At 38.3% G+C, this 144,179-nt stretch overlaps 3 protein-coding genes across 4 annotated transcripts in view; 2 read left to right on the plus strand and 1 right to left on the minus strand.

The window, feature by feature from the left end:
- Positions 1-1,422: 1,422 nt before the first annotated feature.
- LOC114657535 (ras-related protein Rab-19) lies at positions 1,423-38,626 on the minus strand. 2 transcript variants are annotated; one of them, XM_028809422.2, is made up of 5 exons: positions 38,539-38,626; positions 36,631-36,726; positions 35,702-35,890; positions 8,175-8,358; positions 1,423-2,355 (listed from the first exon to the last, which is right to left on the minus strand). In XM_028809422.2, the coding sequence occupies exons 2-5, from the start codon at positions 36,685-36,687 to the stop codon at positions 2,093-2,095; spliced, it is 693 nt and encodes a 230-aa protein (XP_028665255.1). In that variant the 5' UTR covers positions 36,688-36,726; positions 38,539-38,626; the 3' UTR covers positions 1,423-2,092. The 2 variants fall into 2 exon arrangements, with proteins under 2 accessions (XP_028665255.1, XP_028665262.1); XM_028809429.2 differs by lacking the exons at positions 36,631-36,726; positions 38,539-38,626 and adding an exon at positions 36,555-36,616.
- Positions 38,627-44,607: 5,981 nt separating this feature from the next.
- Positions 44,608-98,847, plus strand: slc37a3 (solute carrier family 37 member 3). Its single transcript, XM_028809401.2, has 15 exons — positions 44,608-44,653; positions 57,526-57,658; positions 60,981-61,095; positions 62,402-62,494; positions 62,852-62,935; positions 65,338-65,483; positions 65,689-65,785; positions 70,074-70,158; positions 74,862-75,046; positions 76,619-76,760; positions 78,539-78,640; positions 80,371-80,418; positions 92,148-92,299; positions 96,993-97,058; positions 97,340-98,847. Exons 2-15 carry the CDS (start codon positions 57,582-57,584, stop codon positions 97,427-97,429), a joined length of 1,482 nt encoding a protein of 493 aa, XP_028665234.1. The 5' UTR covers positions 44,608-44,653; positions 57,526-57,581; the 3' UTR covers positions 97,430-98,847.
- Positions 98,848-137,514: 38,667 nt separating this feature from the next.
- LOC114657548 (lysine-specific demethylase 7B-like) overlaps positions 137,515-144,179 on the plus strand; it is a 117,552-nt gene continuing 110,887 nt past the window's right edge. Inside the window, 1 exon segment of the mRNA XM_028809456.2 lies at positions 137,515-137,672. Within this exon segment, the coding sequence (XP_028665289.2) occupies positions 137,575-137,672 (98 nt within the window). The 5' untranslated portion in view covers positions 137,515-137,574.

A 144,179-nucleotide genomic window follows, 5' to 3' on the forward strand; every position in this document is an offset into this window, starting at 1 on the left:
AATTGCTCCATTTTTAGTGTTTTTAACTATGTATGTGAATGATGCATGGTTCAGTTATTTCTATGTTTGTGTTATATATCTGGAAAGTTGTGAAAGCACTGCACAAATGTAAATTTGAATGTTTTAAAATTTCAGCTTGCTCTGTTTTGAGGTGTGTTTAACATAATTTATGTGTTTATATAAGTAAATGTTTTATGGTTTAGCAATTTGCTGTTAAAATATTGTAATTGTGAATTTGTGAGTGAATTCTGAGCCTGTACTCATTGAATAGCAGTTGTGACACTAGAGGTTGCTGTTGCTCCTCAAACCCACCAGACAAACATCCAAGACACCAAGTAAAAGCACAATAAATATTTTAATTTCTTCTTTCTTTGATATTGTGCCACAGTGCACCACAATCACCCCAATGAATAATAAATCAATAATCACAACACTCCAATTCTCCTCCCAGCAGCTCCGTCATACTCCCTCCCAACTCCAGCTTGCTTGCTGGGTCTCCCATAATCCTTTATATAGTCCTTGACCTGGAAGTGCTTCTCCTCTTCTGTTCACGTGACTTGTCAGCACTTCCAGGTCAGATGGAGAATTACATTTTTCTTCATCCCAGAAGCACTTCTGTTCTTCCGTCCCCGTAACTTGGGAGTACTTAAGGGCTATAGGGAAAATAAAAATCCCCGCGTCTCCCTGCGTTGTCATACGATGGCACCCACAGCACCCAGCAGGGCTATGAAGCCGAACTCCATCTCCCATGGTGCCCTGCAGGAATCCAGGGCACCTCCATGCTGCAGGGAAGATGCCATCTAGCGTCCTGGATGTGTTGGCTGGCCGTCCATCACACAGTATACAAACGTAAACTGAAAATTGAAGGAATTAAATATAATCTCATGAAGGCTTGGTCTGTTCCTTACACCGAATGCTGCCAAATAAGCTTCTGTGTCTTTGACTCTGGATTACAATATGTTGATTCACAAAGTGACACAAATGCAGTAGGAATGGAAAATTTGAAAGTAAGTTTAATTGTCACTTTGCAACTTGGCACAGCAAGACATTGTGGTAGCCTATAAATAATGTATCCTTCCCATCACTCAACTTAAGCAGAAGTATTCTCAAATAAAAATGCTACTCACTCTCTCCCATGCTTTTTAGTATAGAAACAGAATTCTCTCAGTTGGTTTTGTGAATATTAAATAATTGAGGCATGTTTGAATCTGTCATTAAATATTGCTTACCAATAGCTTATTAATTTCATTGCAGAATAAGTACTTTGCTTGAATTCATCTGTATGGCAATTTATGCAATGGCTTCCACTAATGGACAATATAGACTCTGAAACTGCCTATGGTGAGATAACATGAAACCTCCAAACATAAATTATAGGTGAACACTGTAAAATATATTTTTAAAAATTACAGACACAATAGATAGCCTGATGTGTTTTATTTTTCTGCTAAAATCCACACTTTGGTGTTTTTATATCATTGTGAAGGTATGGTTTAGAGACAGTCAAAGAATAAAAATAAAATCAGAAAAAAGGAAAACTACTACAGTAACAAAAGGGGCAACGCATTGCCACCTAAAAATGCACTTGAACAATACTTTTAGAAATTGATGTTCTTATTATCCTGATCAGTACAGTAATGACCCCATTTGTTATGGACAGTGCAACAGTTGTTAAAGAAAGTTTTCCACAGAACAAGAAGAATGATAATTACTGTATGTATAACAAAGATGAGGCACAGTACTTTGCAAATGTTGTTGACCTGTCTTGTTAAACCAAATCCCAGTGAACTATTTGTTCAGATTCTATACATTTGTCTAACGTTCCATGCTTTGTGTCCAAGTAGACACCCAGTCTGTCTTTTTAGTCAGTTCTTTATGGCGCTGAATAAACTCTGTATTCTTAGGTCAAACATGGGAATGTTTCCACAACCAGCTGTTCTAATGACAAACACACTCCTTGGTGCTCTTTACAAGTTTCAAATCAAACCAGTAGACCAAGTAATAACTGTCTTTATTCTCCATTAGTTGTGAAACAATCTTCTTGCGTTTTACCCCCATCCCCTTTATCATTTGGAATAGGGAAAGGTGCCAGTCAGCAATCACAGCTTCTCTTCTCATTGGTAGGAGCATTGATGGGTCTGGAGTCCAAGCGCAAGCTGACATTTGGATCCTCATCATGAAAGTGTAATCCATTTCTAACCATCAGCTCCCGTGCCATGAGCAGGAAGGCTTCTTCTATGTTTTGTGCTTCTTTGGCAGACGTCTCCATAGTAGCGAGAAGTCCCTTCTGCTCAGCCAATGTGCAAGCATCCTCAAACAATACAGCTCTCTGTGTTGCCAGATCTGACTTATTCCCTGCACAAAAAGCAGATGACAGTTTAGTAAAGCTACTTCAGTATTGCTTGTGATTTCCATCATGGAAGATGAAACAAGTAACATTTTCAAAAAAGGTGGAATGTATTCAGACAGCAGTTTGATTTAAGATGAAGGAAATCTGAACAGTCAATTACTGACACCTGCAATTTAAGTTGACCTCTACACGAGTAATGTCTTAAGCTATATTTTTATATAGACACCATTCTTCTTTCTTTTTCTTACCTTTGTTGGTCATTGTATTCCTTGTTGATGCGCTGTTAGAAAGCAGAATACTTTGGGATGTTTATTCAGTCATGATGCTCTTTCATATACTCTTCTGTTTCCCAAGCACTTTAATTACAAAGGAAGGAGTCTCTTGTGTTTTACTCCTAACCTAGATCTTCACTATGATTTTGCTTTTGTCACCACCAGTTCTTAACCACAACTCTAACTTCCATTGTCAGTCAGTCATTTTCTAACCTGCTTAGTCCAGAATAGTGTCGTGGGGTTCTTCTGGAGCGTATCCCAGCTAGCATGGGGCACAAGGCAGGAACAAACCCTGGACAGTGGTGTAGCAGTGGTGTGCTCTGCTCTTCGAAAGTGAGCTTGAAACCAAACTGTCCAGATACTATAATCCATTCATTACAGTTTGCAGCCCGCTGTTTCAGCAAGGTCAGTGGTGTATTTTATTAATGCATGACTTTGTTTTACTATATTGTTCATTTTTATTTTTTATTGGTTTGATTTTTAATTGCCCTCTGTATTTTTCTATAGGGACTACATGTGGTACCCACAGGATGTAGCAGTTTGTCAGATAGGTGGCATGTAGCTTGTGATATCCGCACAACTGCACTTTAAAAAGAAGGAGGCATACCCAGCAAATCATGCAAACTTTGACTAAAACAAAGGAAACACCTTACTGATGGACTTGGCACTGTAACAACATATAATAGCAAAATCAGTAAGGCAAAAGAATTACTGGCTTGCCTTGTGTTTCCTTTTCTGATTTTAATTTAGTTTTATTGCTCGTAACATGATGAAAAAAATAATAATGAATATTGTGTACAGACTCTGTTTAAAGTCTCCACTTATGCTCTTGCTGTCTCCAAAAAGAAAAGCTGTCAAAATTCTCATCTCCTTTCTAAAACATTTGTTCCTCCTGTTTTTATTACAGAGCATGTTAGACTGCCAGATGATTCATGTGTCAAAGAGAATTTGGAAGTGTGTGTTTTACGATTACTAACCTCTGGTGTACAGATTTTCAACTTGTAGCTACCTAATGTAGAACATCTCATGATTAAATATCAAAACCTCTACCTGCTGTATCATATTATGATGAATGTGATCCAGTATCTCTACTTTTACTCAACTATGGCTGTTGGGTACATCAGACAACACTTCTGTGAACAATCATCAATAAGATAGCACCAGACAAGTTGGAATGATCTTTACAGCATCACTTGTTAGCCCTGAAACAACCATTCCACTATAGTTGTTTGGATTCTGTCTTTGTAATGCTTTTCATTTTTTGTAAAGTTTGAAATTTTCCCACCATTCTTAGTTGGTTTTCTGTTTACGTTAATTATAGTGTAGGTAATTTGTCCTTGGTTGCTCTTCCTATTAGCCTTCAGTTAGGGCCTTCAGTTTATGAGGAACATGATAAAAAAAGTTAGCATTGTCACAATATTATGGAATAAAAAGGGCTATGTAAACTCAACTCCAGGAACAGGCAAGGATTAGAACCAGGACAGATGATCTCAGCAAGCAACCAAAATGTTAAATGGCAATAATGAATTGCAATCTTATGGAGTGAGGGAAAATTTTGGAAACAAGACTAAGCAAGAAAAGCTTCTTAACCAAAATAAAGATGAGCACGCACAAAGAAAGGTTTGTGAAATGAATCCCATAGCTGGAGTAGTTTGAAAGCCAGATGATAGACGTAAATGGTAGCCAGATGACAACATCACACATTGACATCTATCACATAAAGGAAATTAGCATAACAACAGGTAAACAAAAGGTCCACGAGCATCTGGAAAACCCACAAAATATGTGTGTGAATGTTAAACGAAGCTTACAAAATAACAGCAAATTGACATGTGGTGTGACCACCAGGTGGCACTCCAGAGCCCCAAACACCAGACACAACTCAACCTAATACAATTTCAGGTAAAATAGGTAGTTTATTATACAATAATTTCTTATCAAGATTCAACCAGTCCAGCACAATAAATTTGTCTCCTTCCACCACTCCTCCATGAGTGTCATCCACTGCCTTCCAACTCCCAGGTGCAGATGAGGTGCTGTTTTTTATTCTGGACCTGGGAATACTTCCAGGTTCAAAACATTGCACACTGGAAGTACATCTGGGCCAGGCGGAAGTTCCCCAAAGTAGGGAAAGCATTCCCCTGCAGCCCCCCTGGCAGTACCCAAGTATCCCAACAGGGCTGCCTCTCAGGAATACAGCTGCCAATATACCATGCAGTGTTACAAACTGAAGTTCCACAAGAGGATTGCTGCCCCAGGAAGCAGCCTCCCTCTGCCCTTCCATTATAGCCCCACAATCAGGAAAGGTACCAGCAACCAACATGGCAGTGATGCCTGTCCAACCACTTCAACCCGTTGTGGGGAACAGCCCGGACACAGACAGGTAGACATGTTGATTTCACCCAACACACGTTTATTATACATAATTATTTACAACGGTGAGCACAAACCCAGTACCACAGCACCAATCACCCCTCAAGTCCTTGGCCACAACACAATGCCTTTTCACAGTCTCTGGTCCGCCTTCACTCCTCTCCACCAAGCTTCATCCACTTCCACCAGACTCTTGCCCATGACTGGAGGGAGGCGGCCCCTTTTATACACCCCGAATGGACTCCAGGTGCATCCTGAGGAGCTTCTGTAGCCACACCCCTGTGTGACGGAAGCTCTGGCAGTGTATCCAGAAGTCCTCTTCCCCCCAGCACCTCCGGGTGTAGCGGAAGTGCTGAGGTCCAGGGCTCCCAAGGCATTGGGGTGCCCCCTGACGGTGACCACGGGCCCCTACAGGATTGAGCTTCCATGCTCTGTACCCGTGGCCCCCAAAGCAACCAGGGTGGGCGCCCCCTCGTGTTCTGGAGGAGGCCCAAGCCCTCCTCCTGGGCATCCCGGCCGGGCATGAACCCCAGCCGGGTACCACACCGTGTAGTAAGTGAATAATACAAAAATGAATTAATAACACAAATGATATGTGAAACTTGCACATTCCTGGTCTTTCAAGCTTGCTCTCATTTGACATCTTATGCCATGACACACACAATGCAACCCATGATTGGGATTTCTGGCTCACAGCAGCCCTGAAATTTGACAGATTGCAGGGATACTGCTCAGCTAAATAACCAGCTGCCAGTGTGGCAGGTTACCTGTGATGGGGCTAATTGAAGTGATAGTGAAGCATTAGGCAGATGTATTGCTGTTGGTATAAAGGAGCCCTATTAGTAGAGTTTATTGACACACTTGTGCTGAATAATTTGTTGGCTCAAAGTCCTCAGTTTTAGTGTGTCAGAGAGGGGATGTTCAGCATTGTTCATAATGGTACTCAGTTTTGTTTTAATTCTCTCCTTTACTATGACCTCCAGGGGGTCCAGATTGCATCCCATAAATGAGGCTACCCTTTTAGTTAGCTTGTTGATTTGGTTTGCTAACTTACATACAGTACTGTACTATGTTTCTGTGTTAGTGACGGCTCTTATGTATTCATCTGCATCAAAACTAGTTTGCTGTGTATTGAAGTTAAAAGCAGAAATTGCTGGATGGAAATTAACTAAGATTCATCTGAAAAGAAAAAAATGTTTTTATGTGCTTGTTTATATTTGTAGAATTACTGTAAGTCAAGAATGATATAACCCAAGTCCCATCCATATTTTGTAACTGCACAAACACCTGGTTCTATCCAAAAACCTTTGAGTAATAATAATATTCACGTTAAACTTAAGAACTGGACTGTCATGTTTCATTTTAGTGATAGTGAATTATCAAGAACATTTAGGAATGACCTTAGGATAACTATTAAATATACAAAATTGGGGAATCTAAATGGAAATCGGTATTAATTGACAATGTGCAGGGTAAAAGGGGTAACGTTGAAATCACCACCTTAGACAGCTCTGAAATGTATGCCTAGTTTGAAAGTCAAAATAAGAAAGTGTTCTTTAAAAATCCCCAGTAAATTAGAACTGTTAATTTTACAACTCCATGAATATGATTTCCATACGTGTAGACATAAACCTGAAAATTCCCTAGCACACATGGCGTTTCATTCAGTATTCTCAAAGTGTATGCAGATCACAGCCATTGCTACATTCACATGGTACTTTTCTTTAATATCTGGGCACTTTAAAAAAGCACATAGTGTCATTGTTCCAAAAGGCCAAAGAAATGTGACTAACTGACTACCGCCTGGTAACACATACAGTACTCCTGCAACAATCGTTTGCTGAGAAGGAGTAGTAATGCTTCAAGACCTGTGCTAATGTCAGTGATTAATGCTATCTCTTTAGTTCTACGCTTTAAAACACACAGACACCTCTGTGACAGTACTGTTCATTTTGTGATGGATGGCCAGCTAAATATTCTGGCCCACCCCTCCAGGCCGCCAGGTGGAGCTCACCCAACAGCATGGAGGTTCCCCGAATTCCAGCAGGGCCTCATGGACCTTGTAGTTTGTATGCGCAGCCCTGCAGGATACCATGGGGGCCACCGGGAGTCGCTGTAAGGGGGCTGCCAGACTGTTATGTGCCCTATAACCTGGAAGTACCTCCTGGTCACATGAACAGGAGAAATGACGTACTTCCAGGTTGAAGAAAAGGCCTTTTACCCTGTCCCGGAAGTAATAAGGACTTGTGGACTGTTGGACAGGAACACCTCCGGGTCAGGGGGTATAAAAGGACTCTGGGTAAGCCCAGACACTGAGCTGTGCTGGGAGGAAGGGTGGCGAAGTGTCTGGGAGAGGAGGATTGGTATTTGTAGAGTATTTATTGATTATATGAGTAGTGTGGAGTGGAGGGTGCTTTGTGCACTGTATTATTATAAAAATAAAGAGTCTTGGACTTTTACCTGGTGTTTGGCGTGGTACCTGAGGGTTCAAGAGGTCGATAAAAGCCTCTACTGCCACAATTTATTAGAACTCAACATCTAACATGATTTTTGTGTGACATTTGGTCTGAAGCCAGTATAATTTCAGTTGCAAATAGATGCTACATTTCCTAGCAGGCAGACCACAATTTATAAAGACAAACAATTAACCTCCTCAGCATTACATTTTTTCTCAAAAAAACATGTAAAAAGCTTTGCATTTTTTTTTTTTAGAAAAACTACATTTTTATTAAATCTCACCTTTCTACTGTGAAATGTGCAAAATGCTAAAAGTCAGAAGTGTAGACATTATAATGATGATACAAACAATAATAATAATAGTGTATAATATTAATATGAACAGCACACTGCACATGTGCAAGTCACTCCAAGTGTTATTTTCAGTTTCACTGTCAGTTTCAGAAGTAAACGGCTGATGGGAGCCAGTCCTTACGAAACGCTATTATGAGGCTAGGAGAAGACACATCTATACTGTTCCCCAAGTAGCACTCTGGACTAACGTTTTTAGCACTGCTTTAACAGCCCGAGTGATGCTCAGGTGTAACACTATTTTTTTTTCTTAATAACAGCATTTATTAACATCAAATTAATTAAAAACCCAGAAGGCACTGTGATTGTAGAGAAACTGTATTTGAGACTCCTTCTTAAGTCTGACCTTTGTCTTGACCTCTCTCTCTTACCAATAAGAATGAGGACCACATTAGCAGCTCCATACTTCTCAACTTCATGGATCCAATGAGGCACCGAGTCAAATGTGGCACGCTGAGTGATATCATAGGCAATGATGGCTCCATGGGCACTTCGATAATAGCTTTGGGTAATGGTACGAAAGCGCTCTTGACCCGCTGTGTCCCACACTTGCATCTAAAGAGAACACAACAAGATTAATTCACTTGAGAGAAATTAGGTCTGTGTTTTGCAACAATGCTGCTTAAAAGTCAACTTTCTACTTTAATACCATGTTGGAGATACACGTGCATGTGCTCTTTGGAGGAGATCAATAAGTCTGTAAAGTCACCAGATATTAAACAGATGCAACTAAAATTTTTCTGATTTTTGTAGTGAAGATGTTCAAATATGTATAGAAGTGAGTGAGAAAGAGATCATCATCAGAAGTGCTTCTCATCACTCACAGCCATTGGGGTGCAGTGCATGCTGTAGCCAAGGTCAGGACAAGATACAGTAACATAATAAACTAAATAGAAGCATCCTAAAAATGAAAATAGTTTCTGCTAAATGTTCTTGTAATCTCTGTCTAATGCCCTCCACTGAGTAGCTGTTGATCTGCAATTCTAGTTATTTTATAGAATATTGCCCTGGGAGATACTCAAAGTAGCATATTGTGACTTGTCTGGTGTGATATTTTTTTAGTGCCACTCGGTTTTTCAAATTTGGCAACACAACTGTTGAGTTTCAATACAGGATGATGGAGGAGAGAATGACTACACATAGGTTGTTGGGTACAATGTCAATGTGCCCAAGATAGCTCCACATACTGTTTTTCACATAAATAATTATGAATGACATTCTATGAGAACTGTGAGCAACCTAAACACTAAGGATCTTCTACTTGTACCACTCATATAATTTCTTAGATATATACTGTAGTTAGCGGCTGCTCTTACTTTTGTTTTTACTGCAGCTTGTTACATAAGTGAGAAGGCCCTCTGTGAACAGTTTATAATACATATCTGCAAAGACCTTTCAGATCACTGGGAAAGTTTTCATAGGTACCTGCAAATGTAGCTTTTTTCCAGTGTTGTTTTACAGAATCAGCACGCTATCTAGGTGTTACATTTTGACAGTAGCATGTTATTTAAAGCACATGTTACAAAACTATCCAAGACATGTTTTTTCCATCTTAAAAATGTTGGAAAAATTAAGGTTTTTTTTTCAATATGTAGGATAGTGCAAAATTAATTCATGCATTTATTTTTAGCAGGATTGACTGATACAATGCGATTTTTAAAATTGTTCTTTATACAGCTTTCAGTTAATTCAAAACGCTGCTGCAAGAATTATTGCAAGAACCAGAAAGTACCAACACATAACATTTCTGTGTAAATACAATGGTGATTGGCACATTAGTTATCATCAGTGGATGAAACTCTGTGATAAGGAATACTTAGCAGTAGTCAGCATTGCTGAAATTTGGATTTGACCTTACTTACATTCAAGACTTTCCACCTTTTCTTTTGCCATCATAATCTTAAAACGTTTCAGTGATATTGATCTTCGTGATTTTGAATTTCTCATTCCTCTAACTGTTCTCTTGCTTCACTCCTTGGCTATATCTCCTGCCTAATTTCAACAGGTTCAACTCCCTCTGCTGAAAGAAATCTCACTACCACAGATTGTTCAACAATGGCGCAGTCCTGCAGCAGAAAGTCCATGTTCATTTGACTCTGGTTTCACCTAGATTAACAGCAGACTGCTGCGCTGTGCATGTTCAAACTACCCCTAAGATGTCACAAATGTGTTCTATGGTGTCAACTTCTATCCTTTGCTTTTACTGTGTAATTTTCAAATTGCCTTTACTTTTGTATTTACCCTCATACTTTCTTTTCTAATTTATTAAGTTGTATCTGCATTTGTCTGTAACATATTGTCTAATAATGAGATCAACTAGATCAGTTATATGCTCAAGAGTGTATAATTGATTCAGTAGAAAGGAACCTATGAAGTTTGAGCTGACCAGTGATGCATATTCCAATACAATAATAAAACTTAAAAACAAGTCCAAAATTCAAAAAAAAAAAAAGAAAGAAAACAAAGGACTACAAAAAAGCACAAAGCGGAATTACAATCTAGAGGTAAAAGACAAAAAGGTGAAATTCCAAAACAGACAAAAAATTCTTAAGAAATACAAAATTTCAAAATACAGTAATCCCTCCTCCATCGCGGGGGTTGCGTTCCAGAGCCACCCGCGAAATAAGAAAATCCGCGAAGTAGAAACCATATGTTTATATGGTTATTTTTATATTGTCATGCTTGGGTCACAGATTTGCGCAGAAACACAGGAGGTTGTAGAGAGACAGGAACGTTATTCAAACACTGCAAACAAACATTTGTCTCTTTTTCAAAAGTTTAAACTGTGCTCCATGACAAGACAGAGATGACAGTTCTGTCTCACAATTAAAAGAATGCAAACATATCTCCCTCTTCAAAGGAGTGCGCCAGGAGCAGATAATGTCAGAGAGATAGAGAAAAGCAAACAAATCAATAGGGCTGTTTGGCTTTTAAGTATGCGAAGCACCACGGCACAAAGCTGTTGAAGGCGGCAGCTCACACCCCCCTCCGTCAGGAGCAGAGAAAGAGAGAGAGAGAGAAAAACAAACAAGCAAAAATCAATACGTGCCCTTCGAGCTTTTAAGTATGCGAAGCACCGTGCAGCATGTCGCTTCACGAAGCAGCTGCACAGAAGGTAGCAACGTGAAGATAATCTTTCAGCATTTTTAGACAAGCGTCCGTATCGTCTAGGTGTGCGAACAGCCCCGCTGCTCAATCCCCCTACATCAGGATCAGAGAAAGTCAGCGCAAGAGAGAGAGAGAGAAAAGTAAGTTGGGTAGCTTCTCAGCCATCTGCCAATAGCGTCCCTTGTATGAAATCAACTGGGCAAACCAACTGAGGAAGAATGTACCAGAAATTAAAAGACCCATTGTGCGCAGAAATCCGCGAACCAGCAAAAAATCCGCGATATATATTTAAATATGCTTACATATAAAATCCGCGATAGAGTGAAGCCGGGAAAGGCGAAGCGCGATACAGCTAGGGATTACTGTACCAAAAAGAAAGATAAGACTAGTAATACTAATCGATGAAACAAAGCCAAAATTTTTAATTACCTGAAACATTAAACTGAAATGGTCTCACATCACAAAACTAAATGAAAAATAAACAACAAAAGGGAGAAAAAGAACATAATATAAAATTAATGCCACTGCACTGAGGCAGTGACTGTCAGAATTTTATATGCTCCCCAGGTGCCGAAATGAGTGTTGTTTGTACATCTGGGGCCTGTAGTCTAATTGACTTATGTTTATCTTCCATTTTTATTGTAAATAAAATCTTATTGATCCACGTTCAGCGTACATATTTCACAGTGGGGAGTAGGTCCTTTGATTGGTTCATTGATTGTCATGAAGTGTGTTTCTTGTGAGTATTGTTCTTTGGGATTTTCTAGGATTTTCATTACTTTTGCTTTGTCTTTGGATTTACATCTAAGTATTCGATAATTGTTAGCTTTGGATTGCCTTTTCAGGCAAACCTTTTTTGTCTTTTTACCTGTTTGCCTAATTTCCATGCTTCTTTTCTGCTTATATAAATAAATTGTTAATTTAGAAAGCTTCGCACATTGGTCCTGTGTCCCAAAACAAGGGTTTGTTGGTTTTCCTCTCTCTCCCTTAAGGGGCATTTAGTAAATTTTGTATATCTGGGACATTTAAAGAAAAAATGTAACTGCTTAAAGCCAGTGCCTGTTTTTCAGTCTGTGCAGACTCAAAGCCTGTCTGTTGAGTTTGAAGTCAAGCTGCCTAGGGCGAGGCCTATCTCTAGCAAGAACAGTGAATGTCCAGGCCTAATTTATGGGTGTTTTTGGAGGGTTTCCAACGTTTTGCCTTGTTTGTTGCCCCACCTTCAACAAACACAAACAAACATATAATTTAAAAAGACAGGTGGATATAATTAAATTAACATTAGAAACCATGAGAACATGGTTAACAATAATTAAACATTAATAGAAATGAAATTAAAACAGAACATCTTGAGAAAAAGAGAAAAGTAAACAAACAATCAATATAAAAAAGGTAGCAACAAACAAAGCCCCATGGTGAGATCCACAGACAATACCAACATCAAGTTTTTAGCCATTTCTCCACCATGTTCCCTGCTAAATTAATGTTCACTTAGATATTTTAAGTTTTCAGCAATGAAAAACCACTAATCACAAAAGTGAAGTTCAACACTTGCCCAGTAAAACATTTAACAAATATGCATATATTAAAAATATTTATATATTACTACTATGAAATCATATTAAGTTGGATTTTGGGGAATGGGGCTTATAGGCCTTATGGCAAAGAGTGCTACTCCTCTGACCCAATCTCAGACAAGTGGTGGTAAAAAAGGCAAAATGAGTGAACTTTTCTATAAATAATAATTTGTAAAATGTTTCACACTTACATAGGGCCATTTTAGGATTCCCATTTAAATTACCTGGAATATCTTTGGGATGTTGGATGAAATCCAAAGTATCCAGACAAAGCCTACAGAGACACAGGGAGAATCTACAAGCTCCCACCAGACAGTTTTTCTGGAGTTGTGAAGAAGAACCATTAGAATTGTCTGGCAATATTTTTTATATGTTATTACCACAAGAAAATCTTTAGGCTAGCAATTTTTAATGTAAATATATACAGAATAGTTTATCTAGAGTGTTGTAGGTGAAAAATATTAATTTCATTTGTGTGACAAGAAACTATGGCAGATTGTTTTAAGGCAGATGAGTCAAGAGTTCCAATAGACGTTAGGTTGTTGCTTGCACTCTCTATAAATTTGCTGTAGATGAGCTAAAATAATTGTAAAACAATATTTACCTTCTATTGAGTGGCCAAGAAATATCTGCCAATGTGAAAAGCAAACTGAAATGTATTAGTCTAAATTGTTTGTATAACAAAGACAGTTTGTGACACTAAATTAAAAACAATTATTTTCCATTTTATTCTGAAAAGTCCCAACCAAGATGGTCTTTGATTTTTACATTTATAGTACTCAAATAAAAAAAAAACTGTATGTGCATATGTAAGAGATGACAATAACATAGAAAAGATGTAAAGCATAATTATATTTTACCTTAAGTACACTGAGGGTGTGTAGCAACTAAAGAGAAATATACTGTACATCTGAGCTCATTTGTAAAGTGACTGAAGCAATGATCAGAACAATGCTTACTCTCATTGTCAACACCTTGATGTCTGAGATAAACTGCAGAGAAGCCTGCAATTAAGAAAATACAAATGCTGCAAGGTTTGCTAAACAGGCTTTAGTCTCTCCAAGTGGCCTGACTGCTTGGCTGCTTTAGGTGACAATATTAGCACTGATCAGTGTTAACACAATTAAAATTCCATTTAGGGGGGCATGGTGGCACAGTGGTAGTGCTGCTGCCTCGCAGTTAGGAGACCCGGGTTCGCTTCCCGGGTCCTCCCTGCGTGAAGTTTGCATGTTCTCCCCGTGTCTGCGTGGGTTTCCTCCTGGTACTCCGGTTTCCTCCCACAGTCCAAAGACATGCAGGTTAGGTGGATTGGCGATTCTAAATTGTCCTTGGTGTGTGGGTGTGTTTGTGTGTGTCCTGCGGTGGGTTGGTGCCCTGCCTGGGATTGGTTCCTGCCTTGTGCCCTGTGTTGGCTAGGATTGGCTCCAGCAGAACCCCATGACCCTGTGTTTGGATTCAGCGGGTTGGAAAATGGATGGATGGAAAATTCCACTTTACTGTACATCCATAAATTGGGGACGTGCAGCTTGCTAGTGTCATGTGGTGCTTGGAGAAAATTTTACTTTGAGGAATCCCACCCAGTTCTGGCATCTATAGGACAAAATGAATAGTGGGAGGAGATCACAAGATTCTTTGTTGTAGTGTAGGTGCCGACACTGAGAAATATCCTCCCATCCATTTTCTAACCTGTTTATCCAGTTTGGGGTTGTGGAAAGCAGGTGCCAATTCTTGCAGCACTGGGTGCATGGTGGGAATCAACCTTGGGCTAGCAGTCCATTACAGGTTACACTACACTCATATGATGCCTTTGTAATATCTTGAATGAACCTTACATGAGCATGTTTGCGATATGAAAGAACACTGGAGTACCCAGTAAAATACCTGTACAAACACAGGGAGGGCATGCAAAACCATTAAGTCAGGGACTTGCTGAAATTTGAACCCAGAACTTTGACCACAGAACTGCTTTGACAGTTCACTATAAAAGAGTCAATTAAAAAAATTACAGAGACATTCATGACTACACAGTGAGGTGCACTGGTTAAGGCGTTGGACCTCAAAGCCAAAGGTTGTGGGTTCAAATCCTGCTGTGTGACCCTGAGCAAGTCACTTGACCTGCCTGTGGTCCGATTAGAAAAAAACAAAAGAAATATAAGCCAATTGAATCATAAATGTTGTAAGTTGCTTTGAATCAACATGTTAGCCAAATAAGTAAAGGTACTTGAAATAAAAGCTGCATTTACATCGTGGAGTATATCGTGATCAGACTTTTTTTTTTAATTATCCTTGATCTTTAAAACTGATTTAGTCATTGTTTTAGGGGTGTTAGGTTAAAGAATCTTGTCATCACATCAGTTTGGGTATTTGATTTGTTTTTAATGATGTTGAAAATAAATAGTGCCCTCCATTTGCCATTTTGATTTCTTGTATTCTGTTTCACGTGTTGTATTTACCCCATTTTTTGACATCCATTGCATGCACACCCAACCTACCTGGAAGGGGGTCTTTATCTGAATTGTGTTTCCCAAACTTTCTTCCAATTTTTTCCCTACAAGTTTTTTTTGGGGAGTTTTTTCTTGTTTTCTTATAGAGTCAAGGCTTCCAACAAAACACAGGGCCTGGTAAATGCCCATTGATGCATTTCTTGTGTGATTTTGGGCTATAAACGAAATAAATCGTTATTGTTGTTGTTATGGTTACTGCCATTTTGAGGAGTATTTGCCATGTTTGCTATGCCATTGCTAGGCAGGGTCATCTGGAAGTGTGTTTTCGTAACATATCTGGGTCAAGAGCATTCTTATGGATACTGTCTTTATTTCATTTTTTTGTGTGTTTCTCTTTGTCTTTTTGCAAGCTCCAGAGCTCCTAACTCTGAATCTGATACCAGTTTTGTGATCAGGGTCTTATTTTTGGTGTTCTTAATTTATCTGAGCCGTTTTTGTCGCAGCAAGTTTTGCTATTCCATCATTAGGGCAGTTCCGTGCCATCAGAGTCTTGTCCTCAGTGCTTTTGATCCACAAGTAACAATGCAACAAGTTATAAGGCTGCCTCCTCACCTCAGTTTATGATTTCAGAACACACTTTTATTAATCATTTCTGTGCTTCTAAAACCTATTTTCAAACAGCTTTTTATTGGTTTTGACTAGTTCTTGACAATTTGACTTTTGACTTGCCCTTGGAAACAGTGTGTAGATCTCCTGGTTTTTCACTCTTTCTTCATTTCAGACTATTACTTGATTTCCAGTTACTTTTAAAAGTATTATATCGAGGGTAAAATAAGTACAAAGATCATGTCTTGTACTTCCTGGTTGTCCTTGACTGAATTTAACCCATACATTTAAACTTTAATTCCTTTGTTATTTTAAAATATTTCTAGTCAACGAATTACAGCTCTTCTTTTTAACTATAATTTAAGATTTACATTTTGGCTTTGGTTAGGTGTGTGTCTATTGGTTTTTGAATTATTGCCCTCTTTATTTGACTGTGGTTTTTATCACACTGTCATGCACGTGCACATGGGAAATAGCTTAAGGGCTCTGGTGATAGCAGTTACCCGCCAAACCAGGGGTTAGCTCTGTGTTCTAATACTTTCTCTCCTTCTCTCTTCCTCCTTTTGCAGAATGGAAAATTTATGGCCATTCTGCCACTGACATTACTTCCGTTATCTGCAGTCTTGGATTCACCCCTTCCTGTCTGGAACCCATATGACCGGAAGTTCATCCATCTTGAAGCAGTTCAATTCTGAGGTCTTGTCTGAAAAGATATTATCCATAACTTGTTGCTTGTTCTTCAATACAATTTCCTTTCAAGTATACAGGGTCACCAAGGTGGTGCCCCATCCCTTTGACATTGTTTTCTCTATTTTTTGAAACACATATTGAGCCTTGGTTATTTGTTTTTAGACTTTCTGGTTTCAACTGATCGCTTGTTGGTTTGGTAATGTTTCATCTCCTGATTCTTTTCTAATTAAATTCTGAAGTTGTCTTACGCAGTCAGCACACACTACCATTCCGATTTATTCATGTATCTGACGCAGATCAGATTTTGTGTGAACACCCAAAACCCACATGACATCCAATCAGATACCTTAAGATTGCATACAGGCTGCTATGTGTACTGAATTATATTTCAATTCCGATATCCAATCTATGTGAATTTCCCATTGGGATTAATAAAGTATCTATCTATCTATCTATCTATCTATCTATCTATCTATCTATCTATCTATCTATCTATCTATCTATCTATCTATCTATCTATCTATCTATCTATTTACTTTAATCTGAGATCAGATTTTCTCTCAAGGATGTGGCTTGATGACAAACGTTTTGTGCAAGATATAGGGAAAGACAATTAGATAGATATTAGAATGGTATTTATCTTATTCAAAAGTTCTTTAGCCATTGGTATTCATCAAAGAAGTTAACAATACAGCTCCTTTTGTGTATCCATATTCTTCTTTGAATGGAGGCAGATGAAATCACAACAGAAAACATTGAGGGATATAAAGATAAAGCACTTCTGTGCTGATTCAGCATATTTATCTGCTTATAAAATGTAGTAAATTGAAGAACAGAAATTGAATTGCATTGCAGAAAACAACAGGCTGAGATCTGTGTTTGCACCTTACCTGCGTTGGTACATTACAGTGAAATGCATACCTTTCACATAAGCCAAATGGATATGTAAAGGCTCAGGCCACATTTAAACTGTTTGGTGTAAAGTACCACAGACATCAGATTAAATATTTTCACCATTTCCAATTTGAGCATCAAGACCAGGCAGTGTAAACGCAGTAAAAGCATCAATAAATTATAACAGAATATCTCAGGTTAGACAGAGTAGTGGTTCTTGAATTCAGTTCTGAGACCTTCTGTGGCTGCAGGGATTTGCTTCAGCCAACTTCTATTTTTAATTGGACTCTTAGCCTAATGAAGAAAGGTGTTATTTCCCAATTCCTATGTCTCTAAGAAATTAAAAACATTTATTAATTCTTCCCAAAGAGTGTGGCTAAAGACCTTTTACAGCAGACCCCTTTAAACCTCCTTAACATGAATCACACCATGTGTGCGTTTAACCAGCCAGCTTGTAAAAGTACTTTCAGGTTAAGTATTCTGCAAATTTTTTGTGAGATGACTTCACAGTTTCATACCTAAAAATACTCTTTTGTTCTGTGATTATTTCCATGACGCAATGCCAGAATTTAACACGTCTGTCCATCCATCAATTTTTTTTAACCCACTTATCCAGAGCAGGACCACGGTGAAGGTGATGTGTATTTCAGTAAGCTTCATGGGCATTGCCATCCTGTGACAGCACATACACACATGTGCACACACTCACACCACAGCCAATTTAGCATCACCAATCCACCTAAGCTGTATATCTTTGGAGTGTGGAAGGAAATCAGAGCACCCAGAGGAAATCCAGGCACACATGGAGAAAGCATGCAAACTCCACATAGGGTGAAACTGGGACTTAAACTCAAATCCCATTGTTATGAGGCAACGTGCCACTGTGCTTCCCTAATTTAACACATATACTGTAATATTTCCAATAGACGATGCTATACTTTGAAACTTAGCTTGTTAAGTTTGGCGACTTGGGCTAATAATAAAAAATTTTGGCGTACACATGCTTTATAAAATATTAGGCGAAGAAACCTAATAAAAAAGCAAAGGGCATTCAAGAGTACTCAACATCAACATCACTTCCATTTCTAACAGAACGCGGACCTTCCAAACCTATATCACTTTCAACTTTAGCCACAGGCCCAGAATGGCATCACAGGGTGCTATAGCTAAAGGAGCCACAGAGGGACCCAGCTCTTAAGGTCTGCAGCGAAACCCTACTCAATTTTTTATTACAATGTACCGAGCAGTTATATGTGTTCAATGGAGATAACTTAGTTGTTTTTTATTTAACTTGGATTTTCATCACCATCCTGATTTTCATTCAGCTTTTCCTGGTGTTCGGGTTATGTAATCATCCATTATTTACTAACAAGCCCATTAATTGGTCTGACACTGAAGCAATGGCAGCCTTTCAGTGTTTAGTCTTGTTTGCTGAGGTGTCTTCTCTATTAGTTGTTAATTGTCATTATTAGAAAACAATTAAAGAAGAAAACTACATAGAAAAAGGAAAATAACAGGAAAATAACAAAACACAGTTAAGCATTTAATGCAAAAATACAAATTTGTATAAGAAAGATGAGCTAATTAAATGGGATCAGTTAGCAAGTAAAATAATAGTTATTGTGAAACTGGTTGGAACAAAAACCTGCAGGGGGTCTCCAGGAATGAGTTTGAGAACCACTGAAATATGCATACTGTATGCATTAAATGTATTAAATCCATTCATCTATTTTTAATGCAGTTTATCCTCTTTTGTGAATTCCAGCAGCAACTAAGCAGTAGCTCAAGAAAGGGCACACACACATACTTTAACCTGACCCAATAAAAACACGTCAGTTGTATTTTTGAACTGGGGAAGGAGACCCACAAAAGAGCATACATTCTCCACAAAGTGGTTTTTATAACCAGGAATTACAAATGGTTTAAATTATTATTTTGCCTGATGGCAACAGATGGAACATGTCACAAGCAGGGTGTGAGGAATCTTTTAAGATGTTTTCTGATTTCCTGAGGCAGCGAGAGCTTTGCAGTTCATCCAGAGAGGTTAAAGAGCAGCCGATGATCTGCTGGGCAGTCTTTACGATCCACTGAAGTGTTTTCCTCTGCGCTGTTGTGCAACTGGAAAACCACACGCAGAGGCAGTAGCACAGGATACTCTCAATAGAGCAGCGATAGAAGGACACCAGCAGTTTTTGGGGGATGTTATTTTTCCTGAGGACTCTCAGGAAATAAAGTCTGCTGAACCTTCTTCGCCAGGTCTGCTGTGTTCACACCAAAGGACAAGTCTTCCATGATGTGGGCTCCCAGGGAGCTGAAGTTTGACACCCTCCCCACACAGTCCCCTCTGATGTAGAGTGGTTTGATGTCCGTTTTTCTTTTTCCTGAAGTCCACAACAAGCTCCTTGGTCTTAATTGTGTTCAGGAGCAGTTTGTTGTCAGTGCACCATGCTGTCAGCCGCTCCACTTCGTCCCTGTAGGCGGACTCATCCTCCCCAGAATGAGCCCCACCACAGTGGTGTCGTCTGCAAACTAGATGATGGTGTTGCTGTGGTGGGCGGGGGTGCAGTCATGTGTATACAGCATGAAGAGCAGTGGGCTCAGCACACAGCCCTGAGGAGACCCAGTGCTGATGCTGATGCTGATGGCTGAGGAGATGCAAGGGCCCACCCTAACCCTTTGTGTGCGGGCTGTCGGGAAGTCTTTAATCCATATACAGGTGGAATACGGGAGTCCCAGGGCTAGCAGCTTGCACACCAATCTGGGAGGGAGGATGGTGTTAAAAGCAGAGATAAAATCAATAAAGAGGAGACGTGCGTAGCTCCCCTGGTGCTCCAGATGGGACAGGGTAGCATGGAGAACTGCAGCAACAGCATCCTCAGTAGACCTGTTAGCCCTGTAAGCAAATTGGTGTACATCAAAGGTCAGAGGGATTAATGGACCTGATATGACTCCGGACCAGTCTCTCAAAACACTTCATCAACATCGGGGTGAGCGCTACTGGCAGACAGTCATTCAGGCAGGTTGTAAAATGGAGGATTTCAGACAGGGAGGAACTGAGGCCTGGGACAGTGACAGGTTAAAGATCTTTGTAAAGACCCCAGCCAGCTGCTCTGCACAGTTTGTCTAGTCCAGTTTGTCCTTCCCTATTGACTTCAATGGATTTTGCTGAATTTGGCAAATATCCTGAGCATTTCTGCAATTCTCCGAACTCAAGTTGAAGTAAATTTAGCAGGGTTCACTAATCACTATTTACTACCACAAAAAGCATGACTATTATGAGAATGAGAATAATAATTCTATTTCCTATTCTATTCTGAGCCCTAAATACAAATTTGTAGGCTTGCAAAATACAGAAATATGGAAAAACTAGAAGACATACGTGTCAGATTCTGTGTTGTTTTATAGTTTCTGCAGTAAAACATAATACTTCACAATTTCCTTTGTTTTGTGTTTCTTTCTAACAGTTAGGATTTTAATTTTAAAGATTTTTTTGTTATGTACTTCTTTGTTTCTATACTTGAACTGATGTTGATTAGCATATACAAGTAAGAATTTCACTGTGCCTATAATGATCCTCTAAGTCTATAAACCTATTTAAAATTTTGTTTAAACTACATTCTGTTGGAAGCAGTCAAGATTAAGTGTACTGATAGATAGCATTAATATGTCAGATTATCAAGAGACGCTTAAAGGCACATTGGCTCAGTGCTGTTAAACACCATTATATAATAAAATAATAAAAATAATCTTCACACTGCCATAACCAGAACACTAAAGGTTTGCACATAATCAAATTGAATTACACCATAAATAGTGATGGAAACAATTACTTTGATTAAATCAAAGTCAAAAAAGAGCAGTAACAAAAAAGAAAATTTTAAATTTTATATTAATATCTATATCTGCTCAAGCATGACATGAAAACACAGTATAATGTCATCAGGAAAGATGCAACAAAAAAAAAACAAACAAAGACACTAAATAAAGTTATTTTACAAAATGTGGCTTGTAAGAGTATTCCTCAGACATCAAGAATAAATCATACAGGCCCAAATAACAGGATAAAGGGTATTTTTTATTAACAAAAATTGCCATACTAGGTAGTTAATACAAGCAGAGTATAAAGATAAAATAAAAAAATAATACAGGCTAATGCCTCTCTGGGCCTACCTAAATACAAGTAGGATCCCTACCTAGTCCCATGGGATGGCTGGTCTGCTTTTCCACCATATAGTATATAAAAACTCTCTTTCTTACCATTCTTTCCTTTTAAATACAACCATGTTGGCCTTCTTTTCTGCCTGATCAATGATCCCTTGTCAATACTTTGCCCCTGACTCCTTGCGCAAATGGCCAATGGCTGGAAAGAGCTTTTAAGTGCTGGCCAGATACTGCTTCTGTGGCAGCCCAAGGCCATTCCGCATCCAGGAATGGATTTCAGATCTCCTGGAGCCAGCTTCTTTAGCTCCAGGTGTCCCTACATTCCTAAACCCCTTATCATTTTTAAAGGAATACACATATCCCAGGGTATCTCTTCGAAGTGCTGCATTTATCTTGTACTGCAAAAAGCTCGCCTCTGAGTCAGAGGCTGTGTGTTAACACTAACCACAGCGCAAATCTTCAAAATGAGATGCTTCATGGTGTGAGTCCACAGCAATTCAATTGGTGATAAGGGTGGGATTTGAACTGTGGATGGTTGGACTGGAGTAGCAACGCTGCACAGAGAAGGAGGGGTTGACACTGAGAGAGATCAGCTGACAACACCAGGGAAGCACACCGCTCACAGTGTGTTCGGAGTCAGGCTCTGTGCGACTAATGGATGGAGCACTTAATATAGCTCATGCTGCAAAGCAGTCGCCAGAGTACGTGGGTTCGTAGTTTTCACCAGCAGTTCAGCACAGCACTTTGAAATGCATAAACACAAATTAAGTGAACAAAAGAGTAAAGCAAGTGTACGTGGTCACTGCTGGAGACACACTGACAACTCCCAAGGGAGCGGTGAGTGAGTCGTACCCACATTCCCACAGTCACCAGCTCCTCAACCGCTTGCATTTGAGGTTAAAAGTTTTGTGTTTTGGGGACATAATCCAGGGTTCAAAATCTGCAAAGTAATTGATAAAGTACATCCAACACAATTCTGAATCACATACTCTAGAACATGAAGTGTATTTGAGACTGATGCTTTATGCAAAGAATTGTGGGAATCTGGAACAGACATGTAATTGAAGCAGAAACGTTAACAACCTTTAAGAAGAATCTGGATGAGATATTGGGACAGCTTAGCTATTAACTAAACAAACAGTCTTGATGGCCTGAATGGTCTCCTCTCGTTTGTCAAATTTCTTATGCTCTTATATTTGCAGTAGTCCAAGAAACACCACCTATTGACATGGGCAGACTCTAGTTTATCTAAACATGTGGTTCCATATGTCCGTTTATTATTTATCCATCCCGAGAACTATTACTTCTGGGAATCCTTCCTTTCCTGCCATCCTGACCAAGACTTATAAAGGTCAGGCATTTGTCCATGATAACACTCAATGCAATGTATAACTTCACAAAAGAAATAAAATTTGGAAAAATGACAAAAAAAGGATTCTGGCAAATACCAAGAAGGTAACCACTTCTTTCCAAAAAACTTTACAGCCCATCTCAAGTTTGCCACAAACCAGATGGATAATCCAGTATGATATTAGAATAATGTTTGTGGACAGATCAGAGAAAAGTGACACCTTCTAGCACAGATTAAATGAAACATTAGCCAAACAAGAAACTGTGTTTTAGCAGAAGAACCACAGCTTAGCTATATCACAGAAGGCATAATGCACTTTGGCTTTCTCTTGTAAATTCTACAGTTAAATGTCAAAGTATCCATCTGCAGGTTGAAGTTTAACAGGATGTGGATCACACAGCACAATAATGATACTAAGCACTAAAGAAAATTAACAGTGGAATGGTTGAAACAAGATTTTTGTATTTTAGAATGGCCAAATGAATGTTCTGACTTTAAAGCTTTATAGCATGATCTGAAGTGCTCTGATCTGTAAAGGGGATGTAATGCTCATATAATCACGCTATCTGCACTGAGGGTAATGAATATTTTTAGAAATGATGACGAAGAGGGAATAAGGGCATACCTGGAATTCAGACAAACAGGCATTAATACACTAGAGGCACAAAAAGCAACCAAAAGCAAAAGGGAAAATAAATTCATAAATGTTAGGATGAGCAGAAGGTCTTTGAAACAATAATTGCTCAAGTATCTAGCTTTCTTTTGTAAACAAGCTTTTATTTGAAAGAAAGTGCAGATTCTAAAGTGAACATTGCTTGGCTTTAAATAACCTGGCCAGGATGACATTACAAAATACACCACAGGTACATTTGAGGCCATAGAAATAAAAACTGTCTTGGCAATGGAATTCTGAAATGGCACAGATGACAATGTCCATGGTAAAAACTATCAAAAAAATACAATTAGAATAAAGAAAATGAAATATGTCAAGCTCTGTCCCTGCCATGTGTCACTCTTACCCATGGAGCAACACATCACAAAGGTAACACTGGGTTACTTGTCTTTGTCAAGTGAACAAGGGTGAATCTTGTATTTGTAATACTGAATTCAAATATCTAGTCAGACTTTTTTTTATCACACAAGGATTTCAAGTGGCGCACAATTAAACTTTACAATAAACATATTTACATTATATATACATGCTGGGAGCCAATGTTCAACTTTCTACTGTATGTGACCACAGGTTCAGCAGTAGTCAGCAAGCATACTGGGACCCCCCTTGCTTTAACAGCTTTTCCATTTCAGAAGTCTCATGATGAAACCATTCGGCATAATCATTGCTGACCGCTCTGGGATTTCCAGGGAAAAAGTCCAGATGAGAATCCCAAAACAAGAGTTTTTAAATATGTAAACATATAGATGTTTACACTTTGGCATCTGATCACCAACTGACATGGATCTGCACCTCAGACAGGGAGGAGGCATCTCATGTCCAAATGTGATCTACGTAACAATTCCTGCACAACAGACTTATTTTATGCCCTTCTGGAAAATTATAAAATGTACACAAATAGCAATAAAATCATTTTAATCCTGAATTTAACTTTTTAAAATTGGTACATTTTAATAAGGATTTATTTACTAAATATATAACCTAAAAATAGCAGGAGATGGAGCTCTTTTTTAGGCCCCCAAAGCTGTGGAATGACCTGCCCCTTCAGAGTCAGCTTTTAAATCCAGGCTGAAGACTCACTACTTTAGTCCAGAATACCCTGACTAGAGCTGCTGATCTACTGCATCTCTGTTTGTTAGTCATTTGTACAGAAATACTAGCAAAACAATATTTATAAATTGTTTCTAACCTTCCTCTATTCTGTTTTTCTTATTGGTATCTCTACTGCCAGGCTGCTCCCCTGTATATGGAAAAGTCATCTCAGATAAAGGAGCGTGGAATCATCGGATGGAAAGATTCTCTCATCAGATTGGACAGCCAGTACAGACTCGACTATAGAAAACCTTGGAGGGGGTAGGTGGGTAGTTGGCTGAGGTCTCCAAGACTGCAACTTTCTCCCCCATTGTCACTTGGCCAAAGTTTATCAATTAATGAATGCACAGATTTTGTTGGCTTCCATTTATGTTTAATCAGTTTCTGCCATGTTCTCTGTGTGTTTTAATAAATCTGAATTTATAGGTGGGTGGCACGGTGGCACAGTGGGTAGCGCTGCTGCCTCGCAGTTGGTAGACCTGGGGACCTGGGTTCGCTTCCCGGGTCCTTCCTGCGTGGAGTTTGCATGTTCTCCCCGTGTCTGCGTAGGTTTCCTCCGGTTTCCTCCCACAGTCCAAAGACATGCAGGTAAGGTGCATTGGTGATCCTAAATTGTCCCTAGTGTGTGCTTGGTGTGTGGATGTGTTTGTGTGCGTCCTGCGGTGGGTTGGCACCCTGCCCAGGATTGGTTCCTGCCTTGTGCCCTGTGTTGGCTGGAATTGGCTCCAGCAGACCCCCGTGACCCTGTGTTCAGATTCAGCGGGTTAGAAAATGGATGGATGGATGGATGTATTTATAGGTATACCAGTTCTGCATTTAGTAATTAATATAATCTATAGTTATTATTCACCACGCTTTGCGCCTCCACTCAGTTAAGAGTGCTACATGAAATATAAGTTGTATTGAATTGTAAAAAATACATAATACTAAAACTGTTGTGAAGGAAAAATTCTGAACACATTTCTATAATTATTATAAAAAAATACTTTAAAAATATCCCTCAATTGTTCAAAATGTTTGTTGACCAGTGTAATCAATGAGTTTAAAACTCAGACATTGCTTTAAGTTTTTCAGGACTAAGAGCTAGAAATAATAGTCAAGTGTGACATAAATACAGAAAGCAGGTTCCATAGAGAAATACACATCCATTTCCTTGAGTGCCGCATTGCATTTTTACAACCGTTCTGGTTTCTCATAAATTTTGCACTAATTATGCTTTTAAGAATATTAGGGAAATAACAGTAAAATAAATGAGGAATAAGAATTGTTTTTATACAGATTCTTCACAAATGCGCCATATCATTATTGGGAAAAAAGCGAGAAGCTGTGAGTGGCATTCAACGGTATTAGTCAATCTATTTTTTTTTTATATCAGTTCTGCTCAAAACTGTTTCAATCATTAACATCATCTGCCATATTTGTATAACAACAGTTTTTCCAGATTAAAGTTTTTTGAACGCCTTTCTTTATTAGATTAAAAAGGAGAAAAGATAAAAATCCTTCTGGTTAAATTTTAACTAAGAGACAGGCCAGAGCAAACTGCTATTGTGGCTGCTTTACATTGGTTGCCAAGGCAATATTCCTGCCTGGGGCTCTCCAGGTTGCTTGAAACCTTTGCTTGTGCACTGCTCCTTCCAAGAGCAACAATCATTGCAGAATATTCAGCAATCTAAAATATTGTAATATAACGTTTATCTGTCTTTTCAACTCATCACTCATCATATTGGCCAGATAAGAGCTGATCTACTGTTGTCAGAACAATAATCCAGTGGCAAATGCTTCTGCATAATAACGGTGGTAATAAGAGCTGCCCGATTGTTATGGTTAGCACCAATAGCTCTCAGTAGTCAGTCTGTTACAATATTTACCTACCCAGTCTGGTAATTCATGCATGAAAGGGGCACGCTAATAGACAGTTGTTTAGGGTCATTGTGAGAACAGGTGGGCCTGATGAAAGGTGGGCTACAGGAAGCAGTAGAAGATTTAAAAAAAGAAAGAGAAACAGAGACTTGGCTGGTTAATAGGGGCCAGTGTGGGAGCAGATAAGAATATTTAGATTACTGAACAGGAGAGCAAGAGAACAAACGGCAAAAGAAAAATAACCACAATTGTGTCTGTGTTTTCTGGGACAAAACCACGCTTTATCTCACACATAAAAATGTATTCTGTTTAATACTAGTAATATGTTTTATTAACATAGTAAAGAGGTGTCAAACTAAGGTCCCAAAGGATAGCACTGGCTGCTGCATTTTGTTCCTGCCACTTTCTTAATTAGTTACCTAACACTGCTTCTAAAGGAAAATAAATCTTTTGCCTTAATTTTAATTTTAATTGACTCGCTGTTTAAGGTTAAGAGTTGTTTCCTTTATCGCTAACAAGCAGCCAGACAATAATGAGATGCAAAAGCGGTCAAGCAGATCACTTCTCAATTCCTGGAGGGTCAACATTTTTGCTCTGACCAGTTTCATAATTAGAAGCTGATTCTTGCTGTTAATGACATGCATTATTTAATTCTATAACTTTTTACTTCTGTCATTCTGTCAGTGCTGCACATCTACCAAACTTGTTTTTCTTTACTCAGAGTGTACCATTCAAATGTTTTATGGACCAGTGCCCATATTTATATAGCATCTCATAATTACTCCTATTAATTATGTTTAAAGTCTCACTAGGATAAGAATTTGTCCAATCCTAGAGTAGGACATGAGAAGAAGTTATGAATCGTATGAGCACACATTTTAGAATGAATGATGTCACAATTTTACAGTAACCGAGCCATAAGATGGCACTGATAATGATATTTTGTAATTTCCTTGGAAATCATGATGACACTTTGTAGTTTCCTGATATTAACAAACACTTAGGCTTCACCACAAAGATGATAGTAATATTAATATTAATGTTACGGCCAAAACCCGAAATCGGCCAAAGTGGGAAGTGCCCGGCCAAAGCAGGAAATGGCAAATGTCTTTGTAAATTGACCGGCCAATGTCCGATCTTTCCCTTGATTTCGGGATTTGGCCAGCCAGTTTGCGAAATAGCATGGGGCGATCGGTGGTCATATCTGTTAATCGAATGTACTGTATAGTGCTGACTCTTTCTGGAAGCATGCTATGGGCTGTCATGAAAAGGGGAGAGCACAACTGTGCTGGAAGGTCAGCACTCATTCATGTAGTAAATATGACATGACCAGTGATTTTGAAACTTGTAAACTGACATGGGCCAGTGATGAGATTAGAAATTCTGTCAACAAGTCTGATATACTCCATCACTAAAAGTCACATAATGTGACATTGGCTTAAATCAACTAGTGTGGATTTAGGACTATTACCTAATCTGATTTTAGTAAATCTGTAGTGTTGTGCTCTATGTGTATGTGTATTTATACAATTGTATTGTTTCAAGCTGGGAATTTTAACACAATATCATAGAAACATTTCCAGAAATAGTCAGATGTTATACATACGGTGAATACAGAATTACAGTGAGACAGATCATATTTCCACAACCATGGGAGCAACTTAGGAAACAATCTTGTAGGGATGCCAGTTCATTCAAGGAAATGCTCATGCACACACCCACCCAGAATCTGTAAACCAGGCCAATTTAAAGCAGTCAGTCAACCGAACCTGCATGTCTTAGGTGCATGAAAAGAAACTGGAGTCCCCTCAACATTCTAAAGAGGATTTTGACTAGCAGCCTCACAGTTTGGTATGGCAGCTGCACTGTTTCGGATTAGAGAGTGGTGAGGACAGCAGAGGAAATAATTGAAACCACCCTCCTGTCTATACAAGATCTGTACTTATCACGCTGCCTTAGGAGAAGCCACCAGTATAGTCAGAGACCTCACCCACCCAGCCCATGGACTGTTCAAAATTTTGCCTTCTGGCAAATGCTTCCACAGTATGCAGTGCAAGACTGCCAGACTCCGTAGAAGTTTCTTCCCACAGGCCATCAGACTACTCCACTCCCACTAACAACAAACAACAAGCTGAAGTATTAGAACTGTTAAATTCCTGAACGCACACACAGACTGTTTGAACACATCTCATGTTTCCCAAAATGTTACAGTATGTCTGTTTATTATGTTAATGCTTTTCATGACTTTAACACTTTACAACTATTCACCAATATGTGTTTTGCATTATTTATATGTTCTGTCTGTTTATGCTGTCTATGATATCTATCTGTTGTTGTATAATGTGCACTTGTCCTTATGCTTGTGTTCGTACATTGAGCCTAGAGAGATGCAATTTCAATCAGCTGTGCACTCCTTTTCACATGGTTTGAATGACAATAAAGGAAATCCATCCATATGCATATACTGTATAAATGTTCATTAATAATTAAATGAATGACCACTACACTTCAAGCAGTGAATTTTAATAATTTGACAAAACTGTAATAGATAATTCTGCCCGTTTTAAAAGTTCAATGTAGGCTGATCACCATGCCTATGGTCTAAATATATTATATTGAATTGACTTTAATGGTTGCTTCTGAAAAGAAAAATACCAAGTACCTTCAAGCAATTTTCTCCCCAAGCAGGTTTTTCTACTGAGTGTGCAGCTGAGTATGCCTGAACTTTGATAAGGATTGCAGACAATCTGTCTTGACAGGCAGCCTGGATGCCCGAATAGCAGGTGGGGCTCATTAACATTCATGAAGGAGGCATTGTGTGCAGCACATTCCTTTCTCCACCTACACCTGTAAGGCAAGTTTCAGAACAAAAGAATCCATGCCACATTTCCCTGCAATGCTTGGGCTTCTGGGACTTTTTGCTACCATCCATCTGGTGTGTGGTGCTTCTCATTGTAAGAGCTAAGAATCAAAGGTCAGGCCATAGCAGAAGAGCAGTTTCAAGTGAACCTTTGTAAATGAAGCCCTCCTCTTAACTAAAAACCCTGCAGCTAATCTTCACACAGAAGTGCATGCAATTATTATTTACACATTATTTGTAACAGAGTCCCTTAATGAATACAAATTAATTAGGAATATGGCCTCTCCCCATGACCTTCAAAAAGACCAATGCTATCACAATGCTGAAAAAGTCAATGGTGACATGTCTTAATGACTTCTGGCCCATAGCACTAACTCCTATTGTGATTAAGTGCTTCGAATGATAGTTCAAAAGACACATCAACTCCATCCTCCCCACCTCTCCAGAACCACTCCAGTTTGCTTACCGTCCAAACCGCTCTACTGATGATGCCATCTCCTATACTTTGCACACTGTACTGTCTCACCTCAACACCAGGGATATGTATTTCAGAATGCTGTTTGTTAATTTCAGCTCAGCATTCAACATGATCATTCCCCAGCAGTTGGTATGGAAACTCTCTCTGCTGGGCCTTGACACTCCACTGTGTCATTGGATTCTAGATTTTTTGATAGAGAGGCCACAGTCAGTGCACATTGGCAGTAGAACATCCAACACCATCAGGCTGACCACAGGTGCCCCCCCAAGGTAGCATGCTGAGCCCACTATTGTTCATGCTGCTCACCCATGACTGCACCTCCAAGTCTGAGTCCAATGTTATCATCAAGTTTGCAGAAGATACAACCATAGTGAGCTTTATCAGCAACACTGATGACATATCCTACAGTGGAAATAATCTGTCTCTGAAAGTCGATAAGACTAAAGAGATGCTTGTCGATTTCAGGAGAACACCAGTTGACTATTCCCCACTGCTTATCAATGGCTCTGCTCTGGAGAGATTCAGTAGCAACAAGTTTCTTGGCATGTATATTTCTGATGACCTCTCCTGGACAATCAATACCAACTCTGTTGTCAAGAAGGCACAATAACAGCTTTTTTACTGTGGAGACTGAAGCAAATTGGCTTGCCACAACCCATTCTTACCACATTTTACAGAGGAACTGTTGAGAGCGTCCTGACAAACTATATCACTGTGTGATTTGGGAATAGCAAAACCCATGAGTGCAAGATTCTGCAGCGCATAGTGAGGACAGCTGAGAGGATCATAGGGTTATCCCTCTCCTTGATCAAGGATATTTTTCGGACACACTGTCTGCATAGAGCCTCAGCCACTGTGGAAGACGTCTTTCATGCATCCCGCATACTGTTTGATCTCCTGCGGTAAGGTACAAGAAACCACAGTATTAGGACCAGCACAGCTAGGTCCTAAAACAGCTTCATTCCTCAAGTTGTCAGACATCTGAACTCCACCGTGTCATTCAGTACCATATCCCTATAGTATTCCACCAATTATGTACTGTCACTTTACACTCTGCACTTTACTATGGATATTGAGCAGTGTTGGAGCTGTATAGTCCTGTGTCTTTTGTTTTGTTACATTGCATTGTTGCACTGGTTTTGGTAATGTTATAGTATATGTTATATACAGGTATATGTTGTTTTGCCAATGTAGCAGGGACTGTAAGTAACAAAATTTAATTCAGCCATGTGCTAAATATGTGGATGAATGACAATAAAAGTTGAATTGAGTTGAGTCGGGTCTCTGTGCCTTTTGTCGTAGCTGGTGCTCAGTAGAAAAATTATCAAGTGCCATCCTTCAAAATTATACCATTCATATTTAATTGTGTATATCTATTTTACAACAAAAAAATTCATATTGGAACTAGTCAGACAATTGTTAGCATCACAGTATGTTACACCCTGGTCAGGAATGAGGAGCTGCAAGTTGGCCCTGTCCCTCAACAGGTTAATATAGAATTGCAGGTAACATATGCAGCTGAAAGCATGTTCAGTGAAGGACTCAGGTACTGAAGGTATATGCAGCCATAACATGTTGGATGGTAAATTGGAGCAAGGCCTTTCCTCATAGTTCTACTGAAACTGAATCAACCGTTGACATTTAAGGAAGGAATCAATGGAGTTCTGTTGAATACAAGGTGTGACAAGCTGCTTGAGACATCCTGGCGTCCTGATTTCATAAAAAAAAAAACGTAGAGTACTATAAAGTGTGAGATTAACAATAGACAGCACTATATAGCTGCAGCTATTGTACTTGGGTCACCCTTGATCCATGAAAAATGTGCACTCACTATGAAGGATAAATGAGCTTAAATCATCAACAAGCAGGATACTGGCTGCCTGCAACAGGAAGGAAGGTCAAAGCTAAAGAGAGGCAGGGGAGATAAGTAGGAAAAGAAGCTGGGTGTGGGCAGTGTATGCGTGCTCCTTCTTTAGCTATTTAAGGATTTTTGGCATTTGTTGAGGAAGGGCGCCTGGGTGTTACTGTTTTGAATTTTGAAGCTGTGCTCTTTTATCTTATTTACATTCCTCTAAAGGCTACAAATACACCTGTCAGAGAAAACTGAACAAATCTTGTTTATATACGGTGGTAGAAAACGATGTAGAGGATTTAAATATTGGCAATGTTTCCCCACACGTCTTTATTGCAACAGTTTGCTGTGCTGAGCATTAATCAAGAGAATATTTTACTGAAAGTGTACAATACACCTGTAAGGCCAAATATGGAATATTCTAAGTAGTTTTAGTCTCCAGTTTAAAAAAACGGACATAAAAGAATTAGAGAATGTCTATAAAGGGGCTGCTAAACCAGGGATATAAAACATTCAGCCTGTGGGCCACATTCACACCAAAATAATGTTGTGGTGTTCTTGTAACATAAAAGACCTGCCACTTTTATAACCTGTTTAAATTTCCATTCACATAATTCTAGGTACGTGCAGACCCATTTATTTTCATTGCAATACTTCATTTATGCACAGACACACAAAAGAAGAAGCTGGCCCACGCTGAATAGAAGCTGTGCACACCAGGACTGACCTGAATCTATAAGCTATATGGAAATATTGTCGGACATGAATCTTCTCAGTTTAAATAAATTAAGATTTTGTTGTTGTGGCATTACTTGAGGGAATGAATCAATTCAATGCAATTTATTCCTGTGAAATGGACTTATAAAACCCTGTGTGACTGTCAAGTCACCCATTTCCTGAGTACAGTAATTCAATTCAGGCCTGTGGTGTGTTTAGCTTTTCCATCCATCGGTTTTGTAACCTGCTCTGTCCATTAGTGCTGCATCCTTGGTAGTACTGGACACATACCAGGAAACACGCCATTCCATTGCAGGGCACAGTCATCTACACACACACACACACACACAATAACTCATTTTTGCCCAGCCAATTCAGAGTTAACAGTTAATCTAAGATGCATGTCTATGGGTTGATAGAGGATTTATGGTGAATTCCAGATGAGGTTTTCAACCAGAATATGATCACACAGATAGAAAGAACATGAAAACATTACAAGAAAAGCAAAGCTCATCAAACTTAATTCATGCAGATTTCCAAAATAGCATTGAGTTGGGTTACTTTCTATCACCACTTCTTACTCTACTACTACATAATTTATTCCATGTATCTATGTTTATGTGTGTAAAGAAATACTTTCTTACATTTGTGCAAAATTTGCTCTTAACAAATTTTGATTTGTTTTCCAATGTTCTTGTTGAAGAACTCATTTAAGTAACAATTGGGATCCAATATACTACAAAACTTGAAACACTTCAATCATGCCACTTAGCTTAAAAAGATTAAGTCCTTCCTTATAAATCTTAGGTTATAGTGTTGGAATCAGCCTTGTCACTTTTCTCTGGACTTTCTCCAGTGCTGCTATATATATTTTGTAGCCAGCTCTCCAGATGAGGCTTCTCAAGCATTTTATAACACTTAAGCATAACCTCCCTTCACTTGTACTATATATAACCTGCCATCATATTAGCTTTCTTTATCACTTCTGTATACTGTCTAGATGTAGACAGTGACAAGTCCACTATGACTTTTAGGTCCTTCTAATATGGTGTTAATTCAAGATTCAAACCTGCTAAATTTAGCATTTTTACTTCCCATGGGCAATAACTAGATTTACTTAAATTGGTAAGACGTGCACAAATTTTGGAACAAATTATGAAATAATTTAAGAATATAATGTAGAAAACCTTCAGATCATGAATACATTTTTCAGTCATGGGTGTGAACCACTATGGAACATTGCTGCACCCCAAACCCCAGACACAACTGTACAGACAAAGGTTCACACTCCAATAACAAAATTTATTGCCACAAATACCCAGCAATAAGACTCTTCCCTTCTCCTTTCCACTCAGGTGAGCTTCATCTGACTACTCTTCCAACTCTGACCCCCAGGTAAAATGGAACAGCTTCTTTTAAACTGGACCTGAGAGTATTTCAGGTGCTGCCACACTGCATCCAGGAAGCCCTTTCTGGTCAGGTCGAACCTCCCTGTGAAAGGAGAGTCTACCTCCAGCAGCTGCCCCTAGTGACACCCAAGAACCCCAACAGGTCTGCCCACAAAAACTACAACTCCTATGCAGCCTTGTGGATGTCCAAACGGGGTGCATGCCAGAGAGCTGTCACCACCCAGTGTAATGAAGAAGCACATGGCCCTGTCCATCCAGCGTAATGGTCTCCAGACTGGGAAAGGTACAACTAACCAACCCAGTTGGGATGCCTATCCACCCACATCCTTCCAATAAAAGGGCCGCCATGCCAGGTAAGAAACCATCCATCCTGGCTGGGATGCCAGCCAACCCATGTTGCCTATTACATGGGTGAACAAGTAATAACAAGAAGAGTATGATTGAACAGTCTGTTCCTGTAAAAATAAATGATGTTCTGCTTACCACTATGAATTTAGTTTACAATGTTTGCTTTCATTCATAACTAACAGCTGACTTTTGTCAAACAGTCTAGCAAAGATCAGGCTTTATTTATTTAATTATGTCAAGTAACTACACTAGCCTAGATTTTGTTGATCTTGTAGCCACACATTGTGCTAAGCAAACACTGATGTAAATGAGGATACATTTGACACTTCACTTCAGAATTCACTGATTCTGATATGTTAATATAGTATCTTCAAACAAGAGGTTAGTGTTATTGCTATTCTTAAGAAGTGTTATAACAGACTCATCCATCCATTCATTTCTAAATTGCTTATGCTGTCCAGAGCAGCATGCTTATGGTTACTTTAGGTTCCTTAAATAATTTTGAAGGCTTCAGTGGAAGCTCAATTACCAAATTTACAAAATGAATTTAGAGAGGTCTCTGTGTTTGCCTCTCAGCTCATCATCCTTTCAGTTTACTGTATTTCTATTGCCACAAGGTGAAGCAACTCTTTAAAAAAGTTAGTTGTCTCCATTAAAAAATCATTTTTCATGTTTTTTAAATTTCATTTTATTCTGACAAAGCACTTGTTCTTCAAATCAGCCATGCTTAACAGCCTTATTCTTTCCTCCACTCATTCTTTTTGTGAGATCTGGTCATTCACAGAACAGGGAGCAGCCAATTATAAAGAAAGTACAAACCCTGGACGGGGTGGCATTGTGTCACAGGTTACTGTCAAACATGCACTGAACCAATTTAAAGCAAGAATTTCACAGTGCTGTATACACTTGACAATATGACTAATACGACTACAGTGGCCAATCTGGAGAATATGTTTGCCTTAAGGAGAAATGGCAGGAAACTCACACAGACACAGGAAGAATATGACAAATATAGTGACAGGCACCTATAGCCACGAGGCACCAGTGTTGCCTTTGTCTAAATCTTAAACTAACATTTTTTTTTAATTTTATTGTAATCATTCCGTACAAATAGTTCAATTTTTACAAAAAATAGGATTGAAAACAAATCAAACCCCACCCCTTAAACTAACATTTTAACTGGCTTCCTATTTATTTATCATGAATCCATTTTCTTTAGCAAGTTTACTTATAGGTGCATGGTGGTGCAGAGGCTAATCTTGCTTCCAAAAACCTTTGAAATCCTCGGTTTAAACTACGCACAACGTCACTGTCTTTATTGAGAAAATGGCAAATCTAACTTGCCTGAGTATGGATGTATAAGTGTGTCCTTTCATGGATAAGCACCTCATCTTGTTTTTGGTTCTGCTTGTTAAATGTGGCCTGGATTCTTTTCGGTAAGCAGGTAATTTTCTGTGTTCAATCAAACTCACTATCTTCCTTTACTTTCTCTTTTCTACACACTCATGCAGAGCAGCCCAGCATGCACTAAAGACAGCAGTTTTTAACAGCACCATTCACTGGTGCAACCAGTGCAGCACAGCACGCACAATACAACACCATCTAGTGTCTCGTAAACACCAGTCCTCCATGACCATGAATAGAGAAGTTGTTTACTTTTTCTCATAATATTAGTCGCTACAACATAATTGGAAATAAACATGCAAACTGAATTCCTGGTTCACATTCTGTTTAACCCTCATGACATGTAAGCTTATCACAAACCAAAGATGATGACATACCTTCACTTTTTTCCCTTCGATCTCCAGGGTGCGCACGGTGAAGTCCACTCCAATGGTGTTCTGCTGCTTCTCTGCAAAAATGCCAGACTTGAACCGGTGGACGACACAGGTCTTCCCCACATTGGAGTCTCCAATAAGGACAATCTTAAACAGAAAGTCAAAGGTGTCCTCTGCCACTAGACCTGCAGACTGCATAGCAGAAAACAGCTAGCACTCACAGTCTGGCAGAATCCCTTGAATTTACAATTGCATCGTACCTGGCAAGCAACCCCTAGGAACCAGCGACTCGAGTATGGAGACTGCTGTCTGAGAAAGAGTACGGTTCTCACGTGTTTGGCTTTCCGTTTGTCTTAAAGGCTTTCTTATCCAACACATGTATTTAGTGTCTTACAATTTTTAGGATATCCCTTGAGAATATTTTCACAAAGATATAAAAACTGACAGTATAAATACAAACTCTTTTTACACTGTAAAATACTGATTCTGTATTAATTCTATTATCTTTAAGAACTGCTTTCCATTACTATCTCCCAAAAAAGCTCAAAGTTTTTTTAGTCCCCTATCAGCTTTCAGTCCCAATCAAACATACAATTAATGTCTCCCTTTAATTCTCAAGTACTAGACTCCTCTGTATTTTGTTTTCCTTTCTTTGAAATCCCATCCACTCCTGTCAGTTTCCAAATGTGTCCATTACATCCAATATGTTTACAAGCACCTGCCTTCGACAAAAAGAGCTTTCTTGCAAAGTCCCTTTGGCTGGTCTGAAGCTTGGAACTCGACTCCTGGATACAAACCGGTGACATTTGAATATAATTACAGAAGGAAACGTGGCCGCTGCATTGTTTACACTGACCTTCTTTGCTAGAGCGGTAAGGTTCATACACCTGTTGCACCGCAGCTCTGCCTCCTTCACTCTGTGTATCTCTTACCTGTCTGAGCAGGTGACTCTGCTTTCTTCGGATTTCAGGCAGCCTACACCACTGCATGCTGGGAGATGTATTTCAGATAAGACTCACAACTGCCATCTGCCACAAGGAAGAAAAAAAAAAAAAACATGTACTTAGTAACATTTTTTCTATAGAAAGAAGTTTGATATTGCCTAATTATTTTCAAAACCTGTTTATTCTAGATCAGGGTTGCCAATTCCAGACCTCAGTATGTGAATAAATTCATAAAAGTACTGCAAAAATGTATGCCTGCATCTAGTCTTTAAGTCTAACACAAAGACACCGGTGGCCACAATCAATCCCCAGAACATTTAATGCAAGTCAGGAACCATCTGTTAGTTGTGCCTGTCTGTCACCATTATACACACTCATTTACTCACCAGTTAATCTAACTTACACAACTTTGAAATGAGAGAAAGAGAGAACCTGCAGGAAAACTCCACTACCATGGGGTGAATATGTAAACAGCACAAACTGAGTGGGCGCCTGAATTCAGAACCCAGGACTCTGGTGCTTCAAAGCACTAGTGCTAACCGCTGCACCACCATGCTTCCAATTTGAAACTGTATGAAAGTGACACATCACTGTAACAGTTGACTGTGTCTTAGTAACTGCAATTTAATTTTTCAAATTCAATTAAATACATATAAAAAACAAACATTTATATAATAAAAAAGGTAACTTTTAATAGAATGTTACAGATAATAATTCTTGTTAATAGTAACATTCTCAAACCCACTTAATTCAATTCAGGGTCATGGTAGGCTGAAGACCATCTTAGCAACTCTAAGCACAAGGCATGAACCAGCCCTAGTCGGGATGCCAGTTCATTGCAGGGCCTGCTCTGACACTCACGCAGTGGGGTGGAGTGCAGAATAATCAGAATTAAATTCCCACATTCACACAGAGAGAACATTCAGACTCCTCACAGACAATGACTGGATGCAGAATTTGAATTCAGAATTCTGGGCTTGTGAGGTAGTGCTAACCAGTGTGCCACTTAGTAGTAGTAGTGGTAGTAATACTAGTTAAACTGTTGGTAATGTTGGTGGCGCTAGGAGGGGAAGAAGCAGAAGGAGAAGGTTGTGCAGATGATGATGATGATAAAAAGCCTGCTGTGTTCCTTGAAAATGATATGCCATTGGCATGAACGACATCCGGTTTAAAAGTCACCTTGCAGATTTACCCAGTTTGGCTGGTTTCTTACCTGTGCAGCCACCCAAATCCCCCTCTTCTACTTTCTGTCGGTGTTGGGTGTCCAACTTCTTTTAGGTGAGCTGCCATCACACTTTTGTAGCCTCATTTACTCTCTCTTCATCAGAATTATCACAATCCTCTTTGTTAAATTAACATTTAATACTTAAAAGGGCATATATTGGGCAAAATATCAAGAGATAAGTCTGGTGTTGACTTCTTTCATTCCTCCTCCACCTGATCCGTTTTTCCCTAACTACATACTGTACACCTCTTTTCACATTCACCATGTCTTCCTCTCCCTCACCCACTGATTATTGTTATCATTGTTTTTTTTAAATCTTCATTCTTATTCTTATTCTTATTCCCTCTACTTCTTACTCTAACAACTCCACCTGAAATTTGCAGAGAATTTTCAATAAGTCTGTCCTGTCTTTTAATGTCACATATTCTGGATTGCCTGCACTTGCACAGGAGAAGAGAGGACTAAGCTTCAGCTTGAGAGAATGTCCTGTCACAAGCCTACTTAATGGATGCACATGAGCCCTGCTCATTGAAATAAAAAAGCTCAAAAATCCTTCTCTTTGTACAGTTAAAGATTAGTTATTCTTGGGCATCATTTATACTAGGACGTTTATATTAGTTTACACATTAGTATATTATATGTTTATATTAGAAAACAAAGATAAAACCTACCTGAACAGAGGAACAGAGGACACAGTGTAATAAGCCTTGGCGACGTTTGATTACACAGACACCATTAGGGAGCAGGCACGGCCACCAAGCTTCGGTGACAGTCAGGACTGCTCTCTGAGGCATCTTTTGTTCATTATAATGATTGCTTTGCTCGACTCTGAACAGACAGATATTATGTCTACTTTGGATAGCAGAGCTGAGATTGCTGGGATTGGTAAATTGCATTAAGGATTCCATTTGGGAATTCCAGTCTATGAAATTCCCATATAACCTGCAACAGCAACATCTGTCATGAGGGTGGGAAATTGTTAAGTTGGGAGTGCCACACCAAAGACATTAGCGTTAGAGTTAATTACAGACCAATATTAAAGTGGTCTAACTTGAAAGAGTGACTGCATTTCAGCTAATTGGTTAATATAAGAGTGGCACAGTGATTAGTGTTACTGCCTCCCAGCTTCAGCGAACTTGGTTCAAATCCTGGTTGTGTGTGAGTTGTACATTTTGTCTGTGTTTAAAGTGTTTTTTTTTCTCTAGCTATTAAAGTGGTTTTCATATCCCTCATAGGTTAACTGGTGACTCTAAGCTAGCCTGATGTGATAGTGTGTGGCATCATATGAACTAGAGCCCCGTCCAAGGTTGGTTCCTGCCTTGCACCTGCCCAGCTCTAGAGTTGTGGGTTTAAATGTTGAACTTTGTGCTGTTTGTGTGGAGTTTGCTTGTTCTCCCCTTGTGCATTGGATTTTCCTTCCCAAAGGGAATCACAATGATATGCAGGTTATGCTAATTAGTAAGTGAGTATTTGTGTATTTGTATGGATGTGCCCTGTTCGGTTCCTGCCTTACACCTGATGCTTGCAGGACAGACTACATCCCTTGCAATATTGAAAACAGAGAAATGGGTGATAAGTGCAATAATAATTTACAAGTAGCAAAGTAAGTCAACAATATTTTAAGTCAGCAAAGTAATTCTTTTTAAACAGGCTCATAGTGTTCCTAATCTAAGGCTCAAATAGAAAACCTGTCTCGGTTTTTGTGATCTTTTGTTACTCATTTGAATTGTTTGAGCAACAACAGTCAAGATGAGGGTAAGAACAAAAAAAAAAAGAAAAAAGACCCTAAATTTTCATCCGCCCACCCCATCCACTTCCACCCTCTCCCCACCACAGTAAATCCCTACCCCCAACCTATTCTGGCAAGCCATCCCCACCTATACACATTCATCCAACCCCAGGAGTTTTCAGACCTGCAATATAGAGCAATTAGAGCAAGAAAAAACAGAATTAACAGAGTAAATAGAATAACATTTTCAAAAGCTTTAAAGGATCCAGACGATAACATCATGGAAATGTTATTAATTCTGATGTTAGCTATCTATAGGAGGTTTGGGTTTAAAAAAAGATGCAAACGCTTCACAATCAACAAGACCAACAATTTCCACCTGGAAGTGATTAAGCTAAACGTTTGTCCAGCTGTACTTTTAATACAACAGAATCTCACTACGTATCACATTTCTCCATGGAGTAGACCCAAAGGCGAGTCCCACTTGCATTTGTAGATTCTTGTTTCCCAATAACTTTATACCAATTGTTCTCCCTTTCCAACTGAGTATGACACAAGATACGTCCAATGACAGTTTTGCAGATAAAAATTCCCATATGGCATTCTGGTCTCAATTACTGTGTATTATGTTAACAGCGCAGCACAGCTGCCTCGCAGCTACCTGAACTAAGATTCGATCCTGGAACCAGTCTTCTGTGGGAATTTGACATGTTCTTTGGTTGTTTGTATGAGTTGTATTTTATTTATTTGAGGGTTTGCATTATAATGAGTAAATTACATGTCAGTAAGATATACAGTATAATATCTTATTCAAATTGGATCAAATGCCTCCTCCCTTACCCATCCAGACAGTAAACAGAAAGAAAGAAAGAAAGAAAAGTTATCACACCCAAAAGATAGTTAAGTATTGTAACCATAAGGGGGCACCACTGATCCCCAAACTACAGACACATTAATGCCCAAGCATAATTCCAGGTTCAAATAAATGGCTTTTATTTCCAGGAGGTTTCCAACGCCTTCTTACAGAATTCTCAGACACAGTACACCAATATGAATTGTCTCCTTCCACTTCCAAGATAGTGTGGCCCGTTGCCTCCCGACTCTGACTTGATTAACTGGAGAAGTGGCTGTTTTAACTCTGACCCAGAAACTGCTTCCCATGTCACAACCAAGTTGTCCATTGTACTTCCGGGGTGTGAGGGAACCAGTGCAGTCCTCCCCAGGCAGCGCCCTCTCCAACACCCATGCCACTCTGCAGGTGTCTTAAACTGGTTTAGCCCTGAGGAACACTGCCACCAGTCGTTTGGGGGAATGAACTGCTCCTGGCATGCCCCTTTGCTTAGTCCATCCATTATGTCTTCCTGGCCAGGCAGGAAATCCTCCTTTATCTTGACCAGGATGCCTGTTTTTCTTCCCTGACACCTACAGTATCCAAAATGTTAGGAACAATTCAGCATGCTCAATTATTTGAGAATAATTAGTAAATGTTTATCACATTGTAAAGAACTATTAACCTTCCTCATGTGAATTTGACTTTTTCAAATTTTGTGAAATGGGACTTCCTTTTTCCCATTGCATGATGGTAAGTATGTAATGATTCTTTTATAGTATTTCAATACGACAAGATGGTGTGGCAGGAGTGTAGTCAAAGTAATTACAATAAATTATTCATTAAGTAGTAATGTTTCAAACAGAGGTGGATTAAGGGTTATTCAGAATTCAAGACTGTCTGATAAATAAAAACATACTGTATTTTATTCCAACAGAGTTTGAATGGAGGACATTTCCAAAACATGTAACCCAGTGAAGCAGGTGTCTGTCGACTATGTTCACAATTAGGGTCTTAAACTGAGTACATTTTGGACAGAGGAACTTCCATTCATAATAATGAAAATCTAATTTTAGGGTCTCATTCCCAAGGACCTCTCAGTTGTGTACTCTTGAATGTACAGTTTTAGCAAAGAATATATTACCAGAAATGTGTTGATGAAGGCTAGAATTTGTTTAACAGAGGCAAAAATACTATGAATGTACACATTTGGAAAAGTTCCAATGCTGAGCATATTCCATATTCTAAATATGGTGCATTTTAAGTATTACCTTCAATTGTCTCCTGCACTGCTGCCCCATTGTAAGTGAGAATTGAGCCACCAGATTTAGGAAGGATTTAAGGTAGGATTTCCTCTCTATGGTCAACCAATCCCAGTACAAGTTAGTGTCTGATTATATTACGTATATTAACTGTAAGCTGTATAGCACCAAACACACCTATCTCCTTCACTTAAAATTTCTGAAGGAAGTGTTAGTTGTTTTAAATTTGTTGACTCTTTCTGTTCTAAATGAACAAAGTTACAATTGTGGCAACTTTTTAAAATATTTGTTTGATATATATTGTAATATACTAGATTGATCAGTAGGAAGAGCGTCATCTTTTTTTGTGTGCTTTCTTCTTCTTTCTAGACTAAAACCAGTAATTCTAGGTTCACTGATTACTAAAAATTGCACTAGTAACATTGTTGTCTATTAATTTTTAATTGACTTTTTAATAATAAAAATCAAGAAATGGCAGACAATTAACATATTAGTTATTAGATCACAGAAAAAAAGTTTTATTATTCTGTATCAATTAAAAACAAAGACATATAAATTCAGAAAAAGGCCAGGTCATATATTCAGGATATTGTGTGTGTCATTAGCATATATGTTAATTTAAAAAATGACCTGGCAACATGTTATATAGAAATGACCCAGGTTAAAGGCATGATTATCTGATCATGCACCCTGAGTCTATTCCAAAGGGGTCACAGCAGAGAGTTCTAGATGTCACCAATCTGTCTGCTTTCTTCTGGAACAAAAAATCAGATACTAGAAAGTACTAGAAAAATACACCTGATCACAAATTACTGCATAAACTTAGTTCAAGCATTTTCTGCATGTGTCTTGTAATGTTTGAACCTTTCAAAGCAAAAAAAGAGATTGAACAGTACTGTACTTTCCAAAGGTTGTCAAAGGAAAAGATTCTTCTTAAGGGAGAATTACTTAGACAAAGCGAAACATAACCAAGGTTCACTACACCAACTGGCAAAAGATCAACAAGGAAAGAGTAAAACAAACTGGTATACTTTAAGCAACCAAAAAAAAAATCTTTAAAATTAAATTGATTGAGAAATTTGCGTCCTCTCACCAATGAGTCTTTACTTTTTTTCACAAAATTTAAATGATACCTGAGCATGCATCTTCAAAAAAATGAAAGGAACACTTTTTAATCAGAGTATAGCATCATATCAGTGAAACTTCTGGGCTATCGATCTGGTCAGTTAAGTAGCAGAGGGGGTTGTTAATCAGTTTCAGCTGCTTTGGTGTTAATGAAATTAACAACAGGTGCACTAGAGGGGCAACAATGAGACGACCCCCAAAACAGGAATAGCTTAACAGGTGGAGGCCACTGACATTTTTCCCTCCTCATCTTTTCTGACTGTTTTTCACTATTTTGTATTTGGCTACAGTCAGCGTCACTACTGTTAGCATGAGGCAATACCTGGACCCTACAGAGGTCGCACAGGTAGTCCAACTTCTCCAGGATGCCACGTGCCATTGCCAGAAGGTTTGTTGCGTCTCCCAGCACAGTCTCAATGGCATAGAGGACATTCCAGGAGACAGGCATTTACTCTAGGAGAGCTGGACAGGACCATAGAAGGTCCTTAACCCATCAGCAGGAGCAGTATCTGACAGACATACAGACAGACAGATGTTGGATTTTATATACTGTATAGAGAGATTATGACAGACAAAAAAAAACCTCAAAAACACTAGAATGACTACAAAGTCAAGACAACTTCTGACTTGACAGTCCCAGCCCCAGTGAGGCATTGTGCAGGCGTATTACTGTTGGTATAAAGGGGCCCTATTAGCGTTTCTTGACACAATTCTGCTAAATAATTAATTGGCTAAAAGTCCTCAGAGTTAGTGTGTCAGAGAGAGGATGTGCATGTTGTTCATAATGGCACTCAGTTTTGTTCCACTTCTTTACTTTGCTGCTTCCTTCAGGGGATCCACAGTATACCCACAGTACTCCGTATAACTGAGCTTGAAATTTTAATTAGTTTGTTGATTCAGTGGGCCTTTTGAAGTGATGTTACCAGTCCAGCACACCACAAAGCAGAAAACTGCACTGCCCATCACAGAATTGTAGAAAATGTGATGGATGTCATCATCCATATTAAAGGAACACAGTCTTGTAACAAAAAAGAGCCTGCTGCACCTTCTCTTATATAGTTCCTTATGTGTTACATGACCATTCCAAAGTACTTGTTGCTTATATGGAGTCTGCATGTTCTCACTATGTCTGCAAAGATTTTTAATTCAGTATTCCAGCTTTCCTCCCACATCTCAAAAACGTGAATATTAGATAAAATCAAGATTCTACATTGGGCTTATGTGACTGTATGTAAGAGAGGACCCATTGATACATCAATAGACTAGCACCAGGGCCGGATTTTCCTATAGGCTAACTAGGCTGCAGCCTAGGGCCTCAAGATCAAGAGGGGCCTACATTCAAATTGTTAGCAAAATTTTATTATCTCTCATGTAATTTACAAACTTAAAAATGGAAGGTGAAAGGGCCTCATAAGTGGAATAGCCTAGGGCCTCTTTTCATATAAATCCGGCCCTGACTAGCACCCTGACCAGATCTGATTTCTTTCTAGTGCTTGATGCTTCCGAAACAGGCTCCAGGAACTCCAATGTTATAATTGAGTTAAACAGTGCCATAACTTGGATAGAGGAATATATAATAAAACTAACATTTTGCGTATTCTTTCACATAAAAATGTCATATTACATGTTAAGCCCTTTTTAAAGTGTATTTCCCTTGTGTATGCTTAAGTTTTAATGGCATATCGTAAAGACCTGCATGTTAAGTTAACTGGAAATTGTGATTTGGTTTCGTGTGACTGCGACTGTGGGTGTGCGTGAACCCGCTATAAGAGACTACATTTCCCAAGGTACACTACGAACAGTACCAGGAAGTGATGGCTGAGGGCAGTTTATGATTTGAGGTAGGGGAAATTATATTTAACTTAAATGTGTAGCTAATTTCAGATTTTTGTATGTTAGATATTTTCACTATTATACGTGTGTAATTTTAAATGCATACTTACTCTATAATTTCAGCTATAATGTATATACTTGTGAGTATGTTTACACTGAGCGAAGTTTAATTTTCTGGATTTTCTGTCATTGAAGTAAACTTTTTAAAAATCGTATTCTGTGGTAAGGAAGTGTTGACAGCCTTTGTCAGCAAGCAGAGCAGTAACAGTGTCCGTAAATGGTACGACCGGAAGCGCCTTCCACTGAGAAACTGCTCAGAAGAAAGGGCAGCCTTTCTACAGTATTATGTTGAGTGTAAGGTTCGGTTCGGTTCGGCTCGGCTCGGTTCGGCCTCCGCGCCCCCACACCACGAATTAGCTCCACGGGTGACCTCGCTGCGGACCGTACGCACAGGGCACCTAACCGGCTATTATGTGCTGAGGCGGTCACGCTTTAATTAATGGAAATGCAGATGTTACTGTTGTGAATCATTTTTCTTCTACGAGCGTTTAATATATTGAATACATCATGTTAATAGACAGAAAACGCAATAATGCTCATGTAAGGAGATTGTAAACCTTGTGAACTGCCTTCATGTAATCCCATTTGGAACTCAAAGTTTGAGAATATTGATTGGTAAACTGTACAATCCTAAATCGATATTGTCTAACACATAAGTTCAAATAAGTCACTTAAGGAAATTGTACATAAAATGTACCCTGTTGGCCAAATCTGAGCATGATTAAGATGAACTTTGTACGTTTTGTGCTAATGGAAAAGAAACCATCTCACATTTACTTGCTTTTATCCCCAAACGTTTTGGGTGGAAATTCAAAGTTACGTTTCCGCATCTCTTAAGAATAATCTTAATGTTAACTTTAAAGAAGATGAACATGTGTTGTGGTATGTGAGGAGTAACATATCTAAAGTAATGATATACATTATTAATTAGGTATTCTTGATTGGGTGGTTTCTGTGGTCCTGAAGATACCAATGATCCTTTTTTAGGACCATTCGCCATCAATCAGCAGTAAGAGGCTAATTCCATTCCTATGTCTGTCACACCCCTGGGCTAACGGTCTTCCATTGTTTATTACATTTAAAATTGAACTTCAGTCTATTTAAATTCATTAAGTAAGGTGAAAAACAATAAGACAAAGAGGACAATCAAAATATGCAATAAATTTAAGATTTAACAAGGATGTCTCTGGTTGCTAATGGATTGTGTTGTATAATGTCCCGTGGTTGTATGTTTTTTTTTGAGTAACAATAAAGAATTGCGCTCGTTTCCCAGATGTTATGATCGATTTCACTGTTTGGTTTCAAAAAAATAATCACAGAATTATTGCATATACACATGCTTGATATTGTGAAAACATTCATCCATCCATTATCCAACCCGCTATATCCTAACCACATGGTCACGGGGGTCTGTTGGAGCCAATCCCAGCCAACACAGGGCACAAGGCAGGAAACAAACCCGGGGCAGGGTGCCAGCCCAGCGCAGGAAAACATTCATGCTTTGCAAAAATATTTTAAGAGGTGCATCTTTTTTTTTTTTTTTTTTAAGAAAGTATAAGTAGTGCTGACACTGTGGTGACTGTGGAGTGCACTTAATATGTGCAAAACAAAAAACAAACAAACCTAACAAAACATTCTAAAACCAGTCCAGATCAGGCTCAAAGAGTTGAACATTGTCTGGCCACAAGTTCATCACATTAGAATCTTCAATTGTGCAAATCCAAGCACATCACAAAGAGAAAGGGATTCGAACCCCAGAGGCTGGATCTGCAAGCAGCAACTTTAGCCTTTGACAGCAAAATTCCTTTGAAGAACCTAGTGATTCGTGATTGAAAGCTGTGATTTTTCTGAATTCTCCATTTATATGCTAAACCTCTGTTATAAATCATGCATAACTGAAATACTGTGAATATCGCAAACTAAGTATTTTCTTTGAAAAAACGAAAGCTCCTAGTTCACATTTTTCTGAAATTTACATGTATGAAGAAGTCAATACTGTTCCAGTAGTTACAGTATATGGAGTATTAAGGAGGTACTGAGTGATTTGGAAACTGTAGAAGGAGAAGTGCTGCTTAGATTAAATAGGCTGAAATGAAACAAAGTACAGAAACCAGATAACATTTCTTCTCAAATGCCTAAGAAAGTTAGTGAGTTCAGTATAAATATTAACCCTTTTGAACATCATGACACACTGGGGAAATTTCTGAGGACTGGAATCTAGCAAATGTTAGGCTAATATACAAAAAAGGTTATTGGGCCAATCCAAGTAAATATGGGCCAGTATGTTTGACGTGCACCATGGGAAAATTTATTAGAAGCAATCATTTAGGAAAAGATTGAGCGTCACAGTTGGTGTTTTTGTAAACAGCATGGATTCAGACAGGAAGGCCACATTTCACTAATATGTTGGGAAAAATCTGATGAGGAAACAAAAGTATATAACGAGAGGTGTATATGATAGTATTTATCTTGATTTTCAGTAAAATTTTGTACAGTCCTAAATAAGAGGCTGGTGATCCAACTAAAAGAAGTAGAAATTCAGGATGCATTGTGTAGATTAGGCCTGAGCAATTATATCTATTTTCCAATTAATTGTTATTTTTCATTTAAACAATATAATATACATTCTTAAAGTCTCAAGATCAATCTTGTGAATCTCAATCCTGCTCAATTACTATATGAGGATTTTTGGATGCCAAAAACGAAGAAATAAGCAATCTAGTAGATGGCGCTAATGCGCTTATTAAGGCTTTCTACACAAAACACACTTTACTATTTTGTTTGAAATAGTGTGTCCTCTTTAACTGAAATCAATGTCTTCGAAACTTAAATCAGATGTGTGGACTTACTACAGAGTCAAGCGGGGCATTGGTAAAGAAAAACTGGATAACAGCAAAGTTATATGTAAGCTGTGCAACTCGGACGTTAATTATTGTTTTAACGCAACAAATTTGAGATATCACGTATCCCTTACGTCATCCAGAAATGTTGTCTCAGTCGTCATCTAAATGAATAGAGCCTAAACAATCTGCACTGGAGAATACGTTTATCTCCTAGTTTCCTTTTAAGTTGCCTTGTGCTCAAAAAATAACAATCTATAGCAGTTTTTATCAGCAGCTGTTGGAATTTTCAAAGGAACCTGTGATACAAAAGTGAGTGTGTGCTCAAAGCAGAAGATTTGAAGAAGCTCCATAATATCAGTAGTCAGTCACAATGGCCGTTTGTTTTTCTTTTATGTTTCATTCATTCAATGCTGCTGTCAATAAGCAACAGCTCTAGACCCTCGTTTTAAAAAGCTTCCTTTTTGTCTGAGGACTGTCAGGACACATTTTCAAGACTGATTAATGTGACTGGTATAAGTGATAAACTGAAGATATATGTAACTTGTACAATTATAGAAAGACCCGAGTCTTCCCACTCTATCTTTAATTTCAACTAATTCAACATTATTTTAAATGTCCAATGGGGAATAGATTTGTCTGACAGTTTAGTTTAAGGGTGTCTACAAGGAGCTTCATAACACATGAATAAGTTATTGAATAACATTTATTGTTTAAGAAGCAATATTTGACCATGTTATAGTAATATTCACAAGATAATATAGATCTATACATATAAAAGGCAAAGCCCTCACTGACTCATCACTAATTCTCCCACTTTCCATATAGGTGGGAAGCTGAAATTTCGCATGCTCATTCCTTGCAGTGTACTTAAAAAAAAGTTAGGTATGTTTCATGTCCTATTGCAACACCCAAGGTGGGGGAAACGGTTGTACCCTCTAAACTGTATATATACATAGGGGAAACCCCTCCTCACTATTTCTGTGACTTCTAATATATGTAAGAAACCCAAATTTCCCATGCTTATCCTTCACACTATACTTACAAATGTTAAGCATGTTTCATTTCGCGCCACGTCCCATAACGAACTTTCGAAAATAACGTCTTCTTTTTGGTGGTTCTCACCTTTATGCTGTAAGGAACTTTCGGAACCGACCTCTCCTTTTGGCGGTTTCATTCCTTATTTCCGTTAATAGACGATTTATTTCACGGTAGAGACACACAAGGTCCGACCCCAGTCCCCCTTCCTTTTTCCGCATGGTCTCTGTCCGTGCACCAACCATGTGGTTGGCTCCCTGCCTATATACATTAACGACATCCCGCGCTCATGTGCGTCCTCACTTGCTTCCTTACTTTTCTCAGGTGTTCGTTGTGCTCACTGCTCCCTTCTTTACCCCACCGCTTCAAGCCTGTTATTGTTCGCCATGCTTCACATCTTCCTGCTGGTGACTCCTGCCTTTTCATTTAGTTTCTTCACACTCTTAATCCTCCAGGCATGCCTCCGCATACTCTGCTTTTGAAGGTCGGCACACCAATTATGTTACTATGAAGCTTACAACCACCAAAACTTTGTAATGGCACCAGACTTCAGATCAAATCTCTGCACAAGAACCTCATTGAGGCAACTGTCTTCACTGGAACTGGCTTAGGGAAGACTGTGTTTATTCCTCGCATTCCTCTCATACCTTCTGACCTCCCATTCCAATTCAAATGCCTCCAATTCCCAGTAAGGGTTTGCTTCACTATGACAATAAATAAGTCACAGGGCCAGACTCTAAAAAAGGTCGTCATTGACTTGACACAAGATTGCTTCTGCAGTAAGTTCAGCAGACAGCTTGGTCATTTTACAGCCCAAGGGCAGAACTGCAAACGTCGGTTACAAAGAGATCCTTACATCCTAAAAATGTGCATTTCTCCTACACATTTACAATCATAAATTAAACTCTTTACAATCATCAAATTCACTCTCAATACTAAAATATGCCAACAACAATTACATTGACAATCATGTTACTTTATTTTTTAAATGTTTCCTTTTCTTTTTCATAACTTCTTTAACACACTACTTCTCCGCTGCGAAGCACAGGTATTTTGCTAGTGTTTTATAAAGTAGATGCCATTGCATTGTGTTAAAACAAGGACCTCCTTAATATCTATGGACTCTGATATGGCAATACATATGTTAATTAAATTATGGTGAATTTTCAATAAGTGCAGTACTGTGAAAAAGTTTTTGTTCCACGTCTTTCAAATACTGATGTTAACTGTTCATTACTAATCAACTATTTCCTTCTTAAATGTTATTTAGTGCTTATGCATATGTCATGAAGTCATTATGTAGACACCCTTCAAATAAATTGTTACTGAAATTTGTCACATTATATTAATGTTCTCTATGAATGGTTAAATAATTTCTAACAAAGCCACTACTTCAAATGTATCTGTGCATACTAATTCAGCCAAAATAAAGTCAATATCAAATCAGGGTATTATGAATCAGAATTGAATCAAATCAGGACATCAGTGTCAATACCCAGCCCTAGTGCAGATGGATATAAACTTTTCTTTAAGACAGTGAACAAAGGGTTATGATACAAGGAACTTTCTGAGAACTAGGTAATGTTAAAAGGGGTGTCCCTCAGGAATTACACTCTTTGTAGGGAACTTGGAACGAATACCGGCTTGAGTAGATTTGTGACAGATGGAATTCATTTTAAATAACTGAAAAGTATTACATGTAGAAATCAAATGTGTTAGAATTGAATACACAATAGGAAGTTTGAACCTTGAAAGTTCACCTTATGAAAAGGACCTGTATTGGAGTCTTTACTTTCTACATTCAGACAGTCATGAAGGCAATCTGGATATTAAATTGTATTGCTCTTTGTGTGGAGTAGAAATAAAGGGAGGTTATACTAAAGCTATGCAGTGCACCTCTGACACCTCATCTGGACTACTTTCTGCATTTTTGGTCTCCATATTTTAAAAACCTCATTTCGGTACTACAGAAATAAAGAGTAGAGCTACCAGGCTGATTCCAGGACCAAGAGGTATGAGCTGTGAGGAAAGATAGAAGGAACTGCTTTTTTAAGCAAATGTTGATTAAGAGTTGACATGACTGAATTGCTTAACAATATGAAGGGAATTAGTACAGTGGATCTCAGTGGTTATTTTAAAATAAATTCTTCTACAAGAACATGGGGATACAGAGGGTAAATGGTCAAGAGTAGATTCCACCCAAATCTTAGAAGGGTTTTCTTCACACAGAGAACAATAGACATATGGAGTAAGTTCACAAGTAGTGTGGTAGACAGAAGGACTTTGGTGAAATTTAAAACTTGACTCGCTGTTATGTTGGGGAAATTAGCTGAATAGGATTGTCAAGCTTTGTTCTCTATAATATTGTTTTGATTTCCTAATAATACAGTACATATATAGGTTACTCTTTCTACAGTGCTTTCACTGTCAAGTCACTTGTTTTTTAGAAACTATGGCACTAGTAAGTATAATTTATATTGACCGGGTAGTTCAATAATAGCTGCATACATTCAAAAATGTATAACTAAGTATCGTATGAAGGATGCACTGAATTGTACAGTTAATTTTTTTTCTAGATGTTAGCACTTGAAGGAATGCATTATTGCTGCTGTATAAACCATCAATGAAGAAATGCTGCAGAGGGTCTGGGCTAAATTAGAAAACAGGACAGAAATGTGCCATGCAAGACAGGAGGTGTATATTGAGATATTTTGTTGCTCAGAGCACTTCCATAGGGTTTCAGTTATTACAGTGACAAAACAATTAAATGAATTGAATAATAAGTAAATAAGTAGATAAGTAAATAGGCCATTTGAAAATTATTTATTGTGTGTGTGTGTATGCGTGTGTGTGTGTGTGTGTGTGTGTGTGTGTGTGTGCTCAGTATACATCCTTAATCCGTTCCAGATCCTTTGACTTATACCAAACCGGACATATACCAAACGAATTTTTCCCATAAGAAATAAAGGGAAAATGATTAATCCATTCCCATGAAAAAAAATCCTATTGTTATTGGCATATTATACATTGATGGGGTTGTATAAAATAATTTAAACACTGCTTAATACTAAAATACATAAATAGAAAAGCAATTAGATGAAATAAATTAACATTTAACCTCACTTTACTTTTTAATAACGTCTTTGTTTTTCACAATCGTAGATGCCGTCATTCTCGGCATACGGTATGCAGCAGCCATGTCCCGGATACGCATGCCACTTTCATACTTTTCAACAATCAATTCAAATTTACGCGAAAAAACACAAAATCACGTGAAAATTCACATACAGTTGTAGCGCGGGTTGTTCACTGAATGCTAGTAACTGGCGTACTGACGCTTGTGGGCAGCGTAGGGTAGCGTGCGGTGTGATGATGCAGGTCTGCTCCACGCACCCATACATGCTTACGGGGAGCTCTGAACCTGACAGCGTCGGTAATGTCACCGAGATGAGCTGACAAATGAGGACAATTCTCAAATGAAGCCAGGGGATAGTGTAAGAATGGTAAGTGCTTTTATTTAAAACAAAAATCAGTGTTCAAACAATAAGTGCAGTGCATCTGGTTTCAATAAATAATTATTTAATAAATATCCATAAAAACAAGTGTTCTGTGGGGATAAAAACAACAATAAATAAATCCGATAAAATCCGAGGTTAAAAATGCAGTCTCACTCTTCCTGATCACAGCCCACCTGTGCAGGTGCAACTCGCTCCAGCTACCTCATTAACTTACCCGCAGTTGTGCAATCGCGCCCACGGACAACGACATGGCTATACAGGTTAAAACCTGGCCCTTTTTTTGAAGCCACAGACCCGCTATACCACACGCGGTGTTCTAGCACGCGAGTCGTATTCCAAACAAAGGTCGTATGTATGTATGTATGTATGTACAGTGGAACCTCGGTTCACGAACGTCTCGGTACATGTACAACTTGGTTTACAACCAAAAAGTTTGCCAAACTTTTGCCTCGATTCATGACCACACACTCGGTATACGAACAAGCCAGTTTCCCTTTCGGTTTGTGCGCGCTGATGATTTCCGCACGTGTTGCATTGTTCTCGGTCAGCCGTGCATGCGTGCTTTCACTGTGAACTGTTTGTGCTCGATTGCATTTCCTTTCTGGTTCGTACGCGCCGATTACTGTATTTAAGCACGTGTTCAGCCTCTCCCTGTTCATTGTTCTCAATCAGACGTGCGTGCTTTACCTGTGAACTCTTTGTGCTCTACAGTATTTTGTGTGCTTTTGCAGTTAACCATGGCTTCTAAGCAAGTGAAGAGTGGTGAGAAGAACGTTTTGCAGAAAATTGAAATCGAAGTAAAGAAAGAAATTATTGAAAAGTATGAGTGTGGCGTTCGTGTTACTGATCTTGCCGCAAGAAGTCAAAACCTACGATTTCGACTATTCTAAAGCAGAAAGAATCTATTAAAGCAGCTGATGTTGCAAAAGGAGTTACAGTGTTAACCAGGCAGAGGCCTCAAGTGCTGGAAGAGGTGGAAAAACTGTTTACCAGTTTACTCATTTACCAATTTGAGAACATGCGTGCTTTCAAGCAGCACAATGTAAACAAAGCCAGACTGCCAGTGATGTGGAGGGCAAACACGAAGGGTTGGGTCACAAGGACTTTGTTTTTGGAATGGCTGCACGAGGCTTTCGCTCCCACCAGCTAAACAGCTAAAAACACCAGAAACCCAAGAAATCACAAGAGAGAAAACACCTGAAGGAAAACATCCCTCCATCGCGGAGCCAGACTCTCCCTCAAAACTGTAACCTCCTGTCCACCCATTTTCTCCTCACTTCATGCCAGACCTCGACTCATGCAAGGTTAGTTTTCTTGGTGGTTTATGGTTAGTTTTTGTATTACAGATTTTTCGAATGTTCCTTTTTTTCCCCTGTGCTTAAAACTCATTAAAAAAAAGTGTTTATACAGCAATCGGTTGCAAGGCTATAGCGCAAACTCCTGTAAATGTTACTTTCTTGGTTGCTTGTGGTTGGTTTTTAAATAAAGTTCGGATTTGTTCAAATGTTCCTTTTTTTCCCCCTGTGCTTAAAACTCATTTAAAAAAAAAAGTGTTTATACAGCAATTGGTTGCAAGGCTATAGCACGAACTGCTGCAATGTTACAAAGAAAGAGAGCGGGCTCGCGTGCTGCTGAGAGAGAGAGAGGGAGAGGGAGAGGGCACGTGCAGCTGAGAGCGAGCGAGCCTGCTCGTGCAGCTAAGCAGGGAGCCTGGGTGTTTGTGTCAGTGTTGTTCAATGTTTTTACATTAGTTTACTATTACACTGTGCATTCTATGGAGTAATTAACTATATTTGGGCTTAAAAATCTTTAAAAAAAAAAAAAAAAAAATATTTACATACAGGTTCGTACGGTCTGGAACGGATTAATTGTATTTACATACAATCCTATGGGGGAAATTGCTTCGGTTTACGACCAGGGGTTTGGAACGAATTATGGTCATGAACCGAGGTTCCACTGTATATATGTGTGTGTGTGTGTGTATATATATGTATATAATATATATATATATATATATATATATATAATATACACACACACATATGTGTGTATGTATGTATGTATGTATGTATGTGTATATATATATATAATATATATACACACACAGTATGTATGTGTGTATATATATATATATATGTGTGTGTGTATGAACTAGTTTACTGTCAAATAATGCAAAGAGTACGCGAACCATGTTTCACCCTAATTCTGGGCTCATCAGGCCTACACACTCACTGCACCCCCCTCTCGGGGAATTGAACCTCAGACATCAGTGCTAGAGGCAAAGCCTCTAACATTGCGTCACGGCGTGTGGTTCGTTCATTTGACAGCATGTAGATCGGGGTAATTACATTCATGGCATTTGTAGTCTGAATCACAATCTGATTGTATGGGTGTTTACCTACCAGGTAACGCTTGGGTAACCACCCATACAATCAGATTGTGATTCAGACTACGAATGCCATGAATATATATGTATATACGGTGCATCCAGAAAGTATTCACAGCGCATCACTTTTTCCACATTTTGTTATGTTACAGCCTTATTCCAAAATGGATTAAATTAATTTTTTTCCTCAGAATTCTACACACAACATCCCATAATGACAACGTGAAAAAAGTTTACTTGAGGTTTTTGCAATTTTATTAAAAATAACAAAACTGAGAAATCACATGTACATAAGTATTCACAGCCTTTGCTCAATACTTTGTCGATGCACCTTTGGCAGCAATTACAGCCTCAAGTCTTTTTGAATATGATGCCACAAGCTTGGCACACCTATCCTTGGCCAGTTTCGCCCATTCCTCTTTGCAGCACCTCTCAAGCTCCATCAGGTTGGATGGGAAGCGTCGGTGCACAGCCATTTTAAGATCTCTCCAGAGATGTTCAATCGGATTCAAGTCTGGGCTCTGGCTGGGCCACTCAAGGACATTCACAGAGTTGTCCTGAAGCCACTCCTTTGATATCTTGGCTGTGTGCTTAAGGTCGTTGTCCTGCTGAAAGATGAACCGTCGCCCCAGTCTAAAGTCAAGAGTGCTCTGGAGCAGGTTTTCAACCAAGATGTCTCTGTACATTGCTGCAGTCATTTTTCCCTTTATCCTGACTAGTCTCCCAGCTCCTGCCGCTGAAAAACATCCCCACAGTATGATGCTGCTACCACCATGCTTCACTGTAGGGAAGGTTTCCTCCAAACGTGATGCCTGGCATTCACACCCAAGAGTTCAATCTTTGTCTCATCAGACCAGAGAATTTTCTTTCTCATGGTCTGAGAGTCCTTCAGGTGCCTTTTGGCAAACTCACCTCCCTGACTAAGGCTCTTCTCCCCCGATCGCTCAGTTTAGATGGCCAGCCAGCTCTAGGAAGAGTCCTGGTGGTTTTGAACTTCTTCCACTTACGGATGATGGAGGCCACTGTGCTCATTGGGACCTTCAAAGCAGCAGAAATTTTTCTTTAACCTGCCCCAGATATGTGCCTCGAGACGATCCTTTCTCGGAGGTCTACAGACAGTTTCTTTGACTTCATGCTTGGTTTGTGCTCTGACATGAACTGTCAACTGTGGGACCTTATATAGACAGGTTTGTGCCTTTCCAAATCATGTCCAGTCAACTGAATTTACCACAGGTGGACTCCAATTAAGCTGCAGAAACATCTCAAGGATGATCCGGGGATACGGGATGCATCTGAGCTCAATTTCGAGTTGGTTGCTGGAGCCTATCCCAGTTGACATAGGACACAAGGCAGGAATAAGCCTGGACAGTGCACCATCCCATCCCATCGCAAGGTATGGACAGATTACGGTTTAAGAAAAAGTACTTAAAAGAGCCTGCAAAATTCTGGAACAAGATCTTATGGACAGACTGAACAAGGACATGAAAAGGAACTGCCCAAGATCCAAAGCATACCACCTCCTCTGTTAAATGTGGTGGTAGGATTGTTTTGGCTTGGGCATGTAGGGCTGCCACAGGTACTGGCACACTTATCTTCATTGATGATGGAACATACTAGTTTTTCAAAGCTAAAAAATGGAAAATACTCGAATGGCCAAGCCAGTCACCCGATTTAAACCCAATTGAGCATGCCTTCCATATACTGAAGAGAAAACTTAAGAGGACAAGCCTCTGAAACATAGAGGAGCTGAAAATGGCTGCCTTAGAGGATTGGAAGAAGATCATCAGAGAAGATACTGAGCACCTGGTGATGTCTATGAATTGCAAACTTCAAGCAATCACTGCATGGAAATGTTATGCAACAAAATACTGCCTATGACTGCTATAATATACTGACCATTTTTATGTCCCAAACATTATGCTGCCATGAAATGGGGGGGGTGCATGTAGAGAAAGTGTTGTCATTTCTACACGGTGTGACAAATATATGCAAATCCCCTAAATTTCTTAATTTTTTTTTTCATAAATTTCTGCAATGTGCTCTTTAATCACGTCTGAATTTTTTAATTTGTAATTTTGAACTGTGGAGCAGTTAAATCAAGGGAAAATATGTCTTTGCCCCAAACATTATGGAGAACACTGTATGCTACCACCTGTTCTCATACACATTTGCCTTTTCCTGGATTAGTATTTTATCTCGGCGCAAACTGGCTAGTTTGTTTAATATGTAAACTTTATCTGCTTAACTTTTTCTTCAGAACTAGCAACTGGTGTTGGTCATTTATTTTATTGTGACCAATGTGAACTACTGTATATCAACTGGATCACTGTCATCTTCGAGTAGGAGCTTGACCATGAGGCTAACTTATGTTTAGTCCTTCCAGTACCCCTAGAGTCACTGCTGTTCTTATCAGGAGCCAGTAGTGACCATATACTTCTGAATATGTGTTCAGAACATTTGTGCAGTATGTACAATATTTTTTCTCTGTTCACCGATTCTCTGTCTATAACCCTGCTGCTTGTGCTTCTTCGAATTAGTCTTCATCTATCCTAATCCTTTGCTATAAGTCTTCCGCAGTTCACTCATATCAGGGCTTCCAGTGTTCTCATTGATAAAATTATTAATTTTGGCAGTGCTTAAGTCTTGAATATCAAAGCAAAAAGGAAATTATTGGTTCAGTGCCCTTTTTTACTGTGTAATTGAGTAATTCTTTTTTCATTTGAGTTATACTTTGCTCTCTCTGTTTGAGGCCTGGGTTTTACACAGCAGATGCACTTCTTGTCTTTTTAATTAGAGTTTTGTTTATTCAATTTGTCAGTCACACACCACTCCTGGATCATAATCTGTATTTGGCCACATGACCTAAATTACGGTATTAAAATTATATTTAAAGATGTGACTTATAGTTGGTTCAGTAGTACAGTGGCATGATACATGGAAAAAATGTTTTAATAAATTACACAACATTTACATGTCTTCCTTCTTTATGTGTATATTTTGGTGATTATTATTCAATGTTCATGTGATTTTACCTGTAGGTCACTGTTTTGCATTAAAGTTGATCATGCAGTGGACATTCATCTAACTCCTTGTGATGGCACTCTCATTACCCGGACACCTGACCCACTATACCCAGCACCATCTCTTTGTATTTCTACTGACATTCTTTAGGTAACATTTAAGTCAGTATAATTAGCAATGTTGCCAGATAAATCATAATCATGTTAATAGGATGGTATTATTTCTTTTTGTGACTTGCATTGGACTCCAGAAAGTCCCATAAGTTTACAATAAGTTTGTCTTTTCATAAAGTAATTTTTGAATACAATTAATATTATGTTCGCATTTAATTTTGGGGAATATCATCATTTCTTAAAGGAAACTTGCTTGAATGACTAATTCTCACTAACTTATGTAATTCACCAGTTTGTTAAGAAAACCATGTAAAATCTAGCAATCATTTCTGAAAACACTAATTGTATAATTTCTCAGAATTGAATAATCTTTCTGTTAAGACAAATTTTATTATTAAGAGTGTTAGCTAGTGAAGTTTAAACTGCAAACAATGAATAAAATATCTTTTAAGCTATTAATCCTTCTTCATAAACTATGCATTATCCTGGAACTGACAGTAATTACAAAAATCCGATTTTACTGCGCTAACAGTAATTACATTTGACCTAGTTACTACTTATTCAGCAGATCTAAACTCGCCAAGGCACAAATTATTTTTACATAACCCAGGTATAAATACAAGGCCAGAACCTACTAAATTTGGGTCCCCATGTCATAAATGTAAATATAAAAATTTGTCAACACCATATCAAAATGTGTTTTGAGGGTTGTAAAAAAGGGGCACTCAATCAAAATTATTAATCATAAGACTTACCTGGGAATTTAAAATGATGTTTGTAAGTATTCTAATAACCATTAGTAATCCATAATACCTCACATTTGTGTGCCCTCTTTTGCATTCACAGAGACAATTGAAGACAAAATTATTTCTAATAAAGTCAATATAATTTTATCCCGGGCCATTATCCTCCTTTTGTAAATGAATCATTTAACTGAATCACTAAATGCAGCAGGCTGAATCTGGCTAGTGATGCTTTGCTAAACATTGAGCTAAAAAATGTCATAAATAATTAAAGTAGTGTGTACTATAATAATACTAACATTTTGTTTTGTACTGTTTAGAAGTAAACTTTATACAACTTTGTGTTACTTTATACCAATTTTCCATTGTGCCACGTTACAATAATTGCTAATTTATTTCAGCCATGCAGTCTCTTTCTCTCCTCTGTATCATCATATGGATGACAAGATTTCTTTCTGCGCCATGTTCAAACACTTGCTTTGATTTCTTGAGTAAGTTTTATTTAGTGTAGTACTAGGCTATATGAATCCTTTTGTGAAAGACCAGTTGAACTCTGCTGCAGTTTGCCTATAGGACAAAGATTAGAATGAAAGATGCAATTATCAGTCTGCTGCACAGAGCTTATTCCTATCTGGATAAAGCTGGCAGCACTGTGAGGATTGTTTTTTTGGGATGCACCTTTGACCTGCTGGAGGTAGCAGCAAAGGAGAAAATTAAGACAAAACTGATAGAGAGGATGGGCAGCATTGTTCATAATAGGGATGCACCGATACCGAAACGGGTATCTGGTATCGGCCTCGATACCACATTTTCTAAAGTACTCGTACTCGTTAAAAGTCCCCCGATACCGGGGACCGATACCACGGTCTGAGAAATGTCTATGTTTGAGCGGCATGTAAGGGGTTAATCACAGGCACCGAGTGCCCGCCCCCAGGCCCCGGCTGCAGCTCAGAGCGGGGAGAAGGCGAGGCGAGAGATGTCAGCCGTGTGGAACTATTTCAAAGTGAATGAAGACGACAAAACAAAGGCGGACTGCAAATTGTGCTCAGCGAAATTGTCCAGAGGAGGCTCAAAAGGTAGTGCATTTAACACAAATAATTTAATCAAGCACCCAAAATCCCAACACGACAACGAGTACAAAGAGTTTACCCACGCTTCTAAACCAACACAACCCACGCTGCAGCAAACTCTTGCAAGACGAGAGAAAATGTCCAGAGACAATCCACGTGCTGTGAAAATAACACAGGCAATTATCGAGTACATTGCATTGAGTGACCAGCCACTCTCGGAGGTAGAAAATGTGGGATTCCTGCGTCTCCTCCATGTTCTGGAGCCCAGATATGATGTCCCAAGCTGCCGCTACATGACTGACACGGAGCTGCCTAAACTACACGACTCCATGAAAAAACATATCCACAGCCTACTGCAAGCCTCCTCTGCGTTTAGTTTCACCACGGATATTTGGACAAGCAGTGTTAGCCCCGTGTCGCTAATTAGCCTAACCTCCCAGTGGATAGACGAGAGTTTCTTGTTTTTTTTTTGTTAAGTTATATGACTAAAGCTGTTACCTGTAAATTTAAATCATGTTTTTATTAAGTACTCGGTATCGGCAAGTACTCGGTATCGGCGAGTACTGAAATGCAAGTACTCGTACTCGTTTTCCAAAAAAGTGGTATCGGTGCATCCCTAGTTCATAATGGCTAAGACAACAAATTATTCAGAAGTATGCCAAGAAACGATACTGGAGCTCCTTTATACCAAAAGCAATGCACCTTTATGGTGATTCACAGTAGCTGTGACTGCTGTCTTTATCTTTAGCCAAGTCAGAAGCTTTCTTTCATTTTATTAATTCTGATATTTATTGGGGTGGGGGTTGTTGTTTGCTAAAATATTTATTGATCTTCTGTAGAAAAGCTGAATTTCCCCCATGAGACAAATAAAGTACTACTGTATCTATCTGTCTATCTATCTATTTACCTGTCTAGCTATGCAATGTTAGCAGCTTCCATCTATAATGAGTTATCAGACAAATATCAGGGAAACTAGAGGCAATGGGCTGTTTGCCTAAACTAAAGCAGAGTTGTGATTGATTGAATTATTAAATACAATCTATATTGTCAAGCAATGTTATCACATTCTGCAGTGGAAGAAATGGTAAGAGAACAGGTGTAGTCTGAAATAGCTTATGAACTACTGAGAACAGAATCTTTTGGTTATCATGACCTCTCTCAGTCAATCTGTTATTCTACATTTTTATCTAAAGTTGATTAGAGAAATCTTGGACTGTAACTGAAGTAACCAAATGTACTGTAGTATGACTAGATGCATGTAACAGTACAAGTACTACTACTGCTATTACTATTTCTACTACTACTGCCTGTTTACAGAGTTTATTTAGCCTGTTTGTATACAATGTAATGCTATGACGGGAATTGTGATGTCCTGCACAGACTGAATGTTTGTATTTCTTTCCTAATACTGTAGAACATTCAGAAGTATGTTTTTGTATGTGTTACTTCTCAAATAGTTACCTTTTGAGTTTTCACTGTAATTATAACTGTATTTTTTTAAATGTTGTGAGTTTTTTGTATATATTTTTGCATTCTCTTTCATTAGTTATGCTTTGCTTCATGCATCTCGAAAGACATTCAGCAATGTCAAAGTCAGTATTTCTGCCCAGTGGACTCCTTCATATCAAAATGTCAGTATGTACTTCCTGGTACCTGAAGAGGTAATTTTTTTTTTTTTTTTTTTTCAATTTACTTAGGAAAAACAAACATATATTTTAACAACATAGCTCCTTAATAAACTGTTATCAATTAGTGTAATGAAGATTGTAAAAATCACCAATGTTGTTTATCATTCACAAGTAACTCCAACAAAAATAGGCAGTATGTTTATGTAACTTTGAATGTGGCGAACAGTGCATCATTAGGTTTCATTGGTGCCTCACAGATTCAGGAGCATGGGCAGGCTTCTTTGTCCATCTAGTACTGTCCATTGCAAAGTATGTACATTTCTCTGTGTATTATAATTTCTGTCCCCTCAAAACAACAGATATGTTTGGCTTTAAACTAATTCTTTGTCAGCAAAGCCTACATGTATACAGTATGTGAATGTACCATGATACTGCTGTATCCTGATGGTATCGGTTCCTGCTGTGTGTGATGCTGCCAGGATAAGTACCATTCAATCCTGTAATGGTGAAAGTGGGAACTGGAAATGAATAAATACAATGCTTTTGCATAAAGGGCAAACCTAATGACAAACTAATTTTAAATTAACTCTCAGAGTGATCTACCTCAGTAGTATAGTACTTATATAATTTGATGTTTTCGACTAATCACTAGAATAGTCTACTTGATCTTTTCAGATTCTATTGTATATTTGTGTGCTTCAAGTGTTAAATTGTAAAAAAATGTAATATAAAATTACTGTTTTATTCAGTTTAAACGTTACTAGCCTCAGCAAATAAAAACATTGATCAGCCATTGTTTCTTTAACCTATCTCAAAAAGCATTACTATTCTGTGCAGGCACTTATTTCCCCATTTATTTGTTTTTAACTAGATATCTTTACAACACTCAGGTTGCTTAGCAATGCGGCTTTAGCTACTAAGTTAAAGCCCTGGTCACCCGATAAATTGGTTTTGTTCTCATGTTAAAGAGATTTTTTTTTTATATTAATTCCATTGATGGATTAAAAAACTACATATGAAAAAACACAATAAAGTGATCCAGTGATGTATTCTAATTCCTTCACTAGTTCACAAGTGTCTGATGTTTATTCTTGCAGCTTTGGATGCATAGTACTTTTAATCAGTTTATGGGACACCATTCCATTTCAGCGGACACTCCTATACCTCACCACACTCCCTCATACATGGCTAGATAAGAGTTTACAATCAACTTAATGCACATGTTTTTGGGAACTGAAGAGACATATTTTTATTTTCTTCTAAAATACTGTTTTTAGTTTTATATCTATTAAATAATGTCAGAAATATAATTTTCATTAAACTATTTTATCATTGCAAGGTATGGAGTAAGAATCAATTGTTTTCAGATCTTAAAGAAGCCACTGTGTTTCTGGGAGTTTTAGACACAATCTTCCTATTTTCATATGCCGTGGTAAGTGCTAATAATAAAAATGTTTTGTTTTTTCTTCTCTAAAAAATGTTTGATCTGGATAGATGTTGGAAATTGCTTATATCATCATGTGCAGGTTCTTGTCCTGGAAAGCAATATAATATCAAAAGTTAAATATACAGTATATTAAAATTCAGTCATTATTTTATCTCTGTAAGAAAAGGTGCGTAAATCTTTGGGTCAGTATGCCTAAGCAAAACATATTAGTGTCAACAATGTGTTTCTGAAAGCTTTTAAGTTTTAACTTTATACATCTCAGTAGTGCAAAAGGAAAATGATGTTTTTTGAGATGAATAATAAAATAATATTAAGACTAAATGTGTGGTTTGATTCTTGCAGGGCCTTTACATTAGTGGAATTGTTGGTGATCGCTTTAGTCTGAGATATGTTCTCTCCTTTGGATTATGTTGTTCAGCAGTTGTGGTGAGTTAAAAACAGTAAAATATGTCAAAATTATTCAGTTAAAAGCAGTTTTTGACACAAGGGAAACAGAATTAGCAATTCATATTTTGACAACAAGTACACTGTATGGTAAAAAGTTTGTGCTCACCTGGCCATCACACCAATATGAGTTTGTTGGATATCCTTTTTCAAAACCATGGGCATTAATGCAGAGCTATCGCAACTGAAGCAAATGTGACCAAAGCAAAGGCTAGCATGTGGAGATGTTTGGTGAGGCCATGTTGAATGACTTCCAAGTGGACTCATAGGGTTTCTAGAAAATTATTTGATGACTTTAGTTGGGTGGAACTTTACATAGGCTGTTCTCTGCCAGGGTTGGAAAATTGACCTCAGCCAGGTATATCATAGAGGATAACTTGAGAAACCTCAAATTTGGTGGCAGTGCTAGAAGGATTGTTTGGGATTGGGCCCATTACTGTGGTTGAGATCACTGTATCGATTAAAAATAGACCACACAATTAGATGGATCCACGTGAAAGCAAAGTCAGGGACAGCACCTTGAGACTATCAAACTGGAGTGGTGGGCTCCATTTTTAAAAATAGGTACAAGAAGTTACGCTCCATTTGCTAACAAATCACAAAAAATACTTCCCCTCATGTTGAGATATTGGAATATAGACTCCAGGATCCAGGAGGAACACCCTAGTCATAGAACAGTAAATCACTTTTTTTCAAAATTATGAGGTTGCGTGGGAGTGTGCCATTTCTATTTATGTGTGCTTTGGAGGTTTTAACTGCACAATATGGTATCTTGTGGGAGGAAAAAGAAGGTTTTGGTGTTCTAGGGCCATTTTGTAAGCCATTTACTTCTTGTTTTTGTTGAGGAAGAGTTGTGTTTGTATATTTGGCTTTAAGTTGAATAACTTTAAATAAGGATGTGTGTTGTCTTCTCTTGTGTTTTTTTTTTTTTTTGCACGGACAATATATCAAGGAGCATTAGAAGCTTGAGGAGTATTCAGTTTGGGAAGCTATCCCTAGTATTTGTGGAGGATGATGTCCTCTTGGCCTGATTATAGTGTGTTCACTAGTGTGCACTGGTTTGCAAATTTTTGTGATGTAGTTAAAATGAGAATTAGCACCTTTAAATCTGAGGTCATGGAACTACTGTCAAAGAATGGCTTGTGCTGTTCAGGTTAAGGGGAAGCAGCTTTCTCTGGAGGAGGAATTCATAACCTTAGATATTTTTTTAGGAATGGTAGAGATGATCATGACATTAGACCTGCATGTTGATGCAGAGGTAGAATTCTTTTAAACATTTTATGTGGTAAACAGTCAACTAAGTAGATAGAGACAACTTTCCTTTTAGTCAGTGTACATCTACATTATCACCTATGGACGTGTGCTTTCAGTAGCAGCAGGAATTTTCAAGTACATTACTTCAGTGACTTAAAAAAAGAGAACAGCATAATTGAGTAACATCAGCCTGGAGACTGTTTTTTGAAAGAAGTCTTACAGAACAAGGATACAAAAGTGGCCATCATAAATGAAGAGCTGAACCTCACAAAGAACAACACAAGACTAGTTACTCTTGTCTTAGCTACTAAGAACCTAGAGTCAAATCCATTATCAATTAGATAGATATTCACTGAACAAGAGATTTTTCAAATGCTTCTTAAATTCAGTAAGATAGTCAGCCGTGTGGATGGAGGTGGGTAGCTTTTGTCACCACCTAGGAGATGCACATGAAAAAAGTCTGGATTGAGATGTGGTGTGATGTCATGTAGAGATAGTGTCACCAGGCTCTGTTCATTAGTAGGTCTGAGTGGCTGAGAAGGAGCATAAGACCTCATGTGTGTCTCCAGATACTTAGGTGCTGACCTATTGTCTATTCTGTAGGCAGGCATTAAGGATTTGAACTTGATGCTTTCTGCAACAAGGAGCTAATGTAGTGACATGAAAGGATGAATGACATGCACCCAACTCTGCTTGTTCAAGATAAGGTGTGCCACTAAATTTGGAAACCTTGTTTGTTGGGAACTTGTAAACCTTGTGAAAAAAATGTTTCAAAATTTGTAAAGCCATTTATAGAGGGAACACGTGAAACACTTTTATACATTAATATACTTAAGCAAAGAAAAAAGAAAAGAAAGATTACATTTATGTAAACTTAAGTTGCATTTGGCTGTTCATCTATGATGAATTACAGTAATTGGTTTCAGTGAAAACCTACAATTAATGTGTTCTTTGTTTAATGACTTTTCACATTCAATTTTTTGTTTAAAAAAATCAAGATACAAATACAAATTTTATTATAATCTATCTAAACAGTATTTTAACTTACTAAATTTACTGCTTTTATATAAAATAACAGTACAGAAAGATTATAAAGATTTTTTTTAATTGCAGACATTTTCTCTTAACAGGAGTTTTTATTTGGGACATTGACAGAATGGCTCAGTTTTTACAACATATATTTCTACAGCATCCTATGGGGCATAAATGGATTACTGCAGTCAACGTGTTGGCCCTGTGTTGTTGCTATCATGGGAAACTGGTTTGGAAAATCTGGGTATTTTTTCCTGTATACTTTTTGTAAAAAAATCATTAAACAAATGGGATAATCATTATAAAATATTGCTATAGTTTTGATATGTAACTTGTAAATTTAGTGTTTTGTGAATTACTAAAGATATGAGAAAAGCATAAAGAGAATATTTTTATGAATTGTTTGCTCACTCTTATTGTTTCTGTTTTATCGTTTTATTTTTTTCCAGCCGTGGCTTTGTCTTTGGACTATGGAGTGCCTGTGCTTCTGCTGGAAACATCTTGGGAGCTTTTTTGGCTTCATGTGTTTTACAGTATGGATATGAAGTAAGTGGCTGTCCTGCATAAAGTGATCAAATGAAAATCACTAGTTTTACCCATTAATTTTAATATACTAACAGGAAATTCAGTCACAGACCATCCATCCATCTATTTTCCAACCTGCTGAATCCGAACACAGGGTCATGGGGGTCTGCTGGAGCCAATCCCAGCCAACACAGGGCACAAGGCAGGAACCAGTCCCGGGCAGGGTGCCAACCCACCGCAGGACCAGTCACAGACCAAGCAAAAGTATAAAAATACTGTAAAATTTATAATCAAAATGTGTGCCTCTGATCCTGGAACTAATTACATGTGTTGGCTGGAACAGATCTCAGGATAGGGTTCAATTGTGCATCAAGTCCATTGTGCTTGATTTGGGAAGTGGATTGGAATGAAGGCTCAGCTGGTGGGAGGAAGATAGGCCAGGACAGAGAGAGAGAGAGAGAGACTGGGATGTGAGAAAGGGTATTGCTTTATTCTTCTTTTGAGGTAGGCAAGCCAAAAGGTTAAGGTCAGAATTGTTCGAAAATAACATCAGGTTTTCAGGGTCTCCAGAGTATTAGTCTTTACTGCTGCGCTTCTTGGTAAAACACTGCTTGTGTTCACATTTTCTTCAATTACCTCCTGTATTGGATGTTTAAAGAATAAACTATTTTTGTATCTTCTGGACTCATTGACGTCATTCTCTCCCTACAACGATTTATTTACATATTTATTAATGAAAATGTAAAATATATATAAATACACTGTGGCATGTTCTGGATAATATTTTACATTAAGTACCCCAAGTTTCAGCATGGTTGCAGAGACAATACCAATTAATTGTATGTATTAGCATCAATACCCTTAAGCTAACATTGCTGCATGCCTGTGCGTTACACTCAGTTAAGGGCTTACTTGGATACAGAGATATTTTCTGAGCACCATGGGACAAAACCAGGAAGTGCTGGGATCAGCTTGTGGCAAACTTAAAAGAAAAATAGGAGTTCTTAGAGCTATCATTGGGTTACCTTGAACATGTGTATGTCATCATCTTCTCTGGTGTTTTTGACCCAGGAAAAATAATGGTGGTTTATAATATGCAAAAAGATCCATCTGTTTATCAATTTTCTGACCCTCTTTGTTCAATTTAGGTTCAGGGTTACTGGAGTCTATCTGTGTTACACTGGATAGAGCATCAGTATGGCACTGGAATCAATCCTAGATAGGTTGATAACCAAATGCAATTACAGTGGAGTGTAAAAGTATTCAATCCTCTTGAAAACCGCCATACATTTCTGCATGACAAAAGATTTGTACACATATTTACCCATTCTGTATTTTTAATGTGAACTCATGTGCTGTAAAAATATATTTCTAAAGTCAAAACAAATCATTGTCTGTAGTTATTTAACTCAAGAAGAAAAACCTCAGAAGTTAGTGTTTGCAGAAGTATTCAAGCCCTACACATTAATACTTTGTGGAGAACCCTTTTGCTGCAGTAACAGCCTTAATTTGGTTGTAGTAAGTATGTACCAATTTTGCACATTATTCAAAAGTGATTTTTTTCCCCATTCTTCTTGGTAGAATTTATAGAGATCTAGTAGGTTGGTGGGACGGCAGGACAGCAGTTTTCAAGTAGTGCCACAGATTCTAAATAGTATTTATATCAGGGATTTGATGTGGCCATTCCAAGACATTTGCCTTTCCATTTCTGAGACATTCCAGTGTAGCTTTGGCCTTATGCTTAGGGTCATTGTCATGTTGAAAGATGAATCTTCTCCCGAGCAGTCAGTTCATACCAGACTGGAACAACTTCTCTTGCAATATTGTGCAGTATTTGTGTCCATCAATTGTCCTTTCAGCTCTGACAAGATTCCCAGTCCCAGCACATGAAACGCATCCCCATAGCATGGTGCTGCCACCACCATTTTTCACTGTAGGTGTGGTGTTTGGAGGTCCACCAAATTTCCTGTATCTATAGCCACTCTGTGGAATGTTGATACTCACTAGACATTTTATATAAAATTGGTAAAGTCAAACTATACATCTGAGATGGTTAAATACACTACTAAATATGATATTGGAAATATTTACAAAGATTATCCACAACAAATCTAAAAAACAAATGCAGATAATTTTACACTATTTTATAGAATTCTCCAACTGTTTCATTGATGTAATTTGGCATTGGCCAGCTAAAGATAATTTATAAGTGCAAGAACTCAGAATTGAATTAAGTGGTATCAGGAAATGGGTGGATGAATGGTTACCAAAATTTTTTTTCACTTTTGTATAGAGTAATACACAGAGCTGAGCTCAGAAGAAAGTGACTTTGAAATGGTTTCATATATTTAGACTTGTGTTTCTCTATAATCAGAAGTTTGACTTGATTGTAATACACTTTTGCCCTTATTTAAAAGCTTTTACCATAATGTACAACCTTACAGAGAGAGAGAGAGTGAGAGAGAGAAGGATTATTAATCCTCTATATAAATATGCCTGACTGGAAAGGTTACAACTAAGGTAGCAAAATACCAGAGACAAGTCCCCATGTAACAGTCTCAGCATTTCATTGTAACTTGTCAATATAAGAAGACAGTAGCCATTAGTGACTGTGGCTAAACCTTTCATTTTTGGAGACCCAACGGAAAAAGAGTAATGGCCAAGGAGATATCTGAGGTCATTCTTTTAAGGCACCGAAGAACAGATGACACAACAGATGCCAGGGTTTTTTTTTTTATCTGTGAACGATTGGGACAGGTTTATGGTATTCCATTACAAAAGTAATATATAATTTTCAGACTCCTAGAATGTATAACAATCATGTATTTTATCTTTCTATCCCTGTATGCTTTATGTTCAGACATAAATTATTTTTAAATTTATTTTTTATTTAAAATACAATTTTTTTAATTAAAATTAGATACTTATAAGCTGTAAAATAGCATAAATATCATCAAGAAAAAGCATATAGAGTGAATATACTTTGTAAATAACATACAGAATTTAACTTTTTTAGTAGAAAGTAGTAAGCATTGCATATAGTGGTTTCATAATGTGATTGTGCAACCAACACTTGTTGCAGTTAATTTGCTATCCTATATAGACAAACTCATCTAAACCTACATTCAGTATGTGCACTTTAATTAAAAATGTCTCATGATGTGCATAACTACTCAGTATATGAAGAAATTATTGCAAAGACTGAATTATTAACTTTTAACAGTTTTTATTTACTTTTATTGCTAAGTTTCCATTATAAAAAATTAAACAATAATATTTAACAGTTGGTAAACACAATTATTCAAATGCATTGAAGTAATCAATAAGTGTTTAAAGTATGTGTTTTTGTTTATAAAGAATGTTGTACTTTTGGATGGAAACTGCTGGCACAAACAACAGGCAATATGTATGCATTTAAAGCAAAATAAAAGAGGATCTGTCTTTACATGTACACACAGTGGCAAACCTGTATGTCCCTGCCACTTACATGAAAAGGTGCATAATTTTGTAATTGCTCCACTAAACGCTTTAAATTGTAAGAAAAATTTCATTATCTAAACATCTGTGCAATAAGGACAGAAATGGAAGCAGATTAAAACTAATAATAATAAACAGCAGATACTCTATGTAAAGGTCCCTGTGGCAATACATTGCCTTTGTGGATACAATGAAAACTGGATGTTGTGTTCTTGTAATATTTTTAAATCAACATCTTGCGTCTGGTTTTGGAGTGGCAGTGGTAGTGCTGGTACCTCACAGTAGGGATACCAGGGTTCATGTCTTGGGCCTTCTCTGTTTGGAGTTTGCATGTTCTCCCTATGTCTGCATGGGTTTCCTCCCACTGTCCAAAAGTTAGGTAAGTTGCAGACACTAAATTGGCCCTAGTGTGTGTTTGATGTGGGTGTGTTTATTCGCCCTACAATGGATTGACGCTCTATCCAGGGCTTGTTTTTGCCTTGTGCCCTATGCTACCTGGATTAACCTCCAGAACAAACTTGGTCTTATCTTATATTTTCTTGTATAACTCTAGAAGGTAAGAAGATTCCACACAAAGCAAAAGCAGGCAACTGAAAGAAACCAGCCTTAAAAGTGTCAGTCATTTCACTAAGTAATTTACTTTTATGTTGTTTGTGTGGTAATGTGTTGCACCTCAGTATGGTTTTACATGTAGGAGCAAGATTTTAAAATTTAAAGAGAGCAGTGTTCAAATAGCTCTTTGAAACTTAGGAAAAAATAAAGATTTACAAATGTCTTTTTTGGTTGTTTATGTTTTTCCAGGCTGGTTCAAATTATATTCTTTATATTTTAGTATGCCTTCCTGGTGACCTCCTCTGTGCAGTTTGCTGGAGGAGTGGTGGTATTTTTTGGACTTCTGAGTACTCCAAAAGAAGTTGGTGAGTAATGTACTGGAGTGTTTTAGTTAAATAATCTCAAAGATGCTTGTACAAATATAAGAGAATAAAGTCAAACTAATGAATGTAAATAATTTCATAATCTCACAAATTTCTTTTCCAACTGCAGATATTTTTATCTTGTTTATAATGTATCTACTGTACCTAATACGCATATTAAAAATAGAGTAGTTATTACTAAGTAAAACATTTTGTCAGCATTTTTCAATTTATTACAAAGCACTTATCATAATCTAATTTTTTTATAACTTCTACTTTTGTGGCAATGTTATTTATTCTTGTACTTAATTATTTTAAAATACTGTTATGATCCCTTTAATTGATTGAGGACATGTTGAAAAGAAGTTCAAAATCAGTTTTTGCAAAGCTTCATTGAGGCAGATTAAAAAAAAAGACGGATGCTTTGATTTCTTTTGCTTATTATTACAATACCTAACAATTGTAGGACAGTGAAGTAGTATTAGAACAATATTAAATGTTCACATGTATGGAGTAATGTACTGTATATTCTGAAAGCATATACTGTAGGGACTGTTGATTATGTTTGAGGTTTTCCTACTGTTATTTAATATATTTTTAGTATTTTATAGCATGCTGTAACTTCATTCATAAATATTCATTATGACAGTTAAATAGACATGTAAAAATAAAATAAGTTTTCATAGCCTAAAGTTAAGTAGTAAATGTAAGCATTTCTGATCTGTATAATATGTTTACATTAATGGTCATTATTAATAAGAAATGCACTGTGTCTGTCTACTGTGATTCCACATGATGACAAAAAGAAAAATGTTTCAAACGTGACTCATTCTTATTTGGGTAGGATAATTTCATCTTTGTGATTTGGCACTTTGTTCTAGATTCTAATAGCTCTTAGTCGGAAGATGCTCCCCTTGGCTTCTGTCTTGTATGTAGTTCCGGAATTTCCAGTGACATTTACTATCCACTGTTCAACTGAAAAAAAATCATTTGGATTAACTTTATTAATGCCTTTTAGAATTTTGAAAACCTGTATTAGTTACCCAATTAAACTTTTCTGTTTGAGGGTATAAAGTTTCTTTTTCCTTGGTTTGACAGCCTTCAATCCAAGGATGACTATGGGTACTCTTCTGTTCTAATGCTGTTATGTCTTCTTTGTATTGTAATGTAGAATTGTACAATATTTCAGATACAGTATTCCAGATGCATATCTACAGTACGTACCATATTAAAGAGTTACAGTGCAGCAACTCTTTTATGTTACCCATAACTCAGATCTTATTTTGCTGATAATATATTGAATAAAAAGGTTCCCATTAAAAGAGGAAAATTCTTTTGATAATGTTTTTATTTTCGTCTCAAAGACATACACACTAGGTTAAAACGAGGCTGTAAATTGCCCCAAAAGGAGTCAGCTATGGATACATTTATGAGTGTAACCTGCAATGTAAGCACCCATCAAGGACTGGTGCTTTTCTCATAACTTCCAGCCCTTGTAGCTCTTAATTGGATTAAGGTTCAACAGCTGATTCCTTAAATTATTATTATTTTTTATTTAGCAAACACCTTTATCCAGGGTGACTTATAAAGCAAGTCATAATACACATAAGAAAGGTTAGAATCTGCAAGCATCAAAGCAACAGAGAACAAGATAAAAAAACGGTGCAAGAGGGAGGATCAGTATCCTAAATGCTTTCTCAGTACAACAACAGCTATCCTGTAGAAGAGAAACCTAAGCAGTTTTAGAATAGTTAATGAAAAGGTGTGTTTTTAAAAGACACCTAAACATGAGTAAATTGGATGCAGTTTGAATAGAAAAAGGAAGATTATCTCCTAGCTTTGGAACAGAGAAGCATTGTTCGGTTGTGGTGTGTATGGAAAGTCAGGGAAGGATGGTTATCAGCAGACAGGCAGAGGCAGACTGGAGACTTCAAGAAGAAACATATGGAGAGACAAAAGACTGGAGATATTTAGGAGCAGAACCATTTAGAGATCCGTAAATCAAATTTTGGGTTTTCAGCTGGATCCTTGCAGCAACAGCCAGTGGAGAGACTGAAGCAGCAGAAGGAAGCCCTCACAGAATAAAGTTGCAGTAGTGCAGCTGAAGGAGATCCAGTGCGAGAACAAGGGGTTGCATGCCATGATTATTGAGGAAGTGTTGAATCCTGTGAATATTGTGAAGAAAGAAACTACAGGACTGGGTCATTGAAGGAATACATTTAATGAATGAAAGCAAGGACAGAGAATCATGCTAAGTTTCCTGAACGTGAATAAAGGTGAAAGGATGACATCTTCAAAGGTAGTGCTTATAGAAAAGTCTTAGGAATGAGAATCAGAAGGCATGTACAATACATCTGACTTGGAAAGGTTAAGTTTAAGGTGCTGATCATTTTTCCATAATGAGATGGAAGAGAGAGCACCTGAGATCAATGCTAAAACCTGTGGGTTGCTTGAAGGAAAAGAGAGGAAGATCTTTGTGTCATCAGCATAAAAGTGGTAGGAGAAGCAGTGACTAGTAATAACTTTGTCTAAGGAATGCATATAGAGAGAAAAGAGAAGTGGACCTAACACTGATCCTTGAGGCACATTGTGGACAGTTTCTTTGCAGATGAGAAGGAGTTAGACCAGGAGACACAAAAGATTTGGTCAGTAATGTAGGACTTGAACTAGTCCAAAGCAGAATCACTGATTCCAAGTTTATCAAGGGAAGAGATAAGCAGGGAGTGGTTAACAATATCAAAAGCTGATGTAAAGTCAACATGGATAAGGACAGAGGAGAGAGAAGCAGCTCAAGTAAATATAGGAACATTTATGGCTGAAAGCAGTGCAGAGTAGATAGACTGTCTTCAATCTGGATTCTGCAAGGGTCTATTAGATTGCTGTCAGCAAGAAAGTGGAAAGTTGTTTGTGGACTATGCATTCTAGAGTCTTGGACAGGAATGGCAGGGAGACATGAAGGTAGTTCTCAACAGCAGATGGGTGGATAGAGGGTTTCTTAAGCACAGGGATCACATGAGACTTCATGAAATCAGTAGGGAAGATATCAGAGGTAAGTAAAGCATTTAAAAAGAGAAGTAATCTAGGGGATCAATGAACTGAAAAAGTTGTGAAGGAATGGTGACCAAGGCAGTGGTGCTGGGACAGGCTTAGAAGTGTCAGAATCATTTACAAGAGAGAAAGAGAGAAGAGGAGAATTCCACAGAGGTGGATCAGAGGATATTTTGTGGAGGTTTGAACTATTTTTGGATGTCTGTGACTTTGGAATTGAAAAAGCAAGCAAAATTTTTACGAGAAATGATGATGGTTTTTGGAACAGCAGCAGGACGACTTAAGAAAAATCTGAAGGTAGAGAAGAGGTGGAAAGAATTGCTTTCAGAGGATGCAATGAAATTTTTAAAGAAGAATTTCTTTGCAGATAGGAACCTGTAATTATCCATGAGGATTGGCTGCTTCTTATGGCAAGCACTTTTAGCAGAAAGCAGTTCCCTGCAAGTAAGTAAGGTCCAGCTTATTCACCTCTCTTGTACATTTGCCAGCCAATTTTTGTGTCTGCCTTATGCACTTAATATGATATAAGCATTTTATTTCATGCATTCCAATTACATTAAATTACTATCTTGGAATTGCAAGTGCAATACATATTTAAAAAGTTTAAATAATGGCCTGCATCCAAGGTCATATGATACCTATTTGAAAGTGGTTGTGAAACTTTAAATAACAGACATTTAAATGAGATAAATCACACCTTGTACAATATTAAACATAACAACTAACAAAATGTTTTATATGTTTGTTGATTAGCACTTTTTTTGCTACCTGAATCATGATATCCTTAATCAAGAAGCTTTTAATTGATTGGCTCCTTTAGTGGCCACTTTATGTCTGTCTTTACATTTCGGAATCATTTTATTAGTTACAGAGTGTGCAGGAGCGTAACCCCGGAAGGGATACCATTCCATTACTTGGCACATTCTCGTGCACACAACACTTAATTATGCTTGGACTACTTTGAGTTAGCAATAATCCCAATGTATATTTTGATATGGTTTTTTTTAATACTAGGAAATATATTTAAAAGAATGGCATTTAATTTAATGCTGATTTCCTGCCATTTACACTACCTTGAAAATTGTGCTCAACTTCCCTCAAAGCAGTGAAAAATGAAACTCCTACGTATTCATTCATTATCAACCTGTTTCTCCACTTTTGTACTGCATTAAACCTCATCACGTACTTGAATATACTTATAACAGGTCAATTGATTTAGAGCCTCAAATTAATGTTACAGCATGTCTTTGGACTTTTTGTTTAAAGTTTTTTATTTTGTTATGTTTACACATGAAAATGTGAAATACGTAGTTTCAGTTGCATCCACAGAAACAAGAAGAAAATCTACTTAGACAAATCTTTAAAATGTAATGAAATGCAAAATATTTACTTCATTGACAGTAATAACTCAAAAATTATACTAACAAAAACTAACAACATGTTTATTAAAGCTTGCATAAACACAATATCCTGCGGATAACTAAGCTAAATCTTGTATACCTGCATTTTACCTTTAGGTTATGCTTTTTCATCATATTGTTGGAAAATTATTACATTTATAAATCTGACCATCTTTAGCTTTTGATTCAATATAGAGAAATTAATATTCTTTTTATATTGTGAAGCAATGAGTAAATGTTGCCTTCACAATCCACCAGGTCTTTGTGAACCTTCAGAGGAAGATGGTGAAGTTTCAGAATGTGAGGATAGCTATAGACCATTGATTAATGATGAGCTAGAAGAACAAGATGAAACACAATGCAACATCCAGTCATACAACCACAAACAGAAGCCATCACCTGTGGGTTTCTTTCAGGCTGTTTGTCTTCCAGGAGTAATACCAGTAAGTCTGTGTTTATGTTTTCACTTTAATTCACTGATGAAAACTATGTCTTTGTTTTTGGGTGCTAAGTGGTGATTATTACAAAACAGTGATATTGATTCTTTAAATGTGAGTCTTTGAGTTCCTTTTCAAAGTCTTTTTATCCCTTAGTTCAGAATGCTTAAATCAAGTGTTGTTCTGTGGAACTGCTAATTGTTATTTGCAGTGATTATTGAACTTTAGGAACTGTCCCCTTTACTTTGTTATTAAAAACTCCTTTAACACTAGAGTTACCAAAGCCTATGAAAAAACTCGTAAATCTGTCCCACCTTAAATCCCTTTGCACCTCTCCGTCAGCGTCTTTTGTCTTGTAAATGTGTGGATAAGAAGCATGCAGCCTGCTAGCACATCCCCCCACCTCAGCACAAAGTTTTCTCAGCTCAAGTCTGTTTACCTGTGTGTCAGTTGCTTAGAGCTAGATGCTAGTGTTAACTGTGTTTTTCTTTTCATGTAACTGAAAAATAGATTCTTCTGTGCAGAGCATTGGTTTTGCCCAACAATTACACTGTCAAAGAAGAAAATAGTCCATGCAAATAACTGTGAATGAAGTTCAAAATAGTACTGCTATCCCAGTAAATGTTAACACATAAACCTATGAAAGGATAAGTATACACCACACTACATAAACGTTATTTGATTTTTATAGTACTTAACACTCTAAAATGTACATAACTTAAAAACACCTTACAGATCCATTCCTGAAAAAGTGTACAATAATTCCAATCTCTGGACCTTCAGTATTACTTATCCATATTTTTCATTTTAAATTGTACAGCAGGCAGGGGATGAATGGGCAGGCTTATGGTTTGCAATGTTGAAAGTTATTAAATTGAGTTGTATTTAAGATATAGATTCTTACAATCAAGCCTCCGCAATCATTGTACTATAACTAAAATGTTTTGTTCAAATCAGTTTATCAATTAAAGGCCACATTACTCCATTCATTTCTGTCTTGAGTGCACTTTCCATTTTTTTTTCATTTTAGTCTCTATAGTGAAGTAAACTGTGAGAAATGTGTTTTCCTTGCTTATGAGGATTTGGGGGAAAATAAAAAAGAACATTTTGGGTATTAAGGTGTAAATTGAGCTCACTTAGTTGAATGGTTTAAGATGTGAATTTTCACTTAGGCTGCACTTGGAAGGTGTCTAAACAGATTGTAGTAGTAGCAAGAGTTGTGCATGCTGTAGAGTAAGTACCTATATCTCATGCTGACATTGTATATGCCTTATACCCTCAAACTGCATAACATAAAAGAATATTAACAGCATAAATATTTATGCTTGTCATACAGGTGCCCATGGTTTTAGATCAAAATTGCAAAAATATTATTGTAGGTAATACCACATCATTTTGCTGTTTTCAAGATATAAACTTTTAATCTTTTGACTTTAGTAGCATAACTTCTGGTATATATTCATTCTTTATATGTTATTTGTTTTCTTTATGGGTACAAAGCAATCTTACATGATTAATTTATTTAGACTCGGTATCTTATACTGTATTTACTTTTCCATGTCTTGTGATCTTTTCCAGTATTCGCTAGCTTATGCCTGCCTCAAACTCGTCAACTATGCCTTTTTCTTCTGGTTGCCGTTTTACATGAGCAACAACTTTGGCTGGAAAGAAGCTGACTCTGACAAGTTATCTGTCTGGTATGATGTAGGAGGCATCATAGGTAAAATATTTCTGTACATTTTATTAGAACTTTATAGTCAGAAACTAGGAACCTAAATTTCGACAATATCTTAATCAGAGGTTAAAAATACATTGGAGTATTGAATTACCTGGTAATTTGTTGCTGTTATATTTCTCTATTTATTGTTTACCCACCAATTCATCCATTTTCAAAAATCTAGTCATCATTTGACCTGACACACATATCGTTGGCATGTGGAAGGAAACCAGAGTATTCAGATTCAAGCAGGAACAGAGAGAGCATGTAAATTCCTCACAGACAAGATATTAACTCATTTTTTCCTCCTTGTTATTAACTGAAAATAAAAACTTAAGTAAATAAACGAAAATGAAGAAAAAATTGAGAAGACAAAATTTACTCAAAGTAAACTTGTAAATTTGCGTGTGAAGATAGCTAACATAATAGCACTTTTTCAACTTTTTGTTAGATGTTTATGGATTCTATATTACTCAGTATTATATTCCAAGTAACCAGCTATACATCCATATTTTCCTAAACTTGCTTAACACAAGTTAGGATTGTGGTATGCTGACTTCTCTCTTGGCATCATTAAATGTGAAACAGGAACAGTCCTGTGAGGAAAAGAATGAGTTGTAGGGTACACTCATGCTCACATCTACACTCATTCCCACCATACCAGTTTAGACTTGCTGCTCAAGTAGACTGCCCATCTTCTGTATATAAGAGTAAATCTATGGTACCAGGAGAAAAACAGTGCAGACACAATTGATGCCAACTTCCCTGGCCTGTTCAGATTTACACCCATTCTCCTGGAGGTATGAAGCAGCAGCAGCACTCTACCCAGGTACAGTATATGCTGTACTTTTTCAATATAGCCAGTAGGATCAGGACATGTTGATCAAAGTATTCTAGGCAGATTTTTCAAATACTTTTAAACTTATCCTTTAATCAAGAATAGTTACCTGAGTCCATGAAGCTTTTAAAAAAAAAAAAAAAAATTGCATCACTAAACGAAAAGTTGTTTTGACATATGAGCTTAATTTACCACTTAACAGGATAATGATCAATAACTCTAATCTATTTTTATGTCTATTGCCTTTAAAAATTGATACTTTGATGCGTTACATATTAAACTTATTAAACTTAAAAAATAACCTCATATAGCTTTAAATTTAACTCACTTTCCTATAGCTATTATAGTCCTGTAAACTTTTTTTTCTTACATTATTTCAGTAGCTGAGATTTTAGTAATAATTTCTGCCTACATTTTGTATTGTAGTATATAATGATAATTCAGTGCTCATCTTTTAATTTAAACTTGTTATTGGTGAAGCCATTTTTGTCTGTTGCACTTTGGTAATCTGCTGCTGACCAGCAGGTATCACAAATTTATGTTGCCCAAAATAAAATCTTATTTTAAATACTTAATCCATTTAAAATGTTTTTGGAAATGCAAGGCTGATATAAGATGTACAGTATTGTCAGTGACCTTATTTCATTTTAGCTTACTGTGAAAGTAAGAATTATGAAGGAGGTACAGTATTTACCGTATATTTTAAAAAACTCAAACAGTGGATATGACAACATTTGTGGTATTGATACAAGAACTGATTAGTGAAGTTTTAACCTTAAAGCTATTTCTGAAATTCACTGGAAACCAATGTGGTCTAACCAGGTGGAAAAAATGCAGTTTTTATGTTATTAGGGTCTGCACTTTACCAACAATATTTTTTAATACATTATCATTTCAATTATACTATAATATGCACTGAATTTAATGTATATCTTTCCTGTAGGTGGGACTGTGCAGGGTTTGATTTCAGATATGCTGCACAAGAGAGCTCCTGTTTTAGCCATCAGTTTAATCTTAGCTATTGGATCTGTAATAGGATACAGCCGTAAGTTATTATTTAATTATTGTTTTCATGTGGTCAATAGTCAATTAACTATCGCAAAACATATTATATTACTTGATTTTTTTGGATTTAGTATCTTTGTTACTGGAGACCATTACAAACTGAAGTCTTTATATTGGTTGCAAGTATCTTAGATTATATAATACCAGTAACAGCACACTGCACGATAACGTGCAGTGAATACACTTGACTTGAGCATTCATAGTTTTCATACTCTTTCTCTGTACAATTAGCATTCGTTTGCTCAGAGGTTGATGCACTTCCTGCTTCCTGTGCAGCTCGTCTTTTCTCCACCCTAGCGGCCCTCTTATTCTTTTCTTTCGTCAACATCTTTTTGCGTTAAAACTGACTAAGTCAGTGTTTGCATTGCAATTACTTAGTACATTTTCTTTAATTTTTCACTTAAGCTGGCAGTTAAGTCTCCAATCTGCCTCAAGAATGATTTAAGATATGAAGAGGTAGGGGAAGTGACGGTGAAAGTGGTAGAGATGAAAACGGAGCCCGTACACATGTGCCACACGGCCACCTTGCTGGCCGCTGCCGAGAGATGATTCTACAATAAAATAAAAAGGGGAATAACCTTGGAGGTCAATCATCACCCTGAAAGCGGATTGTAGGCATCATGTAATATATGTGTACCAAATTTCAGGTCAATAGGTCAAACGGTTTGTGAGCTACAGGTGATTTAAAATCTTGGACAGACAAACGAACAGCCACGGTAGCGTATTATGTATAAAGATAAATTAAATATACCTTCTCTCGCTTCTACAGTGTATTATAGATTTTATCATTTGGAATGTCCTTTAAATATTGAATTATGTAACTCTCAGTGGGGTCTTTTGCAAGACTTCCTGATACTCTAAAATATAACCTTAAGTAATTTTGTTAATGATTTTCCTATCCCATGTCTCCATTTTAGTATAATGTTACATATTTATTGTTCCAAATAACTTAATTACATATCAAATGTAAACACATTTGTCATATTTGTATGTTAAACTTGTAAATTTCTGTGAAATTTAATATAAAAACATAATGGAAGGATTTTGACTCTCTAGCACCAAAGATATTCAGCTTGCAAATGCTGGCAAGATGTGCACATTTTATTAGATGCTGAAGATGTAATATATATTGATTACATATTGAAGAGTCCCACACACTTAGTCAGTTTTACCCTGATTTATTTTTCTGGCAGTCAATCAAAGTAAAGAAGTAAGCATCCTTCATTTGCTTCATGGTAATGCCTCCATTCACACGGCAAGGGCAACAAAGGCTGCTCTGCAAAATTGTGGATCTGAAAAGATCTGCATCCACCCTACTCCCTAGTTCTGGCTCACCTCTGAATGCCAGCAGTTTCTGTGTTTGAAAGACTAGCTTTGTTGGATACCCTGTGCCAATCATGAAGACATCAAGTCAGTTGCAACAGAGTGATTGCCCAAGCAAGACAAAGTGTTTTATTTGAGTAGCATTGAATGACAGTTTTTTAAGTTCCAATATGGAGTGTGCTGAAAAAATGAAATGTTTTTGATTTGCTGTTGTTTTACTTAATAGACCAGGCTCAAAACATTTTAATCACCATGTATAAAAAAATATATACATATGTGCATAAATAATATATTAATATATATAACTAACATAAATTTTTGCTTTTATGATGGTTCTATATTTTGTCTATAATTTCACTTATATATATGATTTCATTCATTTTGCAGATTCCCCAAATAATCAAACTGTGAATTCAGTCATTCTTGCAATAACAGGTGAGTAAGAATTTATTTTATGCGATATTTAATGATATATGAAAATGGAATGGAAACTGAATGGCTGCTTAGAGCATCAGCCTGGTATTTGCAACTTGCAACTTGCATCTTGCAAAAATTATAGCTTTTCCTGGAACACACAACCTTTTTTTCAATGCCATCTTCCACGTGGCACATCAAAACAGCAAATTCAAAAGTGATAGGGTCACATAAGAAACCCCACTGGTCTATGAACTTGAGTTCTAGAATAAGCATCTGTGTTGACTAAATTAATTCATATACAGGTAGTCCCCAGGTTACGGACATCCAACCTGCGTCATCTTCGGCCTGGGGATGCTGCAAGCGGTGGCTGGAGGGGGGCGATTTCGCTGCTCGTGCAGTGAAGTGTGCCTCGGGTGACCCGTGGTCCATAGTCACCGGGGCCACAGCTATCACTCGTGTGCAGGACGATGGTTTGCTGCCCGCCCACTATGCTGCTGCAGCTACTGCTCCTGACTGGACGCAGGCTGGATGGAGCAGAGGGGGGCGTTTCACTGCCCGCCCAGCACACACGGCTAGTAATGCTGCAAGCGGTGACCTGGTTGTGGCTGAACGGGGCGGCAGGGGTAGCATTGTAGTGTGCCTCAGATGGCTGCCTGTTGAATTGGGGTTGGGTGATTCACTACCCGCCTTTGGCGGCACTGTGTTCGTTCTCGGTGGGCGGACACTGCAGAGACAATACTGTAGTGGAGGTGACTGTGAGGTGGACTGGTGATGAACTGCCCCTCACCGCCCCCATTCATTCTCAATAGCAAGCCTGCTTGTACTGTTATGCACATAGCAGGAAGTTGTGTCTTGTCAGTACATCAGACGTGTTGACGGGTGCCTTCCTGCTGTGATAACGTGTACAGTGCTGTGCAGAAGAGCTCATCTTAACTTTTTTTGTCTTCACCCTTCAAGAATGTCTCTGAAACACAAATCTGATGCACATGCTGGTGATACAGTAAAGAAGAGAAAAAAAATCACCATTGAAAATAAAGTAGAAATAATAAAAAGGTCAGAGAGAGGTGAAACTCCATCATTCATTGGCAGAGCACTTGGTTACAGTCGGTCAACAATAGCATTTATTAAAATAATGTACCTGTTCTGACTTACATACAAATTCAACTTAAGTACAAACCTACAGTCCTTATCTTGTACGTAACCCGGGGACTGCCTGTACTGGCCTCTAGTAACTATAGGCTGTGACTCTAAGGCTGGAGCAAACCATGATTAAATAAGTTATGTTATGTCAGATCTTAATAGTTTGCTTTCTCTACAACACCAGCATGTTCTGTGTACTGAAAGAGTGTTGTCAAATATCATTTCATTCCTATAGGACAACCAAACTCTATCTTTCCCTACTTCGTGTGCAGTGCACTCAAAAAATTAAGCTACTTATCCCTGTCATACATGTGTCTATGTCAGCAAACCAGACTACTTCTCAATTGTTGTTGAAAGTCTAAACAGCACCTTTTGTTTCAATTACAAAAATGAGTCATTAATTATTAATATGTCCAAAGATGTTTAGTCCCTTCTAGATAAAAGGGATAACCATGAGCACTGATAATAAATTTCACCCATTTTCATTTCAGTAATCTGGGACCAGTAATCCACTGCTGTTATACTACCACATTTCCATTAATAGCTCATATTTCTCCTCTGCCATAAATAGATGTTACCACCCCATTGCTCTGTTCATTAGACACCATGTTTTAGCAAAATGATATGCATAAGAATTCATCAAAGTGAGTGGTCTGTTAATTGACTATATTGATCCGTGCAGATTGGAAAATACGATACATAAGCCAAAAACCAAATGTCTCCTACAAGTTCCTTAAATATACTCTTTTATCTCCTTAAATCAGTAAAAGCACTTACTGATGAAAATTAGACATAACTAATCATTTCACATTCCTTTTGGTCTCTAAACATCACACTTCTCATACAACAAATGTTTAGCATGTAAAAATAGCATTTATCATACCAAAAATGCGTAATATCTAGATTATTTTAATAGTTATTGCTTTAAAACATATACAGGTGCTGGTCATAAAATTAGAATATCAGGACAAAGTTGATTTATTTCAGTAATTCCATTCAAAAAGTGAAACTTGTATATTAGATTCATTCATTCCACACAGACTGATGTATTTCAAATGTTTATTTCTTTTAATGTTGATGATTATAACTGACAACTAATGAAAGTCCCAAATTCAGTATCTCGGAAAATTAGAATATTAATTATGACCAATGCAAAAAAAGGACTTTTAGAAATGTTGGCCAACTGAAAGGTATGAACATGAAAAGTATGAGCATGTACAGCACTCAATATTTAGTTGGGGCTCCTTTGGCCTGGATTACTGCAGCAATGCGGCGTGGCATGGAGTCGATCAGTCTGTGGCACTGCTCAGGTGTTATGAGAGCCCATGTTGCTCTGATAGTGGCCTTCAGCTCTTCTGAATTGTTGGGTCTGGCGTATTGCATCTTCTTCTTCACAATACCCATTAGATTTTCTATGGGGTTAAGGTCAGGCGAGTTTGCTGGCCAATCAAGAACAGGGATACCATGGTCCTTAAACCAGGTACTGGTAGCTTTGGCACTGTGTGCAGGTGCCAGGTCCTGTTGGAAAATGAAATCTGCATCTCCATAAAGTTCGTCAGCAGCAGGAAGCATGAAGTGCTCTAAAACTTCCTGGTAGACGGCTGCGTTGACCTTGGACCTCAGAAAACACAATGAACCAACACCAGCAGATGACATGGCACCCCAAACCATCACTGACTGTGGAAACTTTACACTGGACCTCACGCAATGTGGATTCTGTGCCTCTCCTCTCTTTCTCCAGACTCTGGGACCTTGATTTCCAAAGGAAATGCAAAATTTACTTTCATCAGAGAACATAACTTTGGACCACTCAGCAGCAGTCCAGTCCTTTTTGTCTTTAGCCCAGGCGAGACGCTTCTGACGCTGTCTCTTGTTGAAGAGTGGCTTGACACAAGGAATGCGACAGCTGAAACCCATGTCTTGCATACGTCTGTGCGTGGTGGTTCTTGAAGCAGTGACTCCAGCTGCAGTCCACTCTTTGTGAATCTCCCCCACATTTTTGAATGGGTTTTGTTTCACAATCCTCTCCAGGGTGTGGTTATCCCTATTGCTTGTACACTTTTTTCTACCACATCTTGTCCTTCCCTTCGTCTCTCTATTAATGTGCTTGGACACAGAGCTCTGTGAACAGCCAGCCTCTTTAGCAATGACCTTTTGTGTCTTGCCCTCCTTGTGCAAGGTGTCAATGGTCGTCTTTTGGACAACTGTCAAGTCAGCAGTCTTCCCCATGATTGTGTAGCCTACAGAACTAGACTGAGAGACCATTTAAAGGCTTTTGCAGGTGTTTTGAGTTAATTAGCTGATTAGAGTGTGGCACCAGGTGTCTTCAATATTGAACCTTTTCACAATACAGTAATCCCTCCTCCATCGCGGGGGTTGCGTTCCAGAGCCACCCGCGAAATAAGAAAATCCGCGAAGTAGAAACCATATATTTATATGGTTATTTTTATATTGTCATGCTTGGGTCACAGATTTGCGCAGAAACACAGGAGGTTGTAGAGAGATAGGAACGTTATTCAAACATTGCAAACAAACATTTGTCTCTTTTTCAAAAGTTTAAACTGTGCTCCATGACAAGACAGAGATGACAGTTCAGTCTCACAATTAAAAGAATGCAAACATATCTTCCTCTTCAAAGGAGCAAATAAATCAATAGGGCTGTTTGCTTTTAAGTATGCGAAGCACCGCGGCACAAAGCTGTTGAAGGCGGCAGCTCACACCCTCTCCGTCAGGAGCAGAGAGAGACAGATAAAAAAATCAATACGTGCCCTTTGAGCTTTTAAGTATGCGAAGCACCGTGCAGCATACTTAAAAGCTGCACACAGAAGGTAGCAACGTGAAGATAATCTTTCAACATTTTTAGACGAGCGTCCGTATCGTCTAGGTGTGCGAACAGCCCCCCTGCTCACACCCCCTACGTCAGGATCACAGATAGTCAGCGCAAGAGAGAGAGAAAGAAAAGTAAGCTGGGTAGCTACTCAGCCATCTGCCAATAGCGTCCCTTGTATGAAATCAACTGGGCAAACCAACTGAGGAAGCATGTACCAGAAATTAAAAGACCCATTGTCCTCAGAAACCCGCGAAGCAGCGAAAAATCCGCGATATATAATTAAATATGCTTACATATAAAATCCGCGATGGAGTGAAGCCGCGAAGGGCGAAGCGCGATATAGCGAGGGATTACTGTATTCTAATTTTCCGAGATACTGAATTTGGGACTTTCATTAGTTGTCAGTTATAATCATCAACATTAAAAGAAATAAACATTTGAAATACATCAGTCTGTGTGTAATGAATGAATCTAATATACACGTTTCACTTTTTGAATGGAATTACTGAAATAAATCAACTTTGTCATGATATTCTAATTTTATGACCAGCACCTGTATATGAAAGGGCATTTTTCTTTACAGTTAAAACAGCCAAAAAAAGTGTAAAAGTTTTGCAGCTCTTCTAGGCTAAGTTTAACTTTTATGACATATTTAAATGTGTTGATCAGCAGAAGCCACAGCTCAATTTGCAAAGAAGGTTCTCAGTGCGCAGTGTTTATCTTGAAGTGAAGTGCCTGGAGTTGTAGAGGGTAAATAATATATTGTCATTTGGAGTACATACATTTCGTGTGTGTTAGGTGTCTACAACAATCTATGTAAAAACATTGTTAAAACAGAAACGTTTTCCATGTCTTTATTATAAAAGGAAATCCTGGGATGAGACTTTCTCGGAGATAATTTCAACTCCTGCGAGAGATAATTTCAGTTCCCATGAGATGAGACTTTTTGCCAAGAGATTTTGACAAGTCCTGCCCTCTTCTCAAACATTTACAACCATGCCCACAGTCCAATCACTTCTCATTCGTGTGAACGATATTGTCCAACACAGTTCCTGCGCTCTCGGCTCCAAGCAGGGTTGGAAATAAAAGACAAAGTAGAATGTTGTAAAGAGGTTCAAAAACGTTGCTGCAATACACATGCAGAGCAGGTTAGAGATTATGAAAGTACTAAAATTCAAAAGTCTCAAAAAACTGATAGTAAAGATTGCATTAGCTCTAACAAATGGAAATTATTACTCGTGAAATAACGGAACAGTGAAAACAGATCGAATATACAGTATGGACTAGGTGATATGACAGAAGTATGTAGATATTGTTTGGCTTTAAACTTTAAGTCTGAGGTTTGTAGATTGTCTAATTCATGTTGCCATCAGGGAAAAGTATTCATTGTTTCTTCCCAATGAAGAGGCATATATTTAAAGATTTGTTGTTTGGTGAAAGTGAAATCCACATACGTGAGTGGCTGGTGCATAGCGCAGACTGGGGCTTGGCAAACAAAGCGAGCAGTGGGCAAAGCCCCTAGTTTTAGTAATGATTGACAAAATGTAGACAAAGTGTATAATTTGTGAAGCCTGAAGTCCAAATAACAAATAAACACTTTCACAAAATGTACAAGTATAACAAAACAAGTACACTTTTATTCAAGAATATAACCGAAGAAAAAGAAAGCAGGTTAGGGTAGGCTATTGATATGACAGCTTGCGTGGTGCAGTGGTAAGAACTGCTGACTCCTAATCTTGAGGTCGCCTGTTTGATACCGGCTGCCTCCCAGATTTACCGTTTTGAGTAGTGAGCTTCTCGTATTGTTAATATTATACAGACACAAATCAAATGTATGTTTTTATTGTAACAGCTGGTGTAAAATGTAGCTTTTTTTTCTTTTCAGTTTTATTCTCTCTGTCTTTATTTGAAAACATTATCAGATCTTGTGTGTGAACGAGACTGGGACTGAGAAAACTTTGGACGTGGGTGTGAGTGGTGTGTGTGACTGAGAATGATTGTGGATGCGAGTTTTTTTTTTTTTTATTCAGTTTTATTGTTGAGTTTTCCTACTCACGCTGAATTAGTATGCACCTTCTGGTCTATGATGTCAAAGCCGCACTAACAAAAAAGAGAGACATAGGTATATATGACATTTGGAGTAATTCATTTTATGACCTGTATAGTACATTTCAGAAAACATTTGTTGCACTAATGCAACATTATATTCATTCACATACCTTCACCTGTTGTAGCCAGTGACCGCGGTTGTTTTGTTTTTTTTTTTTTTCCCCCCCGATCTTGCCCAGTCTCCACATGCTGGTGCATTGTGGTGTTTCTTTTGTACTCCAGGAGATGCAGAGGACAGAATAGTACAGTGAGGTCAGTTCCACGTTTATACAATCATCAAACTCAAGTGTTAATAGTTCCCACACACCCAAGGACCGTCCTTCCTACATTTACGATGTGTACCTGTTACAATGTGAATACTTGGAAAAAGTTTAAAAAGGATCGAAGTACATGAGAAAAATAGAAAAAAAAATCCTTGGCTACTTATTTCGAGTGATTCCGCGCGGAACCCAGACAACCCTCGTATACACCTCTCTGTGCTGTGGTTCTTATTACACTGAATGAGCACCTGACACTTAACTTTCCTTCCTGGGGGAAGCGGAGGTCATGGAAGAGAAGATTGTCGATGTTGCATCCTCTTTTCTTTTCCCATCACCTTTTCTTGTAAGAAGCAATGACGAAGTTCCTCTGCAACGTGAACCATGAACACTGTTCTTTTCTCAGTGGACCCCGTGGATGCCTTGTACAGCACATGTGTGTTCAAACACATGTTTGTGTGTCAGCTTTTATCCCGCCACATCCCTGTAATTTCCAGCTGAGAAAAGAAGGAATATAAGGTGGGCCAGGATTACGGGTTTCGGGAATTCTAGTGTTAAAGCACACTGCTATGGTTGAATCACTCTGGTGCTACTCACAGGTCTCACTAAAGGATGGAAGTTGCTCTGCCACAATCATATTTGTATGTGATTGACTTGATGTGGTCTTTTTTTAAACATTATTAAAGATGTTTTGAAAAAAGTAAATAAATAAATAAAACAATTTCTGCAAACCAGTAGGTAATCATAAAAGCATCAATGAATCAAACAGGTAAGAAACAATCTATTGATCCTTCATTAACTTTTTACTTATTCCTTCCTGCTGAGTGGTTCCCTATTCCTGCCCACCAGTATTTATGATATTCTGCTGCAATCAGAGAAAAGAGAGTAAAAGTGGGGTCCTGGGAGAGCAGATTCTAGCAATTCTTCTAAATGACTGTAAACCAATAAATGCCTGCTAGTGTTGATATTTAGATATACTGTAGTGAAAAGTCAAATAAAATGACACCTTTTATTGTCATCTTTGTAGTTAGCCAATAAAAGGTGTCATTTTGCTTGATTTTTCACTACATTCATAATGGCTAACACGGTACAACACCCTAGTATTTAGATATAAAAAGGTATCCCATTCTTGTGCCTTTAAGGTAAATTTTGACATTAATGATTATTTGTCACTGTTGGATATATTTCTTCTTAATAGTAGAAAGAGAGAGAGATTTACTGATTTGTAAAATGCTTGTAAATATCTTGACAGACACAAGTCCAAAAGCAGACTAGGGCCAAGATGGAGGTAGAGCTGGTTTTTAGAAAGGAAAGGTGGAAGAGGCAGGTTCAGGTGGATGGAGGCCGGAAGTGATATCACTGATCACTTTCATCTGTCAATCATCCGTTCTATAGAGGGAGGAAGAGAAGAGGCATTAGGCAACAGTGCCAACCCCTGACTTGGAGTGTAATTACCAACCGAGAAGCCCTGAAATTGTCTCTCGAACCGAGAGGACCCAAGAGGTCATGTGGAGCCGAGAAAGAGCATCGGCATTAGCTTAGAGGGAACTCCAACAATGCAGGACCTTAAACTTGAACAGCTGCAGATCCAATAACTTCCTGGTGAACATCTTATTTAACTCTTTGTGCAGCACCATCCAGTGGTGTGGTGCATATTTGAAGAAAACTGTGGAGGTATTATGTCAGCTGTTCTATCACCCATTTAATTGCCAAGGGTTCCCTTTCCATGACAGCATACCTTGTCTTCCAGTCCAATAGTTTCCAGCTCTACTTTGGTACACTGTGGATGGACAGTTCCCTCACCCACCATGTCACTTAAATATTTGGCCCTGCGTGTACCACACATGTTCCTCCCAGCTGATGGAATAGATAACGATGTCACCCTGGTAGGTGGCTAAGTAGGAATTGTGGGGGTTGTATCACTTTATCAACCAGATGTTGGAAGGCAGCTGGTGCCCTCTGCAATCCAAATGGGAGGACATAGTACCTTTAGTGACCACTAGAGGTGACAAACGTGTTCTTTTCCTTTGCAAACTCCGTTAAGGGAATCTTGTCATTATTCTTTTGTCATGGTAGGTCTGGTCAGATAATGAGACGTTCAAAGAGTTTGTCCAATTGGTGGCATTAATTATTCATCGAACCAGGAGACCTTGATTAAGACAATGGATGTCATTGGAGATGTGCCAACTACTGTCTGGCTTTGGGGCCAAAATAATGAGACTAGACCAGGGACTCAGACTTACCCCAGTAACACCAAGGTCTAGCATTTGTTTGATATCAAGTTCCATTTCAGCTCATTTTGCCTCCTGGTGTCAACACGGGCATGCTCAAACTGCCCCTCCAGGTCAAGTATTATGTCATGTGCAATCCTAGAGTTCCTTCTGGGTCTTTCATTCACCACTTCTGGAACAGAAAGGATGGCTGCTACCAGCTCTTGTCTCTGCTTGGCCATCAAATTGGCTACAAAATTTTAGTTCTAGGTATCAGAATCTCGTTCCTTCCACGATTTTAACAATTTTACATGCTAGACATGTTCGTCTAGTCGACAATTCAGTTGCTTCATCAAATAGTCAACCAAGCCCTTCCCCTCTAAAATTTTCGTAGGGTCCTTGCCAAAGAGCCAATAATTTGGAGTAGGAATGAGGACTATAAGATAATCACCAGGATTAAACTAATGGAGCCATGATCATACAGGCTGGCCTGTGCTGCTTGCACATACTGCATATTCACTGTTAGCATAGGTCTAATTTATTCATATTTATCACATAATTATGCAATATATTCCAAAATATTAGTGGATGGAGTGCCTCATTTTTGCAGCCTTTTTTTAGAATGTCCAATAAACTCTGGGGTTGGTCTATAAAGCAGTTCAAATGGCAAGAAACCTGTGGAGGCTTGTGATACAAAAATAACACAATGCAGAGTAAGTGACTCCAGTTCCTTCTGTCTTTGCTGACAACCATGCAAAGCATTTGCTTGAGAATCTGATTAACCTGATAGACCAAACCATCAGTTTGAGGATGAAAGGCTGAGGTTTTTAAGTGCTTAATTTTGTAATTTAGTAAGTGTATGCCTCCAAGGAAAAAGGCGTCCCTTGGTCCATTAGAACTTCTTTAAGGATGCCAACCCATGCACAGACCCCTATAAGTTCTTATGTGATATTCTTGGAATTGGCTTGTCTCAAGGGAATAGCTTTCAGATATTGTGTGCCAAGGAACAGAACTACACTTTTGGTCCTTGTGGAATATGGTAGAGGGTTTGAAGGGGCCTACTATGTCCACCATGACACCTTCAAATGATCTATCAATGAGTGGTAAGGGAACTTGAAAGGCACAGTCCTTCTGAAGAATCTGCTGCAATTGACATTTCAGGGAGGAACTACAAAAACAGCGGACCACCTCATTAATTTCAATTTTTGCAATAAAATCAGACTTTAATTCTTTCCAGTGTCTTGTCAGCTCTGAGGTGGGCACCTAAGGAGATGGGCATGTGACAACAACACTAACCCCTGACTCAGAGTGCATTATCAAACCAAAGAGCCCTGACGTTGTCTCCCATAAACACGTGTCACGTTGCAAAGGCACACTATAAAATAATAATTGATTGCTCTTCTTTTATGGTACTATGAAAAGTAATGTATAATTCTTAATTGCAAATATTTATTGATTTATTTACTGTGGTATTACTCTTTTTTGCACTGTATTTTATATTCTGTATGCTGGTAACAATATTATAAACTTCTTAACCCTTAATCCAAACTGAAATTGCAAGTTTCTACTTCATTTTGTATTAATTGGATAATATGCCTTAATATTTTTTAATAAGTCACCTTTTCTTTTTTTATCATTTCTGCCTACTAACAAATACTTCACCACCATGAAAAGTTTGATTTTTTTGGACATTCACACACAGTCATTTTCTCTGAAAACAATACAGATTGAGTTTTAAACCATTATGTAAACTCATGTCTATTGCAAGAAAATATATTCTATAACTATAGCCTTATTAATATGTAATAGAATGCTGTAATGTTTTCAGCGGAGTTCAGTTCAGAAGTCAGTTTACATATTATGTTTCAAAGTAAACATATTTACAGCTGTGCATATTTAGTAAAGTACTATATGTTTATACTGTAACCAGGTAATTGAACAGCATGCTTTATAAAAGCAAAGCTATTTAACCTTAAGTTTCTGTCTCACACATCCACCAGCTTCAGTTTGAATGCCATAGCAGGTTGTTGTCTGTATAGAACTTGCAGGTTCTTCCCATGTCTGCACAAGTTTTCCTCCCACATGTCTAAAGGCATTCATTTTAGGTTAACTGAAAATTTCACACTGCTCTGTATGATTTTGGCTGTTTATGAATGGGAGCTGATATGAGCTCATGCCTTGTCCATGGTTGTTTCATTTCTTGTGTCTGGTACTGCCGGTCTATGGCCCCCTGTGACTCTAAACTTGATTAAGTGGAATTCAGTATGTGTGCATATATGAGAATGTTATTTTAGGCTTTACTGTTTAATTTAGATAATACTTATTTCATTATGTGTGAGTTTTGTGGGTTAATTGAAAAATGTTAGTCATGGGAAAATCTTGATAAAATGACATTGAGCTAATTTCATAGAGTCATGTTCTATCTTTTTTGTTTCCAACTGAAAACTAAGCATCTGTTCAACACATGGATACATGTCTAAGTTTCTGTAGTGGAAACTTTGCTGTCTTCTATAGAGGGCTTTAAAGGTCATCAAATAAGTATAACAAGGCGGAGTCTACAGAATGAATATCACCTTGGCAACCAGTATGAGAGGCCACAACCAAAGTAATATGAAGGCTTGCTTTTGTTCTGGGTAAAATACAGCTGGTCATTTTGCCCCCACCCCCTGTGCTATCTGAGGGCTTAGAAGATACTCAGTGAAGTATTCTACAGTGAAAGTATTACTGCAGCTCATTTTTAAATATAAGATCAACTTTTATTTAAATAAAATGTCCACTGAAAGCCACACTTTCTGAGAAATTTAAACTGATTTATTTTTCTGTTTACACTAACAATACATAATTAGCAAAAGTAAAATGATTTTAAGTGAATAATGGGTACATGTACAGAAATAAATTAAAATCGTTTCAACTCTGTGAGTGTGTCTTCTAGCCACTTGTGTTTTTGGTATCAGTCAATCCACACATTCTTGTTTTATTTCACTTGTGTCCATTGATTACCACTGTGACAACTGGAGCCTGTCTTAGGGAAAAAATAAACACCATGAAGGTTCCTTCCCTGAACAGAATTGTAGTCAGTCGCAGGTTCAGGTACACAAACACATCTTGTAGTTCATCTGTTACTTGTGGATGACCAAGGCAAATGGTGGTTTCAGTTTGCAATCATTCTTTATTCTAGGTAAACCTCATTTTGCCTTACAGGTTTTTTCATTGGAGGTCCAGCCAACATGATCAGCTCAGCCATTTCAGCAGACTTGGGCAGACAGAAGACATTGCAGGGAAGCCATGAAGCACTTGCCACTGTGACAGGAATTATAGATGGAACAGGTAGCATGGGAGCTGCTGCAGGGCAGGTAAAATCTCCATATGAAAATTGCTTAGTGATATTGTTCTTTGTAAGAAAAAATTAGGATATGAAAAATAAGAAGTCTACTCAAATGTATGTTTCCATCATGATTGACAATAGCCCCTTTCAGTCTATTGAATTTATAACCAAATAAAGGACTTATCAAAATCATGTCACTTGTAACTCTTTCAAAATAGAGTTAATATTTAATCGGTTTCTTTCCCACCATCTACATGCCAGTGCTTTCGCAACCTATTTGTTCATTTCAGCATAGAGTGGTAGACATAGTAGCACTGCTTTTATCCCAGCTGTTTAAAGCTTTGAAGATCTCAGTTCATTCCCTAGACTGGTCTGCTGTTTTGTAAAGCATATGTGTTCTCTACAGGAATCTTCTCTGTGTATCCTAATTCCTACCAAACCACAGGCCTTAATGTTGTGTTGATTTTCAACTCAAAGCTCTTCATTTATCAGTGAGTATAGATGCCTGCCTGACTACATAGTATTACCTTCAATAGTGCTGAAATGTAGTATATTAAAGAAGGCATTGAGCGGATAAATTAATTCACACATGATGGAGAGAAACTGACTAGGTCAGGACATACGTGGGGAAGCAAAAATCAGTCAGGCGAAGAAGGCATAATTAAATTAAAATGATTATTTTAAATTCAGCCATAATAGCCCATGGTTAAATTTTATAAGCAGTAAAGTAAACCAGTTCCAAGCAATAAATTAAACTTTCATCTTCATTTTGTTGTCTTAAGTATATGTCAGAAACATTCAAGATGAGGTTTCTGAAATTTGAATTTTTGCATCATTGAGCTAAATGATCTTTTAAAGCTTTTATTTCAAGCTTTCTGTGTGCCCCACAAACACTTGTGAGTTACTGGGTGAGACACTTTTTTTTTTTTTTTAAATGAGTTACTCTTCATTTAACAATATAGAATTTCAAGGCAAATGTATGCCATGACTGTGAAAAAATAACTGAATTCAAAAATGTGAAATATTTATTCTTTAATGAAACTAACTTTTTATAACGTCTCCAGGCTGAGATGATTGAGAAGCAATAAATCCATCCATCCATCCATTTTCTAACCCGCTGAATCCGAACACAGGGTCACGGGGGTCTGCTGGAGCCAATCCCAGCCAACACAGGGCACAAGGCAGGAAACAATCCCAGGCAGGGTGCCAACCCACCGCAGGACACACACAAACACACCCACACACCAAGCACACACTAGGGCCAATTTAGAATCGCCAATCCACCTAACCTGCATGTCTTTGGACTGTGGGAGGAAACCGGAGCGCCCGGAGGAAACCCATGCAGACACGGGGAGAACATGCAAACTCCACGCAGGGTGGACCCGGGAAGCGAACCCGGGTCTCCTAACTGCGAGGCAGCAGCGCTACCACTGCGCCACCGTGCCGCCCACAGAAGCAATAAATTGGATTTTAAAGTATATTTCTTTCATAGGGGACAGTTTCATAAAAAAATTAGAAATAATAAGAAATGTAACAGATCTTCTTATTGAATATGAAGATGATAAGGAAGTTAAAGAGAAAAAGCAGCTCAGTGACATCTACAAGAAAATTAAGTACAAGAGTGCAGCAGTTAAATAATACATTTAAAATGCAGAAATTAAGCTGAAGAAAAATATGGCTGATAATACAAGAGATATATATCTGGTTCTTTAACTATTTTAGCAGTATGAATACCAGTAGTCTAAGTTTATTAAGAATGGTAAGGAGGAAATAATATTTACCAAATAAGGAAATGGCCAAAACTCTCAAATTATATTACCTGAAATTTTCTCCTGTTCAGATGTTAGTAACAAAATAATGGCTACAAACAATATTAATGAAATATTAAACTATTTAGAGATAATTAAGTACAAGATGCCACTAAGTTTGAAAAGACTAGAAGAGAATAAATCACCTGTATTAGACCATTTTTACCCTAAACCATTCATCCTTGATGTCACTTAATCGACTTCAGCCTCATAGGTGTCTGCACCCATCATGGGAGCATTGGGAGCAAGGCAGGAACTGATTGTGGTTGACATGCAAGTCTGTCACATGAAACAATGCTGTATGCATCCATGCTTATTCATATAGGACCAATTTTGGAACTACAAATTAATCTAACACACACTTCTTTGGGATGAATTAGGGAAATACATAGTAAGGCTCCTTAAGACACAAGGGGAATTTAAAACTCCATAGAAACATTGCGAAAACTGAGATTCAAACCTAGCCTTGTGAGTTATGTCACTGTACCAATCTCAGAAAAAACGGAATGTAAAATTTTATTTTAATGTATGGTTTCCATATAAGTTATTTTTATATATGACATTTTCTGTGTTTTTAATGATTCATGTGGTAGAAAATTAGACATGAACTATATTAATATTGTTTGAAATATTAATATTCTTATGTGTTTTAAGCATCCCTAAATAAGATTTGGAATCACATTACATTTTAACATAATTTCAGAAGACTTTTCTTAATATCTGCCAGTACTGAAATATGAGCTGTAATATAAATGGAAACTATTGATTTATGTATTCTCTAAAATCAGCTTATTCCAGGCTGGACTTTAGAAAGGATAAACATCTGCCAAACAGTGGAGACAATATTTTGAATATTTTAATTATAAACAAAGTATTGTTGATGACATAATTTTCTTAATAGATTTTATGTAAAATTATTCAGTAGTACCATGCAACACATTAAAATTTTGGTCCAGTTCAAAGTTGTACATTTATCTAAGTGACACGTGTATGTACAGAATCCAGTGCACAAACAGACAGAGGCCTTGATCAGACAGCTGTGAAAGAAGAGTGACTGCATGCACCTTTTGGCTGTGAAATCTATTAAGAAATACCAATATAATGTTAAAAGAAATTTCAGGAGTCTATTAAAACCATAGTACACCACTAGAGGGCACAGATGGTGTTCACAAAGTATGATATATGATAGCACTAAATCCATTTATAGACTTCAGCATTTCAAATTGCCATTAAGATAACAAGTGTTGTGTGATGGCAGTATGTATCAAATGTCACGGCTACATCAGGGATTACAGAAATTAGTCATAAACTTGGCCTATGACTTTACTACATTACTCAGGTTTCTGTACAAACTATTCTGCTTAGGCATCTGAAAATTAAAAGCAAAAAAAAAAAACAAAACTCTAAATCATTGTAACCTTTTCTTATCGCATAGTCAAAGATGTAACAGTCAAATAGACAAAATGCAGTTTATGGAAATACTAAAAATAGCAATTACTGTATAATTTTATGTTGCTCTTTAACACATACTCCTGGAATCATTTTTGTCTCAACTCAATATAACTGTGAATGAATTACGTTAAATATATTACTAGTACAGTAATCCCTCACTTATTGCGGGAGATAGGTTCCAAGGCCGACCACGATAACTGAATTTCCGTGAAGTAGGGACACCATATTTATTTAATTATTTAACATGTATTTGGACGTTTTTAAACCCTCCCTGTATTGTTTACAACCCACCCTTTACTCTATTAATAACAGGGACAACTGCTAAGCAATATGAAATCGGTAGATAAGTTTACACTTACTGTATAGCGAAGTACACGTAGCTATGTATGACGTGATGATGGTGATGAATATGCTGCGCAGTAAAAATGATGATGATGAAGGTGATAATGCCCTGAATGCAGTAGCAAGAGCACGTTAATGCTGAATGAGTGAGATGAGACTTCCTGGTTAATGCAGCACTCCGTCGCTGAGCCAATCAGCAGCACACAGGAACTTAACTGCGTGCTCTGATTGGGTAGCTTCTCAGCCATCCGCCAATAGCATCTCTTGTATGAAATCAACTGGGCAAACCAACTGAGGAAGCAAATACCAGAAGTAAAAAGACCCATTGTCCGCAGAAACCTGCGAAGCAGCGAAAAATTTGCGTTATATATTTAGATATGCTTACATATAAAATCCGCGAAGTCGTGAATCCGCGAAAAGTGAACCGAGAAGTAGCGAGGGATTACTGTATAAACTTTTAATTTCCATATGTTGATATTTTCTGGCTGAATTACAGAAAAAAAATCAAAAGAACACTGCATTTGCATGTATGTGGAAATAGTTGTCAAAGGTAAAATTATAAAGGAATTTAATTTTTATCAATTTTGATTTGCTGTATCAGTATTATTTACGGTAACAACATTTTTTAAATTTTGTGTTTGTTTGATGTATACTCATTATCTTATAGAACATCATTGTTACATATACATTTTAAAAAGTACCTTTGAGCATAAAGATAGTTCCTGAAATCAAGTTTTTCTGCATTTCACAGTGTAATAAATAGATTTGAATATTTCAGTGTGCCAGTGAGTTTTATCCCCCCATCCCCCGCACCGCATTTAAAGTTAGAGTGAAGATTTCAACATGCATACTTTTGTGTGCTGCATGTACATACTTTATATCATATGAGATTCCATATGTAGTTTTTTCTATGATATTTTCAACATAATTACAAAATACTTTGTTGCAATGTTTAGAGGTTTAGGACAAAATTTTAGTGTAGAAGTGCTGCAGTCACTTTTTGTCGTCATTAGTCTGGTAATTCAAACATACTATACACTTTTTCCCATCAGCAATGTAAGAAGCAGCTATTTGTAGCATAATTTAATTAATTTGCTGTTGTGATTTTTGTTTTTGCAGTATCTGGTCTCTTTGTTTGAAAGCAAACTAGGATGGACTTCAGTATTTTACTTTTTCATTGTTATGGTAAGGATACTTTAATTCATTTATAACACAGCCATAACTATATATATTTTAACAATAAGATAAATAAGCTGTTACTAATGATATGTTTAATAATAAAAAAAATGTTTTATGATGATAACATGTCTTGTATGTCGATGCAAATTTTAGTTAACACAAACTCAGACAGAAAAAGCAACTCCTCTATATACATTTATGGTACTATAGATTTTGACTTTCTTATATTTCCTGAATTAAGTATGTTTCTGTGTTTGTTTTTTAAAAATTGTTTGCTTTTTGCACAGCTTGGTGGCACTTTGGTGTTCATTTCTCCACTGATCGTTCGGGAGGTTAAGTCTTCATTCCAGGAACAATGCAGATCAAGGTTTCGTTAGCTATGAAGAATCCAAAATACCAATATAGTAGTTTCAAATGCATATAAAACTGTATGTGAAACCCTGTCCTCCTATTGTAGTGATTATGTTACATTTTCATATTTTTATGTCTCTTTTTGCCTATTTTTATGTGTTTTGTTCCCATTTGGTGGAATGATTTAGTTTATTGTTTTGTCAAAGTGGCCCGTCATGTTTCTGTTCTTTGGTAGAATACTTACTTTGGGAATGTAAAGTTTACAAATAAATATTTTAAACTGTTGTCTTATTGAATTGCTGGAAAAAATGTGATGGATGTTTAAATGATAAAAGGACATATTCTCCAGGATCCTCCTACAGACTAAATATACACTGTCTCAAAAGTGTTTGTTTTGGAAGATTATCAGATATTTTCATTTTCACAGCATTTTAAGCCAGTATTTTAGCATGATCAGTTATTTAGTATAATGCTTTCCCTTAAATCAGTGCCTAAAGGGTCACAGGCTTTCATTTTAACTCACAACAGCAGGTAAAGTGTTTTATAATTGAATTGATTTGTACATAGAGAACACTTTCTGAAATCCTCAAAAATGTTTTAAAAGTAAGAGTTTTTATGAATATCATTGTAAAAATGATATATATATAAAGGGTGGTGAGTAAAATAGATATATCTGCATTAAAACCCTGTCGATTGTAATATTCATATAGGAAGAAAACAAGTTCTTTGACTTTTACAAACTAACATTTAATTATAAACCATTAATTTTGTTATTATATGAAGGAATTATAACAGGGAATGGAACAGAAATATAATACTTTCTTTTACAGAATATAGACAATTATGATCAAGTACTGTAAATACCTCATATAATAAATTATATATATTGTGACGAGTGGCTGGACCGCCTTGGTGGCTTTGGGGACCACGGGAACAGAGCTTAGAAGCTCAACCCTATAGGGGCCCGTGGTCACCACCAGGGGGCGCCGCAATGCCTGAGGAGCCCTGGCCCTCAGCACTTCGCTACACCCAGAAGTGCTGAGGGGAAGAAGACCAGGGACACCCGGAGTGCTTCTGGGTACGCAGCCAGTACTTCCGCCACACTGGGAAATTGCCGGGGGAAGCTAATCGGGAGGCACCCGGAGCACGTCCGGGTGTGTATAAAAGGGGCCGCCTCCCTTCATTCGATGGCTTGAGTCAGGAGGAAAAGAGACGGAGCTATATATAAAATATAGCATTACTGTCTAAAAAAATTACAAATGAAAGGAAATTTAATTTAGAAACATTTGTTAGAAGCATACCTTTATGTTATTCTAATCATAATATGTTTGTTTATCAATATTATGTCAATTGTGAATATATAATTTGTTTAATCCAAGTATATGGAAATTTACAGTATATGTGTCGCATATTAAGGAAAATAAAACATATATTTTATTAGAAACTCTTGGCTGTTTTGTCAAAGCAGTTTTAGGCAGTGTTCATTGTAAAGTATCCATGCATTCTTTGTACATACTAATATCTTTCTTTTAATTGAAAAACTGTTTACAATAAGCCAGCTACTGCTAGCTTCAGTTTTTCAGAATTGTATTTTCTTAAGTATCCCTCATCCCAGTGACATATGTTGGGATAAATGGTAACTCTACATTGGTCCTACTGTATATGAGTGATTTTGTGTGTCTGTGAAAGTGTGTGTTAGTGTGTCTTGTGATTGATGTATGCAGAATGTTTCTGGGGTAGGTTCCAGTTTTCAACAGATCTGACTTGTCTTAAGTGGATTCTAGATTTTTTGATGCATTTCCATATTTTTTCAAATTAGTCATAATAATCTTCTACAAGAAAGCGTAAACTTTATTTTTTATAAACAAAATCTGAAAGTATATTTACATTGAGCCTACAAATGTTTGCCCTTTTCTACCAATGGAATACTAACAAGTGAGATGCTCATTTTTCACGATCGTGCAGTTAAGTTTGTGGTGGGGTGTGAAGTGAGCATTGTTTCGCTTTAAGCTCGGATTATTGGCCACTAGGCCACTCAGCTTGCTAACACATTGATGATTGTGAAACCTTTATGCTTGTGTTGCTATTGTTAGATTCTATGGTAGTATCAATTATTACATTTTCTTTGTTCCAAAACCCATGATTTAATCAAAATTGTTGCCTGAATAATGCTATCATGGAGGTTTTGCAGTGTTACTGTGTAATCACCAAAACAGATTATTATGTTATTTGCTCCAACTTCAAGAACTGTTCACTGTCTCTGGTAGTTTATGTCATAATATTTTTTTGGTGAACAACAACAACAACATTTATTTATATAGCACATTTTCATACAAAAAGTAGCTCAAAGTGCTTTACATAATGAAAAAAAAGAAAAATAAAAGACAAAATAAGAAATTAAAATAAGACAACATTAGTTAACATAGAAAAGGAGAAAGGTCCGATGGCCAGGGTGGACAGAAAAAACAAAAAAAAAACTCCAGAAAGCTGGAGAAAAAAATAAAATCTGTAGGGGTTCCAGGCCACGAGACCACCCAGTCCCCTCTGGGCATACTACCTAACATAAATGAAATAGTCCTCTTTGTAGTTAGTGAATATCTTATTTGAAATCTATGAACAAGTTGAAGTAACATGGTGGCCAAGTTTCTATTTGGTTCTTTGTATTATTTTATAACATACCATTCCAAGATCTGCTTAGTCTAATTCTGGGTCACCAGGGACTGGACCCTATCCTGGCAGCACAGCAGGGAACAACCCTACTGTAGAGGGGTGGCCAGTCCACCAAAGGGCCAACTCAACAAAACGTGTGTTCACATGGAACTAATTTGGAATCAACAGTTAAGTTAACGTGTACGTCTGTGGGGAGGGATGTGGAGGGAAAACTGGAGTGCCTGGAGAAAAATCCACCCATGGTTCTGGTTTCAAGACGTCACAAGTAACAGTACTACCCCCTGTGCCATCTGTTTCTTACTCAATTTATAGAAGAACATGCAGTTTTTTTTAATCCTGTATTGAATATACAGTGACTGTGTGTTTCTGAGATTTTTTTAAATGAACTATTGTTGAAATCGCCTTATCTGGTCTGTTGGAAATGTTTTTTTTAATCCAAAACCTTTATGCATCCTGCTTTTGTTTTTGTGTATGATTTCTACTTTATATACAGTGGCTGTTAATGTGAGTTCTGAACAGGCCAATCAGAAAACAAAATGACCTAATTGCTTTAATGCCAGTGACTGAACAATTAACAATATTGAATCTCTCTCTCAGCGGCACGGTGGTGCAGTGGGTAGCGCTGCTGCCTCGCAGTTAGGAGACCCGAGTTCGCTTCCTGGGTCCTCCCTGCGTGGAGTTTGCATGTTCTCCCCATGTCTGCGTGGGTTTCCTCTGGGTGCTCTGGTTTCCTCTCACAGTCCAAAGACATGCAGGTTAGGTGCATTGGCGATTCTAAATTGTCCCTAGTATGTGCTCGGTGTGTGTGTGTTTGTGCGCTCTGCGGTGGGCTGGTGCCCTGCCCGGGGTTTGTTTTCTGCCTTGCACCCTGTGTTGTCTGGGATTGGCTCCAGCAGACCCCCGTGACCCTGTAGTTAGGATATAGCGGGTTGGGCAACAGATGGATGGAGTCTGTCTCTCTGTTTCTCTTTCTGTACATGTTTTGTTGTTGAAGTTCACAGGGAGTCAGTCAGTCAGCCCTACAGCAAAAATCCCTGTCTGTCTCACTCATCCACATTTACGTAAACTGGCTAATTTATTTTTGTCAATCAGCATATTAATATGTGTGCCAGTTATTTGTATTGTGCACTCCTCCCAGATATCCAATGAAAATACAGAATCACAAGAAGCACTGAATTTGGAACCATATTTACACAAGTTATTCATAGTATGCTGTGAATAGTGCCAAAATATAAAAACATATGAACTCACATTGATAATAATCATAAGTAAGGTCTATTCCATATACTGTCAGCACTTAATAACTTGAGTATTTCAAATTAAGATAGGGATGGCATAGTGTGTGTCAAACACAACATGATACAATCAGTCATTACCTTCAGGCAGGGCCGTCTTAACGCATGGGCACGCTGGACTGTAGCCTGGGGGCCCCATGCTAATCTATGTATGTTGTGACTTGCTGAATGGTTGTGTAGGTAAGGGTCCCAGTGCACTGCTTTGCCTGAGGGCCTATAATGCTGTTAAGATGGCCCTGCCTTCAAGAATACTTTCTGGTTCAAAAGCTGCCTTATACAAATGTGAAGTGTTCAGGCCGGCAGCTGAGGTTATTAGTACTGATGTACTGTAGATGGTCTGTTGAGCTAATTCAAGAGGTTACTTCTGATTAGTCTTGATACACATCACTCCTAATGGCTTATACAGGAATTATATGTAAGACAAGCCCTCAGTAAATTTGGGAAGGTAATTGCTTTAAACATCCATATAAACTGCTTTCCTTTCCAGAGCAATGCAGCACAATACCGAAAGATTAGACAGACTTTATTTGAAACATGGACCTTAAGCCTAGATGAAAACTTGGAAGTGTTCTTAACCTCCTAACATATATCTTAAGCTTACCCTATAATTTTTAAACATATTGGGCAATTTCAATTTAATTTTTTTAACTGAAATGGGTGCGATTGGTCTTGAATGGTCAGAGCCTTTTTACCAGGCAGGAGGAGTCTGAGCAGAGTAATGGAGGGAGGAGTGGCGAGTCAGAAAAGATCCCTGTGGAATTATGTTTCAGTCTGCAAAAGTAGAATGAGTGCACAGTGGGATAGTGGCAAATAGTGATTATAGAAGCAGTACAGTTTATGTTGATTAGTTACTTTAAAGTGTCTCAGTCTCAGTGAGTGTGGGATGTGTGTGCAAGTTTGCCCATCAGTGAATTGAGGTTTTGTTCTGGGTTGCCTGCCTGGTGCTTGATCCTGCAGGGATAGGTGACCATACCCTGGAAACCTAAATTGGAGTAAGTGGGCTCTGAAAGTGAATGATTAGTTTAAGTATATTTTTACTACACTGTTGAAAAAATAACCAATAGATCTCTGGAATATACATATAATGATTTTCAATATTAAAGATACTGTATAAAGCAATTTGCAATACAGTACAAAACAACAATATGAAAAGCTTATAAGAACAATGCAAAGTAAGTGTATTAAGCACCTAATTGTACATGAGCTGAAACAGTATGACTTCTCAGGGTAGCGATCAAATTTCAGTGCAGACCTTTTCAAAGGACCTATTGAACTCCCTTCTGGTATATGAAGGTTAAGTTCTTATTTCCTGGGACATTAGCAATGGTTTACAAATTTCCTGTGCAAGAAGGTAAAGTATAGAATGTCTGGATCAGATAAAGACTTCAAAGTTCAAAAGTCATGTCTGAAGGTCAGAAGCTGTTGCCATTTTATCCTTTTTCTTTCGTTTAACCCTGACAGCAAACGGGAGAATGCTCCTGTTTGAGACTACTGTGTTAAAAACAAAGTGAAATTAGATGGCACCATACTTCAGCTTACCAGTGTGCAAGATTGCTTTTTTTGTGCTATGAATCAGTTTTATGACCAATCCCAATCCAGTGAAGAATATCTGCTGCATTGCATTTTATCTTGTGACTAGAAAATATGAACAATCTTCATACAGAGAAATATTGTGCTTCTGTGTTATGCATTTTGTAGAACTGAGATAAAAAAATTATAATGGTTGAGGATATGCTAAAGATTTTAGCTGAGATTATACATATCACATTCTGATCCCAATCAGATAAAAAGCATTGATTTAAACTTCAGTGGTTACCGGGTAATACAGTAATGCTGACAGAAAAAATGGATTTGAAAGCTGAAATGTGAATGAAACTGTGAAAATCTGTATTGGTTGAAATAGTTTGTTCCGCAAGTGCTACTGTAGAGATATATTATTGTAATAAAACAAAAATGTACTTAAGACATTTACTTGCATACAATAGATATATGGTTTACATTCAATCGTTATGTTTCCTTTGACCGTTTCTCATTGTAAGACAAAGATTATCCTTTAAAATGGTACTTCACTTTTAAAATACAATAATTTGTGTACCCTGAGATAGCACTAGTGGTAGTAGTCATATTGGCATGTGTACAGAGTACAGTGAAATTCTTATTGCATGTGAAACTAACACACTACTCCCCGGCACTGTGACAAACAAGAATGTATTAAATTACAGAATTGTATATATTAAATAAAAGTCTTTTCTATTCAATGAAAATTGAATACAAAACACTTACCATCCATTCTGCAGTATAGGTATCCCCATCAACTGATAGTGAGATTTCTTTTTATGGTAATGCATATATATTCCTAATTCATCATTTTGTAATTTTGCAATGAAATCGCTTCATGCTTCTTTCCTAAAATATATTTTCCTATTAGTAATTATTTTAATATTATATTTATTATAGAATAGTAATATTGTAATTTAGTTATAATTGTACAATTGCTTTTTGTCTCTTGAAAAGCATGTATGTGTTGAACTAAATTAACCAGAAATCCTTCAATTGGTTCTTTAATGTAGTGTTCTGTCATAGTACCATAGAATCTAGAAACCAATTTGTTAACCCACATTGAATATTATTTTTGAAAAGTAGGGGATTTTGCCCACCAACCGCCAGTGGCGGGTGCCAAACACCCGATATCTCACGGCTGAGCCGCTCAAAGGGCATCGAGGCGCTCCTCAGTTAGAGAAAGCAATTGTATTTAAAGAGATGGTATATAGAAGAGTAAGCGGAGTCTGGGAGGAAGACGGTTTGGTCCTTATTTATTATAGATAGAAAATCAATTACTTGAGTATTTCACTACAGCTGTCTATTTTAAATACCAATGAATAATAAACATATTGTCAAAAACAATATTATGAATTACTGTATCCTGCAACTTATATTCTATAAATGTTACTTTTTTGTGTTCTGTTCACATATTGTTTGGGATATGTTTCTCCTCTTTGTTCATTGGATGATTTTCTTTGTTCTTGATTTTTATTATATGCAGCACTTTTTTTGTTCATTTCCTCTTTTTTGACTTTTATTATCAGCTCTTGCTGCTGCTTTTCTATTGCAATCTAAAATTCAACATTCTTGAATAGGTAATTTGCTTTTCTGCCTTGCCATTATAACTTACTACGTTGAAGGGCAAGTTAGCACTGAGAGTGTCACAGGGAGTTGCACAGAGAGGATGCCCATAGTACTAATGATTGGGCAAGTGGTGTGGAGGGAAGTGGTCAAGGCTGAATAATGCAGACACGATGGAAAACTTATTTAATAGAGAAAAGTATGTGTCCAGTGTCATACATGCGCACCAGAGTGTCACCTTATGGGCACATTCGAGGTAAGCAATACCACCCCGGGATGAGAGGGAGCACTGTCGCTAATGTTATCATTTCTTTCTGTTCCCACAGCTCCAAGTAGACAATAAATCTGAGGCATTCCTGGAAGCTGTCATCTCATTTGGTTGTAGACTTAGCAAAGGATGGAGCTGTACCTCAGACCAGACCACTTTACAGAGGCACTACAGTCTTATGTTTCTGTTTATTTTTGCTCCACTGAGTGCTATTTCTGTTCCTACTGGCACCAATATCGGTTGGCACCCTAACATTTATTTTAGATCAAATGTCATACCTCACTCAAGCGTACCGGTCATTTAATTATTGGGTTAAAGTGGAATGATTTTAGTGGTCTTACAAATTAAACATAAAGCTATGCCTCCAAATCCAGGGCTAATTCTGCTGGCAAAACCAAAAACAACTAATTCCATGGTGAACACAATTTAATGAATATTTTTGACAGTAATAGATATGTATAGAAAAAAGCAATATCTACAAGCAAAATGTATAAGATATGATGAACTGGAAAAATTACGATTTACTACACAATCGCATTTACTGCAAAAGAGTATAAGTAAATGTGTGTTGGGGGCCTTAACAATTGATCATTTTACCTGGAAAGGTTGAGTAACTTGAACCTTGAATTCATTGAACAGTATGAGAAATAAAAGTCATCGGCTCTGCAACATGAAGGGCAGCCCACATGCTTCACCAGGCAGTATTTGTCCCTTGGGGGCGAATCTGATCATAGTCTGTGCTCTTGTGCCTCCTGCTCTACAGGTGTCAGGGGAGCAACTGAGCAGAGCAGATGGGAGTGGTGTAGTCTCACTCGTGTTTTTAACAGCTCCTCAAACACAAACTGTTTGACTTAAGAAGAACAAACGTGTATCGACCATTAATTTTCTTCAATGATAAAATATTCCTTAAAAAGACAATATAAAATCTGCTTATTATTTGTTCTGATTTCTGCATTACAGATTAATTTGAGCAAGTGGTGAGGTTCACTGAGAAATTAAAAGTAACCCAAATTGCTTAAACCAAAAAGATCATCCATCATTTCAAGTTTATTATTCTTCATTAAGCCACTGAAGGTCCTCTCCTATGAAGACTCTGCAGCAATTCATGTAGTGTTGCAAATAAGCTTCACTTTGAGTTGATCTAACCTGTGGGCTTGTATCAAGTCCACATTGTCTGCTCGTTCCTCTTCTGCTTCAGACATGGGTCTGTTCTCAGGGCTTGGGGGTATCTCTTTTTCTTGCCACCCTCTGTTATCCTTCATTCTTGCGATGAATGCTGTTTGCCTTTATGCCTTAGCCTGTTCAGTCTGTCCGAGAGTGAGATCTTCCAATGTTTATTGATCTAGATTGGGACCTAATTTTCAAGAACATCCCTTCTGTATCCAAAACAGACAAAATTTTCAGTGCACCTAATTTAAATTTGTGAACTGCTTATATTGGACTCCCACCGTAAACATTTTGATCTGGGCCCTTCTAATGACCCCAATTATTTGATTGTTCATCTGAAAGCCTTTGGCAGCTTTTTACATATGTACTGGGAATGTCCAAAGTCTGAGCCTTTAGGTAAGCTGTGGCACAGTTTCTTTCATTAATAATAATAATACATTTTATTTATATAGTGCCTTTCCCATGCTAAAGGCACTTACAGAATATAATAAAGAACGGCAGTGTATACAGTATATAGCATTGTACAAACCAGATAAATAAATAAAGAAGATTAAGACAGTGAATTCTGAAAAAAAAAAACAGACAACATAATTGATGGTCTAGCACACACACATACAGGTTACATGAGCATCTTGACAGAGAAGTAAACTGAGAGAAGGGTAATAAAGTCAAGTAGAGCTAAAAGCCTTCCTGAACAGATGAGTTTTGAGTTGTTTTTTAAAAGAATTCATGGAGTCAGCTGACCTGATTAATTTCGGTAGGTCATTCCAGAGTCTAGGCGCTATACAGCTGAAGGCCCTGACACCCAAGGAGTGTAGATTAGTGTGGGGCACAACAAGATTGCCAGAATCAGAGGACCTTAGTGGGCGGGCAGGCACATAGTGATGGAGAAGGTCACTGATGTAGTTTGGCGCAAGGTTATTTAAGGCTTTGTAGGTTATTAGTAGGATTTTATATTCCATTCTGTAAGACACAGGGAGCCAGTGGAGATGGAGCAGGATGGGTGTTATGTGCTCGCTGCTGCTGGTTCGAGTAAGGACTCTTGTAGCTGAGTTTTGAATAAGCTGGAGCTGTGATATATAGTCTTTTCCTATGACATGCCTTTTTCTCTTCAAGACTTTATTATACTGGACCTTGCTGATCTCTGTCATACTTCTTTCCTGCAACTGTCCAAAGTTAGTCCTGGCCTCTTGTTGGAAACCTCTTGATTCTGTATTCATCAATTTTTGAAAGTCTTCTTACTGTAAACTTGTGTTGCTTGAATTATCTACTGCAGGAATTAACAGTGTGCCCAGTCCTGGTATTAAATGTTAGCAGTTCTATGTGTGACTCGTTTGGAGTTAAATGGTTGGGAGTCATGACTTGTTATTTACTATATGTAAGGTTTATTTTTTGTGCAGTTCTGCTGTCCCCCTTTGGGTCACTTTGACTTTGTTGCTCTTTTTTTTATTATTATTTCTGGCTACACAGGGCTTTTGGGGCAGGTGTTCATACTTTATGATGTATGTAAGGGTTCAATGTTGTCGCCCTTGTGCAAAATGGAGAGGACTTCAGAGTGTATTATCTTGTAATTCCACCCTGAGTCAAGGGTTGGCACCGTCTCCTAATGATGCTCGTTTCTCTTTACCTTCAGACCAGCAGTTTCACGGCATGAAGAACTGTGACATCACTTCCGCGCCCACCTTAATAAACCAGCCCCCTTCTGTAGATCTGATATAATTGAGCATCACCACCAGCAGCTCGATATCTCAAAAAACCTTGTCTGGTGAAGATGCCATATCACAGCACTAGCTGCTATTCTTGTCCTTATTACTAACCTTTTTCTTGCTACATTTTTACCATCAGCTATACAGTACAGTGTTTACCATTGGTGCCCCAACTCTGTATGGTGGTCTTTCCTTTATATTACGGTTGATTTACACTATTCCATATTGTCAGATACGCATTTATTTAAAATTTCCTCACAAAAACAACCAACATCCCCATTCCCATTTTCACTTGGAATTATAAATAACAGTACTTTACACCGATCCATCTACTTTTTAAATTCAGTTAATGATCATTAGCTGTGTCAAATGTAAGTATTCAGGTACAATTCACAGTTTTGGAGGTTTACTAAAGAACTTTTTATTGAGTTATTCCAAAAGACCTAACAGTGTTTATTACTAAGTGCTTGAGAAACTAGCAGTCCATATTGAAAAACAAACAGATACACAATCTGTAGGCCACTATCATTGTGTACTTTGCCTAATTTGTGTCTTGTTGTTTATTTTTCTTTATATAGTAAATTACATCTTCCATGAAGAAGGGGCCTGACTTGCCTCGAAAGCTTGCATATTGTAATCTTTTTAGTTAGCCAATAAAAGGTGTCATTTTGCTTGGCTTTGCTCTACATTCATAATGGCTAACACGGTACAACACCCTAGTACTACTTTATATAGTAAGAAACACATCTGTCTTAGTAGGGCCCTGTAATGGACTGGTGCCCTGTCTAGAGCTGTTTCCTGCTTTGAACTCAGTGCTGCCAGGACAGGTTCCAGCCCATAGTTGGATTAAGCAGGTTTGAGAATATTATGTTATTGTTATATTATTATCTGTCTGAGTATGAGCATTGTCAAAAAATAGCATCCTACTTAAAACATAATTAAATAGCTATTTGAAAGGCTGATGTGTAGAATATTGTGCAACATAAAAAATGGTTATGGTTCTGTATATTGTACACTTAAGAAAACCACTGACAATATGTATGATCTTGGGTTGAGTAAACACCCCGGGATGCAACTTATTTACACTGTGCTGCTTTCAAAAAAAAAGAAACTTAGAACCTTGTCTTCAATGCCAAGAATGACCTGAATATTGGTGCCATTCCACTGCTGGGCTCACTTGCATACAACCCCAGGGTGTGTTGGCTGAACATGCAAATAAGAATTTTGCTGTATTCTATCCATATGAAAAGATTACTATTACAACTACAACCACACATAGGGACCACTTTGTCAACTAACCCAACCTACATGGGAATGTGAGAAGAAAACCCATGTACAACATGCAGAGTCCACCCTGACAATAGTTGGTGAAGATTTGAACCGGACACTGGAACCTGAGAGGCAAGAATGCTAACTATTGTGCCATTATGGTATATGTCGTTCAACTCAGCACAGCAAACATAATGGTGGAAGGAGCATTATTACAGTCTAAAAAATGTTTTAAAAGTATTTGAGTAAGTCGGTATTAATGAGGAATCCTGTAATCCTTCCACTGAGTTCATTATGTGTGGGGTATAGACTGCTAATACAGGTAGTACCTTGCTTTTCCCACTTTCTTAAAGGGTCGCTTTATTGGACCAGGCTTCTTCAATCTCGTCTGTTGTACAATTCCTCACCTGATAACTCTTCCTCCTTCAGGTCGCCCTTCTTACTTTCTCTTAAGTTGTCTTCTTCTCTTCAGTCCCAACCATTCCGTATCCATGATTCTTCTTTCCACATCTTGTATGTCTCTTCTAATGGCCTGTCTGTACCGCTTTAAACTTCTTCCCTGTATTCTCTTTAAGATTTCCTCAACTTTATCTGTACCTCTAATTTTCTCATTCCTGATCTTATCAAACTTTGTTATTCCACACATCCATCTCAGTATCCTCATTTCTGAAGCAACTGTCTGATCAATGCAACAATTCTAGGTAAATGCTAAAATTAAAATTTTAAACAATGCTTACAAACAATATCTCTCTATTATAAAAAAAAATCTTGGGAAATCTTGGTAGGGAGACAAGACACGATCTTCTTGGAAGACCATTTGACGTCCCGCAAGAGACACTTTAATTTCACACGAGACAAGGCAGTGAGACAAAAGGACAGCTGCTGTACAGGCTTTTAAATGATCGACATGCAGCGCAACAAGCAGAACATGCAACTCAGCAGCACAAAGCCAGCAGGTGATCTGTTTGCATCTCCTTAGTGAGCATTCAGTTGCCCCCCTTCACAACGCAAGCGGGAGAGACGCGAAGTGGCAGGAGCGTAGCATGCCTCCAGGGGGGTTGAGCGAAGGGAGCAAGACGTGATCATCTCGGAGAGACACTTTGATGTCACGCGAGACTAGACATTACAACCTTAGGAAGCAAAACCCGTGATACGGTGACTTTTGCATGTTACGCCCTACTTACAAACAATTTAGAACAAGTTCACAGACATCGAACCTAGCAGTTGTTGGAATGCCTTTGGCAGACACACTTCATGCGCTCCCAGCTCTTATAACAACCACAAGCAACAAGCAGAACATGCAGCTCGCCAGCAGATGATTCGACCGCTTCTCCTTAGCGTGTGTTCAGCAACCCCCTGCCCCTTCACAACGCGAGCGGCAGAGACGCAAAGTGGCAAAAGGACAGCTGCTGTACAGGCTTTTAAATGATTGATGAGCAGCGTGACAAACAGAGCTCACAGCTTGCCAGCAGCAAGACAGCAGATGTTCTGACTGCTTCTCCTTCACATCGCAAGCAGCGCTATACAGGTGCTGGTCATAAAATTAGAATATCATGACAAAGTTGATTTATTTCAGTAATTCCATTCAAAAAGTGAAACTTGTATATTAGATTCATTCATTACACACAGACTGATGTATTTCAAATGTTTATTTCTTTTAATGTTGATGATTATAACTGACAACTAATGAAAGTCCCAAATTCAGTATCTCGGAAAATTAGAATATCAATTAGGACCAATGCAAAAAAAGGATTTTTAGAAATGTTGGCCAACTGAAAGGTATGAACATGAAAAGTATGAGCACGTACAGCACTCAATATTTAGTTGGGGCTCCTTTGGCCTGGATTACTGCAGCAATGCGGCATGGAGTCGATCAGTCTGTGGCACTGCTCAGGTGTTATGAGAGCCCATGTTGCTCTGATAGTGGCCTTCAGCTCTTCTGAATTGTTGGGTCTGGCGTATTGCATCTTCTTCTTCACAATACCCCATAGATTTTCTATGGGGTTAAGGTCAGGCGAGATTGCTGGCCAATCAAGAACAGGGATACCATGGTCCTTAAACCAGGTACTGGTAGCTTTGGCACTGTGTGCAGGTGCCTGGTCCTGTTGGAAAATGAAATCTGCATCTCCATAAAGTTCGTCAGCAGCAGGAAGCATGAAGTGCTCTAAAACTTCCTGGTAGACGGCTGCGTTGACCTTGGACCTCAGAAAACACAATGGACCAACACCAGCAGATGACATGGCACCCCAAACCATCACTGACTGTGGAAACTTTACACTGGACCTCACGCAACGTGGATTCTGTGCCTCTCCTCTCTTCCTCCAGACTCACAAGGAATGCGACAGCTGAAACCCATGTCTTGCATACGTCTGTGCGTGGTTGTTCTTGAAGCACTGACTCCAGCTGCAGTCCACTCTTTGTGAATCTCCCCGACATTTTTGAATGGGTTTTGTTTCACAATCCTCTCCAGGGTGCGGTTATCCCTATTGCTTGTACACTTTTTTCTACCACATCTTGTCCTTCCCTTCGCCTCTCTATTAATGTGCTTGGACACAGAGCTCTGTGAACAGCCAGCCTCTTTAGCAATGACCTTTTGTGTCTTGCCCTCCTTGTGCAAGGTGTCAATGGTCGTCTTTTGGACAACTGTCAAGTCAGCAGTCTTCCCCATGATTGTGTAGCCTACAGAACTAGACTGAGAGACCATTTAAAGGCTTTTGCAGGTGTTTTGAGTTAATTAGCTGATTAGAGTGTGGCACCAGGTGTCTTCAATATTGAACCTTTTCACAATATTCTAATTTTCCGAGATACTGAATTTGGGACTTTCATTAGTTATCAGTTATAATCATCAAAATTAAAAGAAATAAACATTTGAAATACATCAGTCTGTGTGTAATGAATGAATCTAATATACAAGTTTCACTTTTTGAATGGAATTACTGAAATAAATCAACTTTGTCATGATATTCTAATTTTATGGCCAGCACCTGTATATCCCGCAAGAGAGATTTAACCACGCCCGGGGCCAGAAATAAAGTATTGTTTTTACAAAAGTTTTAAAGTAAAAGTGAAAATAATGCATATATAACAATTCACATGAAAATAACAATCTCTTTAAATTGGATATCCGGTAAACCAAACCTGGGGGTGTGCGAGCGAAGCGAGCAGGGGGTGGAACCCCCTATTTATAACATTAAAAAAGTGAGTTAAGGTGGAGTTGCTAATGTTAAGGGCAACTGTAATTATACAAAAAGCATAAATTTAAAGAGAATAACTAAGAACAGGACCATTTTTTACCTCTCCATGACAAAGTACCAAAAGAAGGAGAAGCCATTTAGAATTATTGTTACAATCTTTTTTGCACTGTTGCCCTGCTTTATGGCTCACCATGAAAGGTGATATATTAAATAAAGTTCAATGTATTGCGTACACTTGATTTTACTCTTGTTATATCACAAAAAGCATCCAACAGAATTTAGCAGCACCCACCAGTCTTCACAATGAATCAGCCACACAACCAGGACTTCTAAATGAAATCATAAGCACAGTTGGTTCACAGTTTGCGCCAGTGAAAAGAAAGACTGAGATCACAGATTAGCAGCGTGATGTTAATCTGCACAGCAAACTGAAGCCGTCCAGAGCAGTCGGCTTGCCGCCTGCTCATCTGGCCCTTTCTTCCTGTCTTAGCCTTTTTTTTTCCTCTTTTTTCATGTTTGTTTTCAGTCATTTACTCTGCAAGCCCATTAAGCTGTAAAACGATCCCCTGCTCATTGCTCTCAGGAAGAATACAATTGGCTTTTCAGCTTTGAGACAAATGGGCCTGTCTGTTTACAAGCTTCAGTGTAGAACTGTAAGTCTCCCTGAGGCAACGCTGGGACACAACAAAGACTGTCAGCATGGCAAAGACTGGTGAAATGCCAGGCTAGACGAAATCCGGTTTCTAATTCCTTTCTCAGGTCCCCCCCCCCCCCCCCCCCCCCCCACACACTCCCAAAATAAACAAGTAAACAAAGATTTGAAGATGTCAGGACAGGAAGCTGGAATGTGACTTGGAGACAGACAGACGAATCTAATCTGTTCAGAGGAAAAAGCTTGTTTGCATTCAAAGAGGCAATATTGCTTTTAGAGAAACTGTGCACTGCTAATGATTGATAAGCACTGTCCTACTGAATTGCCCTCCTAATATATAATCAGGGGACAGATTCCAGTCATTCAGAGATGAAGGTGAACAATAAGACATTTGCCCAAAGCCACAATTTAAAGCTTATCTTAACAGTTGTCTCACAGCTCTGTCAACTAGAAGAGAACCAACTGCTCCACACCCTCCTATCCATTAAAAAAATGGCAGTTTTTCTGTCCTCGGCAGCAGCCAAAACACTTGTCAGGACGGTGGTCAGAGGTTGATGCTTTGCTTATACTTTATCATTTTTTTCTTTGCCATTTTTCATTATGAAACTACTTTGCTTTCTTTTACTTACTGTGGTGTTATGGGTCAACAGCTCTTCCAGCAAAGGCCAGTTTGTTTAAAATAAATAATCACTGCGCTCGCGGCTTAGGAGGGGGCGTGGTGGCTGTAGCGAGCCGCAGGGCAATCTGCGGTGTGGGCGTTTCTCACCTAAGTGCACAGGTGAGAGACTGCCCACATCCGTGATTGTTCCTGTGGCTAATGTGCTGCAGCTGCTATGTCCCTCGGCATAAAGGGAAGCGCGAGCCGGTTAGAGGGGAGGATTAGGAAAAAAGAAAAGAAAGGAAAGAGAACGGGAGGTGGCGAAAGAAAGAAAGAAAGAAAGAAAGAAAGAAAGAAAGAAAGAAAGAAAGAAAGAAAGAAAGAAAGAAAGAAAGAAAGAAAGAAAGAAAGAAAGAAAGAAAGAAAAAGCAAGCAAAAGAGAGAGAGAGCGTCCGCCGGTGCAAGTGAGCGAGAGAAAGCAGGCTCGCGGCAGCAGAGCAGACAGCCAGGGGTTAGGCCGACACCCAGGGCGTAGTAGTGGTTGTTGCTCCCGCAGAGTTTTGTATGAAGGACAGGAGTAACTGGAAGGCGGAAGATTCTCCGCGGATGGCAGCGGGAGTCAGGACTTAGGATGTGGTGTCCTCCACGTGAGAGCCTTGGCCGTTGGAGGAATTCCCAGGTCACTGTCAGGGGGAGCCGACCGGAGCCAAGGATCGGAAAGGCGACTGACAGTAACAGTAGAAGTAGGCAGAAGGTCAGCTGCATTAAGAGCGTCTTGCCTGTTGCAGGGCCCGCATGGGAGAAGCAGGTGAGACGCTAATGCTAACAGAAAAGGAGCATCGGGCTTGTCATTTGTTTTTTTTAAAGACTGCTTCCTGAAAGAACGTTTTAACCTCGTTTTAAAGGATTGTTGTTTTTGTATTTTAACCTCCACATATTTCTTTTAATGGATTATTTATTTAATGAAGACTTTTGAATGCACTGCTGCACTTTGATTTGAACACTTTGTTTTGGATTATTTTGAATAAAAGCACTTTGCACATTTGTTACATCATCCCCTTGTTCATTGTTATTGCCTCACTGTCTAGCTCATCGGTGACATTACCGACGGTGTTGGGTTCAAGAGCTCCCTAACAGCCGATGGGAGCACGGAGCTGAACCCGCATTGTCACACTTACCCTTAATTACATAGGCAGTTTCTTTCTAGTCTAGCATTAACTGTGAAGGTTACCTTGCTTTCCAGTTATTCCGTCAAAATGTTTTTTACAATTTCATTCCATTGCAGGTGCTTCAAACAGTTGGTTAGGCTCCAGAATGGGGCTCGTCTCTAAATGGGATGTCCGTTCCTTGCAGGATTCACTTATGCACATCTCCACCAGTAAATATTGTTGTGTTGTGGGTGGGAAATTATCACAACTATGAGGAGAACATGCAAACTCCACACAGGCCAGGATTTAATTCCATTCTCCTGGAGCTGTTAGGAAGCACTGTTATCCACTCTTCCAGCCCACTTATTTTACAGTAATAAGAAAAGTGTCATGGTTTGCTCCTCTCTTTTGCAACATCAGTGAAAAGGAACAAAGAGTTCCTGATACCTCCAGAATATGTTCTTTTCTTTTCCAGGTGCAGACCAGACCAATTTGCTTCAGAAGGTCACCGGAAACACAACAGGAGAACGACCCAGTAAGGGAAGCAAAGCTGATGTTGTACTACACAAGTTTTATTCATTGAGTATGTCAAACTTGCCAACTGCAGTTGCAGATCTTGTCACCGGACTATGTCAATTTACATGACTGAAAAATCTCTGGGCATGTCAAATTTAAGGCTATGTCACATTTGACGATTTTTCTCGTGTTTCTCAGCCCTAGTCTTCTTTGACATAATCTTAGTAATCAGAGATAATCAGTGGTACACTCCTGTGAAGCAGATCATCAAATGTGACATACCCAAGGACGGAGACCAACTAATCTGCAACTGGCTACAAAAAATCAAACAGTTTTGTTTCTCTGTTTGGTCAGAGGGGTGGACTGTTTTGCATGGAAAAGTTGAGAACTAATGAGCCGGCAGTACAATGCATAGAATGTAGTGATGAGAAATATGGAACATGCGTGTTGTGAACCCCACAAATAAAAAAGAAGCTTGACTGTCTGATATATCCTGTTTTATGTGCTAAAACAGAATGGAAAAAAAGGAGAAAGGGCCAAGACTGCTGTTGAATGCCACAAACCTATTAACACTTCACACAGTGCCAGTTCCGTCTGGCAACATGGTGGCTATGAACCGAACAAACAGAAGAGAAGCTCATCTGTCTGATAAAAATGGAATAAAACAAAAAATAAGGGCAAAAATTACTGCTAAACCAGCTGTAGCTGTTAACACTTTTTACAGTGCCAGCTCCATCAAGCCAGCATACTGTTTGCTGTCAGAAAATGGGACGAGGATGACTGTACTGGAAGATCACTGTTCAGTCGGTAAATATGACAAGAGTTGAGATTTTCAGTTGTGTAATTTTTGCAAGGTGCGGCGACAAGATCACTGACTGTGAATAGTAAATCTGACATACACCACGACAAAAAGTGTAATGCGACATTGGCTTTAGCAACAGTGTGCCAACTTTCTAGCACAGTTGTGCTTGCCCCTTTCTCTGGCAGTCAGTTGCATGCTGCCTGATGGAGTTGGTGCTGTACAAATTAACAGGTACAGTACGACAAGTTGCAATCTTGGCCCTTGTTTTTTTACCTTTTTTCATTCTGTCGTGGTACATAAAAATGAGACGTTAAACAGATGAGACTCTCTTTTTTTGTGAGGTCCTAACCACCCATGTTTCTTATTTCTTGTCACTATATTCCATGCATTACAGTAATCCCTCCTCCATCGCGGGGGTTGTGTTCCAAACTCCCCCGCGAAAGGTGAAAATCCGCGAAGTAGAAACCATATGTTTATATGGTTATTTTTATATTGTCATGCTTGGGTCACAGATTTGCACAGAAACACAGGAGGTTGTAGAGAGACAGGAACGTTATTCAAACACTGCAAACAAACATTTGTCTGTTTTTCAAAAGTTTAAACTGTGCTCCATGACAAGACAGAGATGACAGTTCCGTCTCACAATTAAGAGAATGCAAACATATCTTCCTCTTCAAAGGAGTGCACGTCAGGAGCAGAGACTGTCAGAAAGAGAGAGGAAAGCAAACAAATCAATAGGGCTGTTTGGCTTTTAAGTATGCGAAGCACTGCGGCACAAAGCAGTTACAATGAAGGCAGCAGCTCACACCCCCTCCATCAGGAGCAGAGAGAGAGATAGAGAGAGAGAGAGAGAGAGAGAGAGAAACAAACAATCGAAAATCAATACGTGCCCTTCGAGCTTTTAAGTATGCGAAGCACCGTGCAGCATGTCGCTTCACGAAGCAGCTGCACAGAAGGTAGCAACGTGAAGATAATCTTTCAGCATTTTTAGATTAGCGTCCCTATCGCCTAGGTGTGCGAACAGCCCCCCTGCTCAATCCCCCTATGTCAGGATCAGAGAAAGTCAGCGCAAGAAAGAGAGAAAAGTAAGTTGGGTAGCTTCTCAGCCATCTGCCAATAGCGTCCCTTGTATGAAATCAACTGGGCAAACCAACTGAGGAAGCATGTACCAGAAATTAAAAGACACATTGTCCGCAGAAATCCGTGAACCAGCAAAAAATCCGCGATATATATTTAAATATGCTTACATATAAAATCCGCGATATAGTGAAGCTGTGAAAGTCGAAGCGCGATATAGCGAGGGATTACTGTATACTTCCAGTTGAACATTCATTGGTTGCCGACTCTCATACACACACAACCTGCCCCATTGACTAAAGCAAAATCTAAATTTTGTCAGATGAAGTTACAGACTAGTTAGAGTGAATCGTTGGGTATGGTACATTATGGGACTGATCTTTACAGGAGTCTATGACTCACTAGGATTATGTAAATAAAGGCTATGACTGAATAACACCGGAAAAGTCATCAAATGTGCAGGTACAGTCTTCCAGTATTGGGTTCTGTTCAGTTACTGAGAAGCTTTATTTATGCCTTCCTTAAGGACACTAAAACTAAAAACAATTTATGTTTTGGCTGCCTTATATAAAAGAAACTATTAACCTGAAGACTTTATAAACAAAAGAAATTCTCTTTTTTCCCCCAAAGTGTAGTGGCCAAAGCATAAGAATCTTTGTATGTCAGCAAGTAGCCTACTTGCGGCCACACTAGAACGACAGGCAATAGAGCACAGAACCCTAAAGGCCACTCTTCTCTATTTATTAAAATATATTGTCAGCAACTGTACGCCAATTCGCTAAATGTGTGTCACTGTTAATTAATGATAGCAATTAATAAAGGAAAGCTTGAGATCAAGTATGGACAGATGTGTTAGTAAACATTGATCAAAGTTACAGTAAAGGAAATTCAAAGCGCAGTGTGAAGAAATTGGCTCAAAGACAGAAAGGAAAGGGTTATGGTGAGAGGAGCTTGTTCTGAATTTGGAGATGTTAAAAATGATGTCCCTCAAGGATCAGTACTGGTGTTAGGTTATGACCAAGGTCTTATTCTTTACTCAAAGATTTTTCCTTTTTATTTAACTTTGGGTTATCATGGGAATATTATTTTGTAAATCCTATTATTTATGTTGCAAATTTGGTGAATATTTTGTTTAGTAATTATGTTAAGCAGTATGAAATATTATTTCATTATTATAGTGATGTTAATCATGTACTTGTTTCTTGTACTTTATATACTGAGCCTGAGGGGGTGGGGCCCTATAATGCTACAGCTGCGGGACCATCCCAAGACCAAAATGAGTCTGCTGCCATTTTGGCAGTTATATTTCAGCCAGGGTTCCTCTCCTGGTTGTGGTTCACATTCCTTTTTTATGTCTTTGTTGTTCATTTTTGATCCTTTTGTTTATCTTAATATTGTTGTCCATGTTTATTTGTATCATTATGTATTCTTCATCATTACTTTTGATCATTTAGTTTTTATGTGCCTTGTTCCTTGTGTTTTGTGGGTGGTTCCCCAAGAGGAGGGGTTAACTGTCCATCACCAAGAAAGGACTGACCTCACAGTCGTCTGCGGTTCATTGAATGCATTGGTAAGTTTATCCTGTTATTTTTTTCAGTGCTTTTGTGAATTACTGGATTTTTTTTTTTTTACCTCTGTGCTCTGGTTTTCCACTATTCTTTTTTTTGTGTGTATTGGGACATTGATTTCATTGAACTGCCTTTGTTGTTTCAGACAACTCCTTTTGCCTCTTGTGCCCCTCCTTTGTTATAGATTTTTTTTTTCTGATAATAAATCTTATATTAATAAAGATTCTGCATTTGCTCTTTAGTGACTACCTGGGGTTTGACAGTTCCCTCATCTAGTTGCAATTTTTCAGTTATTTTGGTACTCTGTTTGCTAAGGAACCTCAAGGTCATAACAGATGCATTAGATTCCCTATTGTTATTAAGCTGTTCACATGTTTTTGATGTTTGAATTTTTGGATCTTGTGACTGTGAGTTCTCATATTATGATTCCCTGGTTTCTGACATCGCTCTTGTCTCTGCTTTTTAATAAGTGGATTTTGGACTTGATTTTGTTCTTGTATTTTGTCCTTTAGTTTTACGCTTTGCAGACAAGCTTTTCTTGACTCTCGCTTTGGTCCCATTCTCTTCTGAGTAATTGTTTTTGTTAAAAAATATTATTTGTTAATTAAAAAACTTTGTTTTATGTTTGAGGCCAGGTTTATGGTTTTCTTTCTCACTTTTGAATTTGAAGTGTGGTTCCTTTCAGGCTGTGTAGACCATACAGCTTGCTTCTTGATTTTGAGGCCAGTCTGATTTTGTTTGTAGGCCTCATTGATGTTCTGCCACTGCTAGGATAAACAGAGTGGGAAAGAGAGAGGACCAGAAAGTGAAAGACAATGCAGTCACTACAAGAGCGTAACAAGACACAAAACCTATGAGATACGCAGGGAAATTGTTAATTTCAGATCAGAAATACACAGGGTCAATTCTAAAATAAACATGAAGTGAACGCTATTAAAGCCTTGTAGAATCCTTCAAGTAGGACAAAGAAGTAGTAAAAATAGCTACTATTCTTACTGTTGTGGTGATGATGATTTCACGTGTGATTCCTGGAGACACGCCACCTGATGACAGAAAGTGACACACATAGCAATTAGGACAAAACCAGTTGCCCAACAAAAACAACATGGTGTTGAGATAAAAATAAAAACAAAGACATTAATATTTATTTCATTCATGATACAAGCTGCTTTTCATAGAAAAAAATATAAGGAGGAACCTTGAAATTGCACAGTAAAAATGAATTTCTTTCAAAAGAAATTAAATTGAACCTAAATTCATGACAATTGAAATTTTGACATTTTTGAGTTTTTTCAGCCCTGCAACTCATAACAATTGAGACCACCACTCTTTTAATCATAAGTGATCTTGATAAAAATACAAATAACAAGCTAGTTAAGTTTTCTGATGAAACTAAACTAGGTAAAATAATTTACAACATTACATATGGACCTGGAAAAAACACAGTTAACAACAACAAAGTTAAATGCAAATAAATGTAAAGTATTACATGTAGGAAGTATTATTGTTAGAGTAAATACACAATAGGAGGTTTGAAACTTGAAAGAACACCTTATGAGAATAACCTGGGAGTCATATTTGACTATCTATATCAAGACAGTGTACAGAAGTCATTAAGAGGGCTAATAAAATATTAAGTTATATAGCTTAATAACACACTAGGTGTAGGCCTTTTCGGAAGTACTTTGTATAATCTTGATCTGTGTTGACAAAAAAGACATGGCAGCACTAGAAAAAGTCCAGAGACGAGTGACTAGGCTGAAGCCTAGACTACAAGCAAGGTTATGAGCAATAATTGAGGGAGATTAACCTTTTCAGTTTAATTAAACAGAAGTTAAGAGACATGGGACAAGACACAAATATGGAAAATTAGTTAACCTGGCAATTTCTGACCTGCATCAGAGGGACTGGATCAAGTGGGATAAGAAAATGAGTGCATAGAAAACTTCTCACATCTTTGGAAGCACCCAAAGAAACAAAATGAAAGAAAACTGGTGAGATAGCACCAATGTCCATTTTGAGTCTGAATGTTCCATTCTGGGATCAGTATGAACCTGGGATACTTACCAGCAGTGCTGAGTGTCAGTTAGGAAGAACGGAATTAGCCATGGTTGATATTCTGGTCCATCACATGCCACACTCATACAGTACATGGACCCACTCCTACTCATAGCAAGCCAATGTAAAGAACCAGTAAAGTAATACAACAACAACAACAACATTTATTTATATAGCACATTTTCATACAAAAAGTAGCTCAAAGTGCTTTACATAATGAAGAAAAGAAGAATAAAAGACAAATAAGAAATTAAAATAAGACAACATTAGTTAACATAGAAAGGAGTAAGGTCCGATGGCCAGGGTGGACAGAAAAAACAAAAAAAAAACTCCAGAAGGCTGGAGAAAAAAAATAAAATCTGTAGGGGTTCCAGGCCACGAGACCGCCCAGTCCCCTTTGGGCATTCTACCTAACATAAATGAAATAGTCCTCTTTGTAGTTAGGGTTCTCACGGAGTCACTTGATGCTGATGGTTATACAGACTTCTGGCTTTTAATCCATCCATCATATACAGGCAGTGTTGGTTAAGTGAATAAGCCAATGGACTTAAGCAACAAGGCTGGCAGTTTGGTTATCATGTCCAAAACTGTGTGACCTGAAGCAAACCAGGGAGGCAGGAAGTGAGAGGAAAAGAGCTTTGTGGTTGTATCTGGCAGTGTCAATGTGGGAAAGCCACCCAGTCTAACAATCAGAAGCAAAACCTTGTGAAGGTAGCACCTAATTAAAATACTTAATTAAGAGGGAAACTGTTCAAATATAGTTGTATTTTATACTTTTATTACCTGTTTTTCACAAATATTTACTTACTGTTTTTAATTTTAGCATTGTTTCAACTTGTAAGCAGGTCTTTTCACAGGACTGTTCTTTGTCAAAGCATTATATCTCCAGCCAATTATTTTTGTAGGTTTACATTTTGAGTGGAAGAGAAATTTCAGTAGTGTTCCCTTTAATACCAAAAGTAGCATTTATGAGTTTTCCATAGTGTGTATGTATGTTATGTTATATGCTTTTTACATACTACTCTATGGACGTGTTGATATGTTGACATATTCATATAATCCTAAGGCTCTGTTGGGCCATTTGGTCATACATCTGTCTCCTTTTCTAGTGATAAAAAAACTACATAAATATTTGAGCCTTACCATGATCTTGTAAGTCACCTTGGATAAATGTATTATCTGTTATTAAAATAACATATAATAATAATAATAATCAATTTTCTGATATGTTTATTTTGTTCATGTTGTAAAATAAGCAAACAGCAGTCAGATAAAGAGTTACGGCGCCAGCCCCGTATATTAAGTAAAGTGCGTTTTTTAGCAGTTTAAAGAAATACGTCTTTTGCAGACATGAAACCATCAGCGACTGATTCCATGATGTCAATTTGGAGGGTTTTTTGTCTTCACAGTTAGGAGATGCTGGTCTAAGAGTCTAAGTTGTGGCGAGCGCCCTCTTCTACGTGGTGGTGTGCTGGGGAGGCAGCATTAAGAAGAAAGACGCCTCACGCCTGGACAAACTGGTGAGGAAGGCAGGCTCTATTGTTGGCATGGAGCTAGACAGCTTGACATCTGTGGCAGAGCAACGGGCACTCAGCAGGCTCCTGTCAATCATGGAGAATCCACTGCATCCACTAAACAGTGTCATCTCCAGACAGAAGAGTAGCTTCAGCAACAGACTGCTGTCACTGTCCTGCTCCACTGACAGACTGAGAAGATCGTTCCTCCCCCAAACTATGCGACTCTTCAATTCCACCCGGTGGGGGGTAAACATTAACATTATACAAAGATATTGTCTGTTTTTACCTGCATTATTATCAATCTTTAATTTAACATTGTTTTTTTGTATCAGTATGCTGCTGCTGGAGTATGTGAATTTCCCCTTGGGATTAATAAAGTATCTATCTATCTATCTATCTATCTATCTATCTATCTATCTATCTATCTATCTATCTATCTATCTATCTATCTATCTATCTATCTATCTATCTATCTATCTATCTATCTATCTATCCTTAGTAAACCCTTATCATCTATCTATCTATCTATCTATCTATCTATCTATCTATCTATCTATCTATCTATCTATCTATCTATCTATCTATCTATCTATCTATCTATCTACTGGAAGTGACCTCACAGGTCCTCAACCATTTGAGCTTCTGGTCTGTGGATGAAAAAGGACAAGATGTGAATACCAGTGCTCCCTCTTGGCACTGGGTGGAATTATCAACAGTGCCCATGCATTTTGAATGCTTTCTACTCATACGTGTGACAAGGTTCATAAAGGGCCAGCATCACAAGGCAGTATTTGATACAAAGGAACAAACCAGCCCTTGACAGGGTGCCAGTCCATCACAAAGAAGACTCATGTGTATCCACACACTCATTCAGTTTAATGTTGACAACCTAATGTATACACCTTCAGAGACATGGAGCTGTGACACTGCAGTGGTAATCACTAAGCTGTCAAATGAGATAATGTCTCCAAAAATGATGTTCAAATTAATCCATCCATCCATCCATCCATTGTCTCCTGCTTATCCGAGGTCGGGTCGCGGGGGCAGCAGCTTGAGCAGAGATGCCCAGACTTCCCTCTCCCCGGCCACTTCTTCTAGCTCTTCCGGGAGAATCCCAAGGCGTTCCCAGGCCAGTCGAGAGACATAGTCCCTCCAACGTGTCCTGGGTCTTCCCAGGGGCCTCCTCCCGGTTAGACGTGCCCGGAACACCTCACCAGGGAGGCGTCCAGGAGGCATCCTGATCAGATGCCCGAGCCACCTCATCTGACTCCTCTCAATGCGGAGGAGCAGTGGCTCTACTCTGAGCCCCTCCCGGATGACTGAGCTTCTCACCCTATCTTTAAGGGAAAGCACAGACACCCTGCGGAGGAAACTCATTTCAGCCGCTTGTATTCGCGATCTCGTTCTTTCGGTCACTGCCCATAGTTCATGACCATAGGTGAGGGTAGGAACATAGATCGACTGGTAAATTGAGAGCTTCGCCTTGCGGCTCAGCTCCTTTTTCACCACGACAGACCGATGCAGAGCCCGCATTACTGCGGATGCCGCACCGATCCGCCTGTCGATCTCACGCTCCATTCTTCCCTCACTCGTGAACAAGACCCCGAGATACTTGAACTCCTCCACTTGGGGCAGGATCTCACTACCAACCCTGAGAGGGCACTCCACCCTTTTCCGGCTGAGGACCATGGTCTCGGATTTGGAGGTGCTGATTCTCATCCCAGCCGCTTCACACTCGGCTGCGAATCGATCCAGAGAGAGCTGAAGATCACGGCCTGATGAAGCAAACAGGACAACATCATCTGCAAAAAGCAGTGACCCAATCCTGAGCCCACCAAACCGGACCCCCTCAACGCCCTGGCTGCGCCTAGAAATTCTGTCCATAAAAGTTATGAACAGAATCGGTGACAAAGGGCAGCCCTGGCGGAGTCCAACTCTCACTGGAAACGCGGACCAAGCTCTGGCACCGATTGTACAGGGACCGAACAGCCTTATCAGGGGGTCCGGTACCCCATACTCTCGGAGTACCCCCCCACAGGATTCCCCGAGGGACACGGTCGAACGCCTTTTCCAAGTCCACAAAACACATGTAGACTGGTTGGGCAAACTCCCATGCACCCTCCAGGACCCTGCTAAGGGTGTAGAGCTGGTCCACTGTTCCGCGACCAGGACGAAAACCACACTGTTCCTCCTGAATCCGAGGCTCGACTATCCGACGGACCCTCCTCTCCAGGACCCCTGAATAGACTTTTCCAGGGAGGCTGAGGAGTGTGATCCCTCTGTAATTAGAACACACCCTCCGGTCTCCCTTCTTAAAGAGGGGGACCACCACCCCGGTCTGCCAATCCAGAGGCACTGTCCCTGATGTCCATGCGATGTTGCAAATTAAGTGCTTTGAAAAGGCATTTACTGTAAGTTGTACTTTAAAACATCAATTGATATTTTAATCATGAAGTAGAGAAGCAGGTTAGTGGATGGAAGGATGGATAGATGGATGGAAAGAAAAATGACAATTAGCAAATGTAGGTTTGAAATATAAAAGAATATATACACATTTTTACATTAACACAATTATAAATAACACATTTAACTAAATAATGTCATTAAGAAATTGTCTTGACTAATTTAATACAGTTAGCACAAACATGTATTTCCTATGACACTTTCATTTAAGATGTGTTTGAATGAAAATTAACAACATCATGACATTACAATACAACCTACCCACAGGAAAGTGAAAGTGTGCTTGTGAATCCCCTTTGTACATCAGTTTTTATACTTGGTTAGTTATAAGGACTGGTGAGTGTGCAATATAGTAGATAGGCATTTCTTCCAGGATTGATCCCCACCCAATACTGGACCACCTGCAGCTCTTTGTAGTCTGGTAATTCAATATGCTTGTCCAGGAAATGAATGAAGAAATGGAAGATAAGGTAGCTGCCATATTATGTTTTACTATTTCTGTTAAGAGTGTAAACCTTATGTTTTCTGTTAGTCACGTTATTTTGTGTTACAGTTTTTAAATATGATGTATTTGGTATACTTGTATAGTGAATTGCCCTGCGGTGGGCTAGTGCCCTGCCTGGGGTTTGTTTCCTGCCTTGCGGCCTGTGTTGGCTGGGATTGGCTCCAGCAGACCCCCGTGACCCTGTATTTGGGATATAGCGGGTAGGATAATGGACAGACGGATGGATGGATGGATGTATGTATAGTGAATTGGGCCTGGACTTTATAAGACTAAATTAAATGGGATAACTTTGAACAAAGAAATTAGATATTATATTGTGTGCACCATTAAACTAACAAACTTAAATGGAATTACCCTTTCATTAAGGTTTAAGCTTTATTTAGTCACATTTATGCAGGATTACCAGAAATATGTATTCTCAGTTGCATCTACAGAGTGTGAGACTTGCCCGGACACCACCAGTTAGAAACCACATCTTTATAAAAGTCACACGTTTATTTTCCATAAATAAACACAGGTTTTACAGTCCCGAACACCACACACAATGTACACAGCTAATATTGGCCGCCTGTCTCCTCCTGGGAGCTTTGTCCTGCTCCCACTCCCGACTCAAGCTCCCCGATTGTATGAAGGCAGCCCCTTTTATTCCCGCCCGGATGTGCTCCAAGTGGCTGATTACGTCCTTCTGCCACACCAGGAAGTGCTGCCCTTTGCACCGGAAACACTCCAGGCGTCCCTGGCAGGTTCCTCCACCATCTTGCCAGGTGTGGGGGAAACTATTTCCGGGTTCCTTGAGGTTTAAGGTGCCCCCTGGCGGTGGCCATGGGTCCCAACAGGTTAACCGCTTTTCCCTTTTCTCCCGTGGTCCTCTCTTAATCCAGGGCAGTTGCCCTCTCATGGCCCGGAAGCTATATATGCCCTCTTCCGGTCCTTCCAGGCATCCCGGCCAGGTAAGGACCCCAGCAATCTGCCACAAGAGATAAGAACAAATAGGATGTAAAAAGGTTTAGAGTTACAGTTTCACAAAGTCAGACATATTTACATCAACTTAAACACAGTCATTTTAATAATAATATTTGAAAGTTGACATAATTTCAACGAGACATCGTCACTGTGCTTATGAAAATTGTTTGTATAATTCTCGAATATTTGTACCGGTGATGTTTTTGTTAAAACACCTTATGACAATTTATATAGAGAGGAAATCCAGAAATGTTTTATATGTATTTTTTAAAGTGACTATCCTCCCTGATATACTGAAGAAAGGTGGCGCTTGTAATAGTTGATGTCTTAAAGTAAGAGGATTCATAGTTTCTTCATCATTACCTTATGGTCTATGCAAGACATCTACATCAGCACTTATAGTTCTGTTGGCCTTTTCTGATAATCTGTTGGAGCTTTTTTAAATTTTGATTGTGATGAGAGAGAGAGAGAGAGAGAGAGAGAGAGAGAGAGAGAAAGAAAAGAAAGAAAAAGAAACCTGAGGCCAAAGTAATCAAGCCTCTGCTATCACCCTTTGGACACACTTCACGTACACAACACACACACACTTCTTCTGTAAGCAGCTGGTATGCAACTGTGCTTCCCTTTGACAGATCCAAATGCTTTCTTGCTTACTTCCATCCACCTTTTGTTGTGCAGATGTGTGTGTTGTTTTTTTTAACTGTAGTATCATTGGATGATGCAGGGTGAAAGGGGTAATAAGACTGCACTTGGGCTGAATGCTTCTAACGCAGAGAGCCTAGCAACAGCATACCAGCCAGAATCTCTCTTTACCTGAGCTTGGCATCGGGTCCTTTAATTTCTGTGAGATCAGGTTAAAAAAGACAAAGGTTTTTTCTTGCATGCTCAGTGTTACACATATGGTGCAGTGTATTACATGCTACATAACATTTCACATGCACAAAGAATGAATAATTGATTTGTCAGCAGAAAATGTAGAGAAACTTAAAATAAGATCTAATTTACTATTAGATTTTGATAAGAAGTCTCGGCACTTAGCTAACAATCGGAATTTCCCCAACTTGATTGATATGAAACCTTCTTCCTAAACAACTGGTACCTAAATCCAACTTTTTAACTCATTTTAAATAAATATTAACATCACATTATTAATTAATTTGGGTCAGCACTGTATTTGGAAACCAGTTTACTATACTGGAAGATAATGATTTCATTTTGTCATTCATTTATGTATCAATTTTTTAACCCACTTATTCCAATATAGGATTGCAGTAAGCTTGAGAGTATACCAAAAGCAAAGAGATAAATAGATAGATGTGAAAAAGTAAGTGCATCCCATGAAATGCTTTTCTTTTTTTTAATCTAAGCTGTGGCTATATCATGATTTGATCTTCATTTTAAAAAGTATCTATTCATAAAGATGTTATAACAAGCATCATGCCATATTTACATTGTATAGTCCATTTTATAAATTAAATAAACATTAATGCACATTTCACATGTAGAAAAAGTAATTACACCCCTACATTTATCACTACCTGAAATACCAAAAATTAGAATCGGGTGCAGATTATTAGAACATAATTAGAGAGGTTCTTATCTGACCTTATCTTATTTAAACCTCAGACATTTAGTTTAGTTAGCTCTTTGTTGTTGAAATGTGTGTTATCACCATGCCTAGAACAAAAGATGCCTTTCGAAGGCCTTCAGAAAGAAGGTTATAGATGCCTAGGAGTCTGGGAAAGGAGGTGAGCCAGGAGGAAATCTTTGCTCTCCAGAAAGAATATCACGCCAAAGGTAAAGTTTGCCCATGAATACCTTACCAAAGACCAGGATTTCTGGAACAATGTGCTCTGGACAGACAAGGCAAATACAGAGTTATTTGGCTATACTGTAGTACTAGAAGACATTTTTGGCAAAAAGTGAAGACCGCAATTGACCAGAAGAATGTGATACGAGCCATGGTGGAGCATGGTGGTGGAGATGTTATGTTTTGCTGCTGCTTTTTTATCAGGGCCTGGGCAGCTCACCTTCATAGAATCCACTGTTAATTTGTCATTGTACAAGAGTGTGCTTGAGAATATTGCAAGACTATCTATCAGAATATTGAAGCTCACTTGAAAGTGGACCTTGGAACATGATGATGACCTTAAACATACAAATAAATTCACCAAAGAATGTCTGAAATGAAAGAATTGGAGGGTTCTGGAATGGCTAAGTCAAAGCCAGGATCTGAATCCCATCAAGATGACTTGGAGGGAATTTGAAACAAGCTGTGTACACAAGACACCCCTCAAACATTGCATACAGTAGATGAAAATTCTGCATAAAGGATTGGGGAAGGCTTTCTTCCAGTCAATGTCAGAGACTGGTAGACAGTTATAGGAAACATCTGCTTTAGGTTGTTTCAGCCAAAGAGTACAATACCAGCAATTAGAGCCAAGGATGGACTTACTTTTTCCAGATCTTTACTTTCTTTTTTGTCACAGCATTAGTGACAATGGACACTTAACTGTTAAAAGAAAACGTTAATAGGACTCATTTCAGATCTGTGACTGATTTGCGAATAATATGTATGAAATCAAGCTAGACTATAACAATGTAATTCTAATCGTACAAATATTTTACCAAAGGCTACATTTTTCTCATTCATTAGGTGATCACATGCCCTCTGATAAAATACTTCAAGACAAGTTGCAACACAAATAATGCCATTTATTTAAGATAAGCTAGCACCAAATCCAAATTCTCTCAGTTTTCTTGTTTCTTCAGATCATCATTCAAGGCTACCTCTGAGTTGATCATACATATATGCTCCTGTTAACATTAAATGTGTACATTTCACAAGAAAGTTGCCAAAATCAAACAATTGTTGGCTTCACTAAGTTATGGGTGATACTGTGGTTGCATTTGCAATATGATTTAAGAGTTGCTAACATACAGTATTTTTAAGTGTTACGTTTTTGATTTAATGAGAAATACCCATTAGTTATAAAATCATTATGGCAGACTTATACGGAATAGAGTTTCTGCTGTACTCTGATAACAATTACATTAGCAGACATCCTCCACTTATGCTACTGTAGCATCATGAGGTATTCCTTTTGTTTCCTGGGAAACACAGGATCATCTGTCAGATCTTTGTGTACTTCTGCCACTGATTTACAGAAATAGCCAAATGCATGCTCCAGCAGCTGCTGCTAAGTAGATCTGAGACACTTAGTCTATGTTTTCAGAGTTCTGTTAGCATCTGAAATGTCCTTCATAATTGTCCGGATAATTTGAAAACAAAGTAGCAAAGACTTGCCAAAATGATACATTTACTTAGAACAGAATGTGTGAATGAAGAATCTGTTCTCTTTTACAATTTGTTTACTTTTGTGGCAAATCAGTTTCTAATACATGTTATAAAGTGCCCAATGGGAAAATCCACAGACATACCCACATACAATCCCCTTGTAGTTATCTTCAGAAGAAGAAAACTGCTGGAAATACATAGTCTGGAAAAGTTTAGTCGTGCAATTTCTGGCTGTCATGTGGACAGCAGTGTTCTGTAAGGAGGTACTGGATTGCAGGGGCATATTGGGGTCTAGCATATTAAAGAATGGGATTAAATGTTGCCAGGTTTCAGCAATGATAGTTTTAATTTGATCTCACACCCTGGAAGCAACACTGGAATAGAATATAGTGGACTGGGAAACTGATACCAAAAGGCCAGTGTGACACCTTGCCCTTTAGTTTGTAGAATTTGAAATTAAAACAATAGCCTTTTAAGTTACAGATTGGAATAAAGTGACATTACAGTATAAATAGGCTATGGTTGAGTAGAACTATGCGTTCTGTGAACTAGTTTTTGGATGGTAAAAGTAAAACTGGAAGATTCCAAAGTCTGCTGGTTGGGTTTATTAATGAAACTGTCTTTTGAAGATGATACTTAGGCTTTCTGTAGACAAACACCTGAATGAGACACTTCATATACTGTACTCTAAGTGGCTACTTCCATCTCATTGTCTAAATATCTTCTACAGTCAGAGGCTGCCCTAAAAAAATGCACTGTCTTCCACCTTCCCTTGACTATGTTGCACCCCTTCACCCTGAACTTCTTTCTAAAGGTCTAAAAATCCATAACTACTCTTTCACTGCTTATTAATAGAAAGGCTTCCTGTTTCTGTAATCTATTGTTTACTTCTGTACATGTGAATTTGATGATATCCATAGATAGGTAAAAAAAAGCATTACATCATAGACAGATAAAGACATTAATAGATAGATAGATAGATAGATAGATAGATAGATAGATAGATAGATAGATAGATAGATAGATAGATAGATAGATAGACATGTTAGTTTGCACTTTTGTTCAGAAGGAAAATACTACAATAATACTATTAATACTGTATTAGGAAAAAGCAGAGAGACACAAGCCCATGTCAATTATGGCTGCGATCTTCTTCTTCTTCTTTCGGCTGCTCCCATTAGGGGTTGCCACAGCGAATCACCTTCTTCCATATCTTTCTGTCCTCTGCATCTTGTTCTGTTACACCCATCACCTGCATGTCCTCTCTCACCACATCCATAAACCTTCGCTTAGGCCTTCCTCTTTTACTCTTCCCTGGCAGCTCTATCCTTAGCATCCTTCTCCCAATATACCCAGCATCTCTCCTCTGCACATGTCCAAACCAACGCAATCTCGCCTCTCTGACTTTGTCTCCCAACCGTCCAACTTGAGCTGACCCTCTAATGTACTCATTTCTAATCCTATCATCCTTGTCACACCCAATGCAAATCTTAGCATCTTTAACTCTGCCACCTCCAGCTCTGTCTCCTGCTTTCTGGTCAGTGCCACCATCTCCAACCCATATAACATAGCTGGTCTCACTACCGTCCTGTAGACCTTCCCTTTCACTCTTGCTGATATCTGTCTGTCACAAATCACTCCTGACACTCTTCTCCACCCATTCCACCCTGCCTGCACTCTCTTTTTCACCTCTCTTCCACAATCCCCATTACTCTGTACTGCTGATCCCAAGTATTTAAACTCATCCACCTTCACCGACTCTACTCCCTGCATCCTCACCATTCCACTGACCTCCCTCTCATTTACACACATGTATTCTGTCTTGTTCCTACTGACCTTCATTCCTCTCCTCTCTAGAGTATATCTCCACCTCTCCTCAGTTATGCCTGCAGTACCTTCATTAAAAGTTGTGAAACACCTCTCATTAAAAATTTTCATATTTGCCTTTGCTGGATTTGAACCTGTATTATGTAAGCGTTAGTGAAAGTCTGTGGCAGTATGCATCTGGAAAAAGAAAAAAAAAAGTTAAAGGTATTACCTTTTGCTGTAAAAATAATTTTTAAATGTAAAAAATTGAAAGAAAGTTGAAGACACTAAACTTTTTAACCTTCTTTTCACAGCTGAAATGACATTTACCTGTTTTTCTTTTTTATACTGTTACTTATAAAAGGCACTTTACAAAATACATAGTGATTGAAAGGCTGAGTGGCTTTTAATATATTTAACAAAAACTGATGGAAATTACAACTGTTAATGAAAAATATTTTATTTTAGTGTAATAGACATAAATAAACAAACATAAGAAGTTTATTTGAGTTTTCTCCTATGTCCTTAATTTGTATTTTCTTAAAATGTTACACCCTTATTTATTTTTCCACCATTTAAAAAAGGATGCTCAGTCTTTCAGACCTGTAAGTTGGCCGTTAGGTGCCTTCTTGAGCAGTTACAAAACCAACAAAAAAAGTAAATCTCATAGGTTTAAGACTCATTTGTGTATTTCATTCTCAACTTCTTTTATTATTATTTAAGGCGCCTGCTAGCGTAACTGGGCGGTAGTTCTCATATATTTTTTTTAAATAATAGGCTGCATATTCTTAGGCGACCCCAGAATACAAAAGATGCTTCGCTACTGCTTATTTATTAACCGATACAGTCGGAGATGGACATTTGCTTGGGGACAATCATTCGGATCTACAGGGAGTTGCACTCCACTTGTTCCCGAATACCCAATGAGATGCTGAGTCGCTCACACTCGAGTCCGAGACGCGCATGACTGGCGGACCCTCCACGAGCAGGCACGTAGTACACGGAGCGCACGTCAGCAGCGGCAGTCCGGCGACACAAAATGTGAAGTGGCTTGTCTTGATGTGGAGTGACACGTGCGACGGCTAAATCGCTGGCGCGGGCCCGAATGTGTGCCACTGTTTATTCCAATGCAGATAAATAAAATGTGTACTCAAGACGCTTTTCGTAATACTATATTTTAATAACTGATTTTTAAAAAATATCTTTGCACAATGAATAATATAATTATAAACCGTACTGGCTACCCAGATCTAAACTATATCAAGAGGTTGCTGAGTTTTTTTGTCTTAATATTCATATATTCATAAAAGGCTTTGTGCGGCGTGTTACAATACTAATGGGTAATGTGTATGTTCTTTGTTAGCAGGGCTACAGATGTATAGCATTTTACCTCGGTTAAGGGAAAAGGCATTTGTATTCTCAAAATGTCTACACAAACAGTTTAACAAATTGCAATTATAATTATTTAAGTAAAAAAAATGTCAGTGGCATATGATGGTTAACAATGAGCTTCATTTTTACATCTCTGGGGCTGCGCGGATTCGAACTATTACTGAAACGTATTCTACCACGGGAGTTCCAGATACATCTGTTATACGATTTTGGGTGAACATTCCCATTAATATACAGTAAATGGAATTTCCTTGTTTGCAAACTTCTAATTAACCAAGGAGCAGACAAATGTATCCTCTAGTCGAGTAGAGGAATGGAGTGCCTAAAGCAGTTCTGAGTTGGACATCAACCCATCACTGGACACATTCACACACGTATTCTTTCATATTAAGGTAATTTAGAGCTGGAGTCTCAAACTCAGTCCCCCGAGGAGTACATAATCTGCAGATTTAATCTGCTATAAATCTGTCCCTGCTATTTACTAAACGCGTTGCTTAATTCTGTGGTATGTTAGTGTTCCCATTCTGCTGCAAATGACACTTTTAATATTGTTCTTTGGCTGTGCGTGATTGGAATATTCTGTTTTGTTTCCAGAAATGTTTTACTCCCCAAAATGTGCAGATTGTGTTATTTATGTACTCTGATATGTCTGATGCGAGTGACAGTATCTATATGCGGATGCGCTTTTCTAGAAACTGGTCCTCAGTTACAGGTTGGCACCGACTTTGTGACCAATGCAGAGACTGGGTCCCAAAATGGATAAACAAGCTAGAAAATGGATGGATGGAAGTTTTTTTTCTGAGAACATCATCATTGTGCATAGTGTATGAGCACAGATCACTTTTTGACAGTATTTTACTTTTCTCTTTATAAAATATTGTATTGAAAGCAATGCTGTACAATATGATGAATATACACAAGGGTAAGTAGGGTCAAGCTAGCTGGTTAACTGCTGATTTGCTCTGCATCTAATTTTTACATATTTGCCTGATATCTGTATCCAAGATATCATATTAGGTTACAGTACAATTTTTAGATTCATGTTTTACAGTTGAAGCACAGGCAGCTTAAGGGTCTTGCTCAGGGCTACACAGTTAATCAAGAACAAAATCTGAAGTGGTAGTCTTGTAGCCAAAAGTCAGATTACCTTAGTGTCAATGGCATCTGATAAAGAATTACAAGCAACTGAGGTCAATTTCCTTTTGCTTAAACTGAAAAGGCTCAGCTGTTTTTATCTTTCTTAATATGTAATTCACCCCCTGTAACCCAGGAATCAGTCTAGTCACTCTTCTCTGTACTTATTCCAGTGCTTCTATGTCCTTTTTGTAGCCTGGAGCAGAGCAGAACCTCCTTGGACTAGTAGTCCGCACATCGTGGTATATAACCTAACATTCTATTTGCCTTAATAGTTTCTGAATACTGTTTGGAATTGATAGTGTCGAGTCCAATTCGACTCCTAAATCCTTCTCACAAGGTGTACTTTCGATTTTCAGACCTTCCATTGGGTATTCAAATCTAACATTTTCTGGGGTTCCTCAGGGTTCTGTCCTTGGCCCCCTGCTGTTTATCATTTATCTGCTTCCTTTGGGTGTCATTTTTCGTAAATGGAAGATAAACTTTCATTGTTACGCAGATGACACCCAGTTATATATTTCAACTTCACCATCTGCATCACTTCCACCATCCTCACTTACTGATTGCCTTGCTGAGATCAAGTCTTGGTTATCTTCTAACTTCTTGCAGTTGAACTCTAATAAAATTGAGGTGCTTCTTATGGGCACGAAATCTGCAATAGCGAAGGCATCAAAGATCACAGTATTAATAGACAACACATCTGTTACCTGTACAGATCAGATAAAAAGCCTTGGTGTAATTCTGGACAGCACGTTGTCTTTCCAGTCTCACATCAGTTCTGTTACTCGAGCAGCTTATTTTCACCTGCGAAACATTAATCGCTTGTGTCCATTTTTGTCAAATCACTCTACTGCCATTTTAGTCAACAGTTTGGTCACCTACCGCCTGGACTATTGCAACTCACTTCTCTTTGGTCTGCCCCAAAAGTTACTACATAAACTTCAACTTGTTCAAAATTCGGCTGCTCGTATAATTACTAAAACACCCTATTCTGATCACATTACACCCGTTATTCAGCAGCTTCATTGGCTGCCAATAAAGTTTAGGGTCAACTACAAAATTTTAGTTCTTACATATAAGGCCATTCATAATCTTGCCCCCACATATTTCTCACAGCTCCTACAAGTCATTAAACCCTCTCGTATGCTCAGATCCTCTTCTTCCATCAACTTAAATAATCCACCAGCACGTCTTGTTACGATGGGATATCGAGCATTTAGCAGATCGGCACCTTCCTTATGGAACTCATTACCTGCTTATCTTAGGAATATGACTACCCTTCACCAATTTCAGGCTAATCTTAAAACTTATCTGTTCAAAATTGCTTATTCACTGTAATTGTTATTGGCGTTTTATCTGATGTTTATTTGGATTTTAAATTTTCTAGTCATTGAATGTTTATTTTTTAACCTGATTGTACAGTGAACTTGAGTTTTTTGAAAGGCGCTCCAAATAAAATGTATTATTATTATTATTTTTTATGTTTAATACTCAGTAATGATTCAGCATATTTTAGATTATCTGCAAATCCACCACCTTGGTATAATGTGCAAACTTAACCAACTTGTTATTTATATTCCTATCCAAATCATTGATATATTTTAAAAATAGCATTGGCCCCAGCACCGACCCGTTTAACACCATCCTTAACATCAGCCAATTCTGATAAGGTTCCTCGCAACCCTCTGATGCATCTGTCGGAGCCAATTTTGCATCCATCTACATACTTCACTCTGAACTTCCATGTCTTTTAGTTTGATGTCCAACATCTCATGTGGCACTTTATTAAATGCTGTCTGAAAGTCAAGTTAAATAATATCATTAGATAGATAGATACTTTATTAATCCCAAGGGAAAATTCACATACTCCAGCAGCAGGATATTGATAAAAAACAATATTAAATTAAAGAATGATAAAAATGCAGGTATAACAGACAATAACTTTGTATAATGTTAATGTTTACCCCCCCCCCCCGGGTGGAATTGAAGAGTGACATAGTGTGGGGGAAGAACGACCTCCTCAGTCTGTCAGTGGAGCAGGACAGTGACAGCAGTCTGTCGCTGAAGCTGCTCCTCAGTCTGGACATGACACTGTTTAGTGGATGCAGTGAATTCTCCATGATTGACAGCAGCCTGCTATAAGCGCCCGTCACTCTGCCACAGATGTCAGACTGTCCAGCTCCATGCCTACAATAGAGCCTGCCTTCCTCACCAGTTTGTCCAGGCGTGAGGCGTCCCTCTTCTTTATGCTGCCTCCCCAGCACACCACCACGTAGAAGAGGGCACTCGCCACAACCATCTGATAGAACATCTGCAGCATTTTCTTGCAGATGTTGAAAGACGCCAGCCTTCTAAGGAAGTACAGTTGGCTCTGTCCTCTCTTGCACAGAGCATCAGTATTGGATTAGATAGATAGATAGATCGATCTTTACTTGTCCTAGGGGAAATTTGGCACATGGTTTATCAGGAAAAAAACTAAAACATAAATGTATTGACAAGGGCAGTAAAATGAACAAAAAGGGTAGAAAATACGATCGTCATGAAAGCTCTAAAAATCTTTCAAAAATGTAAAAAAAAAAGTTATCATTAACTCAAACTCCCGTTACACAGAGTTGGGTGAACACTCTGATTAAATGATATGGTTAGTTAAGAACAAGGCTGACACTGAGCTAGGAAGCCAGCTAGTCTGCATGTTCTCCAGGTGTCTGTGTGGGTTTTCTCCCACAATCCAAAGACACACCGGTTAGGTATAAATTTGTGATACTAAATTGTTCCTAGTGTGTGTTTTCTCTCTGTGAAGGACTGGCTGTCGGTCCAGGGATTGCTCTAGCCTTGCTGCACATGCTTATTGGGACAGGCCCCAGCTTCCTTGTGACACTGCTTGGGATAAAGCTGGATAAAACAATGCATGAATTCATGGTTTTAAACACAAATTTCACAAACTCCAGAACCTGAAATAAGCACCTTCTGCTATCAATAAATGTGAGTGCACATGTCTGGTCATTCAATTCATGGTCCTGCTTTGCCTTGGATTGATGGAGATCCACTAAAACTGGGAGGAATCTGCTTCAGGGACATAACAGAAAATCGGCCTTAAGTCAAGCACAAAGTTGTGCTGTTATTGGCAGATCCCATTCAATAAACCTAGGTAGGTATTTAGAGCAAGGGCTTCCAAACAAAATACACTTTCATCTATGATTATTTACCAAAACTCACGGGAAGATAAAAGGAATTAACGGTTCGAATAACTTATTTGAAATCCGAGGAGGGGTTTGATTAAAATTACAAGATGAGCAAATCTGCTCTAGCGGCAAGAGGGTTTTTTTTTATTATACAATATTTTCACTGTATCATACTACAATTACATATGAATGCTAACGTTAAAATTATAATTTAGCAAGCACGAAGACGATTTGAAAATTGAATTGCGTGCTCGGTCCCAGTTTAGTGCTGCTTGCCCACGGTCACCCCTGACGCTGCTCATTATAGTAGGTGCCTTATTTTATCTATAACGCTCCTTTCTTCGCAAGTGCTGTATTCTCGTTTTCTGAATGTTCAATTAGAAACGAGCTTCCGTGCACTCTAATGAAATGCATAAGCCTGCAAACTGTGCTGGACGCCAACAGCACATAATCAATGCGCCTGTGTGTCTGAATCGGGACTTTTGGCATCGGTTACACACGAGACAAGTCTGCGCGTGACCTGCAAGTAGATTTCACACCGTAGCAACGTCTGGTTTCGTTGTGTGGTAGAAAAATCGGTTTTGCCAGGCGCAACGCATTATGAGTCAGCACGGTTAATTTACGCAAACTTCGCCGACGACCTAATTCCTGTCAACTCACCAGCCTGTCACTCCAGTCTGAGCACTTCGCACATGCCCGGCCTCATTTAGTTGACGATTCGTAGCTTTCCGACTACAGTCGGGCTTCTCCGGAGTCCCCGCCCCTCATAGCTCTTAGCGTTGTTAGGGGACGGTAGGAAGATGGCGGCGGCCCCGCTGTACTGTGTCTGCCGGCAGCCCTACGATGTAAACCGGTTTATGATCGAGTGTGATATCTGTAAGGACTGGTTTCACGGCAGGTAAGAGCTGGAAGATTATCTCTACGTGCTTTCCGAAGGTGGTCTGCCAGAAATGAGGGGTTTGTTTGTAATGTCAACGAACAAATAAGCGGGGGCTTGAATCCGGTGTCAGTTCCAGTCCGTGGATTTCGGAGTCTTCATGTGCCTTTATTGTTATTCTGTATTGTGATTTACTTCGAGTCGCTTACAGACTTCTCACTCACAGCTTCTGTGTTTTTTTTCTAGAAGCCAGTTAAATGCTGAAGCACTTCGAAAAGCTACACGATATTAGCTTGTTTCGACTCCGTGTCGATTTTTAGTTTTTAGGAGGCTACGGTGCTTCTAGATGGTCGCCTACACACACAAAGTAGCAGTGCGGCACGAGAAGGAAGTGTAACTTTGTGTCTGAAAGGACTGGCTGTCCTCGCGAGGCGTCTCGTTTTGTGGAGCCGCGTGCCGCGAACAACTTCTGCGGTTGGCTTGGTCTCTTTACGACCCACCTAGTAGTAAAACAAGACGCTTGTCTGGGTAAAGTACACGCGTTCCCGTCTTTAAAACGGCGGCTTCCTTTTTTCTATACAACTACAGGACAGTTGCGTGGTGTTAATGCAGTTGCAAAATCCGTGCCTGTCTTAATGCTGTTTTTTTTTGTTTTGTTTTGTTAAATCATTAGTGTAAGATTTAAGTGTTCTTATTTTGTTGCTTTTTTGGTTAAAACCAGTTATTTTTGTAAACATGAACTCGGATTTTTAAGGTAATTTAAAAAAAAATTGTTTTGGAGCATTTGCCAATGTTTTGGTATGTTTTTAGTTTTGCGTCAAAATTGTTAATATGTGTATGGTGGGGCAGGCGGGGGTGTTGTGATAGGGGTGTCTGTGGGAGGGCTACCAAAAACGTATCAAATGTGTAGAAACTTGGAATAGAGTCGTGCACAATGTGGCTGTAGTTTGTAGAAGACTGTCGCTTGCATTTTTTGGCAACGACTGATCCTTGCGTTCGTGATCATTTGATTAGTACCTTCTGATTAAACACAGAAAAGGGTTGTGATTATAGTGTCGTTTGATTGACAGTAGTTGTTGGGCATTTAAATACCCTACTGTGGAGGAAAACAGAGACAACGTGCGTGCGAGTGGCCTCTAGTGGCTGTTCGTGGCAACGGATTTTAAAGTGAGCGTGCGCTCCACTTAATTTCACTATAACAATACTACTATGCGCAGATTTAAACAACACATTATCGTGAGTATCAGAATTACGCAAGGAATTCGCCTTGGGGCGAGGCAGTAATTGCTTGAAATCATTTAGTACATGCAGTGTTATTGATCTGGTCATGCAGTGTGGGGCAAATGAGCTGTGAAAGGTGGAGGAAATACAAGAGCTGTATATCTGTTTACAAATGCTGAGTGAGGTGCTAAGCACTGTCGAGCTCTCCAAACTACAACAGTGTTTTCTTTTGATCGAAATTTGAGTACATTAGATCTGCATACACATTGGGAAGTTCTGAAATCTAAAAGTACTCTTTGTGAGAAGGACATTGGATCGTTGATTGCATTTACAAGCGCTTTAATAACCCGGTTTCAAAACTATGTCCAGAGAATAGCAACCAGGCTGATTCTAATACTGCAGGGGTTTGATTTATGAGGAAAGATAGGAGTTGGATCTCTTCGGTTTAAGCACAGAGATAAAGAGTTAAAATGATTGAAATGTTTAAAATTATGAAAGCCATTAGTATAGTGCATTGAAGCAGTTACAGTACTTTAAATTGAGTTCAAGACCTCGGGCACAATTGGAAACTCGTTTAAGGTAAATTTCGCACAAACGTTTAGTTTTTCTTCACACACAGGGGCACAGGGAGCAAGTTACCCAGTAGTGCGGTGGACAGTAGCACTTTAGAAACATTCAGAAATTCACTTGGATGTTATTTTGTAGAAGCATCATTAGTAGCTAGTATTCAAGTAGTTCTTAAAAACCCCCTCTCCTGTATTTTAATCTGCTATAACTTTTCTTCCGTTTAACATGAATCATCTACACTCCCAGAGAAAATTATTAGGATTAATATACTAATATGGGTAGGGCCTCTCTTGGCTCTTAAAACAGCCTTACTTCATTGTGGCATGGGTTCTACAAGATATTGAAAACATTCCTTTGAGATTCTTGTCCAAGTTGACATGATTGCATCATGCAGTTTCTGCACATTTTTCACCTGCACATTCATGCTGTGAATCCTGTGTTCAGTCACATACCTAAGGTGTTACATTGGATTCAGATCCAGTGATTGGCAAAGCGGCTGTAGAACAATGAACTCATTGTCATGTTCATGAAACCAGTTTGAGATACCTTTTACTTTGTGACAGTGTGATATTATGCTGGAAATAGCCATTCAACTTCCCAGGTCCTCCCTGCGTGGAGTTTGCATGTTCTCCCCGTGTCTGCATGGGTTTCCTCTGGGTGCTCCGGTTTCCTCCCACAGTCCAAAGACATGCAGGTTAAGTGCATTGGCGATCCTAAATTGTCCCTAGTGTGTGCTTGGTGTGTGTGTGTGCCCTGCCGTGGGCTGGTGCCCTGCCCAGGGTTTGTTTCCTACCTTGCGCCCTATGATTGATGGGATTGGCTCCAGCAGACCCCCATGACCCTGTAGGTAGGATATAGCGGTTTGGATAATGGATGGATGGATAGCCATTCAAGGATGTGCAAATTGTGGCCTTGAAGGGATGGGCATGGTTAGCAATAGTACTCACAATAAGCAGTGGAACTCATGAAAGAACTGATTGGTAATAACAGGCCCAAAGTGTGCCAAGAAAACAGTCCCCACACAATTACACCTCAACCAGCATAGACCATTGACACAAGGTAGGCTGAGTGCATAGATGAATGTGGATGCTGTCAAATTCTATACCTACTGTTTGTGTTTCTCAGCAGAAGTCAAGATTCGTCAAATCAGGATAAATTTTAGCTAGACTCTTTCCACTATAGCTTCAGGTCTGTCTTTTTGAATGAAAGGACTTTAACCCAACGGTCTTTAACTGTTGTAGCTCATCTGCCTCAAGGTTTTGCATGTTGTGTATTCTGCTTCCATTCTTGCTGGATGTTTTCTGTTTTTCACACCATTCTGAGTAAACTCTTGAGACTGCAGTATGTGAAAATCCCAGGAGATCATCAGTTGCAAAAATCCTCAGACAAGCCCATCTGGCTCCACCAATTATGCCGTGGACAAAATCACGAAGATCGCATTTGGCCCCCCCCCCTTTCTTGTGTTTGATTTGAACATTAACTGAACCTCCTGACCCTATTGATGTACTGGTTGAAACAACTTTTAAAATAATTTGTATCTAATGCAGTCTGTCAACTAATATATTTAGAACTTAAACACTGAATGCTTTCAATCCTGGTCCAAAAATTAACTTAAGTGGTAAAATCTCACAGCATTTTCAAGACAGACAAAACAGTTGAAAAGTTAATGTTTTTACCAGTTTTATCCAGTTGTAGTGAGTTCAGAAATAGATACCTGATTTGTACATGTGTTGAAAATGAGGGTATGAATGGTTTTGACCTTAAAACACCTGATTGGAGCATCCCTAATTTAAATGAAACTTTCCTGTCTATTGTCATAAAACTGAAGCACATGCCTTCAGCAGAGCTGGATTTCTTTTCTCCACTGCCTATTTCATGCTTGTCTTTTTTGTCGTAAGTGCAGTAGTGCATACTTTTCAAGTAGTCTTCAACTTGTTTGAGGATAGGCAGTTTAGTCAAACAGCTGTTTGCCAAATAAACCAAATAATTAGTAAAAATGCAGTGGTGTATAAACACACTCGTTGACTCTGTGTGATATTTTTTTCCCCCTCTTAAAAAAATGTGTCTGTCCAATCGTAGAGGTTCATGACATGGCCATTTGTGTGTTTGTTGATATGACAGCCACACTTTGGTGCTCTTAAGTAAATTTCTGCTTATGTTTGAATTCTAGTGGCAGTTTTTTTTATTTACGTTGATGATGTTGCCTGACAATGTCATCGACCATCATCTCCGCGCACCTACTAAAGTGTGAAAAGGGAGGAATGCACAAACAGTCTTTATTTATATGGATCTGGGGGTAGTTTGCAGTTTTATCAATTGTTGGAATTATGGCCTGATCTTTTTCTTGAGCCCTTTGTGTTGGGGGTCATCATGAGTTAACAGAAAATGACTATGGGAGAAACATTGTAAATTAGACAGACTGTTCTTACAGGAATTGTAAAATAATGTATGTGAAATCAGAGACCACTTTTCATTACATGATACAAATGTAAACAATCTTGCATGCTGTTATGTGATATCTAACAAAGAGACTTGATATGCAGCTTTAAATAGGAAACTGAATAATCATCTCGTGGATTTATGTGGCATTTATATTATAATGTTTGGATTCAGACTTAGAGATCAATTATGTGTTTGTCATTGAATTAAATTATGTGCAAGTGTTATGATAAATTAAGTATTCTCTGGTGATCATGTGTTAAAAGTCACACACATCTCTCTACTTGTTAGTGTTCTGTTTAGTTATGAAAGTATTACAATAAGCATATGTTTTATGCAGTCTTTTAATGGTTATTGGCTGGCTTGTTCATATTTATGCTAGAAAATCTACTGACCTTTCATTTTTAGCTGAAGTAATTCTAATGGTATTTGATATTGGCCTGCATTGTTAACTGCATCAGTGTTGCCTGTCAGAAAATATTATGAAACTATTTTGAACAGCACAGTAAACCCTTTTTTCTCTTGAGCTTTCACATTTGTGAAAATGTGACAATGGTTTAGCCTAAAGAATAGCATCAGTATTTTTTTCAGATTATTAATGCTGCTTTTTTCATATTGTTTAATTATTAAAGAGCATGCTGGATTCCAGTGGAAGTGCACTTAAAAAAAAATTGGACGATCTTAATGTGTTTCCACACCACTTATTTGCTTGAAACTCTGAAGTGTTTTCCCTCGTAGTCTATTTAGTTTAGGTTGAACATCCTGATTCCAGTTATCAGACAGTAGGCATTCTACTTATAAAGCTGTGTATGGTAAACACATCACAGTACAGTGATCCCTCGCTATATCGCGCTTTGCCTTTCGCGGCTTCACTCCATCGCAGATTTTATATGTAAGCATGTTTAAATATATATTGCGGATTTTTTGCTGGTTCGCGGATTTCTGCAGACAATGGGTCTTTTAATTTCTGGTACATGCTTCCTCAGTTGGTTTGCCCAGTTGATTTCATACAAGGGACGCTATTGGCAGATGGCTGAGAAGCTACCCAGCTTACTTTTCTCTCTCTTGCGCTGACTTTCTCTGATCCTGACGTAGGGGGATTGAGCAGGGGGGCTGTTAGCACACCTAAACGATACGGACGCTCGTCTAAAAATGCTGAAAGATTATCTTCACGTTGCTATCTTTTGTGCAGCTGCTTCCTGAAACGACATGCTGTACGGTGCTTCGCATACTTAAAAGCTCGAAGGGCACGTATTGATTTTTGACTGAAAAACAAACTCTCTCTCTCTCTCTCTCTCTCTCTCTCTCTCTCTCTCTCTCTGCTCCTGACGGAGGGGGTGTGAGCTGCCGCCTTCAACAGCTTTGTGCCGCGGTGCTTCGCATACTTAAAAGCCAAACAGCCCTATTGATTTGTTTGCTAGAGATTGTTTTCTCTATCTCTGTGACATTCTGTGCTCCTGACACACACTCCTTTGAAGAGGAAGATATGTTTGCATTCTTTTAATTGTGAGACAGAACTGTCATCTCTGTCTTGTCATGGAGCACAGTTTAAACTTTTGAAAAAGAGACAAATGTTTGTTTGCAGTGTTTGAATAACGTTCCTGTCTCTCTACAACCTCCTGTGTTTCTGCGCAAATCTGTGACCCAAGCATGACAATAGAAAAATAACCATGTAAACATATGGTTTCTACTTCGCGGATTTTCTTATTTCGCGGGTGGCTCTGGAACGCAACCCCCGCGATGGAGGAGGGATTACTGTACTGCAAATGCAGCAGTTCACAAATGCAGCTTTACGCACTCCATGATGATTTTTCCTGGGGGAAAAAAAATTCACTCATGTGAAAAGTAAGTACACCCCATGAAAACTGTTGACTGTTCGCCTGTTGAAATATGTTGAAAAAATGTGGCAGGTAAAGATGGTATACTTGAATAACAACACAAGGGAAGATTTCTTTTCAATCATTTATTTAAATATAATCAATAGATATAATGGTCTACTGAGAAAAAAGTGTGTGCACTTTTGGCGTCAGAAGGTAGTATTGCCCCCTTTAGCAGAAGTGATTCTTGTACATCTTCTTGTAGGCCTTTAACATATTTGTGCACCAGTCTGTGAGTGTCTGGGTGATATTTTTGATCACTCCCACATGCCAGTGATTCGTTGGTTTGTTCTTATTTTTTCACATGTTAGTACATACATGTCTATAGGCTAAAGTTGCTTAAATTCTCTGAGGCATTGCATAACGTTTAACTGAATTTTTATTTTATAATGTTTTTAATTTTAGTTATGTTTGTAGACAGAAG

Source organism: Erpetoichthys calabaricus, chromosome 1 (genome assembly GCF_900747795.2).
Source record: "Erpetoichthys calabaricus chromosome 1, fErpCal1.3, whole genome shotgun sequence".
Taxonomy (NCBI): domain Eukaryota; kingdom Metazoa; phylum Chordata; class Cladistia; order Polypteriformes; family Polypteridae; genus Erpetoichthys; species Erpetoichthys calabaricus.

Bases quoted from the DNA above. Each gene is read 5' to 3' on its own strand.
- LOC114657535 (XM_028809422.2), bottom strand. From the start codon at position 36,687: ATGCAGTGGTGTAGGCTGCCTGAAATCCGAAGAAAGCAGAGTCACCTG. The intron at 35,891-36,630 runs GTAAGAGATACA...TCTGCTATGCAG, and splicing joins AGAGTCACCTGCTCAGACAG to TCTGCAGGTCTAGTGGCAGA. The intron at 2,356-8,174 runs GTAAGAGAGAGA...CTTTTTGTGCAG, and splicing joins TGTGGTCCTCATTCTTATTG to GGAATAAGTCAGATCTGGCA.
- slc37a3 (XM_028809401.2), top strand. From the start codon at position 57,582: ATGGCACTCTCATTACCCGGACACCTGACCCACTATACCCAGCACCAT. The intron at 57,659-60,980 runs GTAACATTTAAG...CTCTTTCATTAG, and splicing joins TTTCTACTGACATTCTTTAG to TTATGCTTTGCTTCATGCAT. The intron at 62,495-62,851 runs GTAAGTGCTAAT...TGATTCTTGCAG, and splicing joins TCCTATTTTCATATGCCGTG to GGCCTTTACATTAGTGGAAT.